The sequence below is a fragment of the Phacochoerus africanus genome, chromosome X, assembly GCF_016906955.1.
Source record: "Phacochoerus africanus isolate WHEZ1 chromosome X, ROS_Pafr_v1, whole genome shotgun sequence".
In the NCBI taxonomy this organism is placed as follows: domain Eukaryota; kingdom Metazoa; phylum Chordata; class Mammalia; order Artiodactyla; family Suidae; genus Phacochoerus; species Phacochoerus africanus.
In genome coordinates this window covers 98,011,490-98,155,668 of record NC_062560.1, presented here as the reverse complement: position 1 = coordinate 98,155,668, position 144,179 = coordinate 98,011,490, and the positions used below count along the sequence as shown (strand labels likewise).

General features: G+C 35.1%; 1 pseudogene; it reads right to left on the bottom strand.

The window, feature by feature from the left end:
- Positions 1-45,825: 45,825 nt before the first annotated feature.
- On the bottom strand, positions 45,826-120,210 carry LOC125118103 (40S ribosomal protein S25-like; annotated as a pseudogene).
- Positions 120,211-144,179: the final 23,969 nt, after the last annotated feature.

Here is a 144,179-nt window from a genome sequence, read left to right as displayed (position 1 = left end):
TTCCAGTATTTCTAGCTCTGGTGCTAAAAAATATTTATTAAAGACAGTCCAAAGCTTAAAATTACCTTGGAGGGTGTTCCAAACTATACCTTCAACTGTAATAAAGAAGAGATTTGATCACGAATCACTTCTCTGAAACACATTTTTATGGATTCTAAACTAATTAAGTCAGAAAGTCTCATCTCCATAGAGGAGGGAAATACTTCTTCAAAAACAAAGCAGTTCTTAAAATTTTTAAAACCTAACACAACCATATCAGAGTGACTTGACCAGATGCAGTAGTCAAATGGAAAAATTCCAGGACTCTGAAATTGAAAGGACTGTGTTCTAGGTCCGTGGTAGTAAACTTCTATGCCCACAGGTGTCAGTAAAATAACATAAATGAGTGAGCTGGGCCAAATGCAGGGTCTCAATAAATGGTAAAACTGACAGTATATCTAATGGGATGGCAGTTACTTGGCTCCAGCCAATTATCGCATTGTAGGAATTTGAGTCCAGTATTTCCACATGATCCAATTTTTAAGAAAACCTGGGCATCCATATTTGTATATAAATTCTAATTTTTCCATGTTGACAAACAAAACAAATCTTACAACTTTATGTGGGACTTAACAAATCTTCTGGGTTGGTCACTGTACGACTACAGTGCTTGTCTTGTTTAAGCATCACTTAGTTGTATGATCCTGGACAGGTCATCTAAGTCCTTTGTGTCCCAGTTTTCTTATTTTCCATATGTGATGGATTAGGAACAGGCAAACAATGGCCTGTTTTGTGAATAAAGTTTTATTGGAACACAGCCACACTCATTTGTATATATTTTGTCTATAGCTGCTTTATGTGACAACAGATTTGAGCAGCTGTGAAGATCATGTCAAACAAAGCCAAAAAAAATTTAATATCTAGCCCCTTATGGAAAAAGCTTGCTGATCCTGGGGTAGATCATTGGTTCTTTTTTAATTAATTCATTTTTAATTGTTATTTCCACACACAATTTTTTTTTCTACTTCCAGCACGGGGACCCAGTTACACATACATGTATACATACTTACGGCGGAGCATAATAATGGGAGAAAAAAGTATCTAGACAAACTTCTCAGTGCAACACAGCAGGATCTTATTGTTAATCCATTCCAAAAACAATAGTTTGCACCTGTTAACCTCAAGCTCCCACTCCTTCCCCCTCCCTCCGGGCAACCACAAATCCATGATTTTCCATTGGTTTCTTATGTATTAAGATTGTTGCTGGAAGTTAAAGTAGAAGTTCTAAAAAAGCACACACCTGTGACTATTCCTCAAAAAGAAAGATTATGATAATTAATTATAATCGAATTATCAGTCCCAGTTACTTGACTCTTCCTTTGTCCACACTGTTTACCATGTAACTTTGTAGTACTTTGCCCCTTGCCCCTGGACTTGGCCATGTGACTTGCTTCAACTGATAGGATATCAGTACATGTGACACAAACAGAGGCTTAAAATAGATACATGAGTTGGTGTCCATGCTTTTCTATCATTGTCATCACCAGGAGAACCATCAGGACTAGTCTTTTAGAGCAGGAATAGGCATACTTTTTCTGTATATGGACAGATAATAAATATTTTAGGTCTTACAGGCCATGTAGTTCTGTTGCAACTACTTCACACTGCTTTTGTAATGCAAAAGTAGCCACATGCAGTATATAAACAAATGGGCAGGTCTGTGATCCAATAAAACTTGAGTTATAAAAACAGGTGGTAGGCTGAATTTGGCCCACTAACCCCTGTATTAGAGGAGAAGAGACATGTGGACCAGAGCTGAGTCACCCTATCTATCTGAGCTGAGACATCAGACCAGTCAGCTAACCCACAGTCATGTGAGTAAACCCAGACAAGATGAGCAGAATGGCTTAGCCCAATCTCAGATACACTAGCAATAAGTGCTTATTATTTGCCAATAGGATCTTTTTTTAAAAAAATTATTGAAGTATAGTTTAATTTCAGGAGAATAGCAAAGTGATTCAGTTATATAGATATATATATATATCTTTTTTTTCAGATTATTTCCCCTATAGGTTGTTACAAAATTGAGTATAGTTCCCTGTGATATACAGCAAGTTCTTGTTGTTTATCTATTTTATATATAGTAGTATGTATATGTTAATCCCAAACTCCTAATTTATCCCTCTTCCACTTTCCCTTTGCTAACCATAAGTTTGTTTTGCATGTCTGTCAGTGTTTCTGTTTTGTATATAAATTCATTTGTATTTTTTAAAGATTCCACATATAAGCGATATTGTATAATATTCATCTTTTTTGTCTGGCTTACTTAGTATGATAATCTTCTAGGTCCATCCATGTTGCTACAAATGGCATTATTTAATTCTTTTTATGTCCGAGTAATATTCCATTGTGTGTGTGTCTATAAACACACACAGATATATACCACATCTTTTTTATCCATTCATCTATTGATGGATGTTTAAGTTGCTTCTATGTCTTTGCCAGTGGGATCTTGAGGTTGCTAGCTACATAGCAAAAGCTAATAACTGATTCAGTGATTATGAAACCAAGACCCTCTAAAACCGAGTTCCCCTGATGAGCTTATGGTTAACCCTTCTATCCAAAACTTCATTACCTTTCTTGGTCTCACCCATGTTCCCCTCAGAATTGAGGAGTATCAAAGGAAAGGGGGGATTGAAACTGAGCAGGACCCAGGATGCCTTTCCCAGGTATGAAAGCTCCTCCATGTTCCCTGTTTTCTGGCTTTAGAAAAAGGCTTTAGTCTCCTAGGCCTTTGCCCAGTTCTAAAGAGCAGACTCTGGTAGTTACTAATTAGTGAAGTAATACAGAAACAAAGGAAAAGTAGTCAAGCAAGAAACATAATGATAGCTTAAATAGTAGTTTAGTGATAAATCACAATTACAGGACTCCAGTTACTCCTGAAGGGATATACATAACAATATTATGCATATATCTGAGTTGTTCTGCAGGAACTAAGGCCCTCCCCCTGACCCAGGTAGAGGACAGTGACTACATGCTGACCACAAGCTCTGTGGAACCAGAATGTGCATGATTAAGATTCTTAAAACACTACCCTGACCACCAGCCAATCAGAAGAAACTCCACAAGTCTAGCACATACGTACGATGCAACCCAATATTGCCTTTAAAAACCCTCCCTTAGAAGCCATCAAGGGGTATATGTCTCTTGAGCATTAGCTGCCTATTATCCTTACTTGGTGCCCTGCAATAAATGCTATAATTGCCTTCACCACAACTTGGGTTGTGATGGCTTTGCTGAGTGTCAGGCAGGTGGACCCGAGTTCAGTTTGGTAACAATTATATTATTAAATATAATAAATAGTCACCTAAAATAGAAACTCCTATGTAAGGAATTTGACAAAACTCAGACACAGATGTACACACGCACCATGGAACTAAATGTATTTAACAGATATCTTGTGTCTACACTAATGAGAGTAATGGAACTTTAGATTGCTTACTACTGTGGGTGAAGCACTGTGCTAAACTCCATGCATAGTCACTAATCCTCAAAACTGCCTTGTAATTTTTTAAATTATCTACATTTTTCACATGAGGAAACTGAGGCTTATCAAATAGAACTTGGCCTGGGTTGTAAATATATGAAGTAACAGAGCTAAATCTACCTCCAGATTTTTTTTTTTGTCTTTTTAGGGCCACGCCCACAACATATGGAGGTTTCCAGGCTAGGGGTTGAATCAGAGCTGTAGCCGCTGACCTATACCACAGCAACACCAGATCCTAGCCATGTCTGCGAATTACACCACAGCTCACAGCAATGCCGGATCCTTACCCACTAAACAAGACCAGGGATTGAACCTGTGTCCTCATGGATGCTAGTCAGATTCCTTTGAACTGAGCCATGACAGGAACTCCATACCTCTAGATTTCTTAAAGTCCAAATGACTGGATACACTGTAGGATCTGAAAAAAACAGATATTTCTCAATTCAATTTAATCACTTTATTTCCTTCCCATATAATTTTTAAAATTATGTCTTAAGTAGACAAAGTGTTCATAAACATCTTGTTGGGGGAGTTCCCGTCGTGGCGCAGTGGTTAACGAATCCGACTAGGAACCATGAGGTTGCGGGTTCGGTCCCTGCCCTTGCTCAGTGGGTTAACGATCCGGCGTTGCCGTGAGCTGTGGTGTAGGTTGCAGACACAGATCGGATCCCGCCTTGCTGTGGCTCTGGCGTAGGCCGGTGGCTACAGCTCCGATTCAACCCCTAGCCTGGGAACCTCCATATGCCGCGGGAGCGGCCCAAGAAATAGCAACAACAACAACAACAAAAAAGACAAAACAAAAAAAAAACATCTTGTTGGGGAAAAAAATCCTATTAAGACAAAACCAACTGAAATATTTCCTAACTTCCAGGATGAACCTAAGGCATATGAGTGAAAACTGAATAGATTTTCGCTAAGAGTCGGGAATCTCGTTATCAATAGAACAGCTTTTGATGAATCTGTGCCAAAATCTGAGCTTGCCTTTTAATGTAAAATAAGTCAGTTTTAACTTATATTAGTTCAGTATATTTTCTCTGTTATACTTAAAAATATATGGTAATGATGCTATTTGTATATCCAGAACTAGCATACTTATATTCTTCCAGCTAGGTATAAAAAAATAGCAGCTATCACCCAGTTAGTCTGGTCACCCTTTCCTTAGAAACAAAACAAAACAAAACAAACACTGCTGCAATTATCAAGAACAAATAAATTAAGGAGTAATTAACTCTTGAGCCCTGGACTAGAGCAAAATGTAAATAGTACAAATGAGTCTAAAGTGTAGCAAATAATATTAAGGTATTGAAGCCAGCTTTATAATTTTTTTTCTTTATCTGGCCTCTGAACTTGAACTTTTTATATTTCTGACGTATGACTATTTTTAAATATCAAATGTTTTCACATGCCCAAAGGAGTTCACTAAATTCTAACTTGATTCTATAATTTAGTTGTTTTAACTTTGAGCAAATAACTTTCTCTAAGCCTGAATCTCCTAATCTATAAAATTAGAAATAATAATAATACCTACTTCTTTAGATCTTACTGTGAAAATTAAAATGCTGAGAGATACAAAGTGCCAAGTAGAGCCAGTGTCTGGCACATACATAAAATTTGTTTATTAATTGTTTGTTTCCAGCAACAGAATCAGATATTCAATGATGGTATTAATTGCAGCTCTTCAACCCTTATTTATATAGCATCAACAATTACTGTAACTGAAACAATAATAAAATATGATTTAGTGAATGATCTATGTGGATTAATTATTCATTTGATTATATTCCCTTGTGCAGAGATGAGTCAAGTAGCCATCTTTTTGTTTACATACAGCATTGACTCCAATCATAAACTCATAAACTTATATTGGTGTCAGTAAAAGTGTTTTTAGAGACAAATGAAAGCTTATGACTTATTTATCTTCTGAACAGTAAAAATGATATATGTTATCTGGTTAAAGTAACTAGAGAATAATAATAATGAATTAATAGTGATATGCAAAATAAATCTGATAATTTAAAATATGTAAAGTACTTTAAAGGAAATGGATTTTATATAATTAAGGCAATAAACTAATAATTATTGTTACCTAATGACTACATAATAGAGAGGCAGTGTATAGTAAAGTGTTCAGGAAAAAAATTCAGAACATTTTGAGTGTCAAATATGATTCCAGTTTGCCAGTTACTAGCTGAGTGATCTTGAGCAAGGTTTTATTATATTTATTTATTTATTTATTTATTTAAAAGAAGATCTTTTTTTTTAAATAAATTTATTTATTTATTTTTGTCTTTGTGCCATTTTCTTGGGCTGGTCTCGCGGCATATGGAGGTTCCCAGACTAGGGATCTACTTGGAGCTGTGGCCGCCGGCCTATGCCGCAGCCACAGCAACGCAGGATCCGAGCCGCATCTGCAACCTACACCACAGCTCATGGCAATGCCGGATCCTTAACCCATTGAGCAAGGCCGGGGATCGAACCCGGAACCTCATGGTTCCTAGTCAGATTCGTTAACCACTGCGCCACGATGGGAACTCCTTGAGCAAGGTTTTAAATCTATAGGTTCCTAATTTTTGTGAAATGAAAATCCCTTTTTATTCATTCATTTAACAAATATTGAGAACTTCTATAGAATATACACTGCAGAGAAAATGTGGATAAAATAGACAAAGCATGTATAAGATAGATAGATGGATATTTATATCTTTCTCATACCTTCCGCAATAAGCTTTTAGCAGTGCTTGACACTTATTTTATTCAATAAATGTTTTTTTTCTTATTAAACTATCTGCTACTAATCGAAAAGTTGTTGCAAAACTCCAGGGCCAGTTCTGTGTAAAGAAGTTGAAATGGAGAGTTCCCGGCAGTGGTTAACGAATCCAACTAAGAACCATGAGGTTGTGGGTTCAATCCCTGGCCTTGCTCAGTGGGTTAAGGATCTGGCATTCCTGTGAGCTGTAGTGTAGGTCACAGATGCGGCTTGGATCTGATGTTGCTGTGACGTAGGAAAAAAAGTTGAAATGGTATGTTTGCATTAAGTGCCTTAACAATAAAGCATGCCCCAGTTGGTGGTGGGGAACTCTTAAATCATTTATTTTTGGCACATAAAATGAGAAAAGTTGCACTGCATATATTCTGTGGCTGCTTATTCAAAGATGGCAACCCCCAAAGCATTTGAATCAGCCACGTCTCACCATGTACTTTGTAGAAGAGCTTCAATACCAACCCCCCTCAATTGCTGAAGTATTTTTTATAGAATAAGAACATTTGATAAATTCCAATAAGAGCAGAATGATACTGTTATTTCCTTTTAAATGTATCATCTTCCAGGCTGTACTGTAGTATCATTCTCTCAGATAGATTAGGGAGCTGTTTCTTCAAAAATAAGTTTTCCAGGAATTTCTTGGTGGTATAGTGGGTTAAGGATCTGGCATTGTCACAGCTGTGGTGTGAGTTGGATCTCTGGCCCAGGAACTTCTGCATGCCATGGGTGTGGTTTAAAAAAAGCGGGGGGAGAGTTTGTATTTGAGAACATGGGATATTTGTTAATTTATACCTGATGTCTCATTAATATATCCAGGCATATTTTATATATATATATATATATATATATATAATTAATACCTATATTATTTATCCTGATGCTATAATGGGAAGCAAATCAAATCCAGCCTGTATTTGAGATCTGAAGAATAAGTGTTCAGCATTTGAATCAGAGGAGGAGAGAGTCAAAAGGAGATAGCGACCTGTGTAAGGGTGTTGATGTCCACCACGGCTAGAGTGTTGAATGGGAGAAGAAAGACCAGCAAGACATGAAATTTAGAGAGGTAGGCAAGGGCTAAATCATACACAGCCCTGTATGAGGAGCCACTGAAGGATTTTAGGTGGGGCATGGCATGATGTAACTTTCACATCCTATCTATGCCCCCTCTTCCTAACAGAATGGTTTTACTTTTAAAAATGTTAAGGCTTTTTGTAGAACTTTTTTTAAAACTGTTGTCAATATTATCTCTGTTAACCATGAAATGGACCTTTTCTCTTTTGTCTTCTGGTGTTCCTCTGCACACTTGATTCTACCTGACATAAATTACTTCAGATAAGTATCAGTAGTTATTAAATCCTATGTTTACTGATAAACACTATTTTCCTTAGCAATAAAAACAGATTGACCTTTTCATTCCTTTCTTCACCATGTACCAGGGCATTAAATGTTGTTCTCAACTTGCAATAGGCTTTTTAGGTAAAGCAACCTCATGCAGATTTAAACGAGAATTAAGAAACAAACACTTTCAGACAACTTTCTCTAATGCTGCCAAGTTCCTTTTCATCTATTGCTTTTCAAACTAAATTGGCCATTTTATCTATTTCTTTTTATTTCAGTAAAAATACTGTACAGTGATTTCTAGAGTTTCTGCCTCTACATTTCCCTCCTATTTTTCCTCCTTGAAGCTGTGAAGAATATTCTTCTTCAAACTCTATAATCCAGTGATTGCTTTCTGTGACTCTTTTCTCTGTGTTGATCAAGATACATCCTTCCTCTATACTTCTCTGAAGCCATTTCCTCTGTACTTTCAATGGCACAAATCCTTCCCACTAGAATCTACTCACATATATTTCTATCTACTTTTTGGTGAGAGTAAAAGCTTTTATCTGATACTTAGAGTTGAATCAACAGGAGACTAGAAATACATACCACACTTGCTGTATTTTCCTCTAATAAATTTTTATCATGCATTATCTTCATTTCTAAGATCATTTCTTTAGATGTCTTTGATCTGCACAGATTTAATTAGGTGTTTTCTTTTTTCTTTTTTTTTTTGTCTTTTTCCTATTTCTTGGGCCACTCCCGCGGCATATGGAGGTTCCCAGGCCAGGGGTCTAATCGGAGCGGTAGCCACCGGCCTACGCCAGAGCCACAGCAACGCAGGATCCGAGCCGCGTGTGCAACCTACACCACAGCTCACGGCAACGCGGGATCGTTAACCCACTGAGCAAGGGCAGGGACCGAACCCGCAACCTCATGGTTCCTAGTTGGATTCGTTAACCACTGCGCCACGACGGGAACTCCAGGTGTTTTCTTTATATACACTTCACTTTATAAGTGAAGTTATATGGTAGTTTGATAGGAATATAAATAGGGGTAGAGGTTGCTATCAATATACATACAGGAGGAAGGAAATCCAGACATTACTATATTCGATGTTTTAAAGGTTATAATGACAGAAGAGTGCCCACCTTAATTCTGAAAAGAATTTTCATAAATCCCCTTTTTGCACTATCCTTCTTTCATCACAATGAGAGACTTTTACCTTCGATGAGATTCACTCTTTACCTTCATCTTATTCCTTTAAATCTCTACTGGGTTAGTGAAATAGGATACTCTCAGAACTGAAGCAGTAATGCCTGATAATGTGTAATTGATTGAACAAGTCCCTGATAATGTGTCCATTTCAAGCAATTACTTCAATGTGTTAGCTTACAAGGGATGAATAAAAGGGAAAAATTTAGGTTTAGTGGCAAAAGTAGTAGGTTAAATGATATTTATGGTCTAAATAGCCTCTTAAGGGCCTTAAAATTGCTAGCATGTGTCATGGCACGTACAAATAGCATACTGGATTTATGCACTCTTTGTCCATAGGAAAAAAGAAAAGGAAAAGTTGGACTTACTTGCCTAAATCAAATAAGATGATAAAGATGAAAATCATCTTTAGGGAAGGAAGAACATAAAAACGTTTTGAAAATAAGTAGAAAAAGAATAGCTTGTAGCCAGGGAAACAGGTAAATCTTCAGCCAGCCATAGTTATTTTCTAGTGTTTAGCCAAGAGGCAGAACATTACAGTTTACCATAGAAAACCACTCATTCTTTTTAGTGAAAAACGAATCCCTACTTTTTCAGTCTACAGAATAATAGTTTTCCTATGATGGTTAAATTTTAATGTCTTCCCAATATTTATGTTGCGTTAAATGCATATTTTAGAAGTACATTGCTAACATGGACTTGCATTTTGTTTTATCTGGCAAATGTACTAAAGCTCTAGAAAATAAAATGAAAAGATCAACATCACAGAACTACTTTTCAAAGTACTCAAGTTATATTAGGCAAATAGGCAAAAATGTATGAAAACACATAAAAGAAATTAATTCACGGAATCCCCAGTTGTAACTCCCATCTTTCCCAAATTCCCAAATTAAGAGTGCAAAAATAAGATTTTTCTTAAATTTTAATCTTGTAAGTAAAACTCAGGATAATTGGGCAATCTTGCACAGTAGATACATCGAGACTGAAATAAAGTATATTTTACAACATTCTATTCTAAATGCAATGAGGCATTGTGTGTCAAATGTGATTTAGTTCTGTCTCTTCTGCTTCTCCGTAAGGGATGATAAGTCTCTGGGGAAGTGAAGCAAAATTGCTGCAGGGAAATGCTAATATTATTTTAACTTATAGCTATGGCCATACTGTAGAAAAAGACAAGTGAGGGTATCAAACAGAAAGCAAGATGAGGATGGCAAAAGAAATAGAGAAGAGAGGGGGGATTATCATGTGATATTCCTTGTTGTCATCAAGCAGATCTCCTAGAACTTTAGTACCTACATGTTCTGGAGACTCTGCCCTTTCTCCACTGAACCAAATAGCTGCTTTATCTCTAGATTTTTTTCAGAAGCCTACCTGCCTAGACATCTGGTAGTCCCAATTCCTATGTTCACCTTATGGTAACCTGACTGTGCAACCTTGCACCTGCCCTTCCAGTCCCATGATGTCCTCATTCTTGCTATTTTGAAAGGTCCGGTATTTTATTTGAAAAAGGGATTCAGTGAGAATTTTGGTCTTTCAAAGGGCAAATATTTTCTAAAAACTGACAAGGCCCAGCATCTTTTAGGTTGATCAGCATATAAACTAAAATCTCTGTTCTCATTACTTTACAATCTTGGCAAGATTTCAACATTGTAAAAGAAAAAAATTAAAATTAATTTTGAAGGTGTTTGGAAATATTGCTCCTGAGAAAATGCTGAAAGAGAATAAAACAAGTACAAGTTCCTTAAAATTAATATTGAGAAAGTTTGGCAATATTTGTAAAGAACTATTAAAACAAGTCTCCTACAGTGTAGATCTATAGAAATATGTGACAGGATTTGAAGCAGCTTAGCAGGGGCTAATATACTCATATTAAACTCTTTAGTTAGGATTTTTTTTTGTTTTGCAAATCAGATTAATTGCCATAGGAAAGAAGCAAAAAAAAAAAAATCACAACTTGTGTACCAAAGTATTTAATTCACATGGTCACACAAGGACACCATTTGTGTAATTGCTCTGCTCTCTAAGAAACTAGGATATTTCTTCTAAATTTACAATAAATTCGACAAGGCAATATGGCCAGCTTTTCTTGCATAAATTATCCATTTTTTGAAAAGAGAAAAAAAGTGAAACTACAATCTTAGGGGAAATCTTTTGCTGACTAAATATCTCACCCATACTTCTCTCATAAGTAAGTTCTCATTGATTGTCAATAAAATGTTGTATTTGGGAAGGAGATAAGCACTAGTTTTTATTACATGTAACTATTTTAGCAAGTACAAATGAGAGTACGGTGATTCAACTGTTTATATACTTGGGCTATGCTTAGCATTTTTGGATTTGTCAAATAGAAGTATAGGAGGACCAGTTAAATTTCAGTTTCAGAATAAGCAATAAACAATTTTTAGTATATATTCTAAACAGTGTATGGCATATACTATTTTTTTTTCATTATTTAATCTGAAATCCAAACTACTTGGCATCCAGTATTTTATCTGCAACCCTACATAGGTCTCTTCAAAAGCTAAAACATTATTTGTTACCTACATGTACATTTCTTCAAATAAATCTGGCTGTTTTATTCTTGAGCTCCTTTGCTTTTTACTCCTCTGCATGTGATTTTCTTTCTTCTGAATGGGACTGAGATTTCTTTACCCAAAATAAGAATTCTCTGGACTCAATGATAGAAATTGGGTCTGTGCTAGAATATGCATGTTTTGGGGTTACTTTCCATAAGTATAGATTTCAAAGCATCCATTAACTGGGAAAGGGATCAAAATATTTATGATTTTTAGTTGGATCCAAATTGTATCCAATTTTCCTTGTGTGTATACTTCGCTATATATTTTATGTACATATCAGGTAGTGGTTTCTACTAGAGTGTTTGCTTAAGAACTAGAATGATCCAAAGTGATTCATTTGTTTTATTTTCTTATGAGGTCCTATGCTTTCCTGTTTGTTTACACTGGAGTACTTTTCTTTCTGATTATTATGCAATGAACTTTAAAATTTTCATATTAACATAAGAACTGTTAAACATAGTTTTAAAATTAGACACCAAATGTGTTTGTACACTGATTCTTAAATATGATTCAGCTAAAATATTTGGGGAAAATAGCAGCCTCATTTCATTCTCTCCATTTGACTGTTCGGTTGTGACTTGGATTCCTTCCTGAAATCGTGAAATGTAGGAGAGAAAAGGAGAAAATAACAATGAGAGGTTACTTTTGTTAGTACCTATGTTTTATAATACCAAAATTACCTAAATAAATTTCTATTTTAGCAATATAAAGATACTACACCATAGGAATTTAGTATATTTGAAAATTTTTAATCTAAATAGCTTATTTTAATGTCTCAATATGGCTTAGGAAGAAAATATTAAATTCCTATGAGTTTGTGGTATGTAATAAATTTTTCATTGAATTTCTTCTTTTTGAGATAAAAATGTTATATAGGAAGTTAAGCAAAGTAATTAGGAATTTAAATTTATGGAAACAATATTTTAGCTGTGAATATTTTCATTTATGAATTAGAAAATTAGCTTAAAATTGATTTTTAAAAAAGGTGGCTGCCTATATTGTGACATTAATGATATATATAGAGATACCAATTACCTTTCTGCAAGGCCATGAGTACTATAAGACATTTTTTTTTTAGATTTTAATTTTTTCCATTATAGGTGATTTACAGTGCTCTGACAATTTCTACTGTACAGCAAAGTGACCCAGTCATACATATATTCTTTTTCTCACATTATCCTCCACCATGTTCCATCACAAGTGCTCATCCACTCCAAATGCAATAGTTTCCATGTATTAACCCCAAACTCCAGGTCCATCCCAATCCCTTCCCCTCCCCCTTGGCAACCACAAATCTGTTCTCTAAGTCCATGAGTTTCTTTTCTGTTTAAAGGTTGATTTGTGTCATATATTTGATTCAAGATGTAAGTGATAATCATATGGTATTTGTCTTTCTCTTTCTGACTTCATTTAGTATGAGAGTCTCTAGTTCCATCCATGTCACTGCAGATGGCATTATTTATTTTTTATGGCTGTTGATGGACATTTAAGTTGTTTCCATGTCTTGGCTATTGTGAATAGTGCGCAGTGAACATACGGGTGCATGTATCGTTTTCAAGGAAAGTTTTGTCCAGATGTATGCCCAAGAATGGAATTGCTGGGTCATATGGTAGTTCTTTTTTTTTTTTTTTGTCTTTTGTCTTTTTTTGTTGTTGTTGTTGCTGTTTCTTGGGCCGCTCCCGCGGCATATGGAGGTTCCCAGGCTAGGGGTCCAATCGGAGTTGTAGCCGCCGGCCTACGCCACAGCCACAGCAACGCTGGATCCGAGCCGCGTCTGCAACCTACACCACAGCTCACGGCAACGCCGGATCGTTAACCCACTGAGCAAGAGCAGGGACCGAACCTGCAACCTCATGATTCCTAGTCGGATTCGTTAACCACTGCGCCACGACGGGAACTCCTTATGGTTCCTCCTCTTGCAACCACCTGTTTTCTATATTTAGTTTTCTGAGTGCGACTTGTTTTCCATAGTGGTTGTACCAGTTCCCACCAACAGTGTAGGAGGGCTCCCTTTTCTCTACACCCTCTGCAGCATTTATTTGTTGACTTGTCAATGGTGGCCGTTCTGACAGGTGTGAAGTGGTATCTCGTGGTAGTTTTGATTTGCATTTCTCTAAAAATTAGTGATGTTGAGTATTTTTTCATGTGCCTGTTGGCCATCCATATGTCTTCTTTGGAGAAATGTCTATTCAGATCTTCTGCTCACTTTTCAAATGGATTGTTGGTTTTTTGCTGTTGAGTTGCACAAATTGTTTATATATTTTAGAGATTAAGCCCTTGTCCACTGCATCATTTGAAACTATTTTCTCCCATTCCATAGGTTGTCTTTTTGTTTTTTTATGGTTTCCTTTGCTTTGCAAAAGCTTGTCAGTTTGATTAGGTCCCATTGGTTTATTTGCTTTTATTTCTGTTGCCTTGGGAGACTGACCTAAGAAAACATTTATACAGTTGATGTCAGAGAATGTTTTGCCTATGTTCTCTTCTAGAGGTTTTATGGTGTCTTGTCTTATATTTAAATCTTTAAGCCATTTTGAGTTTATTTTTGTGCATGGTGTGAGGGTGTGTTCCAGTTTAACTGATTTACGTGCAGCTGTCCAGTTTTCCCAGCTCCACTTGGTGAAAAGACTGTCTTTTTCCCATTTTATATTCTTGCCTCCTTTGTTGAAGATTAATTGACCATAGGTGTCTGGATTCTCTATACTGTTACATTGGTCTGTATATCTGTTTTGGTATCAGTACCACACTGTCTTGATTATTGTAGCATTGTAATATTGCCTGAAGTCTGTGAGAGTTATGCTTGTTTTTGTTCCTTAGGATTGCTTTAGCAATTCTGGGTTTTTTATGGTTCCATATAAATTTTTGGATTATTTGTTCTAGTCCTGTGAAAAATGTCATGGGTAATTTGATAGGGATTGCATTGAATCTGTAGATTGCTTTGGGTAGTATGGCCATTCTAATGGTATTCTTCCAATCCAGGAGCATGGGCTATCTTTCCATTTCTTTGAATCGTCTTTAATTTCCTTGATTAATGTTTTATAGTTCTCAGCATATAAGTCTTTCATCTCCTTGGTCAGGTTTATTCCTAGGTATTTACTTTTTGGGGGTACAATTTTAAGAGGTATGGTGTTTTTTTATTCCTTTTCTAATATTTCATTGTTAGTATACAGAAATGTGACTGATTTCTGAATGTTAATCATATATTCTGCTACTCTGCTGAATTTGTTGATCGATCAGTTTGAGTAGTTTTTGTGTGGAGTACTTAGGGTTTTCTAGAAATAGTATCATGTCATCTGCATATAGTGACAATTTTACATTTTCCAATTTGGATACCTTTTTTTATTTCTTTTGTTTGAATGATTGCTGTGGCTGGGATTTCCAATACTATGGTGAATAAAAGTGGTGAGAGTAGGCATCCTTGTCTTGTTCCAGATTTTAGCATGAAGGCTTTCAGCTTTTTTCCATTGAGTGTTGTATTTGCTGTATGTTTGGCATAAATGGTTTTTATTATGTTAAGGTATGTTCCCTCTATACCCTTTTTGGTAAGAGTTTTTATCATAAATGGATGTTGAACTTTGTCAAATGCTTTTTCTGCATATATTGAGATGATCATGTGGTTTTTGACTTTTCTTTTGTTAATGTGGTATATGACGTTGATGGATTTGTATATGTTGAGCCATCCTTGTGAACCTGGGATGAATCCCACTTGTTCATGGTATATGATCTGTGTTACATGTGGTTGGATTCAGTTGGCTAAAATTTTGTTTAGAATGTTTGTATCTATATTCATCAAAGATATTGGTCTATAATTTTCTTTTTTGGTAGTATCTTTGGTTTTGGTATTGGGGTAATGGTAGCTTCATAGAATGTTTTTGGGAGTGTTTCTTCTTCAACCTTTTGGAAATGTTTAAGAAGAATGGATAGAAGTTCTGTGGATGTTTGGTAGAATTCACTTGTGAAGCAATCTGGACCTGGACTTCTATTCATAAGAAGTGTTTTTATGACATTCAATTTCATTTCTAGTGATCGGTCTGTTCAGTTGGTCTGTTTCTTCTTGATTCAGTTTTGGCAGGCTGTAAGTCTCTAGAAAGTTATCTCTTTCTTCTAGGTTGTCAAATTTGTTGGCATGTAATTGTTTATAATATTCTCTTATGGTTTTTTTTTTTTTGTATTTCTGCAGTATCCTTTGAGATTTCTCCTTTTTCATTTTGTATTTTGATTATTTGATTTTTCTCTCCTCTTCTTGGTGAATCTGTCTAGAGGTTTGTCAATTTTGTCTACCTTTTGAAAGAACCAGCTCTTGGTTTTATTGATTTTTTTTTCTATTGTTTTTTAACTCTCCATTTTATTGATTTCCTCTCTGATCTTTGATTTCCTTCCTTCTGCTGACTTTAGATTCTGTTTATTCTTCTTTTTTTAATTCTTTCAGGGGGTAGATTAAGTTGTTGATTTGAGATTTTTCTTCTTTTCTGAGGAAGGCCTGCATTGCTATGAAGATCCCTCTAAGCACTGTTTTTGTTGCATCCCATAGATTTTGAACCCTTGTGTCCTTATTTGTATCAAGGTATTTTTTAATTTCCCTTTTGATTTCCTCATTGACCCATTGGTTTTTTTAGTAGTATGTTGTTTAGTCTCCATGTAATCAGTTTTTCTCATTTTTTTTTCCTGTGGTTGATTTCTAGTTTCATACCATTGTGGTCAGAGAAGATACTTATAACCTTTTCTATACTCTTAAATTTGTTGAGGTTAGTTTTGTGCCCCAGTATGTGGTCAGTCCTTGAGAATGTTCCATGTGCACTTGAAAAAAATGTGTATTCTTATTTTTTTGGATGTAATGTCCTGAAAATGTCAATGAAGTCTAACTTTTCTATTGTGTCATTTAGGATCTCTGTTGTATTAATAGTTTTCTGTCTAGAGGTTTTGTCCATTGATGTGAGGGAGGGGTGTTAAAGTCTATTATTATTGCTATTATTATTATTGCATTCTCATCAATTTCTCCTTTTATGCTTGTTAGTATTTGTTGTATGTATCCGGGTGCTCCTATATTAGGGGCACATATATTGATGATTATAATATCCCCTTCTTGAATGGATCCTTTTATCATTAAATATTGTCCTTCTTTGTCTTTCTCTATGGCCTTCATTTTAAAGTCTATTTTGTCTGATATGAGTATTGCAACTCCTGCCTTCCTGTCTTTTCCATCACCTGAAATATCTTTTCCCATCCCCTCTTTCAATTTATATGTGTCCTTTGCCCTAAGGTGGGTCTCTTGTAGACAGCATATTGTAGGCTCTTGCTTTTTTATCCAATCTGCCACTCTATGTCTTTTGATTGGAGCATTCAGTCCATTGACATTTAAGGTAATTATTGATAAATATATATTTATTGCCATCTTAAACCTTGTTTTCCAGTTGATTCTGTATTTCTCCTTTGTCCTTTTATTTTTTTGCTTGGATGATTTCCCTTTATTTTATTCTCATGCCCTCTTTTTAGTTTTTGTGAATGAAGTGTGTAGCTTTTATTTGTGGCTGCCCTGTTTTTCAAGTATTTTAAACTCCTTCCTATATTCTGCTTGCTTTAGCCTGATAGTCATGTATGCTCAAACACATTCTTAAAAAACAAGAGTCCAGATTTTCTTTCCTTCCCCACATTTTGATTTTTGAAGTCCTTTTTTTTTTTTTTTACTTTATGTTTGTCCTTTTGCTTTTCCTTGCGTTTACTGTCACTTTTACAATAATCTTTTTCCTTTTAGATATGTATAGTGGGTTATTTAGGTTCTTTCTTTTCAATTGTGATTTCCTCCATCCTATTTCTTCTTTTTTATTTAAAGAAGTCCTTTCATTATTTATTTTAGAGTGGTTTTAGTATTGCTGTACTCTTTTAGTCTTTGTTAGAGAAAATCTTAATTTCCCCTTCTATTTTAAATGATACTCTTGCTTGGTAGAGTATTGTAGGCTACAAATTTTTCCCTTTTAGAACTTTGAATATATCTTGCTACTCTCTTCTGGCCTGTAGTGTTTCTGCAGATAAATCACCTGATAGCCTTATGGGGGTTCCCTTATAATTAATGCTTTGTTTTTCTCTTGCTATCTTCAGAATCCTGTTTATCTTTAACTTTTGCCATTTTTATTACAGTATGTCTTTATGTGGGCCTCTTTAGGTTCAACTTGTTTGGGGCCCTCTGTGCTTCCTGTATCTTGATATGTTTCCTTTAGATTTGGAAAGTTTTCAGACATAATTTCTTCAAATATATTTTCAATCCCCCTTTCTTTTTCTTCTCCTTTTGGAATCTCTATTATGCATAGCTGGCACTTTTATATTATCCCATAGGTCTCTTATATTGCTTTCATGTTCGTTTCATTTGGTTTTCTGTCTGCTGTCTTAATTGGGTGATTTCCATCATTCTATCTTCCAAGTCATTTATTAGTTCCTCTGTATTATTTGTTCTGCTTTTTAGTGCTTTTAACTCAGTTTGCATCTCTGCAAATAAATTTGCTAATTTTTCTTTGCTTCATCTTATATTTTCTAGGTCTTTTCTAAAGTAATCTGCATTATTGTTTTTATCCACTTTTAATTCCTTCATATTCACCCTTAATTCCTTCAGTATTTTCACTCCTTTTTGAACTCATGTCTATTAGACTGCTGAGGTCTGTTGGATTGTTTGCTGCTTCAGGTGAATTCTCCTGTTCTTTTAACTGTGAATGGTTCCTGAGCTTCTTCATTTTGCTTATATTTTTCTTTTTCTGTGAATTTAGGGAAATCAACTGCTATAGTCTTAAAGGGCTATTTCTATGCAAAAGTGCCCCTTTATATTTTGTGGGTAGTTAGTATTTATTTTTGGCATGGGAGTTTGGATATTTGCTGTCTCTTTCCTCAGTGTGGGCAGGCTGTTATCCCCTTGATAGGGTCCTTCATGTGTTTCTAGATAGAAGGTGGCAATGGGCAGGGCTAGTAGTCAGTGCCTCATCTATGGGTTCTTGACAGTATCAAGGACCTGCCACAAGGTGGCACAGGCTACTCCTAGTTGCAGGGCCCTGGGAAGGAGTAATGAGCCTTAGGAAGATTTATTTAGTAGGTGCTCAGAGCATTTGGCAGTGGCAGCAGCAGGGTGTGTGAGTTCCCAGGGGAGTGAGAGCAACAATGGGTATTGTTTGGTCACAATGCCCTCCTCTGTGGTGCCCTCTGAGGTGATTGGGCCTGCAAGTGGCAGCAGGGCACACTCCCCTTTGGTTTCTGAGATGACTGCTGTGGTTTGTCCCCACCACCTGTAGATCCTGCAAGAGGTGTCCAGTTATGCTTAGCCCCCACTGCCCTTAGCTCACACAAGAGGTGCCCAGTTACCCATAGCCCTTGCATGTGGTGCCAGGTCTCCTATAGCCCAAACAAATGGTGCTGGCACAAGAAGCACCCTACCTTCTGAGAGTCCACGTGTGTGCAGGAAAAGAGATTCCTTGGGCAGTTTGTCCTTCCTCCTCTCACCCTCCCTAACAATGGCACCTTGCTTCTGCTATGGGCCCAGACCTCCTCCTGGGTTCCCTTGGCTCTGGTGTTCCACTTCCCAGTCTGTGGCATTTGGCTCCCCAGCCTGTGGCACACCACTCCTTAGACCCTCAGGGTGTCTCCACACAGCCAACCCTGGTCCTCTCCCTGGAAATGACCTCTGGAGGCTGAGTCTCAGTGCCCAGCCCTTGCCCAAGCATCTCAGGCTGTGGTGTCCAGGGTGGTGGTGCAGATGATCAGTGTGGCTCTCACTCTGCTTTGCCCTCCTCAGTCCAGCTGCTGTGCTTTTCTCAGTGACTTTGTGGTCCTCCATCTCAGCTGATCTCCCCATCAGTTAGATAGCTTCCCAGGCTGTGGGTTCCTTTCCTCTTTCAACAGCTCCCTCTCGGGAGTGCTGGACTTGTTCAGATTCCTTTTCTCTCTCTCTTTTTCTTTTGTTCTACCAAGTTATGCGGAGTGTTTATTACCCTTTTTGGAGCTTCTACGTCTTCTGCCAGCATTCATTAGATTTTCTGTGCAAATCATTCTACATGTAGATTTTTTTTTATGTGTTTGTGGGATGTGAGTGCCATGTCTTACTCCTCCACCATCTTGATCTTCTTTGCCTGTAATGTTTTCTATTAGAAATAGAATAATTAGTTATTGATGTTTCTGTTAGACTGTAGGGTCTAGTTCAAAAACATGATTTTTTTTTTTGGAGTTCAAAAATGGGCCCCTGGAAATGAGAATTTTGTGTCCTCAATAAAACATTAAATTACATTTTTTCCCAGTTCACTCTTCTTATTTAGATTAAGCTGTTTTCCTCAAGTAAATGCTCCCTGGACTGCTCCAAGGCTTTAATTTCAAGAGTTCTGAGAAGGTTGCCATTTTTTTGTTTGTTTTGAAGAAATCTTCAGAAGCCTGTATGCTGCCATATTCACTGACATCATTCTTGGTATTTAATTGAAGAGCTTCAAGCTACTATGCAAGGGGAAAGCAACCTTCTCCACTGTGGCTAAGGGAACCAAAGAAGAAATAAAATTGTCTTCCTAGAACATGAAACAATTCTAAGCCCAGGATCCTGTATCAGTACTACTATTAGACGCCAGCTAAAACTAGGTTAGAAGAAAGAGATTCTCTCCTGCATAAAACCCATCTCAAACATCAGGCAGATTTGTCCTTCTGCCATGAAGATTAGAGGTAGGAATGCTGAGGAAGCCCTACCTTGGAGGCTTAGGCACACAATACCTGCCTAAGGATAACAGATGTTCTTTCTCTGGCCTCTACCATGAATGTAGCACCTAACAACAAGCTACAGAGGTCTGTTGGTAGAAAGGGGAAAGAGTCAAAAGAGAGCCATTCTGTGCCAGGTGTGCAGACATGGCTTGAATCTTAGGGTGGAGAATTAATAGAGCAAAAACACCAACTGCCAAATCTGCCTCCAGCCTAAGAACAAGTCAGTGAGAACCTGTGTGCATTACAGAAAACAGTAGCAGCAGCAAAACCCAAACACAGAAATTCGTGACCAGATTCATTTAAACTCCTACACTAACAGGCTAAACAAAGAGATATGTCAATTTCCAGGCAAAAATAACATTTACCTTGGTCCCTAATGTTCTACACATAATGTCAGGCATTAAATTAAAAAAATTGAAACACATAAGGGAAGAAAAATTCTATTTATAAGAGGCAAATCAATCAATATAACCAGATACAGAGAAGACATAGGAACTTTGAGACAGGAACATTAAATTAAATGTGATTAACACATTAAAAGGCCTTAAAGGAAAACATGAACAATTGCATGAACAGATGGGAAACTTTAGCAGGGAGATAAAACTATAAGAAAAATGTCTAACGGAAATTTTAGAAATTAAAAAAAAATAGAGATAAAGAATGCCTTCAATGAGTTCATCAGTAGACTGAACACAGCCAAAGGAAGAATCTTTAAATCTGAAGATAATTCAGTGGAAATTACCAAAACTGGAAAAAAAAAAGGAATGAACAAAAATAGAACAGGGTGTCTATGAGCCATGGGACAATATCACAAATGTTTTAACATAGAAGAAAGAGAGAAGGAACATTGCATAAAAATATTTAAAGAGATAATGACGAATAATTGCCCTCAAATAATGAATGAAATCAAACCACGGATCCATGAAGCTCAGAAAATTCCACATATAAACATACTAGCTAGCCAGATGGTTACAGCCAAGAACACAAGGCTTTCTCCCTTGCCCCCAGCTGACAGTTGGAGAACTGTAGCATTAACCCAGGAGGGGCAGGACTTCAGACTTTATCATTTTGCCTCAACTGCAGTTTGCAGAGGCTAAATGTTACCAAGAGTTATGGGCTCCCTTTTTTTTCATCCAGTCCCTAATCATAGGGCATAGGCTTTCCTTGGGCACAGTGCAATGAGAATACTGGAGCTGTGAATGATTGCTCTCACCCTGGCTCCATCATAAGGAAAATCAAGTTCCCCACTGGGAAAGAGACATTTAGAACATCAGCAACTACAGTTGTGCTACACCCCTAGTCAAGTTCTTATCAGCTAAAACAGGAGTTTCACACTTAAGACTGCCACTGTCCTGACACCTAGCTTTAGGGCCATGTCTATGAGATTTTGCCTATGGATTGAGGCAGGCTGAAGCATTCCCAAAAGGAGCTTATTTCATTTGCTACAGAGTTTGTGGGAGAACTCCTAGTCTAAGGATTCTCTCAAAAACAATGGAGGTTGTGGAGTTCCCGTTGTGGCGCAGTGGTTAACGAATCCGGCTAGGAACCATGAGGTTGTGGGTTTGGTCCCTGCCCTTGCTCAGTGGGTTAACGATCCGGCGTTGCTGTGAGCTGTGGTGTAGGTTGCAGACGCGGCTCGGATCCTGCGTTGCTGTGGCTCTGGCGTAGGCCGGTGGCTACAGCTCCGATTCGACCCCTAGCCTGGGAACCTCCATATGCCACGGGAGCGGCCCAAAGAAATAGCAAAAAGACAAAAAAACAAAACAAAACAAAAAAAAACAATGGAGATTGTGTTGCATTGGGTAGATTCGTTAGACATATAAACTCAACCATAGGCCAGGTAGTTTACCAGAGAGAATCAGGGAATAAATAACACAGCTAAGACGAGCCTTCCTAGGTTCAGAACAAATGTTAAAACACTGACTTCAAAAACTCTACTTGTAAAGGAGCTTGAACTTAATTGGATCCATTGGTGAAGCAATTTATGCCCTAGATATTTTTCAAAAGAATAAAGCAATCAGTCAGCAATTACTAGAACTTAATAGCAAGGTATGATAAGAGAAAGAGTGAAAGAGTCTAGCCAAAACCCTGCCATTTTACAATAACTGTGCACATGCCCCAGGCTGTACCTTCAATGAACAAAATGAAAGGCTTCACACAGGGTAGCAGGGGTGCAGAGTAGACTTTACTAAAATAATCCAGGTAGCCAGTACACAAATAAATAAGCAAATGACAATAACAAGTCTAGACACGAAAAGACCAGTACCCAGAGTTGCTATAATACATAAAGTACCCAATTTCCTCCCCCCCCAGACTTTAAAAAACCCCAAAAAATAAATTAGACATGCAAAGAATCCCCAAGAAAGTCTGGCCTATATGCAGGGAAAAAGACAACAGAAACTGTCAAATTGAATATATTTGGGTTTAACAAACAAACAAAAAAAGACATTTAAGTAACCAGTATAACTATATTCAGAGAGTGAAAGGAAATGACACTCAAAAGAGTAAAAGAAGATATGATATTAAAGCCTCATTAAATAGAGAATACCAATTATTACAGGAATTATAAAAAAAGAACCAAATGTAAATTCTGGAACTCAAATGTACAATAACCAAAACAAAAATTCAGTAGAGGGGCTCAACAGTAGATTTGAATCAAGGAAATTGTAGATCAATTAAAGTTATTCAGTCTGAGAAATGGAGAAAAATGAATAAAGAAAAATGACCTAAGTCTTAGAGAAATGTGGAACACCATAAGTGTAGCAACATGTGTGTAATGGCTGTGTCAGAAGAACAGAAAAAATAGAAAACTATTCAACCAGTTAATAGCTACAAGTTCTCTGTTTGAGAGTAAATCTTTAATCCACACATTCAAAAAGCCCAGTGAACTTCATATGTAATAAATTAGAAGAAATTCAAAAGGAATTTCAAAAGGAGATGCCTCAGAATAAAAATGAATACCAAAGGTACTAAAAATTTTGAATACAACAAAAGAATTTATATTTCATTAAACTGTCAAGTCCATTAAACAAAGGCACTTTTCAAATGTATAGCTGAAAATACTTATAAATCAGTAGAATAAAATGAACATTTGAAAATTTTAGAAAAAGAATCACATATAAGGGGACCTTATTTAAGATGAACAGTTGACTTCTTATTGGAAATAATGGGATCCAGAAGGCAGTGGGACAACATATTCAATATACTTAAATAACTGTGAAACAAGAATCACATATCAAGTGAAGCTGTCTTTCAAAATTGAAGATGAAGTAAAGGCATTCTCAGATACAAAAACAGAATTCATAGCTAATTGATCTACCTTATAAGAAATACTGAAGGAAGTTCTTCAGGCTGAAAGCAAGTATTCCCAGATACTAACTGAAATCTACATTAAAAAAAACTGTTAAAGACAAATTATGTAATTACAAAAGACACTGTAAGTAGATAGGGACATCAGTAAAATGGCAGATGAGGAGGTTCTAAGCCCTTGCTTCACTACAGAAACACTAATTAAGCAGCTAAAAATAGACTAAAATAACTTTATAGTAGCTCTGGTAATCATTCAAAGGTCTCTAGCAACCAGTTGAAAGCCAGTCAAGGAAAAAAGCCTAAACCTGGTAAGAATATTTTTCTTTGGTTCTTTTATTTTGTATAGTCTCAACCATCAAAATTCTTAAGGGATTACAAATTCAGAAAGTTTGAAATTTCTGGAATTGACTACATATTCTGAATACTATCCATTACCAATAACAACTTGAAATGATTTTTCTTGTAAAATCAGCTTGATGTAGACAAAGTCAACCTTTAGTAAACTATGTGCAGAACTCCCACCTACATTTCCTGTATAGTCCTCAGAAAAACTAGAGGAATGATTCTCCTTGGATTTTAGACTTCTGGTATCCTCATTCTTTGTTTCATTCTCTTGTTTCTTCCCCATTACATCTTACAAAACTGTTAAACTAAAACTTTAGGTATCCTGGTATTATGAGAGACATTATTTTTGGTCAGGTGGATTATTTCTTAGAAACAAAGACCTAGCATTGCAAATAAGGAACTAATTATAGAAAGTAAGGGAGAGAGGGAGGGAGCAAGGGAAGGGGAAAAAAGTAAGAAAGGAAAAAAGGGAAGGCAAGGAAAAAATTGTGAATGTGTGGGAATTAGCCAACATATTTTTTATATTTAATATAATTGTATATGGTAAGAATGCTATAAAGTCAGAGAAAGACTGCCTTTAGCATGGGAGAGAGCCACTAATGATTTTGATGTACTTATTCATCCATCCATTTATATAAACTTTCTCAATACCTATTATGGAGCAAACATTGCAGTAGGTCCTGAGAACATATAAATGAAGATAAAATCCTTGCCTACATGAATCCTATGTTTTCTTTTAAATTAGAAAATATGAATAATAGTAATGTAAGGGACTAGAGAAACGTGATTGAAATGTTGGAAAAATTTAAAGCTATGGACGTGCTTTCTTGAAATATGAGGAAAGATTAAACTTTTATAGTGACTTTTTAGTGAAAGGTCATACTTCTAACTAAACCTTACCAAAGTTTATGTTAAACAAATGTTTGCGCTCTGTTTAGACTTTTCTATGGTCAATCCCAAGTGTCATACAACAATGAAAACCACAATTTATACTGAAATTTAAAGGGGGACACAATTTTTTTGACTTGATCTTTTTGCTCAGGTTATTAGGTACCATATTCAGCTGTCCTTTTCATTTCTCTTAAGGAGGCTGTATCTGCTTCACTTATTAGATCAAATGGATTGTTTAGAAAGCCGTGATTAGAATGACAGTCTTTCAAAAATTTGGAAGAACAAATATATTTAAAATGAGAGGACTTTGTTTTCTGATACCTTTGTTGAAGTTTTGCATGTGAAGAGAATTAAGTAACTTTATCCTCTACTTGAAAATAAGAGAAAAGGAAAGGAGTAGAATGTTCTTTCAATGTCATATGGAAGCAATGTTTTTCAGCCTCACTCAAGTTTTATTTAAGTTTATGTACTTCGACGCACTACTTCCTATTGGTTCATGGACCCAGAGTTAGTGAAATTACATCTAATGTGCAAATGTTTTTTTCTGATAGAGATGTAAATAGTTTACCTTCAATCAAAAATAAACCTCCAGAGTTTGAGGGACATTGACTACTTTTGTTTTTAACCCAAAAATTGTATCCTAGGCTTTTTAAAATTAACATTTTAGTAGAGGAAAATTTTTTCCTTGGCCCTTCTTAGGGTCCTTGGCTCAGTCTGAAAAACTGTTGAAGACAAAAATAATAGAATATCATACAAGGTTATTTGTTTTGTGTGACATGGGAGCCTTCATAAGGAAATGATGACCCAAAGAAACAGACTTGGATGTTTTTATGCTAGGCTTGATGAAGAGTGGACAGTTGTGGAGGAATATGACAGGTTAAGGAGTATGAGGTAAGTAAACTGGGGAAAACTTAGCAAGAACTATTTGTTAGGATTCTTCTTGGTATCCCTTTGTCTTTGGAGATAAGGATGCTCCTTTCTCCCAGTAGAGGGAGGGCACCTCTCATAAGGATTTTAGGATCTGTTTCTGAGGAGATAGGCAGGGGAAGGTCAGAGTGACCTTCATGCTTCCTGCTCTTTTCTCAAACTCAGCTTAAAATATTCAATATGCCAAGATGCCATATTTTGGGGGTTATGTATTCTGAACCCCATCCACTTTCTTATAAATATATAGCTTTCTAGATTCTCTTAGAATTAGTTTTCATCTTACTTGTTCCCACATCAATGATTTGAATAAATATTTTGTGTTTATATTTGTATGAATTGTGTTTTTAAATTTTTGAACATTCTACTTTGTCAGAAAAATAGAGAAAACCTCACATTGTTGCAAAGAGCCGCCCTGTGCAATTATTCTGTTAAATAGTTTTATTTCCTTAAGAATATGGCCACTGTTAAATCTGCATATTCTGTCTGAAGAAGGAATGAAATTTAATTTCTCTCCTGGCCTGTATGATGAGCTACAATAGATGTATTACACAGAAACACATCAGAGAAAAATCATTATTTGCCATGATGATGCCAAGAAAAGTGAATTACATTTGCCTCAGAGGTGAATCATATTATATCAAACTTTTATATTTTTATAGATATTAAGTTTATAGAGAGTGTAATAATCAAATCTAAGTTCCAATGAATGATATGATGAAAGAGATTCTATAGGAATTGATTGCTTCAATTTAAATGAAAACATAAGCAATCAAATTCAAAGGTAAACACATTTATATTATAAAATGAAACTCACAATGATAAAAACATAACAGATGCCTTAAAATGCTGATATTTTATAAAAGTTCTTAGATTTTTTCCATTCTAGCATTGATGGGACACCAACCTTATTACTGAAAAAGAAAAGAATGCTATTGCCTAAAAAACATAGGAGATAAGGATGCTCCTTTCCCCCAGTAGAGGAAGGGCACCTCTCATAAGGATTTTAGGATCTGTTTCTGAGGAGATGGTCTTGAAATACAGATTAACTAGTGAATGTTGTAACTGCTATGTTCTTGTTCAAAATAATGGAGGGATATCAAGTCTTTTATACCAGAAGCTAGCAAGTTTGTATTTAATATGCATCTTGAGCTATCACTTTTTGAGATAATCTACTTTTATAATTTAAAAAATTAAGGGCCTGACTAAGGGATAAAAGCCTGACATCAGTACATATTACCCCTCACTGTTAAATTTCACCTATCTAGCAAGAGAAGACATATTTATAAAACAGAAAGGAAATCCAAACTGAAAAGAAAAATCACTGTTATTTACTCAGCATTGAAGTACTGAGTTTCTACTTGAAGTTGAGGGGAAAATAGGGTACACAATGTATAAATATGAAACCATGTCTTTTCCAACTAGATTTATGCAAGAGTATAGCCATTATAATTTGTATAACCAGAACTAAGTATGTCATCAAAGCAAGAAATCCTATAACTAAGTAATTATGATATCCACTTATATAGCCTACAGTATCTGTCAGTAGAACGGGACTTGATGATAGACTTTTTAAGACTGTAACATTTAATTAAAACTACCAATAATGGGGTTCCCTTTGTGGTGCAGCAGAAATGAATCTGACTAGGAACCATGAGGTTGTGGATTCAATCCCTGGCCTTGCTCAGTGGGTTAAGGATCCAGTGTTGCCACGAGCTGGGGTGTTGGTTGCAGATGTGGCTTGGATCTGGCGTGGCTGTGGCAGGCAGCTGTAGCTCCAATTAGACCCCTAGCCTGGGAACCTCTATACGCCATGGATGCAGCCCTAAAAACACAAAATGTCCAAAAAAAACCCAACCAACCAACCAAACAAAACCACTACCAATAAAATGACAGGAGATAGGAAAAGAGCAGCATTTCCCATATAACTCAAATGGTTGCAGTCATTTTTAAAACTTCATTCTCTCATTTAAAAACAATACATGGTAGCTTAGGAAATAGCCCCTTTATTTACAAAAGGTGACAGCACTGATATTACTCCTTAAGGTAAGTACCCCTAAATAATAATTACTTGCTTCAAAACATTTAGATTTTGCCTCAAACCATTTCGATTTTGCCAACGGTGTACATTTGTACCCATATACTCCATGCTCATAGTAAGGGAATGTAGAGGTGGAAAAAATTTCCCTTGTCCCTTCTAGGTTTTTTGGCTGGCCTAATAATTAAATTGATATTATCAGATTAACAAGAAAAGAAATAAGCAGGAGTTCCCGTCGTGGCGCAGTGGTTAACGAATCCGACTAGGAACCATGAGGTTGCGGGTTCGGTCCATGCCCTTGCTCAGTGGGTTAACGATTCGGCGTTGCCGTGAGCTGTGGTGTAGGTTGCAGACGCGGCTCGGATCCCGCGTTGCTGTGGCTCTGGCGTAGGCCGGTGGCTACAGCTCCGATTCAACCCCTAGCCTGGGAACCTCCATATGCCGCGAGAGCGGCCCAAGAAATAGCAACAACAACAACAACAACAAAAAGACAAAAGACCAAAAAAAAAAAAAAAAAAGGAAAGAAAAAAAAAGAAATAAGCAAAAGTTTAGTAACGTATATAACTCCTGTATACATGGGAGAGACCCAGGAAAACTGAGTAACTCCCTGAAATAGCTAAAGCCATCATTTTAAATACCAGGGATGGGAAGTCAGTTTTGGGAAGTCAGCAGACAAAGCACAGTAAAAAAGGGTAATGTTGTTATGCAGATTTAAGTCTCTGCCTTCTCCCTTAGAGTTTCTAGAGATTTAGAGTCGTCTTCTCTTCCTGGTATAGAGACCTTTACAACTGGAGATTTCTGTTCTAAATGTAAATATCCCTTGTAAAAGTGTAACTTCTCAGTTTTCACAGATTCTCTCATATCTGATGTTTGTCTTTTAATAACCAGCTTAAAATAATCAATATAGAAAGAGGCACATTTTGAAATAGTAAAATCTGCTTCCTTTAAGGAGTTTTTCTGTATTTCTAATTGATAAAATTCCATCGCTTAATTTCGAATTTATTGCTTTTTAGCCTGTTGAGAAACCTAAACTGAGTAGCAAGATAATATTGAAATCTCTTCCTTCCTACTTACATTTATATATTTTAGTATGACACTTTTTTTGCTTTTTAATTTTAATTTTTATCATTTCTATTTTCTTCAGTCTTTCAGTTTTATTGAGATTTAATTGACATACAGCTCTGTATAAGTTTAAGATGTACTGAATGATAACTTGACATACATATGTTGTGAAAAGATTGCCACAATAAGTTTATATCCCTAGTATTTATTTATTTTATGATGGAAAGTTTGTACCTTTTAATCACCTTCATTCATTTTCCCTTCTCCACCCCCACCTGCTGTCTCTGGTAACCACAAATGTGGTCTGTTTTTCTGTGAGTTTTTTTCTTATGTTGCAAATCATGGTTTTAAATCAGCCCTTTAAAAAAAACCTGAAGTATAGTTTATGTACAATATTATGTTAGTTTCAGGTGTACAACATAGTGATCAAATACATTGAGTTCAATAACCATTGTTACCACACAGAATTATTTAAATTGTTATTGACTACATTCTCTATGCTATGTTTTTACATCCCCATGACATTTATTTTATAAGTGGAAGTTTATATCTCTTAATCCCCTTTTCCTATTATGCCCATCCCCTCACCTCTCCTCCCTTCTGTCAACCACCAATCCACTCTCAGTATCTATAAGTCTGTTTCTGTATTTTTTTTTTCAGATTCCATGTGTAAGTGAAATCATATGGTATTTGACTTATTTCACTTAATGCAATACTCTATAGGTTCATCCATCTTGTCTCAAATGACAATATTTCATTATTTCTTTGTGGTTGAGTAATATTCCTTTGTGTGTGTATAATCTTTATGCATTCATCTATCAATGGACATTTAGGTTGTTTTCATATCTTGGCTTTATTAAATAATGCTGCAGTGGACATAGAAGTGCATTTATCTTTTCAAATTAGTGTTTCTGTATCTTCAGGTAACTACCCAGAAGCAGAATTGCTGGATGGTACAGCAGTTCTATTTTCAATTTTCTAATGGAAACTCTATACTGTTTTAAGTACTGGTGGCAACAATTTACATTCCCATGCATGAGAATCAATTTTTTTGGGGGAGTTCCCGTCGTGCCTCAGTGGTTGACAAATCTGACTAGGAACCATGAGGTTGTGGGTTCGATCCCTGGCCTTGCTCAGTGGGTTAAGGATCCGGTGTTGCCGTGAGCTGTGGTGTAGGTTCCAGACGCGGCTCGGATCCTGCGTTGCTGTGGCTGTGGTGTAGGCTGGCGGCTACAGCTCCGATTTGACCCCTAGCCTGGGAACCTCCATATGCCGTGGGAGCGGCCCAAGAAATGGCAAAAAAGACAAAAATAAATAAATAAATAAATAAAACTCAAATGATTAAAAAAGTTAAAAAAAATTTTTTTTGCCATATCCTCACCAATGCTTGATATTATTATTTTGATGATAGCCATTCTGACAGGTATGAGGTGATATCTCATTGTGGCTTTTATATACATTTACATAACTAGTGATGTTGAACATCTTTTCATGTGTCTAGTGTCCTTCTGTATATCTCCTTTGTCAAAATGTGTATTGAGGTCCTCTGACCATTGCTCAATCAGATTTTTTTAATACTCTATTTATGTAATTTGGATTTTAACCCATTATCAGATAAATCATTTACAAATATTTTCTCCCATTCAATAGGTTGCCTTTTCAATGTATTGATGGTTTCCTTTGCTGTGCACAAGCTTTTTAGTTTGACATAGTCCTATTTGCATATTTCTGCCTTTGCCTGATGTACAAAATTGATTGCTAAGACTGATGTCAGAGTGTACTGCCTATTTTTTCTTCTAGGAGTTTTTTGGTTTTATGTCTTACATTTAAGTTTTTAGTTAATAAAAAGAATTTATTTTTGTATATGGTGTAAGGAATGGTCCAGTTTCATTCCTTTGCATGGAGTTTCCCAAAACCATTTATTAAAAAAGCTTTTTTTCCCCATTGTATATTCTTGCCTCCTTTGTCAAAGACTAATTGACCATACAAATGCGTATTTATTTCTGTGCTTTCTATTCTGTTCCATTTATGTATGTTTCTGTTCTAACTCTTTTATTGGTATAGTTTTGTATTACAGTTTAAAATCAAGGAGTGTGATACATTCAGCTTTGTTCTTTCTCAAGATTGCTTTGGCTATTTGGGTTGTTTTGTGTGTTTCCATATAAATTTTAGGATTATATTTTCCAGTACTGTGAAAAATGCTGTTGATACTTTGTTAGGGACTTTGTTAGGGATTGATTTGAACCTATAGATTATTTTGGCTAGTATGGTCATTTTAACAACATTAATTCTTCCCAGTCCATGAGCATAGTATATCTTTCCATTGATTTTTGTCATCTTAAATTTCTTTCATCAGTAACAGTTTTTAAAGTACAGGTGTTTCACCTTCATGGTTAAATTTATTACTGAGTATTTTATTCTTTTTGATTCTATTATAAATAGGATTATTTCCTTTATTTCTCTTTATGATAGATTATTTGTGTATAGAAATGCTATAGATTTCTGTATATTTCTTTACCTGCATATTTTCTGAATTCATTTATTCTAATAGTTTTTTGGTAGAGTCTATAGTGTTTTCTGTACATAGTATCAAGTATCTGCAAAAAGTGACTTTTACTTTTCTTTGCCAATTTCAATGCCTTTTACTTCTTTCTCTTGTCTAATTGCTGTGGCTAAGATTTCCAATATTATGTTAAATAAAAGTGAATGAGAGTAGGCATCCTTGTCTTTTTCCTGATCTTAGAGGAAATGCTTTCAGCTTTTCACCTTTGAACATGATGTTAGCTGTGGGCTGTCATGTATGTTATTATATTGAAGTATGTTCTCTCTATGCCCACTTTGAGAGTTTTTATTATAAATGGATGTTGAATTTTGCTAAAAGCTTTTTCTGCATTTATTGAGATGATCATATGGTCTTTATTTTTGAATTTGTTAGTCTGGTGTATCACATGCATTGATTTGTGGATATTGAAAAATCCTTGTATCCCTGGGATAAATCTTACTTGATCTTGTTGTATGATCCTTTTAATGTATCATTGGATTTGGTTTGCTAGTATTTTGTTGGGGATTTTTGCATCTATCTTCATCAAGGATATTGGCCTGTAATTGATGTGGGTGTGGTATTTTTGTCTGGTTTTATCAGAATGATGCTGGTCTCACAGAATGAGTTTGGAAATATTATTTTCTCTTCAATTTTTTGGAATAGTTTGAGAATGATAGGTATTAAGTCTCCTTTAAATGTTTGGTAGAATTCACTTGTCAAGCTATTTGGCCCTAGACTTTTGTTTGTTGGGAGCTTTTGATTCAATTTCATTTCTAGTAATTGGTCTGTTCACATTATCTATGTCTTTCTGATTCAGTTTTGGAAGAGTATATATTTCTAGGAATTTATCCATTTCTTCTAAGCTATTCATTTTGATGACGCATAATTTTTCAGAGTAACCTTTCATGGTATTTTGTATTTCTGTGGTTTTGGTTGTGACATCTGCTCTTTCATTTCTGATTTATTGCTTTTGGCCCTCTCTCTTTTTTTATTGATGAGTCTGGCTACAAGTTTATCTATTTTTTCAAAAAACCAACTCAAATTTCATCAATCTTTTCTTGTAAGTTTCTATTCTATTTTTTTCTGCTCTTTATTACTTCCTTCATTCTACAAACTTTGGGCTTGTTCTTTTTCTATTCCCTTTAAATGTACATTTAGATTGTTTATTTGTGATTTCTCTTGTTTCTTAACATAGGCCTGTATTGCTATAAACTTGCCTTTTAGAACTTCCTTTCCTATATCCCATAGATTTTGGAACGTTGTGTTTCCATTTTCATTTATCTTAAAGTATTTTTTGGTTTCCTCAACAATCCATTGGTTGTTTAGTAACATGTTTTTTAGGCTTTACATGTCTGTGTTTTTTCTTGATCATTTTCTTTAGCTGATTTTTGGTCTCTGATTTGTGGTCAGAAAGAATGCTTGATATGATTTCACTTTTCTTAAGTATATTGACACTTGTTTTGTGGCCTAACACATGATATATCCTGGAGAATATTCAATGTGCACTTAAAAAGAATGTGCATTTTGATGTTTTGGAATGGAATATCCTATATATATATATATAGAGAGAGAGATCTATTAAGTACATCTAGTATAATGTAAGTAGGGTGTTAAAGTGTGTTGCTAGTATTTTATTACTATCAGTTTCTCCCTTTATATATTTTAATATTTTCTTTGTGAATATAGGTGCTCTTATGTTGAGTGCACATGTGCTTATAAATGTTAACTTCTTGTTCAGTAATATCTTTATTATTATGAAATGCCCTTCTTTTTTGTAGTTTTTTATAGTATTAAAATGTATTTTGCCTGATATAAGTATTGCTGCCCCAACTATGTGAGAGCACCAGCTCATGATAATAATTGCTTCTTGAATTGCCTTCTATGATATACAGAATCATTTAATATAGATGCTTTTGGCTATAAAACTCATTAAATTTTCTCCTTGAGCATATTAATTATAATATGTATCCAGTTATATAAGCTTCTCAGAAATAGTATGACTTGTACATGCATTTGTTTATTTAAAGTAAATTCTGATGTTTTTGTAGCCTGGTTTCTTCTCTTTGTTCCAAACTGAAGATTATTTTGCATGTGTTCTAGAAAAAGGCAGTTGGTTTAACATGAATTTATTGTACTTTGAATATGACCTGAAAGCTTGGGTGGCTTCATGTTACTTTTGTAAAAGTCAAGGTTATTGATTTATAATTTAAATACAGTAAAATTTACCCTTAAAAAAATTGCTACCCCAGCCTTTTCTGTTTTCATGTGCATAGAATCTCTTTTTCTATCCTCTCACATTTAGTCTCTGTATAACTTTAGATCTGAATTGAGTCCCTTGTAGGCAGCAAAATACAAGTCTTGTTTTGGTATCCATTCAGCCTAAGTATTTTGGTTGGAACTTTAAGTCCACTTACAGTTAAAGTAATTATTGAGGGGTAAGTACTAATTGCCTTTTGTTCATTGTTTTCTGGTCATTTTTGTTGTTCTTCTCTGTCCTTTCTGCTTGCCTGTCTTTATTCCCTTGTGCTTTGATGACATCCTATAGTGCTATGTTTAAAATCACTTCTCATTATTTCTTGTGCAGCTATTATCAGTTTTTGGTTTGTTGTTCCCATGAGGCTTTTATATAAAAACCTGTATATATAGCAGTTTATTTTAAGTTGATAGTTGCTTAAGTTTGGGTGTGTTCTATAAACACTATGTATTTATTTTATATTTTTAGCATCATCTTTTACATCTTTTATTTTGTGTATATCTTACTAATTATTGTGGATAAATATAATTTTAGTAGTTTTGTCTTTTAACCTTCATACTAGTTATGTGGTTGATATTCAGTATATTTTTGCCTTTACCAGTGAGATTTTTTTCTTTCATAATTCTAACATTTCTAATTGCTTTTTTCTTTTCTGTTTAAAGAAGTCTGTTAATGTTTCCTGTGAGGTCAGTTTAATAGTGATAAACTCCTTGAGCTTTTACTTGTCTGGGAAATCTCTTTCCTTCAATTCTGAATGATAACCTTGCCAGACAGACTATTCTTGGTTGTAAGTTGTTTTCCTTTCAGTACCTTGACTATGTCATGCCACTCCCTTCTGGCCTGTAAAGTCTCTGCTAAAAAGTCAGCTAATAATGTTATTAGTGCTCTGCTATATAACTAGTTGTTTTTGTCTTGCTACTTTTTTAAAAAAACAGTTTCATCAGGTTTATTTATTTTTATTAAAGTATAACTGATTTAAAATGTTTCTTCAATTTCTGTTCTACAGCAAAGTGATCCAATCACACACAGTTCCCTGTGCTGTACAGTTGGGCCTCTCATTGCCCACCCATTCCAAATATAACAGTTTGCATCTCAAAAAACCTAACTGCCTGTACATCCCATGCCCTCCCCCTTCCCCCCTGGGAACCACAAATCTGCTCTCCTTGGCCATGATCTGTTACTGTTTTGTAGATAGGATCATCTGTACCATATTTTAGATTCCACAAATAAGTGATCTCATATGGTATTTGTCTTTGTCTTTCTGGCTTACTTCACTTAGTATGAGACTCCCTGGTTCCATCCATGTTTCTTCAAATGGTGTTAATTTATCTTTTTTTATGGCTGAGTAGTATTCCATTGTATATATGTACCACATCTTAATCCATTTATCTGTTGATGGACATTTAGGTTGTTTCCATATCTTGGCTATTGTAAATAGCACTCGATGAACATAGGAGTGCATGTAGCTTTTTGACTGAAAGCTTTGTTCAGATATATGCCCAGGGTGGGATTGCTGAATCATATGGTAGTTCTTTATTTATTTATTTTGCTTTTGAGGGCCGTACCCATGGCATATGAAATTACCCAGAGCTGTAGCTGCAGGCCTATGCCACAGCCACAGCAATGAGGGATCTAACTGCATCTGTAACCTACACCACAGTTCACAGCAATGCCAGGTCCCCAACCCACTGAGTGAGGCCAGAGAGTGAACCTGCATCCTCATGGATACTAGTTAGATTCATCTCTACTGCACCACAAAGGGAACTCCAATATGGTAGTTCTACATTTAGTTTTTTGAGGTACCTCCATACTGTTTTCCATAGTGGTTGAACTGATTTACATTCCCACCAACAGTGAAGGATGGTGCCCTTTTCGCCACACCCTCTCCAGCATTTCTTATCTGTTGACTTGTTAATGATGGCCACTCTGACTGGTGTGAGGTGGTACCTCAATGTAGTTATGATTTGTATTTCTCTAATAATTAGTGATGTTGAGCATATTTTCCTGTGCCTGTTGGCAATCCATATATCTTCTTTGGAGAATTGTCCATTTAGGTCTTCTACCCATTTTTCAATTGGGTTGTTGGTTCTTCTGTTGTTGAGTTGTATGAGTTGTTTGTAGACTTTGGAGATCAGGCCCTTGTCTATTGCACTGTTTGAGAAAACTTTCTCCCATTCTGTGGAATGTCTTTTTGTTTTTTTGTTTTTAATGGTTTCCTTTGTTGTGCAAAAGCTTTTGAATTTAATTAGGTCCCATTGGTTTATTTGTGTCTTTATTGTCTTTATTCTAGGTGGTGGATCAAACAAGATGTTGCTGTAATTTATGTCAAAGAGCATTATGCCTATATTTTCCTCTAAGAGTTTTATAGTATCTGGCCTTATATTTAGGTCTTTAATCCATTTTGAGTTTATTTTTTGTGTATGGTGTTAGATAGTGTTATATTTTCATTCTTTTATATGTAGCTTTCCAGTTTTTCCAGCATCATTTATTGGAGAGACTATCTTTCTTCCACTGTATCTTCTTGCCTCCTTTGCCATAGATTAGTTGACCATATGTGCTTGGATATATTTCTGGAGTTTCTATCCTGTTTCATTGATCTATATTTCTGTTTTTGTGCCAGTAGTGTATTGTTTTGATAATTGTAGCTTTGTAGTATTATCTGATATCAGGAAGCTTGAGTCCTCCATTTTCATTTTTCTTTTTTAATATTGCTTTGGCTATTTGGGGTCTCTTGTGTTTCCATACAAATTTTAAAATATTCTGTTCTAGTCTGTGAAGAATGTCCTTGGTAATTTAACAGGGATTGCACTGAATCTGTAGATTGCCTTGGGTAGTATAGTCATTTTGACAGTGTCGATTCTTCTAATCCAAGAGCATAGCATATCTTTCCATCAGTTTGTGTTGCCGTTGATTTCTTTCATCAGAGTCTTACAGTTTTCAGAGTATAGATCTTTTGTCTCTTTAGGTAGGTTTATTGCTAGGTATTTTATTTTTTTTGATGTGATGGTAAATGGGATGTTTTCTCTGATTTCTCTTTCTGATCTTTCATTGTTAGTATATAGAAATGCAATTGATTTCTTGTATTAATTTTGTAGCCTGCAACTTTGCCAAATTCATTGAGTTGTAACAGTTTTTCATGTTATATTTAGGGTTTTCTAGATATAGCATCATGTAATCTGCAAACAGATTACTTCTTTTCTAATTTGGATTCCTTTTATTTCTGTCTTACTGTCTTTAAGATTCTCTCTTTAACTTTTGACATGTTAATTATATTATATCTTGGTGTGGGTCTCTTTGGATTCACCTCTTTGGAATGCTCTGTGCTTCCTGGACTTCAATGTCTCTTTCACCACCTTAGGAAGGTTTTCAGCTATTATGCTTTCAAATAGGTTTTCTGTCTCTTTCTCTTTCTCTCTTCTTTCTAAGACCCTTATAATGTGAATGTTAGTATACTTGATGTTGTCCAAGAGGTCCCCTTAGACTATCCTCATTTTTTTGGTTTCTTTTTACTCTTGCTATTCAAGTTGGGGGAATCCACTAGCCTGTCTTCCAGATTGCTGATCCCTCCTATGCATCATCTGATCTACAGTTCATTCTCTGTAGTATAGTTTTCTGTTATTGTGTTCTTCAGCCCTGATTGGTTCTTTTCTGTATTTCATATCTCTTTGAAGTTCTCAATTTGTTCCTCCATTCTTCTCCTGAGTTCAGTGAACATATCTATGATCATTACACTGAACTTCTAATCTGGATAGTTGTTTATCTCTGTTTTGTGTAGTTTTTATCCTGAGGTTTTGTGTTATTCTTTCATTTGGAATATTTTTTTTTGTCTCTTCATTTTGCTTAACTCTCTGTTTCTATATATTAGGTAGATTAGCTACATCTCCCAGTCTTGAAGGAGGGGCTTTATGTAGGATGTGTTCTGTGGGAGCCAGTAATTTGTTACCTGCAGTCACCAGAGCCAGGTGCTCCAGGAATATCTCTTGTGTGGGCTGTGTTTGTCTTCCTCTTGTGGTTGGGCCACCTTGTGGCAGGGCCACGATTATGTGGAACTATCTCTGGAGTGGCTGTCTATAGGGACTGGTCACAACCATTGCCAATGTTCTTGTATGCAGGGCTGAATATGCAGTACACCCTTGGGGGTATACTGTTGCTGCCTAAGGTATCTGTTGTTTCCAGCAAGGCAGGGGGTCACTTGAGAGCTGCTCTGGTGCTTATCAGGGTTTCTGTAGCATGGGGCTACACTGGGAGGGTTCCATTGCTGGCTAAGGGTGCCAGCTGGGACTGGTGGGGTGGGGGACCATTTTAGATGGGCTCTGCTTCTGGCTGAGAACAACCACTGGTCCTGGTGTAGTAGGGGGAGACACTTTGGAGGAGCCACTGGCTGTCTGGTCCACAGGTGAATGCAGATCAGGTTGAGTGGTGCTAATCAGTCAGGTGGAGAGAGTTAGAACTAATGCCTGCCAGTGTTGGGCCTGCTAGGTAGAGGGTAAGCCCTAAACAAACAAACAAAACGGGCCTACCAGCTCTTCTGTACTCAGAGAAATTTTCAATAAATCCATGTCCCGTGGGCACCATTGTAAAATTAGTCAATGAATCTCCTTCACCTATGACTCAGGTCTTATGCCTCTGAGATCACACCTGGTTGACTGAGGTTTTGCTTCTGCTCTTTAAGAGCAAAGTCTTAGTTTCCTGCAGCCCTCTTGTTTTCCTGGATGTAAGCCCTGTGGGTTTCCAAAGCTAGATTTTATGGAGGCTTATCTTTCTGGTGCTGTTCAGCTGGGCTGGGGACCTGATATGAGGCTCAGAGTCCTCAGTCAAGGAGAACCTCTGAGGCTGTGGCTTTCCTTCTGTCTTATGGGTTGCAGTGCCAGAAGTTGAAGACCTGGTCAGGTCTATCCCTCCTACCTCAGTATGACTTTTACATTTTATCTTTGTTGTGGAAAATCTTTTCTACTAGTCTTCAGGTCATTCTCAGAAAGAGTCTATATGTAATTATAATTTTGGTGTGTTCATAGTAAGAGGCATGCCCAGGACCTTCATACTGTAACATCTTGTCTTACCCTCTTGAGTAGAGATTTTGAATTTACTTTTAACTTTAAAGTTTTCACTCTTTCCCACTTTTGTTTTTTAAAAAGTTTATCTCAAATGCCTTTTATAGCCAGTAACGAAAAATTCATTTTGCATACTCCAATAAAAATTGGAATTTCCCAGCATGGCTATCTTACTCTAACATGTCACTTTTCATAACTAGCACAGCATTTGAGGGATTCAAGTTATAATTATACTTTGTTCCCCACACCCCATACCAAGATTTTCTGCCTGCTTGAATAAAACTATTCCATGACCATTTACCCAGCTGTATTTGTCATTGTAGATATGGTACCTATGAATAGAAAAACATTATTCATTCGTTAAATCATTCCTTTTACTTCATTATCATCCCATACATATGCCATCAAACTGGATAGGATTTTTAAAGACATTCAAAATGCTAATGATAGCTTTTTCTAACAGCACTTTGAGTATGTTAAATAGCTTGCAGTTTGCATCCCATCAAAAAAGCAGGGCAACAAAAAGTACCACATTGAAAAAAATATTTTTTCAGTTCCATTATTAAAAATACCAATTAGTTCTAAGGTATACAAGTGTCACAAAAGCTAGGAAGAGACAACTGGCTTGGCCTAGGTAAAAATACTGCTCATGATAAACCTTTAACTCTTCAAATGTAAACATTAGAAGATTTCCAAGATATATATTCCCTTTCTTGAATTTCCCAGTTCAGAATAACAAAATATGTTCTAATGTAATAGTAGAATATCAGAGTACAGTTAATATAGCTTGATAAATAAATCCTTATATATTAACATATCTTTGTTTACCTGGAATTACAGACCCTATTCTGTGTAGCTTATCTGCAGTTCATTGTAGCCCCTTCCCCCAAAATATATTGGATATAAAAAAAATAAAATGGTAAATTGTCTTTAGGCATAATGTTGTTATTAGAGTTTTTCTAAGATGCAGTAGAATCTGATACCTGTCACTGTAGACTTTTAAAAACTTGCTTTTCCTTTACTATGGGTGGGTATTTGAAAACTCAATATTTTGTTTCTATTTCAGCTCCTTAAGGGAAATAGTTAAGACAATATGAATATTTTTGTAGAGCCTACAATCACAGTCTCATATAATGTAAAAATTAAAATGAACAAATTTCTTTTAGTGTTGTCCAATATATTCATATTTTCTGTTCCATCCTTTTGGTTTTTCTCTCCCTTAGGATAGCTCAAAATTCATTTTTGTTATTGATAATTAGAAATTTTCTCTAGGCTTCAAAAGTTGTTATTTAATGTTTACATTTTAAATTCTTCTCAAATTTGGAAAACTCATTTCTTTCCTATATAAGATAAAGGAGAATTTTTTTCATGGTCGCTTTCACTGTGCCTCCATTATCTATATACTTCTGGTGCTGGGTGAAATAATCTTTCTCCCTGAACTTCTGTGTCATGATGGCAGGATGAGTAGGAAAATTCACTGAAGCCTTCCTACACTGAGACAGCTAGCAATAACTTAACTATTCACCAGAATGATTGGCAAACACAAGCATATCCCACTAAAACAAGATTAAATATGTCACTTTATGTGTTACTTCTTAGCTGGATCCTAAAGTTATCTGGAGCCATTCCAATATGAGGGAAAGTGACAAATATGTCAAATGACAAAAATAATACAGTTTGGCAACAAGTTTGATATCCTTTATTTAATGAAAAAAAAAATCCATTTGGGCAAGTACAGTGCCTTGCAAGCAGTAGAGCACTCTTCTGGAGGGATTTGGGATGTCAGTGAGTTTTGGAGAGCATTAGATGCAACAGTGTGGAAACAGGGCATAATTGGCAACAAGGTCAGGGATTTTCTGGTAAGGATTAGTGAGTCCTGTTTTCTAGGGTAAGGTGAGCTAGCTAAAGCTGAGTTGGAGGATTGTGATTGGAGTATATTAAGTTTTCTTGTCAGGGGTTTCCCATAAATGTAGGCTGACTTAGGTTTAGGTTTGTGATTTGGGCCAGGCCACTGGGGCAGCCTCCATTCTGTGGGTTCTGATATAGGCATTAACTCTATCAAACAGGAATTCAGAATAGCAGTGATCTTAAAACAGTTGGGGTTAGATTATCATCTTTTTGATGCTTTCATTTACTAACTTTGATTTTTAAAAGCTAAGAGTTCCCAACACATTCTCCTGATTCTAAGTTAAGTTTTGCTTGACAAAGACATAACTTTTTATAGGACACTGCTCCTTATTTTGATTTTCTTTGGCCGGATGGAAAATTTATCAGGGGCTTGTTTCCATTTTATGCTTTTCTGTTCATCTCCACCTTATATTTTAAATATCGAGGGGTGATTACTAGAACAATCAAATTTAAAACCGAGTGCAATGACAAACTCTATTCAGGATCCTCTGAGCTTTTTTTCAACTATACCTCAAATTTGGGGTTTCATGTTCATGTGTGCATTCTCAAATTTTAGCAAGAATCCTAAATCAGTTAAATCAGAATCCTCCATCTTCCATATTTGATCACTCTTGATATCTAATTGGGTTCCTTATCTTCTACCCTCTCCTAAGTGATGTCTAATCTACCCGGCTTGCCTTTAGCAAGAATCCCATTAAGTTCATTTAGCCAGAATTCCCCCACTACCTACATATCCCCCCCTTACCCATGATGTTTCCTCTGTTATTTTTCATCTACTGACCACATCTTATTCCTTGGCTAAAGTTTCCCATGTTTTTCTTGTATTAAAATTAAGTTCAATCTTTATCCCATACTGTAAGTTCTCTACACCTATCACAATAGTATCCTTTTGAATACTTTTTTTTTTTAACTGTTTTGAGCAAGTATCATGAATAAATTTGTCTTCAATACAAGTAAGGTAGAAAAGCAATGAGATTTTTTGGGGGGAAAAAAGAAAAAAAAGAACACAAAACAAGAGTTCTAAAAAAACTCTTAACCAAGTAAAATACCACTTAGCTAATGCTTTTTGTTGCTATAATATAGTGTTCATTCTCTGTTCCACACTTTTTTTGCATACCCTGAAGGGATTCCCCAGATGACTGTTCTCTGTAATGGAATTGAAGACTAGCCTTTAGTCTTTAAATTTCTGCCGGGTTTGAAATAGCTTGAATCAAACATTGATTCAAGGGGTTTAATGTAAAAATGTTGAATCAGAATTTCAAAACTGAAATCTAGATTTAATTCATAGAATTAGCAATATGATTGATTATATTCTCTAGCATATATATGCCAGAGTATATTGTGAGCATGGGTATCCTCATGATTATTAAATTTAAGAGCAAATTAAGTAATAACCAAATTGCCAGCAGAAATATTTCCCATAAAATCATTATGGCATCTATTTTTATGAATTTCAAAGACTACATTCGTTTCAGTATGCATTATTAGGATCCCTGGTCCTGAACATTTCTGAGATAATCTGATTGGATTAGCATAAAAACACAACAGACATTCAATGAATCATCATACTTATATAGCATTGTAAACATATTGCTTCAAATCTAGTAACTTCCAGTGCATTATCTTGCGTTTAGGTATTATACCAAAATGAAATGATTTTTCTGAAAAATTCTAGAGAAGACATCACAGTTTAAAACATTTTAAATGATCTTTTGTGTCTTCCTCTTTCTGATCTCAAAAGTGACATATGCAGATTATGAAAATTTAACTTAAAACAATGGAGTGACATATAAGGCAAAAAATGAAAGTGATCTGAAAATTTCACCCCAAGTAACCACTTAATATGTCAAACTCCGGCCAACAGAGAAAGGAAGACAGAGCTAGGCAGAGGATTTTTAAAAATTAAAACTCTCTTGGGAAAACTACTTTTGAAATAACTGTAGCATGAGAAATAAGAGCTTCATGTATAAATCAAAATCAAAGTTATTTACTTAGCACATTAAAATAGATTTTTGTTATCTGAGAAATTTCTATCTTTAAAATGCTCCTTGTGTTATGAATAGGCCAATATTGAGAAATTGTTTGCCATAGCATTCTCTTTAAGCATTAAAATTTTGCATAAGACAATACCTACAATATACTTCATTTTAGTATGATTTTTAACATAAAGTATTGATTTTATAAGGGAAATTTCATTTATAATGACAGAATTTAGCAAAATGTCTAGATCTTGAATCATGGGGATCTATTTGCAGTTTTGCTACTAGCTTCACATTTCTCTGGCTCCATTTCTTCATTTTCTAAATGATAAAATTATTGTCCAAGCAATGCTAATATAAAATGTTATAATTGTTGCCAAAACTCAGCCTCTGTCCATGGGTGCTGAATAGGAACACAGAGTTTTGGGTGAAGGAGAAAAAGATAGCTTTTATTGTTTTGCCATGCAAAGGAGGCCACAGCAGGGTAATGCCTTAAAGACTGTGCCCTCCATTGGGAAGGATTGCAGGGAGTTTTATAGTAAAAAGAATAACAGGTTTTCAGACAGGAATCGGGATTGGGACAAACATGCATTCTTCTTTTTGGGGGAATCTTAGTCATCAAAGCTGGAGTCAGGCTATCTCAGCATGATCATGGCGATGGTCTTCTGGGTTATTGCCTAGAATAGCAGTACTTGCAAAAAGCCATATTGATCAGAGATTAGAAGAAACTGGGAAAGTTGCTGAAAAATATCATGTGCTAATAATCTTTAATCCACAGGCAAGTATGCTGAGGGTGCCTAAACTTTAGCTTAAATGTGATTGTGTTTAGGGTGCAGTGAAGCCAGGGAGAAGGACAAGGAAGGACTCTAAGCTGTTCAGTTTTAAAGTATTCATTGCTGAAAGAAGCCTAAGGAATATAACTTTTCTCTTAGGTGTATAAGATGGCTATATCATGATGTGTATCCCTTGAGGGGGAACCAGGCTCCTGCCCCAAGGCTGTGGTATTGTTTATTGACTGTTCCTCCCTTGTCTTCACATTCCTTTCCTTCCCAGATTAGCAGCTGTCTGAACCTCTTCCTAGGAACCCAGGGAAGGCTATGGAGGCTGAATGAGGCCCATTTCCTAAAAATCAGAAATGGGGGTCACAGAAGGCTTTTGTGCTCAGGAGCCCAACAGGGCCCTGCTTGGTTACATAATCACTGTATGACTACAATCCTAATATATAAGGTGGTATTATTACTATAACCTGACTAGAATGTGAATCAGTACTGAATTCTGAGAAGGGAAAATGGGCATTCTGAAAAAAGGCAGAAAATAAATGCACTCAGGTGAGAAAATCTCAATGACAGTGTAATGGAAAAAGCAGAGACTTGCCTGAAAGAACAGATTGCTGCTAGCAATTCCCAAACTCACTAATAGTTATTGGAGAAGTACAGGAATAAAAAAAAAAAAAATCTGAATTTTTTATCTAGGTTTAAAGTGGAGAATGAATTCAGAATTCTTTTCTGGCTCAATGATGTTATGGTTCCTTTGTTTCTGCTTATGAAGGAAATACATAAAGAGCAACTGCCAAGTGACATTTCTAGTGGATGTCCCAAAGACTTCTCAGAAAGAAAAGTCTGAAACAGAACTCTTTATTTCCTTTTTTTTTTTCAGTGCAAGTTCACTGTTTATTACAGATAGCTTATAGAGAACATAGAAAGTTCACTTCAAGTTTTCCATCTACGTAATATCCAAGATTACTACCTAAATGTATATTTGGAGATGCAGGCTTGCTGCACAGAGAGCTCAAAAAGTGTTATAAATCATAAGCTTCAATTGTGAAAATGAAGATTTTCTGACGTATGACTTATCTCATTTCACTCCTAGCCCCTGACCCAGTACATGATGCTTCTCTCTATAGCTTTTTTTTTTTTTAAAGCTTTCATTTCCCTTTTAAATACATTCCTTCTACTGTACCCCCACTCCTAAATTGCTCTACTTTCATCTAGTTGCTCAGGAAAAATCTTAGGACTTCTCTCTTTTCTTCATTCTTGTTTCTACTTAAAAAGTAAATCTTGAATGTGACCACTTCTCATTATCAAAACTCTAGCCCAAGCCACACCATCTTTCACCTTAAACATTGTAGCATCCTCCTAAGAAGCCTGCCCATTTCTACTATGGATCTCCTTAGTTCTGCTCTTCACAAAGCAGGCAGAATTATATACATTTGAAAATTGCTTTTAGTAAACACTGAGCAGATAAAGAATAACTAATATGTGTAAATCATAGAGAGTCATTCTATGATGATCACCTATGTACCTACTACTCAGGTTAAGAAAAAGAGCAGTATCTCTGTAGTTTCTTCTCTGATCTCACACTTTTTCTTCCTAATTCTGAGGCAATGTACTACCATGATTTTTTTGAGTGTGTCATTTCCTCCCTCTCATTTATTCATAGCTTCACTACATATTTCTATCCCTAAACAATATTTAGTTTATATGTTTCTCCACTGTCTACACACAGTGTTCCTGTGGAAATGTTCTTGTCTCTTCACAGAAGGAATTCGGAAACAAGATGGAAATTGAGAAAGAAAAGAGAGGATTTATTTAAGTGAGAAATATGTCCCTAGAGGAGAGGCTGGCATGTAGGGTAGCAGCTGCCCTGCATTTCTTTGACAAGCCAGTTATGAGAGGCATACAAATGAATGGGCGGAATACTCATTGAGAAGGAAGGTCTTGGGGGTCCCATTTCCTGATTTTCATTACAGCTCCACCTTCCAGAAGGGAAGAGGGATTTTTGTCCTTATTTAGCCTAGATCAAAAGTGTCGTGGCCTTGGTCCATGATGGGAACTTCTTATCTGCAAGGAGAGCTAATTTTTTTTATAATGAGGACAAATTGAGCAACAGGTTATATTTCGATGCTGTAGATTTCTGCCTTTTCTCACCTTTCTTTGTCTGCCTCCAGGGCACTTATCAACCCCAAATGTGTGGTTTCTTGTCAGTCTGGAGATTCCTGGTTTTCTTTGTCTGCCCATGGACTGTTTACAAAATGCATGGTTTCCTGCTGCCTGGTCCATGGCCTCCCTTTTCTCTGCTCAGACCTATCTGCCTGCTGTAACAATAGACTCACAATATTCATTCTTCTACAACTTGCATTTTTTACTCACCTGAGATTTACCCATGTTTTTGTGTATAAATCATTCATTTCACTGCAGCAACATATTTATGTTGTGAATATAATACAATATATTTATTAATCCTGTTGTTGGATATTTGAGTTCTCAACATTTTTTTTTTCTATTTTAAATAGCCCTGCTTTGCAGATTCCTCCATGTATGAATACGATTTTTAACTGTGCCATGAATCTTTTTGGAAGTCTAGTGAAGCCTACTGGACTCTTTCTGAGAAAAGATTTTCATTTTAAAAATTTTTTTTAATTAAAGTTTTATTTTTCAAAATGTACAGTGTACAGTTGGTGGGACCTGTTTATGCATCTTCTCCAGCAGCTGAGGCATCTCCACCCTTGGTATTTCAGGTGTAAACTACTTGAGCTCTGTGCTTTAAAACCAGTTTAATAAGTCCTTTGCTCAAGAGCTCCTGAAGGGCTGCCCTGGCCAGAGAACCACGAATCTTCAGTCTCAGAGACAATAGCTGGAGTAATAAGCTTATAGTTGGGAACTTCTTTACAGAGTTTGTCATATGTCGCTTTGTCAAACAAGACTAAGTTATTGAGCTTGTCCCGAACTTTGCCTTTGGACCACTTCTTCTTTTTGGCCTTGCCCCCAGATTTGTTCACTGGGTCTTTGTCTTTCTTGGCTGACTTTCCGGCATCTTTCTTCTTCTTGTTGTCCTTGGGCGGCAAAGCAAAGCTGGGAGAGCAGTTACCAGGAGTGCCTCCTTGCTAAGATGTCGGACAGAAAAGAGAAAAGATTTTTAAATGCACAAAATAAAATTATAGGATTGCAAAAGAAAGCAATTATATTGAAACGCAGCTATATATATGTTAATACATTTGTCATATAGAAGTTGACCCTTGAACAGCAGCAGATTTGAACTGCAGGGGCCAACTGTATGCAGATATTTTTTAATAGTATATATTGCAATACTACATGGTCTGTGATGGGTTGAATCTCTGCAGATATGGGGGGCCACCTATAAGTTAAATGCTGACTAATACCCAGTGTTTTTCAAGGGTCAACTGTAGTATTGTATATCTTTATCAATGTATTAAATAATAAGATCTAGGGGCAAGTCTAATTACATTCCTAATTTTGAAGTAATGTTGAGTATAAAAGATACTTCTCCTTTTACCCAGTTAACTGCAATAACTGTAATGTGATTTAAAAAAGAAAATAGACTTTTCTAAGCTTCCATCATGTGAACAAGAGCAAGCTAGTCTGCTGAAGAATGAGAGATTTCATTGAGCAGAGACAAAGAGTCCCAGCTGAGACCATCACTCTGTTTCTTTTTCTTTAAGGGTTACACTACAAATATTAATGTGTACAAATAACTCATCAAATTCTAGGTTTAATTGATGTTTTTATCCTCCTCTGAAAAAAACAAAAAAACATTAGGATACTTTGCTGCCAATTATACTTTTACCTGACATATATGCTTTTGTTATAATATTCTATAGTTTTATTGTTAGGGTTGCATTGTTTTTGGATCCTTGATCCTGGCTGCCTCAGCAAAGAACTGAAATGGCAGGTGCATCACAGCAAGTTTATTAAAGTGAAAATACATACTTAGAGAAAGAGCGGGCTTCCCTGGGAGTACTGGGAGTATGGACTGGCCCCGATTTACGATTGGGTTTTTCTTATATCCCCATGCTGCGGGCCTGGGTGGGGACCTGATTTTTCCCACCCTGGGCCACTGCATGTGCATAAGGGTTGAGTGGTGATTGGTCTCTGTACGAGGCATATTTGATCTTCTAATTGGTCTAGTGATTCTCATTTGTATTGGGAACAGTTATATAAAGGTGGGGTGAGGAATTGGCCCACATACCTTTCCTAGTAGGGAGTAAGAAGGAGTAGGCCAGGTTGTTCAAGGTGGGAGAAGGGACATTACAATAAGATGGGTGGGGGAATTATAAGGGTCTGGTAATTCTTGTCTTGGCCAGAAGCTTTGGGTTTAATCTCCTTGAAGGGGACTTGAAGCCTAAGACTATCTTAATTTTTAACTTCTCGAGATGTTATTATTATTGTTTATTACAGATTCTATTTTTGCTACTCTGCCATCAAGAAGTGGAGTTTATTTACTCTCCCTTAGATTATGGGCTAGAGTTAATGACTTGCTTAACCATTAGGTGGTAGAAATAACATTCTATGACTAATGAGCTTAGCTTTGAAAAGGTTTTGAGCTTTTTCTTTTTTTTTTCTTTCTTTCTTTTTTTTTTTTTTTTTTTGCCTCTTGACATAATCCTCCACTTGCTGTTCATTCTTAGGGAACTTCCTGTCAGAATCTAGTTGCCATGCTGTGAAAGTTCATGACATACAGAAAACTTTCATTCATTCTCTTAGATGAGCCCAGCCTTTGAACTGGACCAGTTGTGACAATAGATAGATGAATGAATAATACTCCAGATGATTTCAGTCACCAATTTTCCAAGTTACCTTAGCCATTCAATCTTTAAGTTTGAGTTTCTAGCTATCTCAGAAGAGAGCTAAGCCATTCCTACTTTGTTCCACAGAATCCATGACCATAATAAGGTGGTACCTACTTTTTGTCACCATGTTAAGGGTGATTTTTATGCACAATTTATAAACTATAATGTGTTTTTATTCAATAATTTTTCTGCCCTTCTACCACTTTACTTCTCTCATCTGTCATCCTCTTATTGAATTATATTTGGCAGAATTACCTTTAGTTAGGTTCAGTCAGTAGCAAATGTTCTCAGTTTTGATTTTCTTAAAATGTCTTTATTTCACCTTTATCAAAATATGTTTTTACCTATTTTAGAATCATAACTCACCATGTGTTTTCTTTTAGCACACTGGGTTTACTACTCCACTGTAATCTGCCTTCCTTTCTACTCTTGAGAAGTAAAAATTACATCTTTCTCCATATCACTTATTTCCTACTGACTTTTTGTGCTCCAAATCTGGATAATCTCTTGGGATACATCTTCCAATTTACCAATTTTCTCCTTAGCTGAGTCAAGTCTGATATTTGTCCTATGAGTCATTATATTATTATATTTCTTTATAGAGATTGTATTTTTATTTTTCCCAACCTGCTTAACTAATTTTTGTAGTCTTTTACTTAATATTAACATTTTAAAAGCTTTAAAAAATTCTTTAAATATATCAAATATACGATACATATTTTTGAACCTGAGAATTTTAATATCTGAATACATTGCAGGCCTGATTTACTGTCCGTTGTTTCTACTGACTCTTGGTCATAGTGTCTTGTTCTCATTTAAAAAATTTTTGTATTTTATTTTGTATGTTTTATGGTATTAATGATTTTTCCTTAGAAGTGTATCCATTGTCACTTACTTATTAGGGCAAGAGTGATCATGGAGTCCTCCAGTTAATTTTTATGAATGCTTCTGGGCTTTTGTGAGCATTACCAGTTGCAGTGAACTTTAAATTCTGGAACTTTAATTCTAGGAATAAATTGTTTTTGGACTAGCCAGGTAATGCAAATTCTAGATAAAAACACACATATGGCCAACTGATGGTTCTAAATTTTCAGAGAAGTTATTTTTTTCCTTATTCACACAATGTACTTCTCTTAGAAGATCACTTCCGTGATCTCTTAGAAAATCACTGAAGATCACTGGCTGCACCTGCAAGTTTATTTTTTCAGTCTTGACTCTCTCTCTAGATTATTTTTACTAATCTTATCAAATTGACTGACTCTTTAATATGCTATCTTTGATCTTTTAAGCCTCTTTACTGAAATTTTATTTCAGTTATTGTATTTTTAGGTTTCACATTTTCCATTTGATTCTTTTTAATGTTTCTATTATTGGTTAAGAATTCCTGTATTTCAAACATTATGAGCATATTTTTATTTACTTGAATACAGTTATAATAGCTATTTTAAAATCTCTGATAATTAAAACTTTTTGTCTTGGTGTTAGTATTTTTTGATTACCTTTTCTTTTGAATAAGGGTCATGATTTCCTGTTTATTCATGTATCTAGTAATTTTTTGTTGAATCCCGTGTTCTATGGTTGATATATTAGAGACCCTAGATTTTCTGTTCTCTGAACGACTCTGATTTTTTTTAGGTAAATAATTAATTTGTCTGAACTCAAATCCTAAACTCAGAAACATTATTTCCATTTTTCTAGTTTTAATTTGTCTGATTGAACTCTGTCCTATGTATACATGGTTCAAAAGTCAGTCAGAGATTTAGGTTGACCTTGTACACAAAATTATAGGTCCCTATCTATGGTTTTCTCCATTATAGGATTTCCTCCCTCATTTTTCCAGCTGCTATGATTATCCCAGACTTTGTTCTGTGTTTATTTATATGAGTATAACTGTCAGGTTTCTATCTGCATTTTGGTCTGACAGTGCTAGAATTCTTTTCAGGCTAAAAGCCATATAAAATGGGATACTCATTACTATTTTCTTCCTCCTGATCAACTCTATTATCTTTGTTCTTTGTTCAACTGTCAAAGTCTTCAAATAATTTTTTAATAAGATTTCTAGAGTATATTTTTAAAATTTTTTTAGGATGATTAGTCTCATGTACAACCTAGAGCTTAAATTTTAATGTGTTTGGCAATTTATTATTTATGAACCTGTCAAACAGCTTTATTCTTGAGGGTTCAAGCTTTATCTGGGGTCTTATATCAATCTCTATAATTTGAATGGGTCCTGAAATTAATGACATTTCTCTTAAACTCTATGAGGCTATGAAAACTGAAGTTCAAATTCATCATATTTGGAAAATCCCCTTATGTTATCAGTTCATTTCTGGCTTTGCTCATCTCTTTCAGTTTCCTACTTTCCTTGATTTTTGACTTATTATTTTTTTAACTGTGTTTTCCATGCTTCCACACTAATACATATAGAAAAAAAATAATTCAACCTTTTAAACTGGTGTGATTTGAGGTGCCAGTCAACTTAGCTAGTCCACAAGTCTATTGGAAGAGTATGTGTGAGAAGGGTTTTTTAAAATAGTCAAATCACGTGAACTCATGTGAACTGATCACTGAACTCTTAAAATCTTCCAATAATTTCGGATAACACTTAGAATAAAACTATTTTTAGTATCTTAAAAGATCTTGTGAGATCTAGTGTTAGCCTTCCTCTCTGATACCATCTTGTGATGCTTTCTCTGTTCCAGTCATAGAGAAATTCTTTCAGTTCTTTGAAAATGATACTCTCTCTCTCAAGTCCTTTCAACATGTTATTTTTCCTGCTTGGAGCTCTTTTTCATGCTTCATTCAAGTCGTCTTTAAGTTCTCTGCTTATTTGTAACCTTATCCGGGAATTTTTCTCTGGTCTTTTTGCTGAGTAAGGGACCCTGATTTCTATTATTTTCTCTACCACTTCTTGCATTGCAAGACACATCACCTTATTCAAGTTATGTTTAATCTACCATACTTCATGGAGATAACGATCATGTCTTTCCTTCACCACCATTCCCCAATATCTAATGTAATGTCTGATGGAGAGGAGGTGCTCAAAAAATATTTGCTGATTAATTTTTTTTCTTTTTATGGCTGCACCTGCAGCATATGGAAGTTCCCAGGCTAGGGGTTGAATCGGAGCTGTAGCTGCCAGCCTATGCCACAGCCACAGCAATGCTAGATCCAAGCTGCATCTACAGCCTATGCCAGAGTTTGTAATGCTGGATCATTAACCTACTGAACAAGGCCAAGGATTGAACCTACACCCTTATGGACAACAGTGAGGTTCTTAATATGCTGAGCCACAATGGGAACTCCTGATTAATTATTTTATTTGAATCAGTCACACAAGAATCTTAGAAACTTTAGGGCACAATTTTTTTTAACTTTTGGTATAACAGCTGGACCTTGGACATTGATGAAATTACCAAAATAATATTGGCCTAGAAACCCCAGCAGGCTGGCAGTTGGCAGTTCTCCTCATCCGTTTTTTTTTTTTTTTTCTTTTTAGGGCAGCACCTGCAGCATATGGAAATTCCCAAGCTAGGGGTTGAATCAGAGCTACACCTGCTGGCCTACATCACAGCCACAGCAACACAGGATCCAAGCTGTCTGTGACCTATACCACAGCTCATGGTAACGCCAGATTCTTAAGCCTTTGAGCAAGAACAGGGATTGAACCCATGTCCTCATGGATACTAGCTGAGCTCATTTCATTACTGCTAAGCCACAACAGGAACTCCAGTTCTCTCCATTCTTGTTCATTATGCACATTCCTCTGTATCAAACTTCCCAAAAGTTATTTTATGATGTCAACTCAAGAACCTACTTTGTTTCTACCTCTTCTTGTTTAGTCTAAACTCCATATTTTGACATTCAATTCTATTTATAATCTCTATAATCTTTTTTTTTTTTTTTTGGTCTTTTGTCTTTTCAGGGCTGCACTCGCAGCATATGGAGGTTCCCAGGCTAGGGGTCCAATTGGAGCTACAGCTGCTGGCCTAGGTTAGAGCCACAGCAATGCCAGATCTGAGCCACACCTGTGACCTACACCACAGCTCATGGCAAAGCTGGATTCTTAACCCACTGAGCGAGGCCAGGGATTGAACCCGCAACCTCGTGGTTCCTAATCGGAATGTTTCTGCTGTGCCATGATGGGAACTCCCTCTATCTATAATCTTAAAATTTACCTATCCAAGTCTGTCTGCCACTACTTACCAATACAGACATTCCAAACAGTATCAATTATATTATTCTCTTAATTGTCTTGCTTTTGGACATTATATTCTGTTTTTTAGCTCATGTCATGCCTCATAATAAGGATTCTGAGTATGCTTTTCTGCTTTGATTCTTCCATTCTCAATCCTCTTTGTCTTTCATGGGACCAGCATAAATCCAAGTACAAAGTTAATATGATGTAGTACTTAATAACATTTTCTCTCTAACTTGCAAGATGTGTATAACCCTGTACAAATTAGATTTTTGTGCTTCCATTTCCTTATTTTCAAAATTGAGATAATATTAATTTATAACATCTTTGAGACGATCTCATGAGTTTATAAGTACATAGAATAGGGTCTGGTATACAGTAAGACATCAATATTTTAAAACTATATTTATCTCCTCTACAAAACCTTCCAAGTCTGTTCATTTATTCCATCTCTGTATATTTATGGTGAGCTTTTGCCTATAAAGCGATGAATAAGGCACTGCCTCTTCCCTCAAGGAACTTATAGAAGAATTCATTAAACATAACCAGGAGAAAATCAACCATTAGAAACAAACTCAACAATGGCAGAGGTGATTGAATTAGTAGAAAAGGACTTTAAAGCAGCTATTATAACACAAATGTTTAAATGGGAAAAATAACTTAAAAAAAAGAAATACAAGTTATAAAAGGAACCATGTGGAATTTTAGACTGAAAAAATAAAACATTTCAAGTAAAATAAATTACTAGGTGACTTAATAGGTTGCATATTACATAATAAATTAGCAATATCATTAAAACATAGCAATAGAAACTATATAGAAGCACAGAGAGAAAAATACTGAGTAAAGAACAGCAATCTCAATGGCCTGTGGGACAATATTGAATTACTTAACATACATGTAATTGGAGTAGCAAAAGGGGAGAAATGTGAATAGAAAAACAAATATTTTAAAGAATTTATTAAGAGACAAGCACAGGATTCTCTGGACTGTGGAGCAGGGACACAAAGATCAACACAGAGGAAGAGTCAGACAGTGAGTTACTAAGAAAAGATTTGTTAAAACGAATTGCTTAAAAAAACAAATAGTTCTTTGTGATTATAGCTTAGAGTGGGGAAAAAAAAGGAATGGTATGAGATAAACTTGAAGAGATTGGAATTTACATGAATTATCATAAATAATCTCATAAACTTGTCATGACAAGATCTTTGACCCATTAGTCTTACTTGTCAGTTGCAGCATTTTTGGAGAAATCTAGTAACTTACTGCTATCAGGTTAAGATGGAAGACATGACCTTGGAACTGATAAAGCATTCATTTTTTTCCTTTCCTCAAATATTAATTAACTTCCTAGTATATGCTATTCCATATAATAGATGAGAGATACAGCAGTAAATAAGGCCTGGTCTCTGCTTTCAAGGAACTCACATTGTCTGGGGTGCACAGACAAGCAAACAGGCAATTATAAATAGAAGCAGCACAGGCAAGTGCAAGATGCTGAGGAAGCACAGAATGTGTACAGAACCCAGTTGTTAAGTGCACTATTATAGAAGTTGGAGAGGGCATAGTTCAGAAACAGCTTTACAGAGGTTTCAACATTCCATAGACCTGATATAAGCCAGGTGAAGAAAGCAGGGAGAATAAGGGAAATCCACACTCTGACAAAAATGTGTGAGCTGGCCCATCGTCATCTCTCTCTTCTCTAGTTAGTGATCTTATTTATTGTCTGAACTACTCATTTTAGGATTGGATCATAATTTTTTAAGCATGATTTTTAATTTTTCTTTATCTTTTATTGAAATATAGTTGATTTACAATGTTGTGTCAATTTCTGCTGTACACCAAAGCGATTCAGAGTTATAAACACTCTTTAAAAAATATTTTTTTCTATTAGGGTTTATCACAAGACAATGAATAGAGTTCACTGTGCGATACAGTAGGACCTTGTTGTTTATCCCCTCTGTGTATAATGGCTGACATCTGCTCACCACAACCTCCCACTCCATCCCTCCCCCACCCTTTTCCCCAAGCTGTTCTCCTTGTCCATGAATATGTTTCTATTTCATAAATAGGTTCAATTGTGTCATACTTTAGATACTTAAGTGATACCATATGATATTTGTCTTTCTCTTGCTTACTTAGTATGAGAGTCTCTAGGTCCATCCATGTTTCTGCAAAAGGCATCATTTCATTCCTTTTATAGCTGAGTAATATTCCATTGTGCATATGTACCACATCTTCTTTATGCATTCATCTGTTGAGGGACATTTAGGTTGTTTCCATGTCTCAGCTATTGTGAGTAGTGCTGCTATGAAGATAGTGGTGCATGTATCTTTTCAAATTATACTTTTGTCTGGGTATATGCCCAGGAGTGGGATTGCTGGATCATATGGTAGTTCTATATTTAGTTTTCTGAGGAACCTCCATACTGTTTTCAATAGTGGCTGTACCAACTTACATCCCACCAACAGTGTGGGAGGGGTCCCTTTTCCCCACACACTTTGCAGCATTTGTTGTTTGTTGACTTTTTAACAATGGCCATTCTGACTGGTGTGAAGTGATACCTCATTGTAGTTTTGATAGGCATTTCTCTAATAATTAGTGATATTGAGCATTTTTCCGTGTTTCTACTGGCCATGTGTATTTCTTTGGAGAGATACCTATTTAGTTCTCCCACCCCATTTGTCAGTTGGGTTGTTTGATTTTTTTGTTGAGTTGTATGAATTGTTTGTGTATTTTGGAGATTAAGCCCTCCTCAGTCACATCATTTGGAATATATTTTCTTCTATTCTGTAGGTTGTTTTTTCATCTTGTTTATGATTTCCTTTGCTGTACAAAAGCTTGTAAGTTTGATTAGGTCCCATTTATTTTTGTTTTATTTCTACTGCCTTGGGAAGTGAAGAAAAATTATGTCAGGTAATGTTTTTGCCTATGTTCTCTTATAGGAATTTTATGATGTCAGGTCTTATGTTTAAATCTTTAAGACATTTTGAATTTTATTTCTGTGTATGGTGAGAGCATGTGTTCTAATGTCATTGATTTACATGTGGCTGTCCAATTTTCCCAGCACCACTTGCTGAAGAGACTTTTTCCCATTTTATATCATCTCCTTTGTTGAAGATTAATTGACCGTAGGTGTGTGGGTTTATTTCTGAGCTCTCTATTCTGTTCCATTGATCCATATGTCTGTTTTTGTGCCAATACCATGCTGTTTTGATTACTCAAGCTTTGTAGTATAGTCTGAAGTCTGAGAGGGTTATGCCTCATGCTTTATTCTTTAGGATTGCTTTGGTAATTCTGGGTCTTGTGCAGTTCCATATAAATTTTAGGTATTTGTTCTAGTTTTGTGAAAAATATCGTGGGTAATTTGATAGGGTTCACATTAAATCTACAGATTGCTTTGTGTTATATGTCCATTTTGACAATATTAATTCTTGGGTTTGGATCATAATTTACCTTATATAGCCTTATTTTGTTTAGAATGGCTATGTGAATTTTGTCTTCCTTGTGAATGTATAAACATCTTGTAATCAGAGATAATGTCATGAAGTTTTTCCCATTAAAATAGCAAGGGGCATTGAATAGAAAATATATTTACTGCCATTTTTTACTGAATTAATTCATCAGTATTCTCCCTCCTTTATATAGTCAGCTATAGGTTATTTTCTAAAGCAAGTACATACTTTCCCTTTTCCTTCCCCCTCTCTCCACCTCACATACAACCCCCCAAAGGAAAAAGGTGTTTAAACTTTTCAGTCTTTTCGATTTCTTTAAGCTTTTTTATTTGCACTCTTATAAAACAACTGTATAAAACCTATATTCTTTTCCAAATACAAAAATCTAAACTAAATGAGGTTCCATGTTCCATATTAAGGATTTAATCAATGACAAATACAGACAGAATTTTACTTACTATGTTTTACATATTTGTTTCTATCATTAAGTTCCATTGTTCTTAAATACTGTAAGTTTTACATTCCATACTTTTTTGGATTTTTTTATCAAAGAGTAGTTTATGTGCAGTATTGTATGTTATATACGTACAGCACAGTGATTTACAATTTTAAAAGTTTATACTCCATTTATGGTTATTATAAAATATTTGCTGCATTTTCTATATTGTACAATATATCCTTGTAGTTTGTTTATTTTATACATGATGGTTTTGTCTTTTTAGAGCCATACCAGTGGCATATGGAGGTTCCCAGGTTAGGGGTTGAATTGGAGTTGAAGCTGCCAGCCTAAACCACAGCCACAGCAAAGCGGGATCCTCAACCCACTGAACAAGGCCAGGGATTGAACATGTGTCCTCATGGATGCTAGTCAGATTCATTTCCACTGAGCCATGACAGGAACTCCAGTTTGTATCTCTTAATCCCATAGTTCTAACTTGTCCATGTCCCCCTCTTTCCCCCCACCAGTAACCACTAGTTTGTTCCCTATATCTGTGGGTCTGTTTCTTTTTTGTTATATTCACTACCTTGTTATATATATTTTAGATTCTACTGCATATTATTGATATCATACATTATTTGTCTTTCTCTGACTTATTTCACTTAGTATAACAGTCCAAGTTAATCCATGTTGTTGCAAATAGCAAAATTCTGTTCTTTTTCATGGCAGAGAATTATTCAACTGTGTGTGTGCAAATAATATACACCACGACTTCTTTTATTTTTACTCTTTTCTTTTTAGGACTACACCTGCAGCATATGGAAGTTCCCAGGCTAGGAGATTAATCAGAACTACAGCTGCCACCCTATGCCACAGCCATTGCAATGACAGATCTGAGCCACATCTGCAACCTATGCCCCAGCTTGTGGCAATGCTGGATCCTTAATCCATTGAGTGAGGCCAGGGATTGAACCAGCATCTTCATGGATACTAGTTGGGTTCTTAGCCCACTGAGCCACAATGAGAACTTGAATATACCCCACAACTTCTTTATTCATTCATCTACTGATGAACACTTAGGTTGCTTTTATATTTTGGCAATTGTAAATGGTGCTGTTGTGAACATTGGGGTATAGATACCTTTATAAATTAATGTTTTCTTTTTTTTTCACATATATACACAGGAGTTGATGTGCTCAGTCATTTGGTAGCTCTATTTTTAGTTTTTAGAGAAACCGCCATACTATTTTCCATAGTGGATGCAATAATTTACATTCCCACTGACAGGGTATGAGGGTTCTCTTTTCTCTACATCCTCACTAATAATTGTTATTTGTGTTCTTTTTGATGATAGCCATTCTGACAGATGTGAGGTGATATCTCATTTTGGTTTTAATTTGCATTTCTCTGATTAATGACATTAACCATATTTTCATGTGCCTGTTTGCCATTTGAATGTCTTATTTGGAAAAATTTCTCCTCAAGTCTTCTGTCCATTTTTTAATCAGCTTGTTTATTTTTTTGATATTGAGTTGTATGAACTGTTTATATATTTTGAATATTAACCCCTCATCCATCACATCATTTGCAAATATTTTCTCCTTTTCAGCAGGTTGCCTTTGCAATTTGACAATGGTTTCCTTTTGCTGTGCAAAGGCTTTTTAATTTAATTAGGTCCCACTTGTTTACTTTTGTTTTTATTTCCATTAGTCTAGGAGATGGATCCAAAAATATATTGATGCAATTTATATCCAAGTGTGCTCTACCTATGTTTTCCTCTAGGGACTTTATTGTTTCCAGTCTTACATTTATGTCTTTAATCCATTTTGAATTTAATTTTGTATATGATGTTAGTGAATGTTCTAATTATTTTACATGTTACTCTCCAGTTTTCCCAGCACCACTTATTGAAGAGGCTGTCTTTTCTCCATTGTATAACCTTGCCTCATTTGTAGTATATTTATTGGCCATACATTTGCGGGCTTATTTCTGGGCTCTCTATTCTGTTCCATTGATGTATATGTCTGTTTTTGCGCCAGTACCATACTGTTTTGGTTTCTGTAGGTTTGTAGTATAGTAAGGGAGCATGAGTCCTCCAGTTCTATACTTTTTTTGCAAGATTGTTTTGGCTATTCAGGGTCTTTTGTGTTTCCATACAAATTCTAAAATTATTTGTTCTAATTCTCTAAAAAATACCTTTGCTATTTTGATAGGGATTGTATTGTACCTGTAGATTACCTTAGGTTGTATGGTCATTTTTAACAATATCAGTTCTTCCAGTATAAGAACATGGTATGTCTTTTCATCTATTTGTGTTTCCATCAATTTTATTCATCAGTGTTTGAGAATTTTCCTAGTACAGTTCTTTTACATTCTTAGGTAGGTTTATTTTTAGGTTTTATGTTTGGTTTTTTTTATGCAGTGGTAAATGGGATTGTTTATTTAATTTCTTTTTCTGATAGTTTCCTCTTAGTATATAGAAATGCAACAGATTTGTTAATTTTGTATCCTGAAACTTTACTGAATACATTGTTGAGTTCTAGTAGTTTTCACCAGCATCTTTGGATTTTCTATGTATAGTATGTTAACTACAAAGAGTAACAGTTTTACTTCTTCCTTCCCAATTTGGAATCCTTTTATTTCTTTTTCTGGTATGATTGCTGTAGCTAGGATTTTTAACATTACATTGAATAAGCGGTGAGAATGGGCATCCTTGTCTTAATCTTAGAGGGAATAAATTCAGATTTTTACTGTTAAATATGATGTTTGCTGTGGGTTTGTCAAATATAGCCTTTATTATGTTGAGGTAGTTTCCTTATATACCCACATTTTGGAGAGTTTTTGTCACCAATGGATGTTGAGTTTTATCAAAAGCTTTTTCTGCATCAATTGTGATGACCATAGGTTTTTATCCTTCAATTTGTTAATGTGATGTATCACACTGATTTGCAGATATTGAAAAATCCTTGCATCCCTGAGATAAATCTCATTTGATCATGGTGTATGATCCTTTTAATATATTGTTGGATTTGGTTTCCTAGAATATTGTTGAGGATTTTCACATCTATATTCATCAGCAATATTGGCTGATTCTTGATTGTGGGTTTCCCCCTTTCATCATTTTATATATATCATGTCACTCCCTTCTGGGCTGCTGAGTTTCTGCTGAAAAGTTAGCTGATAGCCTTATGGAGTTGCCTTGTATGTTGTATCTGTTGCTTTTCCCTTTCTGCTTTTAATATTCTCTTTTTATCTTTAATTTTTGCCATTTTAATTACAATGTGTCTTGGTATGTTCCTCTTTGGGTTAATCCTTTATGGGACCTCTTCCCAGGTTAGGGAAGTTTTCAGCTATCATGTCTTCAGATATGTTCCCTGACTCTTTTACCCTCTCTTATCCTTCTGGGAACCCTATAATGTGAAATTATTTTGCTTGATGTTGTCATAGAGTTCTCTTAAACTGTCCTCATGTCTTTTCATTCTTTACCCTTTTTTATGTTCTGCATCATTGATTTCTACTACTCTTTCTTTCAGCTTGTTGATCTGTTTCTCATTATCATTTGATCCTTCTAGTGTATTTTTCCTTCTATGAGGACTGCATGGATTCTTCTGTTGTAGCATGCTGACCATATAGGCATTCTGATGTGCTTGGTTCGTCCTCAGTTCTGGTTGGTTGCCAAGCTTTGCTTTGCATGGAGGCTGTAAGCTGCTGGTTGGTGAGACCAGGTCATGAGACAGATGACTGCAGAACCCCAGGGACTCTGGAGCTAGTGTTGGCTTATTTGTGGATAGAGTCAGGGTCCAAAAGACTCTTGGGTTGTTGCCTTCTGACTGATGGGCAAGTCAAGGTCTTGATGCATTAGTGCTACCATACTGGTGGAGAGAACTTGAAGGTTGGTTGCAGGGTCAAGGGTCACAGAGCTGGTGTCAGATTACTGATGGGGTTCCTAACACATCTGGGTACGAGGTCTGGGGTTTCCTGAAGATTTTGTTGGCCTGCCAGTGTTAGCCATTATCCATAATTATTCACATCATCAGCCTCATGTTCCTCTCAAGGTATTTTCTAATTTTTACTTCCATTTATTTGTGTTCGTGTCCCAGTATTTGTATGACATTATATTTTACTAAACTTGTGTTTAATGAATCAGATTGAAATGTTATCTTGACTCTGTACCTTATTTCACTAGTAGATCCAGAGGGCTGGAAGAGAGCTTCAGCTTCTATAGATAGGGAAACAAACTCAGAAAAGTTTACTTTCTCAAAGTCACACAGCTTTTTAATAGTGTGAAAGAGCCTTAAACCAAGAAATGAAGTACTAAATATTGGTAGCTTGTTTTGGAGGACAGCAAAATTCCCCAAATCTCTGAAATAACATCATAACTACCTACTGTAATGTCTAGCCATAGAGAAAAATATGGAAAAGATTAAGACCCAGTAATATGGAAATGGTTTGCTGCTATATAACAATTCTTTCCTTCCTTTCTATAAATATTAACTTGGCATAGAGGGGAATAAAATGTGCCTGATATTCTTGTTCTTTGTGAAGCCATCTTATTCATTATTCAGCATTTTCTTCCTCTGTAGGCATTTTCAAACTGATAGCATAGTGATTTTATCCACTATCATTCCAGGTACTGATGTTAAGCTAACAGGTCTACAATTTTCCTAGATCATACTTTTAGTAAAATTGGGCATTTAACTCTATTTCAGACTTCAGACTTCTGGCTCTTCTGTTCTAAGCAACTTCCTCAAAATAGCAGCAAAGAGCTTTGCAATAACATGCACCATTGCCTTTAGAATCTTTTGTCGCTGATCATTAGGACCTGCTGATTTAAATGCCATCCAGAATTTTCAAGTTATCTGCAGCTACTTTCATTCTCAACTTCCTTTGTTTCAGTGCAGTGTCTCATAGGCAGTTATCTAACTACCTTAGTATAGAGGAAAAAAAAAGAATAATCCTAAAAACATTTATAATCAGCTGATTAAATTTTAATTTTTTGAAACCTATCATAATTTCATATTTCTTCACTTTCTAAAAAGTCTTTATTTCTATGAGGAGTATTTTTTTAATAACTGTTGAGATGATTGCTCCAAATCCCAAAGAGCAAGGGGTATATATTCTCTTAAATCAGTGGTCTTCAGATAGGGTATTAATTCTGTCCTTGTTCTTTGAATTGACTCATTTAATAGGACAAATGTATGTTTGGGTAACAGAATTTGGTTAAAACAAAAACAAAGTATTGTTTTCCAACTATACAGCAAATCACCTTAGCCAAAGGATACCAATGTTTCCTTAGTAGTTGAGTTGGGGGAATTTCTTGATGCTAAATTAGCAGTAGGTGGGGTTTCCTAGTGTTCTTTGAATCCTGTTATATTTTAAGTGATCAGTTGTAATGATATCTTTTCTAATATTCAAAATGTTCCCATTATGATCATATAGGAAATAAAAGCATTCAGTATTTTAATAATCAGACTATGAAACTTCAAGGCATCCAAACAACACTTATTATCTTCACCACTAGATAAGAGAATTTCAATTGTAGTTCCAGCCAGGGAATATTTGGATGAGATAATTAAATGTTGTAAAATTAGTGGTGAAATTGACAGTGAGGAATAAAATGGATTTTTAAGAAATTCTAGTGAAAATATTTAATAAATATCACACTGTAAACTGGTACATAACTCTGCAGGATAACTTAAGGGTTTTTTCCTAACTATGCAAAAGCCTTGGAGATAAAAAGATAAAATGAGAAATTAGAATTTAGTTTGGACTAAATCTTTGCATAGTAATTAGTAATATGGCAATAAAATTTTCTTTGAAAGGAGTTTCCATCATGGCCCAGTGGAAACGAATCTGACTAGCATCCATGAGGACAGAGGTTCAATCCCTGGCCTTGCTCAGTGGGTTAAGGATCCAGTGTTGCTGTGAGCTGTGGTGTAGGTTGCAGACACGGCTCAGATACCGGGTTGCTGTGGTGTAGGCTGGCAGCTGTACCTCTGGTTCAACTCCTAGCCTGGGAACCTCCATATGCCATGGGTGTTGCCCTAAAAGGCAAATATGTTTTTCTTTGAAAGATGGCATATGAAATTGCATGAGGGAAAGCTCTCTGCAAATTCCAGTTAACACTCTGAGCAAACTCTCCCTTTGAGTGGCCAATGGTAAGGAAGAAATGATTTAGCAATTTGAATATGGTATAACTTGACCTTCTAATATGGTGAGTCACAGTCCATGGCTTAATCAGTTCAAGATGCTGTAATAAAGTACCAGAGACTAAGATGGCTTATAAGCAACAGAAATATGTTACTCACAATTCTGGAGACCGGAAAGTCTGAGATCAGGGTGCCAGCATGGACAGGTTTTGGTGAGAACCCTCTTCTGGATTGCAAACTGTGGCTTGTTTGTATCCTCACATGGTAAAAATAGAGCTGGCTCTCTCTCTGGCATCTACTAATAAAGGTACTGATCTCATTCATGAAGCTCTACTCTCATGAATAAATTATCTCCCCAAAGCTCAAAATACTATCATTTTGAGATTAAGGTTTCAACATAATGAGTTTTCGTGGGACACAATATTGTCCATTGAAATCCACATTTTAGGCTTTAACTTTATAATCACTAAACATATGGTAATTATTCCTGGTCACTTTGACCAGAAGAATTTACATGATTATCCAGAGGTGAAGTAACTCTTATTTGTCTTCATCTTCATAATGTGATCCTTCTTTTCTTATTTAAACTAAAATTCAGTCTTATTAATATAAGATTCATCTGAGTATGAACTATTAAAATATAAATGAATGGTAATTCCATTAATTTTAGAGTAAGCATCTTTAGGCTTCAATGTATATTTTAATATTTCATTCAAAAACTAAAATGTCATTACATATATAACATTTTAATCTGTATACTTTCCCTATTATTTCTTGATGAAAAACTCTGAACTGTTTCACCTACTCAACTATTAACCAATTGTAAATTTAAAGCTTTATCTTAATTACTGTGAACTTTCTGAAAATATAAATCATAAAATTATGAAATTGTATCCCTAGAATTATGAATAATATCCTCTAGATAATCCAATGAAAGGAATTATCTCACTCATGTTTTTATTACATTTCTATTGGGATATATAGGGTAATGGTCCCAATTATAGCTTCTGAAATAGTGAAGAAGTAAAATTCAGAATATTTCATGGGTAGTCAGAAGAACAACATACAATGGCATTTTACATCATACATACACTGATGTATATTACATATTATATATCATGTATATTATATATATGATACATATATGTAAGTTCTATAAATGTGCAGAGAGCTATAATTAAACTGCTTTGTAAAAGAAGGTAATAACTTGCACATTTGTTATCATCTCACAAAAAATGATTATATCTTAACTTCCAGTTAAATTTTCTATGGCTCAAATTTGTGTTGCGTTCCTAAGGAAGTATATTCCAAAAAGTGCTGAGAGTTACATAATTAAATAAATTAGAGAAATGCTGCAAATTAGAGTTGCACATAAGCCAGTTTGGGAAAAGCTGTTGTGAGGAAACGATAAACTTGATGTCGTAGTTGAAATAGACTGCTGAGATCATTTAGACCAATACATACATCTTACAGATGAGGAGATAAAGTCCCCTGAGAGATAACATATATCTCTTTAGCACATAGGCACACAGTGTCTACTTAAATATTGTCAGATAAATGAGTGAATAAATGATAGAGTTAGAACCCACAGCTCATGTTGTTCTGTCCATTGAACATTTCAAAGAACTTACCTTATTTTCTCTTAAGGACAGTGTAATCTCATCTGTAGGGTCTTTTCTAAAGGGCATTTTAACTGTGTAGCCTTGGGAACATATTCTTTTTGAGACTTAGGATAATACCTCTCTCACAAAGCTATTTATCAGCACTATTTGAAATGTCACAAATAAGAGAACTTACTACACAGTGCACATTAGAATTCAGAAAATGTTAATCTTCATTTCCTTTATAATATTTTCTACAAAAATGATAGTGTCTATGATAGCATCATCCCACTTGCCAAAATATATTTTATGTATTATTAAGGTTATAACATAACATAAATCATAAGTGTACAGTTTGCTAAATTTTAACAAGCTGAGCAAACCTGGGTAATCAGTACCTCGGCTAATAAACAGACCCCAAGAACATATCCTCATGCCCCCTTCCATTCACTACTTCTCAGGGTTATTTTATATAAATAAAACCATGTAGTACATATTCTTGACTCTTGTGCCTCAACATTGTTTGTGAGATACATCTATGTTGTTTTATGTACTTGTAGAGCATGCTTTTTTTCCATATTTGTTACAATTGTATAAATTTATACTCCCACCAGAAGTGCATGAAATTTCAACTTTAGATAGAAACTAAAATTATAGCCGTGGATTTAAAATAGAGTAACAAAACACAAAGCATATGAATTAGAGGCAGCAGGTATTAATGAAAGAACACTGGAATGACTAGTTTCTTTGCTTCTAGTATAGGTTCTTCCAGCAACTCTCTATGTGATACTGGAAAAAAACTATAAAGCACAGATTTAACATCTGTGATTCAGGCATTTGAAGAGCTACGACTATCTACTTAGAAAAATAAGTAATTCATACACGAGCACATTTATATATATAATTTAGGGAGTGGAAGTCATAGAGCCCATAATTGGGGTGGTGACTGAGACTCATAATGAATTTTGGTTAATAATATTTGAACTAAGGGACAAGATGGCCGAGTAGAAAAATCCTTGGCTTACCTCCTCCCATGGACATGCCAAAATTACAACTATAGACCGAGTAACTAACTCTGAGAATGACCTGAGGACTAGCAGAAATGATTTCCTACAGCTAAAAATAAAAAGGAAAAGCCACTCTGAGTTGAGTAGGAGGGGCAGGAAAGTGGTCTGGCTAGGACACACACCATCACCCACTACTGTGACCCATAGGTGGGAAAGAGTTCATAGCTTTGGAGGTTCCCTGTGAAGGCCAAGGACTCCAATCTCACATTGGTCTCCCAAGCCCTGGGAATGTGCACTGGGAAGATGAGCCCCCATAACATTTGTCTTTGAAAACCAGTGGGTTTATGTCTGGGAGAGCTAGAGGGCTGAGGGAAACAGAGACTTTACTCTTAAAGGGAATGTGTAAAAACTCACTTGCTTTTGTACAGTGAAGGAAAGTTATCAGTGTAACTAAAGGCAATCTACTGAATGGTAGAAAAATTTGCAAAAGTGCAAGTAGCCGATAATGGGTTAATATACAAATTACATAAAGAAATCATACCATTCGAGGAGTTCCCATCATGGCGCAGTGGTTAACGAATCCGACTAGGAACCATGAGGTTGCGGGTTCGGTCCCTGGCCCTGCTCAGTGGGTTAACGATCCGGCGTTGCCGTGAGCTGTGGTGTAGGTTGCAGATGCGGCTCGGATCCCGCGTTGCTGTGGCTCTGGCATAGGCCGGTGGCTGCAGCTCCGATTGGACCCCTAGCCTGGGAACCTCCATATGCCGCGGGAGCGGCCCAAAGAAATAGCAAAAAGACAAAAAAAAAAATCATACCATTCGAGATCAAGAAAGCGAACAGTCTAATTATAAAATAAGCAGAGGACTTGTATAGACATTTCCTGAAAGAATACATACAGATGGTCAACGGAGGCATGAAAGGATGTTCAATGTCACTAATTATCAGGGAAATGTAAGTAAAACCCACAATGAGATAGCACCTCACACCTGCCAGAATGGCTTTCATCAAAAATACAACAAAGGACAAGTATTGGTAAGTCTTTGGAGAAGAGGGACCACATGAATACTGTTCATGGGAATGTAAATTGGTACAGCCACCATGGAAAATTTTTTGAGGAAACTCAATATGGAAGATTTCTTAAAAAATGGGGTTTCCTTAAAAAATTAAAAATGGAACTACCATAGGATCCAACAATTCCACTTCTCGGTATTTACCTGAAGAAAATAAAAACACTAATTTGAAAAGATATATGCATCCCTATGTTCATTGGAGCATGTTTTAAAATAGCTGGGAACAAGGAGGCAAACTAAATATCTGGTGATATCTGAATAGATAAAGAAGGTTTCACACACACACACACACACACACACAGTGATAAAAAGAATGAAATCTTGCCATCTGCAACAATATGGATGGACCTAGGTGGTATTATGCTAAGTGAAATAAGTCAGACAAAGAAAGACAACAGAGTATTATATCTTATATATGGAAGCTAAAAAGAAATAAACAAAATAGGAAAAGATTTATAAATACAGAGAGCAAACTGGTAGTTTCCAGAGGGGAGAGGAGTGGAGGTTTGGCCGAAATAGAAGAAGAGAATTAAGAGATAAAATCTTTCAGTTATAAAATAAGTAAGTCACAGGACATATATAGCACATGGAATGTAATAAATACTATAATAATTTTGTACAGTGAAAGATGGTTACTGGAATTGTTATAGTGATTATAATATATTTGGTTGTCCCATCACTATGTTATGCAACTTAAACTAACATAGTTTTGGAAGTCAACTATACTTCAATAATAAAAAATGAAGGATTCATATTTGAACTAGATACTTGAAGTCTCTTCCAGTGTCGACAACAATAAAAAGTTATATTTTTAAAAAGTGAATATATCAACTATTATGTAAGATTATATTTCAAAACATATGTCTACTAATGAAATATTTCTGAGGTAAATTATAACTAATGGTGCCAGTATTTCCAAATTAATCACTTTAAAAACGATTTAAATAATACTAAACAAACATGTTTATAAAAATCACTAAAAAAACAACTGATAAAAATCTGAAACCTGGATTATACTGTACTGTTATTACTGACTGGTCATTCATGCCATTATTTCAGTAAAACTATAAGGGCATGGAAATAACCAGGTTTTAAAAATCTCTTAATATGTATTTTTTCAAAAGGACACATTATCAAAAAAAAGGAAAATTTAATATTCTTTAGCTGAATGCTACTGGCTGGGTATTTCTAGAAAAGTCCCTTATGATATATTCACTAGAAAACTTTCTCTGATAACAGTATTATCTTTTGTTTATTATATAGTTTGACATGCAAATATACCCCTTATGAAATCACTTCTACCTTTTGCAATCTAATGTATGTAGGGTAATTTGAAAAGCAATCAGAGGTCTGATTGCACAAAATTTTACAACACAGTCTTTATATTATTGTCAACATTCGTCACTCTTTGAGGACTTTAATTGCACATTAAGAGTATGAAAACATTAAAGGGAATACATCAGCTAACCATCACAGGAGCCAGGATTCCTTTGTCTGGTCACCTCATTATCATCCATCCTAATGTTTACAGACAGCACATCTCTAGAAGAAAGGAATGATGAATAGGAAAATACCAAAGGGGGGGGGGAAATTGGGAATCAAAAAATATGAAAATGAGCTAGACAAATACTGTCATAATGGGTAAGTTATCTATAAAGGAAACAAGTAGAATAAAGCATAGCAAATCCTGAAAAGAGATGTGATTTCCAAAATGCTGAGTGGAATAAGCTTATTCAAAACAAATACATAAAAAGAGGTAGTAGGAATAATCTGCATCAATATTTGTAGAGTTCAAAAATAGTATATGGAAAAAAAATAGTATATGGCAAGTATCCCTTTGTTCTATAATGTTTAATAATAGAAGAGATAACTCTAGTTAGGTGCTCTATTATGTGGGAGCAGGTAGTTGGACTGTTTAAACTATCCAATTCCTTTTAGCAGTAGGGCTTTTGATATGTTTTGTTCCTAGGGCACAGAATAAATACTGTGTACTGGGAATGTCAGGAAAATGTACTTTCAATATTTTTCTACATTATATTAATGAAAGATAACATTACTCCATGTAAAACTGCTAAGACTGCCCATGCTTGCTTTCAAAATAGAAATCACTGAAGACTCCTATCATCTTCAAAGACTCAGCTCTGAAAATCAAAAGGAGCCAAAAAATAATTTCATATAAATCTATGAAAAAATTCATTCATTTATAACCAAGGGAATTTTCAATGCATTAAATTGTCATGTTTTCTCTGTTATAGTTTTTGATGATGAAAATATTGTGAAATTTTCAAAAGTGGATAATTCACCATAGATATTAAAAATTTAAAAATAAAAGCTCAATTAAATAGGTAAAAGGGCAAGTAGAATAAACATTAGATGTTATAATAAAAAATTGTGACTGACCATTTAATGTCTAAAGGATTAACAATTATCCTATTTTGGCACTATATATAGTATATTCTAATATGTGCGTCTGAGAATTATATATATTTCATATGATACATATATGTACTATGCTTAGAAGGACAAAGACTTAATTTGACCTCAAGATGACTTGCCAGTCTTCAATATTACTATATCTGTTCTAACTCTTCCCCCCTTCCAGCCAAACTGGCCAAAAACTATGTAATTTAGAATATGTCCTATCTTCCTATCCATGCTTTTGTTGACATTTTGTTCTTAATGTAAGATGCTTTCCTTTCAGATTCCCCCACTTATTTCTTTATGGTTTAGATATTTATTTAAGTATTTCTTTCCACTTCAGTAAACATTTATTGAGAACCTACTTTGCACCAGGTAATTTTTGAAGTTCTGGATATATATTGGAAAAGTGTTCTTTACCATAATAGAAATTAGAGTCTAGTGAGGGAGCCAGAAATGAAAAAACATGAAAATAAAAATGTAAACATGTTCTAGGAAGAAAAACAAACTAGGTGCAAAAGGAGTGAGCAATTTTGTAAGATACCTTAGGTTAGATGACCATGAAAATTTCCAGGCATATGGGTAAGCACCAACTAAGTGAAAAATAATGAGAAGAATAGGTAGATGGAGTAGCATGTGCAAACTTCCTGAAGTGGGGATGTGTTACATGAATTTGAATAGAAACAGTAGAAAGGCCATTGTGACTGCAGTATAGTGAGGGGAAAAGTGGCACAAGATGAGGTTTGAGAGAACTGCATGAAAGTGAGTAAAAAGGGAGGTGGGGAAAATATTTGGAGGCTATTACAGTAGTCTAAGTGAGAAATGACCATGCCTTGGTTCCTGGTAGGATGAGAAAAATGGATTAAAATATGTATCTTTTAAAATTATCTTTTTTCATTGTGTAGGTAAATGGATGTAAATCAGTAAAGCACTAGATGTGAGAGTAGGAGAGTGGAAAGTGACATATTTTGGTGCATGGGCCTTTAAAGACCATCGCAATATATCCTTAGTTTGCTTGCAGTTGTAATTAAACTCAGCTAGTCATCTTTTATGGGTAGGCTTTTTTTTTTCCCCGACAGTGGATATTTTACTAATTTACTTTCTTCAATTTCTGCCGTGTAAAACATAATGTGGCAAATTTAATTTATCAAAATTTCTGATAGATTAAATATAAAAAATATATTAAATATAAAAAATAAGAATACTTCCTCACCTCCAATGTCATCAATAACCTTAAGTCATAAGGATCATAAGGCTTAACACACAGCATCAATTGCCTCATCTTGTTGTTTAGGAGTTTCACATTGAACTTGATAACTATTATACATTAGTTACCTATTGTCTCTTTAACCAGTACCAATGTCAATTAAAATTTTATGTTTTGTGGCAAAAAGCTCACTATATTTACCATGTAATCCCCAGAGCAAGAGTCAGTAATCAATACATGGGGTAGAGTAAGACATGATCCTTGCCAACTTGTTTCTAGAAATTGAATATAAAATGTCACCTTGTGCATGTGGAGATGTCACGTGTTCAGCACATTCCTAGTTCTCTCTCTATAGAATCACATATTGTTAGTAATTACCAGTTAATATATAGGAGAGCTCTTGTCTGTCACTTGATTTCTCAGCATCCTTTTATAAAACAATATTATGCATGATGATAAGAGAATTAAACTTTTTTGTACTGTTTACAGTGCCAGAGTTTGCTTTAGTTTTTCCCTTGATCCTCTGCTCATTCAAAATCTGTCTCTAATTTTGTTTTGTGGATAGGGAATGGGTGAAATAGGTGAAGAGAATTAAGTACAAACTTCTGGTAACAAAATAGTTGAGGGCATGTAATATAAATATAAGGAATATGGTCAATAATACTGCAATAAGTTTGGAGACAGATGGTGATCATTTCCTAATGTATTATCATAATGATCATTTATGATAATGTATTTAAATGTGGAATCACTATACTCAAAACTAATACTATTTTATGTTAACTGTGTTTCAATTAGAAAAAAATATGTCTGTCAGTATCATGTGTCCTTGTAATACATGGTATTTTATGCACCTTGATTTTCCAAAAGCTTATATACATATATGTATGTATAGAGATGGGTACGAATACTGAGAAATGCTTTAGTTCACTTGAAAAACCACTACTATTTTAACATTTGTGTATAACTTTCTCCAAAGATCAAGATTTTTTATCACTACAGTAAATATCTATCACTGGCTTTGAGTGGGGTTGTGCTATATATAGTGTAAGGCAGATGGAAGCCTCTCTACCAAACTGTCACTATTTTCAGGAACTGAAATTCTCCCTGAATGTATCACGTATTTATAAAATGTTATTGAAAGTAGATGGTACAAATGGAGAAGCAATATGTGTGAAAATTAACTGATTCATCCATCTGCCTATTGGATTCACATCTGAGGAGGTTATTTTACCTAGCAGGAAATTATTTCATTTTTACTTAACTTTAGGCCTCTCCAGTGCCTATCAGATAAAATCGAAACTTTCCATCATAATGTTCAATGTCCATACACAACCAGGGACCTCTACTTCTCTAGCCTCCCACTTTTCCTGTACATGAAACCTCTTTAATTAAACTGGGCTCCTAATGACCCCTGAAATTAATTTATATATATAATTTATCATACTCTTTGTTTTGTTTTTTTAGGGCCACATTGCAGCATATGGAGGTTCCCAGGGTAGGAGTTGAATCGGAGCTACAGCCACAGCAATGCAGGATCCGAGCTGCATCTGTGACCTACACCACAGCTCACAGCAATGCCGGATCCTTAATCCACTGAGCCAGGCCAGGGATTGAACCCGCAACCTCATGGTTACTAGTCAGATTCGTTTCTACTGCGCCACAATGGGAACTCCAAATTTATCATACTCTTAATTTTTTTTTTTTTTTTTTTGCTCATAATACTGGCTTGTCTACATAGCTAATCCAAATTCATTCAATTATTTGCTCATTCAGTAACTGAAAACCACCTGCTTAGTATATGGTTATGGATGAGACACACAGATAAATTATTTATTTTTTACACATTAGAAGATTGAGGAACTAAAAAATAAGTATCATGATTTTTCTAAGTAAAGTGCTTCGATTATTTCAAACTGTGTCTTTCAACAAGGAATACACGTTTTGGGGCAAGGATAATATTTGGCCATTTTAAATTCCACACATCTCCTTTGTAATCTCTTTTACTGTAGATGATTTCACATCTAAATAAGTTTTGAAAAAATAGACTCCCAGTGTGTGCACTGTGGCCCCACAGTAATTCTTTTTGGAGACAAAACTATGAGTAGCATAATCCAGATGTGGCCAAACTAGGAACCAATTAAATGACCTGAAATTGATGTGAGAATAACATGCAATCCAAAAGCACAATGAATACTAGTTAGGTCAAGAATAGGAATTCTCAATCATTCCTGCTGATTTCTAAAGTTTCCAAGTAATGTCTTACCAGAGCTATGGAACCTACCAGTGGCACTATCATTTGCAGACAGTGAAGCCAACTACATGAAAATACTTGCTCCATTGAATCTCTCTCTAGACTCATAATTACCTTTAAAGACAATGACTTCATACTATATAACCTGTTTTTTGTTTGTTTGTTTTGTTTTTTGACTTTTTTGTTGTTGTTGTTGTTGCTATTTCTCGGGCCGCTCCCGTGGCATATGGAGGTTCCCAGGCTAGGGGTCTAATTGGAGCCGTAGCCACCAGTCTACGCCAGAGCCACAGCAACACGGGATCCGAGCCGCGTCTGCAACCTACACCACAGCTCACGGCAACGCCAGATCGTTAACCCACTGAGCAAGGCCAGGGACCGAACCCGCAACCTCATGGTTCCTAGTCGGATTCGTTAACCACTGCGCCACGACGGGAACTCCCTGTTTTTTTTTTTTTTAAATTAAATCCTTTATTCTAAGTTCATTGTAGATTTGTATGAAATTACAAAAATAATATAGACTCTATGAATCTTTATCCAGTTTGCTCAATTGTAACATCTCAGAAAACTATTGTATAATAGCACAACCAAGACATCAATATTCATATAATCTACCTATCTTATTTAGCTTCTTTCAATTTTACTTGTACTCCTTTGTGTATGTATATTTGTGTCTTTAGTTCTATGTAATTTTTTAGATGTATTACTTAATTCACATGATTGTGAAATTTATCCATATTGTTGCAAGTTCATTCTTTTTCATTGCTATGTAGTGTTCATAGATATGAATATATATAATTATGTTACTATTATGTTCTTATTTCAAGTATTAGTCTATTACCAAATATATGGCTATGAATATTCTTATCCATTTCTTTTGGTGCACATATATAAGTGTTTCCATTGGGTATATACCTGGGAATCAATTTGCTAATCATAGGATATATGCTCAGCTTAAGTAGGTATAGCCATGAGTACTTGTAGCAATTTCCTTACTCTCCAGGAGTATATAAGATTCTTATTGCTCTATGTATTACAACACTTCGTGATTCCAGTATCGAAAATTACAGCCATTCTGTATGCTATGTACCATTAGCTCTCAGAAAATTATAGCTATTCTGTATGCTATGTACCATTATTAATACCTGAAATTGCCTAAGTACTAATTAGATTAAGCATCTTTATATACATTCATTGTATATTTGGATATTCTCTATAATGAGTATTGTCTTTCCTTTTCCTACTGGTTAGTAGGAATTCTTTATGCATTTTGCATATGATCTATGGAATGTTTTAATCTTTTTTGTCTTTGGTTTTGAGAAACTATGAAGTAGCTTGTATTTTTTTCCCCTACTTAAAATAAACTTGCAATTACTGTTAACTTGTATAGCAATTTTTAAAATGTAGAAGTAAAGGTAATTTAATTACTTTAAAAAATTAACATTAGTGTAAAACAAATTCTAAAATAAAACATAGAATCTCTGGACTTATATGTATGTAATTGGCATCTTTTTCAAAATATCCTGAAAAGGGAAATATCAAGCAAATTTTTCCCTTATATTGGGCCTATTGATTCATATTCTGTTCACTAAAATTTTGTGATAAAAAATTTAAATTCGTTTATCTGTTTCACAACATGCCAAGTGTATATAACATTGTTATAAAAAAACTCAAATTTTAGAATCATCCAATCACATATAATTTTATTTAATTCAACATTCTCTATATCAATCAGGTGGTATTTTATGATTCTCTTTAGATTTCTTTCTCTCTCTTTAATGGGTACTCCTGAGGCATATGGAAGTTCCCAGGCTAGGGGTCAAATTGGAACCGCAGCTGCAAGCTTACACCACAGCTATGGCAATACTAGATCTGAACCACATCTGCGACCTATGCCACAGCTTGTGGAAATGCCGGATCCTTAAACTACTGAGCAAGGCCAGGGATTGAACCTGCATCCTCATGGACACTACATTAGGTTCTTAACCCACTGAACCACAACGGGAACTATTCTCTTTAGATCTTGAAAGTCATAAATCCACCTTAGAATCTTGATGGAAGTTTACTTGTGACACAATGTGATAAGGATCTGGCCTTGCCACAGCTGTGGCACAGGTTGTAATGGCAATGTGGTTCAGTCTTTGGTATGGGAACTTCCACATGCCGTGAGTGCAGCAAAAACAAAAAAACAGGAGTTCCCGTCATGGCGCAGTGGTTAACGAATCCGACTAGGAACCATGAGGTTGCGGGTTCGGTCCCTGGCCTTGCTCAGTGGGTTAACGATCTGGCGTTGCCGTGAGCTGTGGTGTAGGTTGCAGACGCGGCTCGGATCCCGCGTTGCTGTGGCTCTGGCGTAGGCCGGTGGCTACAGCTCTGATTCAACCCCTAGCCTGGGAACCTCCATATGCCGGGAGCGGCCCAAGAAATAGCAACAACAACAACAAAAGACAAAAAAAAAACAAAACAAAACAAAAAACAACAAAAAAACAAAACAAAACAAAAAAACAGCAAAAAGAATAACAAAAACCAAATCAAGAAAAAAAAAAAAAAACTTCTATGCCGACATTTAAGTCAGAGGCCCAAATCTACATTTAGGTAAAATGAACAAGGATCTAGAACATTCCATTTCATACAGTGAAAATTATTAAACAGACCTATGAGGAAATATCCTATGTTCCCCTAAGTATTTCTTATTCATTTAACCCCTGTTTTACTTGTACTCATCTGTGTGTGTGTTCACATATGTGTTTAGCTCTGTACAATTTTATCACACATATAGGTTTGTGTATCCACCACCACAATCTAGATACATAACAGTTCTATTATCAGAAGGATGACTTACATGCCTACTTCCCTATGGCCTCGCATCCCTGATCTCTGGCAACCACCAATCTGTTCTTCATCTTGATGATGTTGATATTTCAAGAATGTTATATAAATGGAATCATGTAGTATGAAAATTTTTGAGACTTTCTTTTCCCCACTCAGCATAGTTTCCTTCAAGTTTGTTCAAATTATGTGTATCGATAGTTCATTCCTTTGGTATATGAGTAGTATATTCCTTAGTAAGGACAAACCACACTTTATCCATTTTCCCATTGAAAGACATCCAGGCTGGGAGTTCCCGTCGTGGCACAGTGGTTAACGAATCCGACTAGGAACCAAGAGGTTGCGGGTTCGGTCCCTGCCCTTGCTCAGTGGGTTAACGATCCGGCGTTGCCGTGAGCTGTGGTGTAGGTTGCAGACGTGGCTCGGATCCTGCGTTGCTGTGGCTCTGGTGTAGGCCAGCGGCTACAGCTCTGATTCAACCCCTAGCCTGGGAATCTCCATATGCCGCAGGAGTGGCCCAAGAAATAGCAAAAAGACCAAAAAAAAAAAGACATCCAGGCTGTTTCCAGTTTGGGGCTATAACAAAACTGCAGTGAACATTCATGTGTAGGCTTTTGTGTGAACTTAAGTTTTAATTTTCATTTCTTCGGGCTAAGAAACTACTGCCTGATCCAAAGTCATCAAGATTTATTTCTGTCTTTTTCTCAGCGTTTTTATGCTTTCAACGCATGTTTAGGTCTTTAATCTATTTTGAGTTAATATTTATATATGACATGAAGTGGATACCTAATTCATTATTTGCATGCAGACCTACAATTGTCTCAGCACTGTTTTTCAACGTCTGTTCTTTTGTCATTGAGTTTTCTTGGCACCCTTGTCAAATATCCATTAACCAGAATATAAGAGTTTACTTCTGGGCTCTCAATTTATGTTCCTTTCATGTTTTTCTCTATTTCTACTGCAATGCTAAACTGACTCAATTATTGCAGTTTTGTGGGAAGTTTTGAAAGAAATTGTAAAACTTCCAACTATTATTTTTGAAGAATATTTTGGTTATTTTGGGTACTTTGAGTTTCCATATAAATTTTAGGATCATCTTGTCAATTTCTACAAAGAAGCCAACTGGGATTCTGATAGATATTTCATTGATAGATCAATTTGGGGAGTATCACCATTTTAGCAAAATTAAATTTTGCAATCCATGGACACATTATGTCTTTCCACTTAGATTTTCCAAACTAATTTCAACAACTTTTGTAGTTTTTGGTGTGCAAACCTTATATTTCTTGTGTTAAATTTATTCCTTACACCTCAGCCATAAAGGAGAATGAAATAATGCTATTTGCAGTAACATGGATGGATGCAGCTATAGATTCTCATACTAAGTGAAGTCAGAAAGAGAAAGACACATACAATATGATATCGCTTATATGTAGAATCCAAAATATGTCACAAATGATACTCTCTACAAAACAGAAACACTCACAGACATAGAGAACAGACTTGTGGTTGCCAAGGGGGAGGATGGACTGGGAATTTGAGGTTAGTAGATGCAGACTGTTACATTTAGAATGCATAAGCAATGAGGTCTTACTGTATAGCATAGGGAACTATATCCATCTTTTGGGATAGACCATGATGGAAGATAAAATATGAGAAAAATATTGTATGTATGACTGGGTCACTTTTGTGCACATCAGAAATTGATACAACATTGTAAATCCACTATACTTTAATAAGAAAGAAAGCTTATTAAGTATCTTTATTTTTTATGCTACTTGATTTATTAATTTGATTTTGGATATTTTATGGCTAGTATATAAAAATACAACTAATTTTGTATATTGGTTATGCATCCTTCAACCATGCTGAAATTGTTTTTAGCTTTGGCTTGTGACAGGCAGCTCTGTTTGACTTATGATAGTATTGGGGAAATTTTCATTCTTTTATAATTAAGTAAGTATGATGTTAAATACATACATCTTCTGTAGATGCGCTTTATCAGGTTTAGAAAATTCCTTTCTACTCACAGTTTTTTAGTGTTTTTTTTTGGATCATGGAGGGATTTTGAATGCCAGATGAATAATTGGTTATTATTTTTGTTGAAGATGCCTTGTGATAAGCCACCTTAGTCTTGCTGCTTTCAAGATTCTCTGTCTTTCAACAGTTTGATACGAGGTGTCTATTTGTGGGCAATTTTTTTTATGTCACGTAATTCTATTTTTCTCTATTTAAATGCATAATTATCCTAATAATCTGAAATTCAAGTTTATTTTAAGAGTTTACTGAGCTTCTTGGATGTGTGCATAAATGTTATTCAAAGTTGGCATATTTTTGGTCATCATTTTTTTAAACATTTTTGTCCGTTTCTTCTCCTAGGGTTCTAACTCTATGTTGGTAATCTTGATGATTTGATATAGATTTTGAAGCTCTGTTTATTTCACAATATTATTTTTTCTTTCTGTTCCAGAGGCTAGATAATCTTTTATTAAAATTTTGTTGAAATATAGTTGACTTACAATGTGTTAATTTCTTTTTTCAAAGACATCAAAAGTAAAGCTTTAATAAAATTAATAATGTATTATGCTTCCATTAAGGATTTTTTTTGGTCATGCCCAAGGCATGCAGAAGTTCCTGGACCAGGGATTGAACCTGCACCGCAGCAATGACCTAAACTACAGCAGTGACAACATCAGATCCTTAACCTGCTAGACAATCAGGGAACTCTCAATGATAATGTATTTTTAATAAGCCATGTGAAAGTTTGGGGACTTTTTTCCCCATTTTTAAAAAGTTTTATTGAAGTATAGTTGATTTACAATGTTGTGATAATTTCTGCTTTTCAGAATATATATATATATATGTATATATTCTTTTTCATATTCTTTTCCATTATGGTTATCACAGGATATTGAACATAGTTCCCTCTGCTATACAGTAGGATTGTGTTTATCTACCCTGTATATACTAATTTGCATCTGCTAATCCCAAACTCCCACCCCCTCTCTCTCTTCATAACCACAAATCTGTTCTCTGTGAGTCTGTTACTGTTGCATAGATTTATGTCATATTTTTGATTCCATATAAATGATATCATATGGTATTTCTTTCTCTTTCTTACTTCACTTAGTATGATAATCTCTAAGTCCAACCATGTTGCTGCAAATGGCATTATTTCATTTTTTATGGCTGAGTAATATTCAATTGTGCGTGTGTGTCACGCTGAGTAATATTCAGTTGTGCGTGTGTGTCACATCTTCTTTATCCATTCACCTGTTTATGGACATTTGGATGGTTTGAATAATCAGATATTGTCAATAGTGCTGCTATGAACATAGGGGTGCATGTATCTTTTTGAATTATACTTTTGTCTGTGTGTATGCCCAGGAGTGGGATTGCTGGATCATTTGACAACCTATTTTTAGTTTTTTGGGGAAACTCCATACTATTTTCCATGGCTGTACCAATCTACATTCCCACCAACAGTGTAAGAGGATTCTCTTTTCATCACACCCTCTCCAACATTTTTATTGGTAGACTTTTTGGTAGCCATTCTGACCAGTGCAATGTGGTGCCTCATGGTAGTTTTGATTTGCGTTCTCTAATAATTAGTGTACTGAGCATGTTTTCATGTGCTGGTTGGCCATCTGTATGTCTTTGGAAAAATGTCTATTTAGATATTCTGCCCATTTTTAAAATTTTTTATATTAAGCTGTATGAGCTGATTGAATATATTGGAAATTAAGCCCTTGTCAGTCACATCATTTGCAAATATTTTCTCCCATCCGATAGGTTGTTTTTTCATTTTGTTTATGGTTTCCTTTGCTGTGTAAAAGCTTATAAGTTTGATTAGGTCTCACTTGTTTATTTTTGTTTTTCTTTCTATTGCTTTGGGAGGCTGACCTAAGAAAACGTTGGTATAATTTTATGTCAGAATGATTTGCCTATGTTCTCTTCTAGGAGTTTTATGTTGGCATGTCTTATATTTAAGTTTTTAAGCCATTTTGAGTTTATTTTTGTGTATGGTGTGAGGGTGTGTTATATCTTCATTGATTTACATGTGGCTGTACAACTTTCCTAATACTACTTGCTGAAGAGGCTGTTTTTTCCCTGTTTTATATTCTAGACTCCTTTGTCAAAGATAAACTGTCCATAGTTGTGTGGGTTTATTTCTGGACTCGCTATTCTGTTCCATTGATCCATATATCTGTTTTTGTGCCAATACCATGCTGTTGTGATTACTCTGGCTTTGTAGTATTGTCTGAAGTCTGGGAAGTTTATGCCTCCAGCTTTGTTCTTTTTTCTCAGTATTGCTTTCACAGTTCTGGGCCTTTTATGGTTAAATATAAACTTTAGGATTATTTGTTCTAGTTCTGTGAAAAATGTCATGGGTAATTTGACTGCGATTGCATTAAATCTGTAGATTGCTTACTGTAGTATGGCCATTTTAACATTAATTCTTACAATCCGGGAGCATGGGCTATCTTTCCATTTCTTTGAGTCATCTTCACTTTCTTTTATTAATGTTTTGTAGTTCTCAGCATATACATCTTTTGCCTTTGTGGTAAGGTCTACTCCGAACTAGTTTATATTTTTGATGCAATTTTATTTTTTAATTTAAAAAAATTTTTTTATTACTCAAAAGAATTGATCACATCTGTAGTTGTATAATGATCATAACAATCCAATTTGACAGGATTTCCATCCCACAACCCGAGCACATACCCCCACCACCCAAACTATCTCTTCCAGAGACCATAAGTTTTTCAATGTCTGTGAGTCAGCATCTCTTCTGCAAAGAAGTTCATTCTGTCCTTTTTTCAGATTCCACATGTCAGCGAAAGCATTTGATGTTGGTGTCTCATTGTATGGCTGACTTCACTTAGCATGATCGTTTCTAGGTCCATCCATGTTGCTAAAAATGCCAGTATTTCATTCCTTTGAATGACTGAGTAATACTCCATTGTGTATATGTACCACCTCTTCTGGATCCACTCCTCTGTCAATGGACATTTAGGTTGTTTCCATGTCTTGGCTATTGCAAATAGTGCTGCAATGAACATTGGAGTACATGTGTCTTTGCAAGTTGTGGTTTTCTCTGGATAGATGCCCAGAAGTGGGATTGCTGGATCAAATGATAGTTCTATGTTTAGTTTTCTGAGGAATCTCCGTCCTGTTTTCCACAGTGGTTGCCCCAATTTATGATCCCACCAACAGCATACTAGGGTTCCTTTTTCTCCACACCATCTCCTGCACTTACTGTTTGTAGACTTTTGGATGATGGCCATTCTGGCTGGTGTAAGGTGGTACCTCATCGTGGTTTTGATTTGCATTTCTCTAATAATGAGTGATGTCGAACATCTTTTCATGTGTTTTTTGGGCATCTGTATGTCTTCTTTGGAGAACTGTCTGTTTAGATCTTCTGCCCATTTTTGGATGGGGTTGTTTGGTTTTTTTTGGTATGGAGCTGCAGAAGGTGTTTATAAATTCTGGAGATGAATCCCTTGTCAGTGGATTCACTTGCAAAGATTTTCTCCCATTCTGTGGGTTGTCTTTTCGTGTTGTTTAGGGTTCCTTTGCTGTGCAGAAACTTTGAAGTTTGAGTAGGTCCCATTTGTTTATTTTTGTTTTTGTTGTCAATACTCTGAGAGGTGGCTCTGAGAAGATGTTGCTGTCATTGATGTCAGAGAGTGTTTGGCCTATGTTTTCCTCTAGGAGTTTGATAGTGTCTGGTCGTATATCTAGGTCTTTCATCCGTTTTGAGTTTATTTTTGTGTATGGTGTTAGGGAGTGTTCTAATTTCATTCTTTTCCCTGTGGCTGTGCAGTTTTCCCAGCACCACTTATTGAACAAGCTGTCCTTTCTCCATTGTATATTCTTGCCTCCCTTGTCATAGATGAGTTGGCTGTAGGTGCATGGGTTGAATTCTGGGCTTTCTGTCCTGCTCCACTGATCTATCTTTCTGTCTTTGTACCAGTATCATATTTTTTTTTATGGATGATTAATACTCTATTCTATAAATGTACCACATCTTTTTTTTGTCTTTTTGCTATTTCTTGGGCCGCTCCCACTGCATATGGAGGTTCCCAGGCTAGGGGTCGAATCGGAGCTGTAGCCACCGGCCTACGCCAGAGCCACAGCAACGCGGGATCTGAGCCGCGTCTGCAACCTACACCACAGCTCATGGCAACGCCGGATCCTTAACCCACGGAGCAAGGGCAGGGACCGAACCCGCAACCTCATGGTTCCTAGTCGGATTCGTTAACCACTGCTCCACGACGGGAACTCCCATATGGTTTTGATGACTGTTGCTTTGTAGTATAGTGTGAAGTCTGGGAGCCTGATTCCTCCAGCTCCATTTTTCCTTTTCAGCAGGATGTCTTTGGCTATTCTGGGTCTTTTGTGTTTCCAAACAAACTTTAAAATATTTTGTTTGAGTTCTATGAAAAATGTCCTTGGTAATTTGATAGGGATTGCATTGAATCTGCAGATTGCCTTAGGTAGTATAGTCATTCTGATAATATTAACTCTTCCAATCCATGAGCACGGTATATCTTCCCATCTATTTGTGTCATCTTTGATTTCTTTCATCAGTGGCTTATAGTTTTCAGAGTACAGGTCTTTTGTCTCTTTAGGTAGGTTTACTCCTAGGTATTTTATTCTTTTGGATGCGATGGTAAACAGGATTGCTTCCCTAATTTCTTTTCTGCTCTTTCATTGTTAGTATATAGAAATGCCATCGATTTCTGTGTATTAATTTTGTGTCCTGCGACATTGCCCAATTTGTGGATGAGCTCTAACAGTTTTCTGGTAGAGTCTTTAGGATTCTCTAGGTATAGTATCATGTCTTCTGCAAATAGGGATAGTTTTACTTCTTCCTTTCCAATTTAGATTCCTTTTATTTCTTTGACTTCTCTGATTGCTGTGGCTAGGACTTCCAAAACTATGTTGATTGATGCTATTTTAAAAGGGATTGTGGTTTTACAGTCCCTTTCTGATATTTCATTGTTAGCACAAAGAAATACAACAAATTTTTGTGTGTTACTTTTGTATCCTGCTACCTTTTCGAATTTATTCTTGTGGATTTTGTGTGGAGTCTTTAGTAGTTTCTTTATATATAGTATCATGTCATCTGTATATAATGATAATTGCACCTCTTCTCTATCAATTTAAATACCTTTTATGCATATTTCTTGTCTGATTGCTGTGGCTAGGACTTCCAATACAATGTTGAAGAGGAGCAACAGTATTGTAGAGTATCTCATTCTCTGATGAGTGTTCTAGATTTTAGCAGGAAGGCTTTCAGCTTTTCACCATTAAGTACTATAGTGGCCTATAGATTTATCATAAATAGCTTTTATCATGTTATGTTCCCTCTATACTACATTGGTAAGGTTTTTTTTTTTAAATCATGAATTGATGATATCAAATGCTGTTTTTTTTTTTTGCATCTATTCAGATGTCATGTGTTTTTTGTCGATATGGTGAATCACACTGATTTGTGTATGTTGAACCCAGGCTAGATAGTCTTTATTAACCTATATTTAATTTAACTGCTTATTTATCCTACCAGCTCAAATCTGAAGTTGAGTCCTTCTAGTAAATTATTTTATTTCGTTGTTTATATTTAAAGCTCTAGAATTTCAATTTTAAAATTATTATATATGTGATAAGTTTCTAGTAAACAAAATATATAAAAGCCTTTTACAAATGATCAATAAAAGGACAAATAATTCTAAGAGAATAAATTTTAAAAGTTATCACTACACCAAAAAATTTGTAACTATGTGAGGTGAGGAATGTATTAACTAACCTTATTGTGGCAACAACTTTGAAATAAATATCAAATTGAAATTTGTAATATTAAATCATTACTTTGTATACTTTAAAAGTATGCGCTATTACATATCAAATATTTCTCAATCAAACTGGAAGAAAAAAACTACTTTTTCAAACTCAGCAATAAATGTATATGCATCTTTCAAAAAAAAATAACCAAAAAACACATGTTGTCTCTATGTGTGCATGTGTCTCTGTGTGTAAATAATGTTTAGCAACATAGAATTTGTATTATGTGTTTACTTATTGGAACTACATTGATGGATGCTTAGAGTGATTACATATTTTTGTATTATAAGCAATACTATATTTGAATATCCTTGTACATGCATCTTTGCATATTTTGAAATTGTACTTTCAATGGAATTATCTATTTATGATAAGTTTCTAAAAGTAGAGTTCAGCCAGTGAATCTTTATAATATTTGTATATATTGCCATAATGCTACACGGCAAGGTCAAATTAATTTACATTCTAACCAATACTCAATGACATTGTCTACTTCCTCATTCTTACAACAGTATACTGGGTGAATGATTATAATACATTCTTGGCTAATTCATATTTATTTATTGTTAATGAAATCAAATACATTTATAGCTTATTTAAAATTTTGAATTTTTTTCTTTTTGGGGGGCCACCCCTTAGCAGTGGAAGTTTCTGGGCCAGGGATCAAACCCATACTGTAGCAGTGACACAAGCCATTGCAGTGACAGTGCTGGATCCTTAACCTGCTGTGCCACAAGAGAACTTTTTTTTTTAATAGTTGTCTGTACATGCCCTTTGTTCATTTACCTATTGAGTATTTTTCTCTTTTAGATTTATAATATTATAGTAGATTTTTACATATGCAATACGGAATGGCTTTGTCCTATGCAAATGTTTCCAAGATAGTAATTTGCATTTAAATTCTGCATAATTTCATCCTTGGGCGTATAGCATCTAGCTGCTTAACATTTTCATATAATGTAATCAGTCTTTTTATTCATTTTCTCTTCCAAGTTTATTGAGATATAATTGGCATACAACACTGTATAAGTTTTAGATGTACTGCATACTAATTTAACTTCTTTACATCATGAAGTGATTACTATAACGAGTTCAGTGAATATCCATCATCTCTAATAGCTACATTAGAAAAAGAAAAAAAAAAGTTTTTTCCTTGTGATAATTCTTGGGAATTTCTCTCTCTTTGCTTTTTAGGGCTGCACCTGCAGCATGTTACATCTGCAATCTACATCATAGTTCATGGCAACACCAGATCCTTAACCCACTGAGCAAGGCCAGGGATCAAATTCTCATCCTCATGGATACTATTTGGGTTTGTAATCTACTGAGCCGCATTGGGAACTCCAGGAATTTACTCTCAACAACTTTCATATAAAACATAATAGCAGTTGGAAGTTCCTGTTGTAGCACGGCGGAAATGAATCTGACTAGCATCCATGAGGATGTGGGTTTGATTCCTGGCCTTGCCCAATAGGTTAAGGATCTGGCATTGCCATGAACTATGGTGTAGGTTGCAGATGTGGCTCAGATCCCATGTTGCTGTGGCCATGGCATAGGCTGGTAGATATAGCTCAGATTCAACCCCTAGCCTGGGAACTTCCACATGCCATTGGTGTGGCCCTAAAATGAAGAAAATGTAGTAGTGTAGATGATATTAATCATGTTGTATATTGCACCCCTAATATGTATCAATCCTATAATTAGAAGTTTGTAACGTTTGACCACTTTCATCTAGTTCCTTGTCCTGCACCACCCCCCTCTGGTAATTACAATTCTGACCTCTTTTTCTGAGGCTGTTTTTGAAGTATAATCAACAGAATTATGTTAGTTCCTGGTACACAACATAGAAATTTGATATTTCTACACAGTACAACATATATCACTACAATAACACTCGTCATCTGTCACCATACAAAGATACTGCATTATTATTGACTATATTACCTATTCTTTGAATTCATTCCTGTGACTCATTTATTTTGTAACTGGAAATTTGTACCTCTTAATCTTCCTTGCCTTTTTCACTCATCTCTCCATTCCCCACCCTTCTGGCAACCACCTGCTTGTTCTCTATATCTGTTTACATTTGTGTCTATATCTCTAAACTCTGTTTCCATTTCACTATGTTTGTTCATTTGTCTTTAAGATTCCACATAGAAGTGAAACAATACCATTATTTGTCTTGCTCTCTCTGAGTTATTTCACCTAGCACAATGCCCTACAGTTCCATTCATGTTACTACAAACGGAAAAATTTTGTTCTTTTATATGGCTGAGTAGTACTCCATTATTTATACATACATTCATCTATTGATGGGTTCTTAGGTTGCTCCCATATCTTGACTATTTAATGCTGCAATGAACATAGATATGCATGTATCTTTGAATTTGCATTTTCATTTACGTTGGATAAATACCCAGGAGTAGAATTAATGGATTGTGTGGTAGTTCTATTTTTAATTTTTTGAGGAATCACCATACAGTTTTTCATAGTGACCACACCAATTTATATTCTCACAAACAGTGCATAAGGGTCCCCTTTTCTCCACATTCTCACCAACTCTTGTTATTTGTTGTCTTTTTGATAATAGCTATTCTGAAAGGTGTGAGGCCATATCTCACTGTTGTTTTTTTAAATGATTTTTATTTTTTCCATTATAGTTGGTTTACAGTGTTCTCTCAGTTTTCTGCTGTGCAGCAAAGTGACCCAGTCACACACACACACACACACACACATATTCTTTTTCTCACATTATCCTCCATCATGCTCCACCATAAGTGACTAGCTATAGTTCCCTGTGCTATACAGAAGGATCTCATTGCTTATCCATCCCAAATGCAATAATTTGCACCAATTAACCCCAGATTCCAGTCCATTCTACTTCCTCCCCCTCCTCTTTGGCAACCACAAATCTGTTCTCCAAGTCCATGAGTTTCTTTTCTGTGGAGAGGTTCATTTGTGCCATATATTAGATTCCAGATATAAGTCATATCATATGGCATTTGTCTTTTCTGACTTCACTTAGTAGGAGAGTCTCTAGTTCCATCTATGTTGCTGCAAACAGCAAAATATAACAACCCAATTGAAAAATAGGCAAAAGATCTGAATAGACATTTCTCCAAAGAAGATATACAAATGGCCAACAAGCACATGAAAAAATGCTCAACATCACTGATTCTTAGAGAAATGCAAATCAAAACTACTATTCGCACACCAGTCAGAATTGACCATCATTAACAAGTCCACAAATAACAAATGCTAGAGAGGGGTGTGGAGAAAAGGGAACCATCCATTCTACACTATTGTTGGGAATGTAAATTTGTACAACCACTATGGAAAACAGTAGGGAGGTACCTCAGAAAACTCAATATAGAGCTACCATATGACCCAGAAATCCCACTCTTGGGCATATATCTGGACAAAACTTTCCTTGAAAAAGACACATGTGCTGGTATGTTCATTACAACACTATTCACAATAGCCATAACATGGAAACAACCTAAATGTCCATTGACAGATGATTGGATTAAGAAGATGTCTCTCTCTCTCTCTCTCACACACACACACACAATGGAATACTACTCAGCCATAAGAAAGAACAAAACGATGCCATTCAGTGTTGTTTTGTTTTGCATTTCCCTGTTGATTAGTGATGTTGAACATCCTTTAATTTGCCTATCTGCCATCTGTCTGTCTTTGGAAAAATGTCTATTCAGGTTCTCTGCCCATTTTTCAGTCAAATTTTTTTTCATGTTGACTTGTAAGAGTTCTTTGTATACTTTGATTTTGGACATTAACCCTTTATCTGATACATTGTTTGCAAATATCTTCTCCTATTCAGTATGTGGTCTCGTCGTTTTTGTTGGTAGTTTCCTTTTTGGTGCAAAAGCTTTTTCATTTGATGTAGTACTATTTGTTTTCCTTGCCTGAGACACATATCAAGAAAAGAAAGACTGCTAAGATCAATGTCAAAGAAAGTATTCCCTATGTTTTATTCTAGGAATTTTATGGCTTCAGGGCTTCCATTAAATCTTTAATCTGTTTTTTTACTTTATTTTTGTATGAGAAAGTAATCCATTTTTATTCTTTTTCCTGTGGATATCCAGTTTTATTACCATCATTTATTGAAGAGGTTGTCTTTTCCTCATTGTATATTCTTGTCTCTTTTGTTAAGATTAATTGAGCATATAAGTGTGGGTTTAATTCTGGGCTTTCTATCCTGTTCCATTCATAGCTATATTTCTGTTTTTGTGCCAGTACCACACAGTTTTGACTGACAGTGGGTTTTTAGTATAATCCGAAGTCATGGAGCATTCATCTCCAGATTTGTTTTTCCTTCCCAAGATTGCTTTGGCTATTTAGAATCTTTTCTGTTTTCACACATATTTTAGAATCATTTGTTCTATTCCTGTGAAAAATGCCATTGGTTTTTTGATAGAAATTGCATTGAATCTGTAGATTTATCTGGGTTACATGGTCATTTTAATGCTATTAATTCATCCAATCTATGAGCAGGGTATATCATTCCATTTGATTGTGTCATCTTCAAATTCTTTCATCAAGAGTCTTAAAGTTTTACAAGTACAGCTATTTTACCTCCTTAGTTGGATTTATTCTTAGGTATTTTATTCATTTTAATGCAATTGTAATTGGGATTTTTTCTTAATTTCTCTTTTTGATAGTTTTGGCATTAGAGTATGAAAATGCAACAAATTCCTGTATATTAATTTTGTATCTTCCAACTTTTCTGAATTAATGTATTAGTTCTGTGGTGTTTTGGTGTCATCTTTAGGATTTTCTATACATAGTATCATGTTATCTGCAAGTGGTGGCAGTTTTACTTCTTTCTTTCCAATTTGGATTTCTTCCATTTCTTTTTCTTGTCTGATTGCTGTGGCACTGTGGCTAGGACTTTCAATACTATGTGGAATAAAAGTGGTGAGAGTAGGGATCCTTGTCTTGATCCTGGTCTTAGAGAAAATTCTTTCAGCTTTTTACCACTATGATGTCAGCTGTGTGTTTGTCATCTATGGCCTTTATTATGTTGAAGTATCTTCCATCTATATCCACTTTGTTGAGAGTTTTTATCATAAATATATGTTGATTTTTTTCAAAAGCTTTTTCTGAATATTTTGAAATAATTATTTGATTTTTAGTCTTTATTAATGTGATGTATCACATTAGCCATCTGTCTTTTTCTTATGGTCTCTGCCTTTAATACCATACTTAGAATGGCAGTTTCCCTTTTCTCTATATTTAAATATGTTCACCAATATTTTCTGGTTATTTTTTTTTTTCATATTAAACCTCTGTCATTTTATCTATAATTTACTTGTATATTATAAGAAAAAGCGATTTAACTTTTCATCAAATTATTAACTAGTTTTTTTTTTTTACCTACTAAATGATCCATACTTTTCCCACTGATTTTTACCTACCTTTAACATATCCTAAAAACTTCTACGTAATTCAATCTGTTGCTAGCCTTTCTACTATATTCTAGAATTATGTTCTTGTAGCAATGAGATTTTAAGTTTTTTTCCCTTTTATAGTATGTTTGTGAAGTCTGTCGCTAATTTTTATTATTCTTAAAAATATTTCCACACGCTTTTCTCATTTTTAGTTTCAAGTATTTAAACTATGTCCTTTAGTAAAATTGTTGGGTCTTACACATTACTTAATGAATTTTATATCTAGGCACTTTCCTTTGTGTGTATAATATGATATATAATATGATATAATATGAAGGAGGTTTGTTTTATTTTATAATTTTATTTCTATTGTCTGAAAAAAGTTCTTGATTTTTCATATTTAACTTATATAAAGTACTTAAATAATTTTAAATGCTCTATTATTTGACTTTTTTGTATTTTCCTTTTATGCAGTCATATTATCTGCAACTAATGGTAATTGATAGTTATATCTCTTTATGTATTTATGTATTTATTTCCTCTTACTGCATTGATAATAATCTACAAAAATATTTTCATATAGTAATAAAGGTGCTTTTATATCCCATTATGTTTTTATTTCCTTTGACTTAATGGAAGTGACTCTTAGCATTTTTTAAAACAAGATACTTTTCATCTTATATTTAGAATACATATTTTTATAATGTCAAAAATTATTCCTTTCATTTCTAATTTGTTAAAAATTTATTTTTTAAACTAAGAATGGACTTGGAATTTATCAAACAGATTTTTAGTATCTTTCAATAAGATCATGTAGTTTTTATTCTGTGACATGCGAATGTAATTAATCATATTAAATCAGACTTCCTAATATTTTTACATTCATGCTATTATTATCTAAGGAGTACTGAAGAGTTTTTTCTCATCTTTTAAATTAGTCATAAGGTTTAAAGGATTCAAAGGGATAACCTTGACTTAAAAACATCGTGGAACAGCAGATATGCAAATATGATTGCCTTTATATTTTACAGAAATGCATAATCAGGATATTTGCTGGGTGAAGTTGATTGGTAAACGGCAAAAGGAAAGCTGGAATATATTGCCCTTTCTTCCCCTACTTGTCTTCATTTCTTTACCTCTATAGAAGTTCTCTGTTAAAGCATTTCACTCCTTTAGATGTTGTTGTATAAGTGGTCTTAGGAATTTATATGCATATTTTATGTCTGTTATGTATGTCTAGTCTATGTGCATATAATGTATACACTATTTTTCTGTCTCTTAGAATATAAATTTTCTCTCCTTTTCCAGCCCATCAATGTTGCTGTCCAACTGATTCCCAGCCCTACTGAAACTTTTTAGGGTTTCCTAGGTTACAAGTCTCTATTTATCTTTTTGAATGGCTGTTTGTACTTCTTTTTCTTAGTCTGAGAAAATAAGAGAATCTAAAAACCAATAGAAGCTACTGTATTGAACACAATGAAGGTTTCTGTGGGAACATAAGACTGTCACTTACCATTGACTCAATTCCTTTTCAACTCTGTCCCACTCTGATCTGTCAGTCAGATCCCCAGTCCTTAGCTCATTTATTCTTTTGTAAAAAGTTAATTGAGATAAAATAATTAAATGATTCAGTTAGCTTCCTAAGTCTTTTTGAAGCACCATGATTATCTACATTTTTAGTTTGTTCAGTGAATTTAAGTATTCTTAAGAAATTTTGCTTAGAAGTTGTTTAATGTTATAAAGAAAATGACTAAACATCATGACTTGTAGCATATTACTACAACACACATTTGTTGTTTCTTACCCTAGGTTTTTTTTTCTAAATGTCCACTTTAATGATGTTGTGTGAACACCATATAGCACATAAATGATTGTAAGTGTGGCGAATCATTCAAAAGGAAGAAGTTTTAAAGTGCTATCTATAATCATCTATGCATTTTCTTAATTCAAAGTAGTGCTTTCTGTTGTTTTGTTTTAAGAGCTCCAATTATAAATTTTAAGTCACAGAATGTAACTGAGAAATAAACAAACGCTAATATACATCAATTTCACATTTTTAAAGCAAAGGAAAAAAACTATAAAGGCAAAAAAAAGGAAAAGGCTTTAAAATATATCTTTCATGAGCTTTTTTTTTTTTTTTTTTTTGTCTTTTGTCTTTTGTTGTTGTTGTTGCTATTTCTTGGGCCGCTCCCGGCATATGGAGGTTCCCAGGCTAGGGGTTGAATCAGAGCTGTAGCCACCGGCCTACGCCAGAGCCACAGCAACTCGGGATCCGAGCCAAGTCTGCAACCTACACCACAGCTCATGGCAATGCCGGAACCTTGATCCACTGAGCAAGGGCAGGGACCGAACCCGCAACCTCATGGTTCCTAGTCGGAATCGTTAACCACTGCGCCACGACGGGAATTCCTATCTTTCATGAGCTTTTAATTCTACCTGCAGTATATGTGATAATACCATAATCCAACAAGGTGATTACTTATAATTAAAAAAATTTAGGCCTATTTTTTGTTCTTTTTCAATGTTTTGTGTTTAGAATTGCAGGTACGACAGAAATAATTACTGTGTAGATAGAAATTAATGTTCCCTTGTTTATCACATTTTCTAAGACTGTCAAGAGATACTAAATTGAATCCATAATATTTTTAACACTTTATTATACTATAGTTGATTTTGTTAATAAAGTAGCAATAACATGTTTGGTTAATGGCAATGTGCATCAAAGTTGAAAAACATTCTTTTAAGCTTGCCTTATTTTAAATTTATCCTTAGTTTGAAAAAATTCAGAGCTACATGGAAGCAGATTTATATGGTACTTTATCAGTAGAAGAGAAGATCGTTTTGTTTCTGTTGTTAATATTTGTAGTGTAAGAAAAGAGTAATTTAAATTCAAACAGACTCTTCTACAGCTTTTTTGTCCTGACAGAGATTACTTCTGAATTTAATTACTTTGTATCAAAGAATAATCATAGGAATTAAGTCTGCAACATCAATATCAATTACTTTTTCTTTTTAAGGGTTAGCTAGAATACTAAGTCTAAGTCATTTATAACAGCATTTCCATTGTTTTCCCAAGGAATGGACATAGAAAGAGCAACATGAATATAAATAAGCAAAGTATTTCTCATTTCTCCTAATAATTCCTCATTTCTTTGATAAGTTTAGCATTTTACTTAGTGTTTCTCAAATTGTTTTGTGATTCACTTACATTAGAATCACTTAAGGTATCAGTTTAAATGAAGAGTTTTTGTTTCAGATGGACTAAGAATCTCTCGGTTGGGCCTAGGAATATGCATTTTCCATTTCTCAGTGTGATTCTGAGACTCAGTAAAGTTTGTGGGCCACTGTCTTTAGTGTAAAGGTTTTGAAAATATCCTCTATGCATTCCTCTTGACATAGACATTTATATGCTAATGGCTCTAAAATCTGTATCTGTAGCAAAAATCTCTTCTGAGAGCCAGACCTATATTTACCTCTAGTTATCTCATGTAACTGAGACACAGTGTCACAATGATTTCTTTATCTTTCCACCTGACTCACAACACACACACACACACACACACACACACACACACAAACATACAATCTCCTTCTTCCTTGACCTGTGCTCCTTCTTTTGAAGTCTAATGTCAATCAACCACCACAGCATTATGTCAACCTCAGTGAATTAATCACCAAGTCCTGACAATTCTCTTTTCATATATTTTAATCCACTCACTTCTCTCTTGTTAGATAACATCAATGTCTTTTCCACTGATTTACTTACTCTTCTTTAGTTCCACTCCAAAATTTTCTTCAAGCAACCACAATAGTAATCCTTCTAAAATACAAACATGATCATGTAACTTCCTTGCTTAAAATGCTATATTATATTATATATTATTATTATTACTATTATATATTATTTGTCCCCTTTAAGCATCAAGATAACAGTCATGTTTATTAACTTCTCATAAATACTCATAATCTTCATGATACGATTAGTCATTCTTTATCTATTTCTTATTTCTCCTTTTCTCTTTTGGCACATTTTATTCCCCTTTTACAGAACTAACATATTTCAGCTTTAGGAATAAATTATACTGTCTCTTTATTTCATAGCATGTATCATTATGAAAATTCCATTTATTTGTCTCTTCCTCTAGAGTTAGATTATTCACTGCTCTATCTCCAATGCCAAGCACAATTCCTAATACCAAGTATAAACTCAAAAATTCTTCTTGATTGAATAGATAAATAATGGGTAATACAGTATTTATATCTATTAATAATATGTAATATAGCATTTAAAAACACTGACTCTGGAATCATTGTCTCAGTTAAACTCTGACATTGATACTTATGTCTCAAAAATTTACTTAAATTTCTGTGTTAGATCACTAATCTTTAAAATAATTAAAATAGGATCTATGCCCTAAGATTTTCATGAAGATTAAATGAGAGAATACACATAAAGTTGTTAGAAAAGTGTCAAGCACACAGAAGTTACTCGATACATATTAGCTACAATTTTTACTTCCTTCATGCTTCAAGATTTATTCTTCACCTCTAAGATAATTTATCATTTTATCAAATTCAATTCTTTTTCCTCTGCTCTCAACCATCATCTTTGAAGAGTCATATTTGTTTTAGTCTAACCATAATGGATGTCTCTCCTTAGCCTCTATCATTTTAGAGGTTCTTCTCTGGATCTTCCCTAGCCGACACTGTTAGGTGTGATGAGCAGAATTTCAAACAATATTCTTTTTTCTTTTTCTTTTTTCTTATTTTTTTTTTTTTTTGCTTTTTGCCTTTTCTAGGGCCGCTCTCTCGGCATATGGAGGTTCCCAGGCTAGGGGTCTAATCGGAGCTGTAGCCACTGGCCTACACCACAGCCATAGCAACGAGGGATCCGAGCCGCATCTGCAACCTACACCACAGCTCATGGCAACGCTGGATCTTTAACCCACTGAGCAAGGCCAGGGACTGAACCCGCAACCTCATGGTTCCTAGTTGGATTCGTTAACTACTGTGCCACGAAGGAAACTCCTCAAACAATATTCTTGATGAGTTGATATGCTCAAAAGAAAAATATGTTTAGTTTTATGTTATAAAATTTCCTGATAATATATAATACTTTTCATGCCTTGGTAACCATATCAACACTTTGGGGTAATATCTTCAGGGAACAGTATATCAGAACATCGAGATCATAATAATTTCCTGGAGGCATAATTGATAGCTCTAAACGCACATCTCAAATCTTATACTTGAATAAGAGTTTTGCTGATAACAGAAGGATTTTTATTATTTATTTTAAAGAAAATTAATAAATGGTTTAGCCTTGAGGCAGATGTATACCAATACAGTGTTATTTCTCACTTGGTCAGCTCTTAAAAAGATTTATTAAGGCCAAGAAGTAAGTTTTGTAAGATGAGAGAAATAGAAATTTTATATAAATTTTATATTAAAAGTTATAAGATTTGAATTCTTAGTTTGGCTATTTCAGACTATAGATTATTACTTTGGAGTTCTCTGAAGTGATAGTTTTCTAAATAAATAATACACTTTTTAAAAAGTTTTGCAAAAAATAAATAAATAAAAAGTTTTGCAGCAATGCACAAATAAAAAATGTTAAGGGACTGTAACTTTTTCCAAAACAAAAAAAAGAATTAGCATTTTAGATATGGGAAAAGATTTCAGAAGTTATGTATCCCAATTCAAAGACATATGGAAATGGGACCAGAAATTATATGTGACTTAGGTGATGTCACACAGCTAGACAAGTGTCAAGATAGAACTTTTCCACTGAATCTCAATTTATTCTTTTTATTAATAATACTAATCAAAGTGGTCCATTATAATAGGAAAATATTTATAATTGGAAAACAACAATGACAGAACTGGCATGGAGGAGAGAATGCTAAAACACAAGTTAAAATTACCAAGAGGAATAATTATAACAAAAGAATTTTATAATGAGGTAGAGAAGTTTATATCTTGTTACAAACTTCAATGTACACACAACAGTAGTCATGTACCTAGAAAACTTGTACCAAAATGGGTCTTTTATTGAGGAAAGCAAGAATTTATATGTAAGGGCAAGAAGTAAAATTAATTTTGAAATTTTAGAAGGAAGTTTATTCTTTAAATAAATCTTATGATATAAATAACAATTATAAAATGAGCAACCACAGTCTATATATCTCTTAATATGTATTTGCTGACCATTTGCATTAGAATCAATGTGGATTCTTTTTCAGACAAGCAGTTTCCTAAATCCCCAACATGGACGCTATCTCAGAATTGCAAAATCAGAATCTCTGGTGATAGGGTCTGGGATTTTATTTTTAAAAATTTTATTAGAGTATAGCTGATGTACAAAGTTGTAGTTTCAGGTGTACAGCGATGTACACATTCCATTTTAGATTCTTTTCCCGTATAGGTCACTACAGAGTATTGAGTAGATTTCCCTTAGCTGTACAGTAGCTCCTAGTTATTCATCCATTCCCTATATAGTAGTGTATGTATGTCAAGAAAAGTGGAACTAGTATGTCCATACAGAGATGGAGAAAACCCCAGATAGTAACACCACCATTGAAGAGAATACCTCATCAGAAGTCAATTAAGAAAGATTTAAGGGGTTATCTATTACTTTACATGTGAAAACAAAAATGCAAATCTAAAGGAGTACATTCAACAAGAAGATATAATAATCAAATTATATATGCACCCAACATAGGAGCATCAAAATATATTAAGCAAATACTAACAGATCTTGGGAGTCCCTGTTGTGGCACAGTGGTGACAAACCCGCCTAGTATCCACAAGGACATGGGTTCAATCCCTGGCCTCGCTCAGTGGGTTAAGGATCCGGCATTGCTGTGAGCTGCGGTGTAGGTCGCAGACGTGCTGCTATGACTGTGGCATAGGCCAGCAGCTACAGCTCCAATTCAGCCCCCAGCCCAGGGACTTCCAAATGCTGCAGGTGCAGCCCTACAAAGCCCCCCCAAAAAGAAAAAAATACTAATAGATCTCAAGGGAAAATAGACAATAATCCAATAATAGTAGGGGACTTCAATACCTACTTTCAGCGATAGCATATCAGCCAGACAGAAAATCAACAAGGAAGCAATGGACTTGATCTATATATTAGAACAAATAGTCCTAGCAGATATTTATGGAACATCCATCCAGCCAAAGCACATGATTTTCTCAAGTGCACATGGAACATTCTCCAGGCTTAACCACATATCAGGATACAGAACAAGTCTTAGCAAATCAAAGAAATAATATCAAGTATCTTTTCCCACCACAATGGTATGAAGCTAGAAATCAACAAGAAGAAAGTGGAGAATTTACAAACATGTGGAAATCAAACAACACACTCCTGAACAATCAACTGGGTAAAGAAGAAATCAAAATTAAGATAAAAAAATCTCAAAACAAATGAAATGCTATGTAAGAAAATCTATGGGATACCACAAAAGCAGTTCTGAGAAGGAAGTTTATGGTGATTAATGCATATATTAAAAAATAGATCTCAAACAACAAAACTTTACACTTAAGGAACTAGAAAAAGAAGAACTAAGCCCTGAGGTTAGAAGAAGAAAGGAAATAACAAAGCTCAGATTAAATGAAATAGAGGCCAGAAAAACCAAAAGAACAAATCAATGAAGCTGGTTTTTCAAAGAGGTGGTTTTTCCAAAACACGAATAAAATTGACAGAATTTAAGCTAGACTAAGAAAAAGACTCAAAATCAGACATGAAAGATACAACTGATACTAGAGAAATATAAAGGATCATAAGAGGCTGCTGTAATTATATGCTAACAAATTGGATAACCTAAAAGAAATGTATAAATTCCTAAACATACAACTTACCAAGTCTGAATCAGGAAGAAATAGGAAATTTTAATTTTAGTAAGGAAGTCGAATCAGTAATTAAAAACTTCCCAATACAGCAAAGCCCAAGACCAGATGGCTTCACTGGTGAATTCTACCATTTAAAAAACAATGTCAATCCTTCTCAAACCCTTCCAAAAGACTGAAAAGGAGAGAACACTTAAAAACACCTTTTGTGAAATCAGCATTACCCTGATACCAAAGCTAGATAAGGATACTACAAGAAAAGAAAACTACAGGTGAATACCCTTGATAAATATCAAGGTAAAAATTCTCAGCAAAATATTAGAAAAGTGAATTCAACAACAGGCTGAAAAAGGATTATACATCATGTCTAGGTAGAATTTATCCCTAGGATGCAAGATATTTTTATCATCACACAAATCAATAAGTGTGAAACCAATAGAATGAAAGATAAAAAAAAAATCACATGGTCATCTCAATGAAGCAGAAAATCATTTGATGCCACATCCTTTCATGATTAAAAAACATCAAAAATTGGGTATAGAAGGAATATATCTCAACATAATAAAACAATATAAGGCAAACCTATAGCTAACATTATCCTAAGTGGTGAAAAATTGAAAGCTTTTCCTCTAAGATTAGGTACATGGCAAGGGTGTTCACTCTCATCACTCCTGTTCGACATACTACTGAAAGTCCTACCTAGCTGGAGCAATTAGGCAAGACAAAGAAAAAACATTGAAATCAGAAAGAAAGAAGTAACACTGTCATTAATATATCAAATCAACACCTTGACTTGGGAGAAGACTTGAACCCACTATCTTTTATATAAAACTGATCACCTGGTGTCAGGACTTACTGAAGTTCAGGTTCTTTTGTCTTGTTGCATAAAGAATTCAGCATGAGGCAAAGTGGCAGGTAAAGAGAGTTTATTAGCACAGGAAGCTTGTGAGTGATAGAGTGGGCAGACAGCGGAGTGAAGCCCAGAGAACAAAGAGGGCTACATTTTTATAATCAAAGAAAGAGTGAGGAGAGAAGAAAACCACATTCTTCCTCATTCTTGAGTGGATGTCAAGGCTTACATCATCATTAATTCCTCCTTTACCCCTATGTGGTTTAATAGGAACTGTCATGGTGATATTTAAATTATATGTATATTAGCCAAAAGGCGGTGACTATGGTAATTCATCTCAGGTTTCAGTATAATGTCTCCTTCCACCAAGTTTCTTTCCCCTTTTACTTATATTCTTGTCTTGGCTACTACTCTTCAAGGACCATTAACCCCTTGACTTTATGTGACAAGATTCCGACCTCATATCTATTGTCTTGCATTTTAACTATAGGGATTTGTGGCTTTGGTGTGCCTGGCACTTGAGTGCACCTGGTCTTCCTTCAAGATAGTGTAGATTATTGCTAGTTTACTGGATTCTTCTTGAGTAGTCATTAACTTAAAACAGTCTCCCAGATTCCCTTTCTGTCTGTAATCCCCCAGTGGGATTTTTAAACTAATTATCCTATTCTATCCTATTGGAAATCACAAAATTCACTGTTTTTATTCAAGATCCAGCCATTTTTCTTGTATAAACATACCTTGTATTTATAGAAACCTTTAGTTTTCAGAGTTCTAAAAATTGATTTTTGACAATTTTGACCTGTGCCTTTGTTGCTTTTATGGAGGAGCAGTTTCTCGGAAGTCCTTATTTTCCCAATTCCAGGGGTACCATGGATGGTCATTTTTGGTGAGACTGGTAAAATTTTAATTTTTCATATAATTTTCAGTTCTAAAAGTCACATTTGATTTTTAAGTATTTCTCTTATATTTCTCTTCTGAGACTTTCTATCCCTTCCAAGATTACTTCCCCTTACTGCACAATGCATGGTTATTATAGTTACTACAAAGAGCTTTTGGGTTTTTTTGTTTTATTTTTGGATAATTACAACATTTGGGTCAACTCAAGGTCAACGTTTATTGATTGTGTTTTCCTTTGAGAATTTGTCAGAATTTCCTAGTCTTTGTATATTGGACATTTTAAGTTGTCTCTTGGGCATTTGTAATAGAATAGTATAATATTCTGAGTCTTTAAAAATTCCTGTTGAGTTTTTTTAACTGTCAATTGAGACGATAAGATTTAGGCCACATGTTTCAACTTACCTTCATTGGCTATAGTTCTAATGTAAGTTCAGTTTACAAAGTTTAGCAGTACTATCTTCCCACTGTGTGCACCACCCAGGAGTTAGTCTGAGACCTTTGATATTCTCTATAGGGTCATACTTGATGCATAAATAATTTGGATGTAAGTTCAAAATTCATTGGCAACTTTATGGGATCTCATTTTCAAGTTCCTTCTTCCTGATCTCCTTCATATTATCCACCTCACAAAAGTCTTGTTTCTTATTTATCTCACTGGGAGGCCAAGGTGTTTTTTTCTCTGCTTTGTCACAATCTTCTATATCTTGCTTTGTTTCTAGGTCCAAGTGGCAAAAGCTGGGGGTCAGGGCAGGGAGAGAAAGAGAGAGAGAAAAGGAGAAAGAAAATGAGCAACAGACTTTCCCCATACAATCTTTGGGCCACAATTCTTCCAATCTTAGAGAAGAATTTTCTGTCCTCAGAGTTTTAGGTGCCTGCTTGTCTATTGCTGCACCACTATCATAGGGTTGTAGCACCTGGAATGGGGCTTGCTTGGGGAAAGGGGAAAAATACAGAGGCTCTTTGCCTTTCTTTCTGCCCCTTAGGCATTCTCCTTCCCCTGACTCAGACCAGAAAGAAAGGACTCCCCCTGAACTTCTACCTGTACTTGTTGGAATTCCAGGAATAGACTGTATTTGAGTCTAAGTTAGGACCTACAGAAGTAAAAAAAAAAAAAAAATTGGCAACTCAGTGCCAGATTGTTCATTCTTTTCAGTTCTGAATTCCTTACCCATTTCCTTCTTGCTATCATGTACATTTCAGATAACCCAGATAGCTGCTTCATTCAATCTGTCCAGGGATTTTAGTTGCTTTTGGTAGGAGCAGTCAGAGAGGAGTGTGTTCATTTCATCTTAAGAAGAACTGACGCTCCTTTTTTTTTTTTTTTTGAAACACTGGAAATTATATTCCCAACCCTATTCTTAGGTATAAATATTCTTTAAATTCATTCAAGCTTATCATATAAACCATTGTTTGCAAGTAATTTACATGAAGGTATCAATAGCATCTTGATAACAAGCAGATTAAAAAATAAAAACCTCCAGAAAAGAAAATACTTTCCATAAAGGAGGATCTGAAAATTTATTTTCAGGAACATGTTTTTGAGGAACTGGTCGAATAAGGCTTATCTTTAAATCTTCTCCCAAGTAATCTCAGAAATTCAAGACATATGATGAAATTCTCAGTGTAATTCTACTGGCAGCTATAATACTAATGATGTGAGTTTTATACACAAGATCATTATCTAAAAACCTAAATTTGGAGTTCCCATCATGGCTCAGTGGTCAACGAACTGACTAGGAACCATGAGTTTGTGGGTCCTATCCCTGGCCTCACTCAGTGGGTTAAGGATCCAGCATTGCTGTGAGCTGTGGTGTAGGTCGCAGAAGTGGCTTGGATCTGGCATTGCTGTGGCTGTGGTATAGGCCGGCAGCTACAGCTCCAATTCAACCCCTCGCCTGGGAACATCCACATGCAATGGGTACGGCCCTAAAAAGCAAATAAATAAATAAAAAATTTATCATTTATGTAATATTTATAAATAGGTATAAATATTGGGGAAAATTCAAGGGAGCTCTTGCATCCCTAAGTAAAGACAAAATAACCCAAATGCAAACAATGCTCAAAATACTGATTTTATGCAATTTTACTTTGAACTACTACCTAGGTCAGTTCTTACCTGTTTAGAGGTCAGGGTCCTTTTTAAAGAATCAGATGAAACCTAGATCCAACTCCCAGAAAAATGTGTGTGAGTGTGTGTATAATATGTATATGCATTTTCAGAGTTTTCACATATTCCTAAAGCCTGGATGAAGACCCTTGGCCTAGAAATGAATAATGAGTAAATTTGTGGTTTTGGTCCCTTTGTCTCAAGTCCCAGACTTTTGTTATGGGAAAACTCTGCCTATGAGGCTTATGTGCGCTGGAGTCACCTCAAATTTAACTGTCATACCAAACTTGCCACTTTACTCAGTTTTTCTTTTCTCAGGTAATAGATTCACCAACCCCCTGTCACCAAAAGGAAAACCTAGGAGTCATCTAAGAATCTCCTCTCACACACCTCACTTATAATCAAAATGAGTTTTGTGCATTGTACCTCCTAAGTACAGGCCTAAATCTTTTCCATCTTATTCATCCCCCCTGCTAAGACCCGACTAAAGCCTTCATTTCATTCTACCTGTTCTATTGTAGAGGGCTCTGAAGTTGGCTTTCTGCCTCAGTTCTTCCATATTCATAATGTATTTCACACCATTGCCAATTATATTTCTAAAACATGAATTTGAATATTGCATTCCCCTTCTGCTGCCTGAGGCGGTGATGTGCAGAAATAAAATATAAATCAACAGACTTCTATTTGTTTTTCCAAGTGAGACATCTTTTGGAAGCTCAATATTATCAAACAGAAAAAAATGGGATAGAATTGGTACAAAGTATTATTAATGAAGCTTGCCATATTATGAATCTCCCCATGTGTGAGGAAACTTTAAAGGTAACACCACTCACTCACTCCAGTCTTACTCTGGCATAATTTCCATGGGCTGGGCATAGGAATCCATATAGTTTGCAAGTGTCAGGTGATTTTTACAAACAGGCAAACTTGTAGAACACTGGTTGAATTAGGTATCAAATCTACATGATTTAAAATGACAGAAAATGGGACATCACAGTTTGACCCTGATTTATTTTTCTTTCTTTCTTTTTTTTTCCCCCCTTTTTATGGCCGCACCTGAGGCATATGGAAGTTCCTGGCTAGGCAGTCGAGTCAGAGCTGCAGCTACCAGTCTTGGCCACAGCCATGGCAACACTGGATCCTCTAGATCAGAACCACATCTGTAACCTATGCCGAAGCTTGTAGCAACACCGGATCCTTAACCCACTGAGCCAGGCCAGGGTTTGAACCCACATCCTCATGGACACTATGTTGGGTTCTTAACCTGCTGAGCCACAACAGGAACTCCCTGATTTATTTTTCTAACCTACTTTCTTTTATGTAGCCTTGGTTCCAGTCATATCACACTATTGACAATTCTTTCAATTTGCCTCAACACTTTTTGGTTAATGTAACTCTGCATATCCAGTTTTCTATTCCCAATGCCTTTCCTCACCTTATCCATCTGTTGCCTGTCTTCCTGTCCTTGAAAAACCAGAACAAAGGTCAATTTCTCTGTGAAACCTTACCCAAATCTTTAGAGAACTTAGTGCATCATATATCACAGTTTCAACTGCCAGCTTGATGGCAGTACTATGTCTGATCTCTATTTGTGTCTTCAACATGACACAATATCTAATACTTAATAACCACTCAATAAATATGTATTAAATATTGAATTCATGAATTTGTTAGTTCATAAATAAATGAATCAGTTCATGAATAAAGGAACAACTAAGAATAACAAAATCATACTTTAAAAAAGATGATATAGTGTTGCTGTGGCTGTGGTGTAGGCCAGCAGCTGTAGCTCCAATTGGACCCCTAGCCTGGGAACCTCTACATGCCATGGGTGTGGCCCTAAAAAGACACACACGAAAAATAAAATTAAGGAACGAACTGGTGAAAAAAAAACATTAAAAAAGATAAAATTATTTGCCAAAAATAAAACACTGCTTACATTATTTTGACCATAATTTACTTTAAAATACTTGGATATAAATTATGTAATGAAAATATGGGAATGGGTCAACATTAATGTATAACCCAGATGGAATTAACATTTGGTGTACTCTTATTCAGGGATCTACATTTCTGTGATGGTGGTTATTCTAGGGATATGCACCAAGTTTTTCAACTATTTCTATCTAAATTAACAACATAGGCTCCTTTAATTTGCATAAGATAAGATTTTATTGATGATATTCTAATAGTCCAAAATTTAAGTTGGCTAGAAAATTGTACAGGAACCTCCACCTTATTAAACAGGGGTCTGGCAAGCTCAGCCAACTAATAACTTCAAACAGTCACTAGATTCAAGACACTGGACTGACACCAATTTTCTACCTCCATGCTCCGCACTTAATGGGAATCTGTTGCCTGATGCAATGAGAAGACTTGCCGATCCTGACATCAGAACATTGGTACATCCTTTTCTAAAGTAAAAAGTTTTATCTTTCATGCAAATTGTTGTCTAAGTTTCTAAGGAGATAAATAATGAGGACTTCAAAAAACATATAAGCACAAATTGTATGATCTTTTTTTTTTTTTTTTTGCAGGATTTTTAATATGTGCAGAATTCTGCCTGATACTTGGTTTCATTGTAATGTACCATTTGGAAATGAGGTCATCAGCAAAATACATAAAACTCCTATCTATATTTCCCTACATCTTTTTATTTTGAAAAAGTATTGAACCTATACAAAAGTTGCAAGAATAATATAATGAAATACCACATACCCTTCAAGTGCTTACCTTGTGAGTATGGTGTCTACTTCATAACAGTTTACTTCTGAATTCTTCACCATGTATCTTCTAAGAACAAGGACATACGTAACTACAGTATAATAGTAACTAAAAAACTTTAATATAATACTATTGTCTATTATGCAATCCCAAACTATGTTTCCCAAATTGTCCTTTATAGATGTTTACTTATGGATTCAAAATCCAAAAAAGTTTTGATGTGCCTCTTGAACTTCTTCAGTCTAGAATAGTTCCCTAACCATTTTGTCTCTTTTTTTCATGACACATTTTTGAGGAGTCTAGGCCATTTTTCTCTCATATTGTCTATAAATTTGGACTAGTCTGATTGTTTCTTCATGATTGGATTTAGTATGAACATTTGACAGAAATACCATATGGACAATGTTTCATCCTCCTTAGTATATCACATCAGGAAGTAATTTTGTCCCATTATTGGTAAGATCATGTTTGATCACTTGAGTAATATGTTGTCCAACAGATTGTTCTTGTATAGGTGGCTTTCTCCTTTGTAATTATTAGGTAATCTGTCAGGTGATACTTTTAGACTCTGTGCATTGTAAAATGTTGGCTTTTGAAGTCAATCTTTTTATATTAGATAAGATTTCTGTAAAATTTTCTCCCCACTTCCCCTTTTTAAGGTCACTATATGTTCTTGAGTAGTTTTTTAGTTGAATGTGTTTCAACCCACTGCTATTATTACTATTATTTTTAATGGTCAATTGTTTCAAAAATGACCCAGTGGATTCCTCTGCAAGTTGATCCTCGTATCCTTTTGATATGTCTCCTTTTGTAGCTCAAAAAGATAGTACTAGCTCACTTCACACTTTCCCTTCTCAGACCTGAAATTATGTATTTTTGTAAGGGGTCATAGTTCTTTTTAGTGAACTGTAACATTCAGAAACCAAGATCTGAGTGATAGATGTTATTGCTCCTGGGACATCACTGCTTCTAGGACTTTACATTAGGCAAAGCTTTTAATTCATGAGTTCATACTAATGGCTCTAATTCTAATCCCATACCAGAGGATATTTCTTCTTTATAACCTATTCCATATTTGAATTTTCCACCTTTAGAACTCTGTTTCCACCTAAATAGCAATATATTCACTCGTTTGTTCAATTCTATAATTTTCACAAAATAGGTTTATAATTACTACTGCCTACTACTCCCAACAAAAAACCTACTAAGTAAAGTTCTTGATGTCTTTGCAGTTTTTTGTGTCTTCAAATTATATCCCAGTGAGGATATATAGTCAGAGTAATATATTCAAGTGTTACTTGAAATAATTCTATGTGTGGTTTTGTAATTAACTTGATTAATAATTACATCCATTTATCTTAGTATTCAATTTTAACTTTTTTCTACTCCTACTAATGACATTTTTGAATATGTAAAACATTCACATGGCTTAAAAACCAATACTATATATTAATAGGATACTTGAAGTCTCATTCTTTTTTCTGTTGCTTTTTTCTGTCACTACCCACATCCTGTAGGTGCCAATTAGTTTCTGGTTTATCTTTCCCGTGTGTCTTTCTACAAAAAATTAGAAGAGACACACACTTCATATTGTTCCTTTTTTCTTACACAAAATGTAATACTACACAGTCTTTTGTAACTTTTTTCACTTAATGACATTCTGGAAAGTACTCAGTGTTAGTTAATTGATAGTTTATTTTTATAGCTTAGATGTACCAGATTTTATTCAAATAATCTCACAAATGTGGGCATTTAGGTTGTTTCCAATATGTTGTGATTATAAATAATGCCACAGTGAGTAAACTTGTACATATGTCTTTTCCCCCAAAGCAGTGGAGAAATGCCTAGAAGTGGGATTATTGATTCAAAGGGCAAATACATATTTACTTTTATTAGATATTGTTGAATTTTCCACCATAGGGTTTATACCATTTTGCATTTCCATTGGCTATATATGAGAGTGAACATTTCCCCATAACCTTGTCAACAAGATTACTGCCAAACTTTTGAAGGTTTGCCAAACTAAGAAGTGAAAAATGTTACTCTGTAGAGCTTTGATTTGGATTTATTTTATTACGAATGGAGCTTACCAAATCTTTGTATGTTTAAAACTAATTGATACATCTTTTTTTTTATGAGCTCTCTGTTCATGCCTTTTGTCCATTTCCTCTTATTATTGAATTTTTAGTGGTTTCCTCAAGTTTATGCTGTGAGACTGGCCCTTTATCTCAGATATCACTTTCCCTTTATTGTGCAATGCAATAAAATATTAAAAGTATTATGAATCACCTTGCTTAGTTAGGCTGATACACAGCAAGTTAATTTACTGATCTTGGCACACTGCGACTTGGGTCTTCCAACTCAAGAAGTGGAGAGTTCCAGTGCACTTATTAAGGTAACCTTAATTTAAGTCCTTAGTTGCTTATTTCTCTAGAGGACCAATGTTTCTCATAGCTTAGAATTTTTTGAATTTTAGAAAGGTAATAGGTGCAGATAATGCATATTATATAGCATCACCCTTTGGATGTGGGACAGCACCATATAATCAAATACATAAATAATTTCTGAAACAAAACTTATGAATACTTATACTAGATAGGATAAATAAAAACCACAGTTAGATGCGCTCACATCAGCTCAGGTTTTGTGATTGGATTCTTTTAGATAGCATCAGGTTTTGCCACCAAATGCTTTTTGAGTAAAACTTTCAATTTCCAGAGCTTTTTCTTTTTCTTTTTTTTTTAAATTTTGGAATTGTTGATAGCAGGTTGCATACTTTTAATTCACTGAGCCAGGCATTTTTGTGTGTCGTTCAAGAAAGCTGTGTATTATGAAATGAATCTTTAAGAAAATCATTAAAAAATTCAAGTAAAATATCTTTTAAAAAATTGTAAAACAAATTATTTATATGAGGTTGTATTAAATAACTCCTTCAAACTTCTCAAGGCTACCTAATCAAAATGAATATGGAATTCAGTGTTTGCTCAGAAATCTGAAATTGCATAAAATATTTTTTTCTTATTTGGGACACATTTAACGTGAGTTTTTTAAAGATATATAAATAACTTTCTTCTCTTTCCTCCCAAATTATCTATTTATTTGTGTTGTTTATTATTGTTGTTCCTTAAGTTATTTAATTCACCACTGTATCTCCTGTACATAGAACAATGTCCCATTGGCTGTAGGTGCTTGATAATTATTTTTGAATGATTTTATGAATGAGAAAGTATCATAAGGTAACACAGGGAAACAAATACTGCTCATCTTTATCTACAGTAAAAGTACAGGTTGAAAAATAATATAAAATATAGTGTTACTCTATGTCTTACTGTATCCAAATTCAGATTTTTTTCTAGAAATAAATTCATTTGTCTAGAGAGAGTGACTACTTCCCTTGCAAAGAGGAAGTTAGCTTTGCTTGAACAGGTGGGAGTTTTTTATCTCAAGATGCCGTTACCTTATGTCCTTTTTCTTCTTGAATCATATCCCCAAAAGATCATTAGAGAAAAACTAAAACATCAATTCTGTCATATTTTGATTTTGTACTCAATTTGTTGAACTTCCTTAGTCTAATAATACACTTTTCCCTTTTTAAATATTTATTTTTCAGATTATAAAACAATGCATATTCATGATTTTATTCAGAACAATTAGAGACCATTTGGAAAATTAAGGAGAAGGAAAAATAATCTGCAGGTTCACCCCTCAAAAACAATTATAGTGTGTGGGTATATTTTCCTCCAGGAGTTCTTCTAAGCATAGACTTTAAAAATATATCATATAGATATTTAAAATCTTGTTTTCTAACCCTTACACTATAAATATTCTCTGTCCTATCACAAAACTTTAATGAACATAATTTTAAACATAGGCATAATATTCCATCACATGAAAACATCAAAAATTTTTTAGTTGTTACCTATTATCAGACATTTTAGCTGTTTTTGTTGTTTATACATGATCAATGCTTTAAAGAGCAGATTGTAAATAGTTTTCCTGTTCTTGGCATTGTTTGCTTATTCTCCCTGGTGTGAAATTATTGGGTCAAATGGAATGAAGATACATAGGCAAGTTGGACATTCTTAAGAAATCTTTCCATAAAGCTAGGGAATCTGATAGATATCTAGCCCTATGAGGTCATTTAAATCCTAACAAGTATCTCAAAACAAGAACTTGGAAACATAACCAAGCAGAACTCCATTTATGAATTATACCCTCTGGCTTTGAAATTGAGGTATTTTTTTGTTAAGCAGTGGAGGAATCCAAAGGCTTGGGTCTTTAAGAATGTGCTAACAAATTGCCAGAGGAATATCTTCATCATGTTTGCATTTAGTAGTTTAAATTTACTCTTTATCTCACTGATACGGTCATTACATTACGTCTTAAAACAACTGTTTTTCACTTTTGAAATACAAAGGATCACAACTGACTCCTAGGAATTCTCAAACTATTTGAATTCCCCTGGGGGTTCTGAAACCACAGCAGGCATTTTGGCATTTTGCGCATTTTTGCACATTTGCCATCTAGTGGTAAAAAATGGGAAACTGCAGACTTACACCCTCTTGTGTTGGGGGAAAAAGACAGTTTGAGCCTGTTTTTTCCACAAGAAATGAATAGTAGTAGAAAGCACAACTGTCAATACTACTCAATAGGAACGGGAGGATTGCTTTACATAGTATATTCATATTCAGTTAGGGGAAGGGACTACCCTAAAAGGAGGTAAAGCCCAGAGAATATCATGCAGAGCTTTTCCCCAGCAAATGCTATCTCATCATCCCTGTCCCCAAACACATGCTCTTCTCTGTGAAATCAGGTTCAAAGGGATATTAAAGGCAGCTTTGAAATGTAAAACAAATCATTAAGGGCACCAGGATGTTATATATGTAAGGAAGAGAGTACCTCATTTACTTTGCTTTTGTTACTGAGTATTTACTAGAAGATTGTTTTAAGATGAACCCAGATCTTTTATTTACATTCTTATAATTTCCTACTTTCTCCTACTTATAGTCTATTTGAGGTAATTTCTAGTCAAGTAGAATGTGTGGCTAAATAAAGAACATTTCTCCAGATTCACTGTTCCTTAGGATTTGGTCTATCTGGAATCTTTCTCTCTGTGCTTTAACTCTTTTTTTCAAATTCTTGCAAACTAATGGATTGATATATAATTCTGAGAACATGGGCCATGCACATTATTCTCTCTAAAGATATACAATGAAATGTTCAGATTTGGGAGAGTAAATGAAGTAAATAAAGGGATGCAGTGTCTGGCTAGAGGGACTTTTTTTTCAAAACTAGGCTGTAAAAAATGCTAAGCTGAAACTGATGTTCAAATTTGTCAGGAATTTTTTTTTTTTTTTTTTTTGCCTTCAGATATATAGGACTCAGGAAGGAGGAAGAAAATATTAAAATGTGTGTGAAGTTAGAGGTAGTGAAATATTTCTTTTTCTGCTTTTCAGGGCCGCACCTGTGGCATATGGAGGTTCCCAGGCTAGGGGTTGAATCGGAGCTGTAGCCTCCGGCCTACGCCAGAGCCACAGCAACACAGGATCCGAGCCGCGTCTGCAACCTACACCACAGGTCAAGGCAACACTGGATCGTTAACCCACTGAGCAAGGGCAGGGACCGAACCTGCAACCTCATGGTTCTTAGTCGGATTCATTAACCACTGCGCCACGACAGGAACTCCCCCTAGTTGGATTTGTTTTCGCTAAGCCATGATGGGAACTCCAAGTGAAATATTTCAACAGCAGATTTATCAAGCAATGCGAGCTTGAACCATTTCTGGGTAGCCAGTTATACCAGCATTTACATAAATTTACAAACTATGAAAAAAAAAACCCACACAAATGCAGAAATCCTCACATCCCCAGCACAAAATCTTTGGTCATATGTATTCCAAATCATTCATTCATGGATTTATTCATTCAGCAAGCAACTACTAAGTATACTTCAAAATGAAAACAAAAAACATATTCCTTTTGACCCAACAAATTCATTGCTTAGAATTTGCTTGATTGCAGTCACAAAAATATGACAAGATATGGTTGTCAGTACATTCCTGAACATTGTTTGAAACAGCAAAAGACTGTAAATAATTTACTGATGATAGTGAGATTCAACTAACTAAAGGTAAAATAAAATTCATCAGTACAATGGAATAGTATGTCTCCATTGAAAAGAGAGTTCTATATGCTGGTATAGAAAGCTCTTTATAAAGTGAAAACAAAGCACTTAATAAATCTTGGAGTTCCCGTTGTGGCTCAGCAGAAACGAATCTGACTGGTATTCATGAAGACGCAAGTTTGATCCCTGGCATTGCTCAGTGGGTTAAGGATCTGGCATTGCTGTGAGCTCTGGTGTAGATCGCAGGCATGGCTCCGATCTGGCATTGCTGTAGGCCAGAGGCTACAGCTCTGATTCAACCCCTAGCCTGGGAACCTCCATATGCTGTGGGTAAGGCCCTAAAAAGATAAAAAAAATTCTTAAACACATGTAGTATATACACAGATACATATATAACCATATGGTGTCAGACACTCATGATAATTTCCCAGTGCTGGAATTTACTTAAAAGTGCAAGAACTAAAACCTATTAATTAAAATTATAAAATTCCTCAAGGCTGTTAAAGCCTAGTTTACAAAAGCATGATCCATGGTGTGTTTATCCTATCTGTACCATCTTTGAAAATGGGGCAATAAAGAGAAATATCAAGTATTCACTATTACTATTTTAAATGATTATATATTTTAAGTTAAGCATGTCTGGAAGCATGGTAGCATTTTGACAGGATGAACTAGGTTTCTAGGATCTGTTTTTAGCATTCAAAATGAGATCCAAATTCAAGTGCTGAGGTTCGTAGCCAACATCTTCTTATACTCTGGAACTTCTTTACTTGAATGACTGATTCTGTTATGTTGTTTGTGCTCACTACAATTAATATTCATTGAAGGAAATTGAGTGCATAACACTGACTGATTGCTTTTTTACTTACATGGAATATGTTAAGTTCTGAATCTTCACAACTATCCTATGAGATAGGTACTAGAATGATTTTCATTTTACAAATGAGAAAACACATTTTGATGCCCTCCTTAGTGGCACCTTCTCCAAGTATTATAACTATGACCTGGACTCACATGCCCCTTTCTTCTTTTACTCAAATGTCTCCGTCCTATGCATTATTTTTTCAGGAGCATGTAGTTTTTTCCAAGGTGATAAATTGATCTGTATAAAGTTATTTATGCTTGATTGGAGGTTTACATGTCATTGTTCTTTGAGAATATTTACTTAACAGAAGGTATTTCAGACACATCATATATTCAGTTATGCTTTAATTGATCAATTTACATGCTAGGCACTAGAGATCTGTTCTCTTGGAGCTTACAGTTTTGTGGAGCATATAGACATTAATCAAATAATTCACAGAAGCATATAACTTTAAACTCTGATAAATTCTATGGAAATAAAACAGGTCGATTGGTGCCAGTCTGGCAGATTAGATAGAGCTTTCCTGGAGAAATGAAGTTTATCTCAATATATGAAAGGCAAATAGGAGTTTACTAAGCAAACTGGGGAAGGGGACATTTCCCACCTGATAACAGCAAGGCTTAGGTGTGGGTGGGAGACTAGTGAGTGATCCAAAAAGAAAGAAGGCTGAGTGTCTGGTGAGCAGAGCACTGCACTGAGAATGGAGAGTGAAGGGATTGGAGAGGTAGGCAGAGATCAAAGCCCAGATGCAACCTGGAAAAAATAAATAGAAAATCAAGCAATTAAACAGATAATTAAAAATTGTTAAGTGCCATAAATGAGATAAATACTGTGGCACTTTGTAAGGGAAAACTCTAAAACATGGTTTGAGATTCAGGGAAGACTTCCCAGAAATGTTAACTATGAAGGATGACTAAGACATTAGCTAGAATAAGAAGTAGAGGCGGTGGTTAATGGTATTTCAGGCTAGAACAAGAACAAAGGCCTGGATGTGAGACAGCATGATAAGTCTTAGAAACTGAGAGTGGTCTTATTGTAAAGAAGATACAGAATGCTGACTTTGGCCTACAGTGGGGGAGGGGATGTAGGAAAAAAGCTACATGGGGGTCATTCTGGCTGAAACAAAATAGAGGCAGTGGCAGCAGAGGAAATGAAGGGGCAGATTATATAGATAATAAACAGGAAAAAAATGTCTGCTTGGTTAATTATTGTGGAGAAAGTGTGAAGTCAAAAAAGCCAGATTTCTTACTGGCTTCCTTAAAATGCCATCCATTGTGTTACAATGAATGGGGAACAAAACAGGAAGACTTGAAGGCATTTAGTTTGGGGCGTGTTAAATGTTATGCATCTATGGAACACTCTTAGGAATACATCCAATTGAGGGATGTGTATTTGCCTCTACAACTGAGAATAGATCTGTAGGCTGGAGTTAAAAGTCAGGGCATCATCAGTATATTAAGTATGGAAATGAGAGTATCCAGGAAAAAAAAAAAGGGGGGGTTAGAATAAACCTTGGAAAACAATAGCATTTAAGAGTTAGAGAGGAAATGAGTTACCCCTGAAGGAAAGTGATTAAGCAGCTAGAGGACAAAAACCAGAAGAATGTTGTCATGTAATCTAAAGAAGGCATTGTAAGAGAGAGGGAATGATCAATACAACAGAGAAGTCAAATAAGGTAAATACAGACAAATATCCATTAGGTACACAACAAAGCATTTCTAGGTGGCCTTTACCTAAGCAATTTCCTTGAAGTAGCTGAAGCTGAGGGTAGTGCATTAGGAATAAGTAGGAAATAATATAGTTAAGACAGTGAGAATAGAGAAACCATTCATAAAACTTAGTTGTAAAAAATTATGAGACATATGAAATGAGGCGGAATTTCTCTCTTCCTTTCTTCTTTCCCTTCCTTTTCTTTCTTTCCTTTCTTTCTCCCTTGTTCTTTTCTTTCTCTTCCTTTCCTCCTTCCCTTCCTCTCCTTCCTCGCTGCTGCTGCTTTTTTTTTTTTTTTTTGGCATTGAAAGACCTTTCAGAATATATAAATGATGGTGAGAAGGAGCCAGTATAGAAGACAAGACACTGAAGGTCAGGAAGAGAGAAGAATAAATTGATGGCTGAGATAGGTTGCTGAGAATGAGGGAGTGAACTGGAGTCAGATCAAAGATGAAAAGATTACTCTTACAAAGGATGCAGGATCCTGCTGCTTTGATTCTAAAAAATGAGGAAGACAAAAATGTACTGATAATATTTTAGAACTCATGGTAATATTTTAATGGAATATCTTTCTTATATTTTCACAATAAGAAAGAATTCACGTTTATCTGATCAAAGGGAGGGTAATAGGTACTAAAGCAGACATTCGAGGATAATGGAGTATAGCCTCTGTGGAGAATGGGAGAGGATGAGGGAAAGAGAAGTGTTTGGTGGCTCATTGATAGCTCAGTTTTGGCTGGAGACTGTAAATCTGTATTAGAAGCAGTTGGTATGGTGGTGTGAGTTTTAGCTCATATTCAGCAATAAGAAGATAGTATAGAGAATATTAAGTTAGACCCAGGTATGGAGATGGCAAATGATTGTGAAGTTATTCATTGAATTATGCTAGAGAGAAACATACACATCGTCATCTGAAGAACACAACCTGTGATTAACCTACAAAAGCACACATGGTGGCCCTGGCAAGACGGGCTTCTTGCCAGGTGAATGCAGTGAAGAGATAAAAAGGAAAGAGGGTGGAAAATATTTTTATTTTTTTTTTACTTTTTTTTTAATTACTCAAATGAATTTATCACATCTGTAGTTGTATAATGATCATAACAATCTGATTTTGGAAAATATTTTAAAGGTAGCAGAATGACAGTCCATGGAAATTAAGCTAGACAGGGAAGGAATTAATGGCAGGAGGGGGAAAGTAAATGGCTAAATCATACTGACTGTGGTTATAAGTTGAAGAACAAATGGAATGAACACTCATCTGGTATGCCTTCTATATCTCAAGAGAGCAATTCCAATATTCCCCTCCAAAGGCCCTAGCACTAACCCTGGACCTTATTCATTATATGAAACCACAAATGGAATGAAGGAAATGTATGACATGGCATCAAGTCTCAAGTAGGAAATTTTCTAGGTACCAAGTAAGTCTGCAACACTTGATGAAGAGGACATTAAAGGTATAGCCTCTAAAGAGGAGAATCAAAAAGCAAACAAACCTAAAATGCTTCTTAGCCTCAACTTCTTAGCTTGGAATAGTGGATTTATGTAAGGAAAAAGAAAAAAGATCCTGAGCTTTGTCCTTCAGCTCTCTTATTTCCAAATGCTTAATTCCTATAGTTTCAGAAGTGCAATAATTTGGCAAATGCTTCCTTTGTCAAACATATATTCCAAATAAAATATGAAATTCAAGAGGTAAATGTTGAATTTAGTAATAAAAATAGGTAAAAACAAAAAAATCTGCATGAATTTTCAATTAGACAAATATAAAGTTATTAATGAAAATACATGATTAAGTTATCATTTACTGGCTGAACTGGGGGCAATTATATTATTGCTCTATTGAGGTTTATGAATTGATTTATTTTCATAATTTAAATTCTTAGTTTTGGTAAAGAGCTAGATCCAAGAATAGATCTTATACACATAGATTTAACATATATATATATATTTTTAATTTATGGTCTAAAATGTTTTGGGTAAGTGCCTAAATCATCATTTTACTGATCCATTTCTTCTTTTTCTGCTGTGTATAAATAGACTATCAAAGGATTTCACAGTCTGTTCCTTTAGGTTCAATGGTTCTGGAGAGCCTAATATCAGAAATCTGAACCTCATATCTTTTTCTAAACCATATAAATTATATCTGTGGATTTCCTTCCCTATTAATACTAATTTAAAGCTACAACAAAATAATAATTGAAAGGTAAGCAGTTTGGAATTAATCATTTATTTGAAGTCACACAGACTAGAAAAGTTAAAGAGAAATTGAGTTGTTTTGCGCATGTGGGTAAACCAAAGACTAAAGATAAAATTTATTTTCCTACTTTCAGTCTCTCTCAGAATCTTAACAAGGCATGAAAAAAAAAACATGAAAAGCTCTTTCTAAAGGGGTAAAATATCATTGTATCTACTATTGAAGGGCTAGAAGAAATCCCAAATAAACATTTTGTGTGTGTGTAAAATGTTGGAGCTCAATTCTATCTGACAATATTCCTCAACATGCATTGGAATAATTTGAATGTGTAAACAATAAAGTTTCCTGAAACACAGTAATTTTCCTTACCTCTATCGAATAAATCAAAATATCTGGTTGATGGGGATAGAAAATATTCATTTAACAATTTCAGGAGGTAAGTTCAATCTACCCTATTCAACAATTTGGGTATGTATTAATTTAGAAGGAATTGGAAAAGAGAAAATCATAATCTTCAGTTTCTCATTCTTGTAGACGCCTATTTCTACTACTTCTCATGAAAATTTTATTGTATATAATTTTTTCAAGCTGAACTATTTTCCTAAATGGGGTTTCAAAGAAGCATATGAATGCATAATCATTGACAATATATTAAAATTGAAGAAAAATTGTTAACCATATATAATAAATACCTCTCTTCCTTCTACATGACCCTAGACTATTTCCTTCTCAGACTGTTGTTCACATAGAAATGTATCTGTGTGATTACTTTATGTAGACCTACACACACAGAAAGATATACTCATACCTCTTACTAACTTTAGTGTCCTCTGAGTTTAAACTATAGTTCTGAGGACATACAATTGCCAAGTTTTCCAATTTGGAAACATAAACTAGCAGAAGGCAATTGTACTGGAAATTCTACTTTATAAAACAAATTTCTTGTTATGCATTTTTGGCTTGTTTATTTTTTTGTCCATATGTTTGTATGGCATTGGGCCGACTCACAAAGTATGCCAGTTTTATAGAGGCACTTAACTGTTCAGAAAAGATGGATCAGATGGGTTCTCTGAATAATGGCATGAGTATTATCACCTTGGAAAAATGCCATCTCTCTGTGATAGACTCACATTAGTAGCCTATGTTTTCTTCTTTTTTTTAGTAGTTATTTCCCCAATACAATATTTTTTCCTACTGTACAGCATGGTGACCCAGTTACACATACATGTACACATTCTATTTTCTAACATTATCATGCTTCGTCATAAGTGACTAGACATAGTTCCCAGTGCTACACAGGAGGATCTCATTGCTAATCCATTCCAAAGGCAATAGTTTGTATCAACCCCAAGCTCCCCAGCCACCCTACTCCCTTTCCCCTCCCCCTTGGCAACCACAAGTCTATTCTGCAAGTCCATGATTTTCTTTTCTGTGGAAAGGTTCATTTGTGCCTTATATTAGATTCCAGATATGTGATATCATATGGTATTTGTCTTTCTTTTTCTGACTTACTTCACTCTGTATGAGAGTGTCTAGTTCCATCCATGTTGCTGCAAATGGCATTCTTTTGTTCTTTTTTATGGCTGAGTAGTATTCCATTGTGTATATATACCATATCTTCCTAATCCAATCATCTCTCAATGGACATTTGGGTTGTTTCCATGTCCTGGCTATTGTGAATAGTGCTGCACTGAACATGCAGCTGCATGTGTCTTTTTTAAGGAAAATTTTGTCAGGATATAAGCCAAGAATGGGATTGCTGGGTCACATGGTAGTTCTGTGTATAGTTTTCTAAGGTACCTCCATACTGATCTCCATAGTGGTTGTAGCAATTTACATTCCCACCAACAGTGTAGAAGGGTTTCCTATTCTCCACACCCTCTATAGCATCTGTTATTTGTGGACTTCTTAATGTTGGCCCTTCTGACTGGTGTGAGGTGGTATCTCATGGTAGTTTTGATTTGCATTTCTCTAATAATCAGCGATGTTGAGCATTGTTTCATGTGCTTGTTGGCCATCTGTTTATCTTCCTTGAAGAAATGTCTATTCAGGTCTTTTGCCCATTTTTCCATTGGATTGTTGGCTTTTTTGCTGTTGAGTTGTATAAGTTGCTTGTATACTTTAGAGATTAATCCTTTGTCAGTTGCATCATTTGAAACTATTTTGTCCCATTCTGTAAGTTGTCTTTCTGTTTTCTTTTTGGTTTCCTTTGCTGTGCAAAAGCTTGTCAGTTTGGTTAGGTCCCATTGGGTTTTTTTTTTTTTGGTTTTATTTCTGTTGCTTTGGGAGACTGATATGAGAAAACATTTATACAGTTGACGTCAGAGAATGTTTTGCCTATGTTCTCTTCCAGGAGTTTGATGGTGTCTTGTCTTACATTTAAGTCTTTAAGCAATTTTGAGTTTATTTTTGTGCATGGTGTGAGGGTGTGTTCTAGTTTCATTGCTTTGCATGCAGCTGTTCAGGTTTCCCAGCAATACTTGTTGAAAAGTCTGACTTTTTCCCATTTTATGTTCTTGCCTCCTTTGTCAAAGATTAATTGATCATAGGTGTCTGGGTTTATTTCTGGGTGTTCTTTTCTGTTCCATCAGTCTGTATGTCTGTTTTGGTACAAGTACCACACTGTCTTGATGACTGTGGTTTTGTAATATTGCCTGAAGTCTGAGAGAGAGATGCCTCCTACTTGGTTTTTGTTTCTCAGGATTGCTTTGGCAATTCTGGGTCTTTTGTGGTTCCATCTAAATGTTTGGATTGTTTGTTCTAGTTCTGTGAAAAATGTCATGGGTAATTTGATAGTGATTGCATTGAATCTGTACATTGCTTTGGGTAGTATGGCCATTTTTACAATATTAATTTTTCTAACCCAGGAGCATGTAATATCTTTCCATTTCTTTACATCTTCTTTAATTTCCTTGATTAATGCTTTGTAGTTCTTGGCATATAAGTTCTTTACCTCCTTGGTCAGGTTTATTCCCAGGTATTTGATTTTTTGGGGTGCAATTTTAAAAGGTATTGTGTTTTTGTATTCCTTTTCTAATGTTTCATTGTTAGTATACAGAAATGCGACTGATTTCTGAATGTTAATCTTATATCCAGCTACTTTGCTGAATTTGTTGATCAGTTGAAGCAGTCTTGGGGTTGACTTCTTAGGGTTTTCTATATGTAGTATCATGTCATCAGCATACAGTGAGAGTTTTACCTCTTTTCTTCCTATTTGGATGTCTTTAATTTCTTTTGTCCGATTGCTGTGGCTAGGACTTCCAAAACGATGTTGAAGAGCAGTGGTGAGAGTGGGCATCCCTGTCTTGTTCCAGATTTGAGTGAGAAGGCTTTCAGTTTTTTCCCATTGAGGATTATATTTGCTGTGGGTTTGTCATAAATGGCTTTAATTATGTTAAGGTATGTTCCCTCTCTACCCACTTTGGTAAGAGTTTTGATCATGAATGGATGTTGGACTTTGTCAAATGCTTTTTCTGCATCTATTGATGTGATCATATGGTTTTTGACTTTTCTTTTGTTAATGTGGTATATGATGTTGATTGATTTGCATATGTCAAACCATCTTTGTGCACTTGGGATGAATCCCACCTGGTCGTGGTGTACGATCTTTTTGATATTGTTGTTGGATTCGTTAGCTAAAATTTTGTTGAAAATTTTTGCATCTCTATTCATCAAAGATATTGGCTGATAGTTTTCTTTTCTGGTGGTATCTTTGTCTGATTTTGGAATTAGAGTGATGGCGGCATCATAGAATGTCTTAGGGAGTGTTCCTTCTTCAAACTTTTGAAAAAGTTTAAGGAGGATGGGTATAAGTTACTCTTTGAATGTTTGGTAGAATTTGCCTGTGAAGCCATCTGGTCCTGGCCTTTTATTTGTAGGGAGTGTTTTTGTGACATCTTCAATTTCATTTCTAGTGATTGGTCTGTTCAGTTGATATATTTCTTCTTGATTCAGTTTTGGCAGGCTGTAAGTCTCTAGAAAGTTGTCTATTTCTTCTAGGTTGTCAAATTTGTTGGCATATAATTGTTTATAGTATTACCATATGATTTTTTGTATTTCTGTAGTATCCGTTGTGACTTCTCCTTTTTCATTTCTTATTTTGTTTATTTGGGTTTTTTCTCTCCTCTTCTTGGTGAGTCTAGCCAGAGGTTTGTCAATTTGTTTACCTTTTCAAAGAACCAGCTCTTGGTTTTATTATTTTTTTCTATTGTTTTTTGAATCTCTATCTTATTGATTTCCTCTTTGATCTTTATGATTTCCTTCCCTCTGCTGACTTTAGGTCTTTTTTGTTCTTCTTTTTCTAATTCATTTAGGTGGTGGGTGAAGTTGTCAATTTGAGATCTTTCTTCTTTTTTGAGAAAGGCCTGTATTGCTATGAACTTCCCTCTGAGCACTGCTTTTACGGCATTCCGTAAGTTTTGAGTGGTTGTGTCTTCATTATCATTTGTCTCGAGGTATTTTTTAATTTCCTTCTTGATTTCCTCATTGACCCATTGGTTTTTCAGTAGCATGTTGTTTAGTCTCCATGTATTCAGTTTTTTCTCATTTCTTTTCCTGTGGTTGATTTCTAGTTTCATGCCACTGTGGTCAGAGAAGATACCTGAAATAATTTCTATACTCTTAAATTTGTTGAGGTTAGCTTTGTGCCCCAGTATGTGATCAGTTCTTGAGAATGTTCCATGTGCACTTGAGAAGAATGCATATTCTGATTTTTTTGGATGTAATGTCCTGAAAATGTCGATTAAGTCTAACTTTTCTATTGTGTCCTTTAGGATCTCTGTTGCCTTATTGATTTTCTCTCTAGAGGATCTGTCCATTGCTGTGAGTGGGGTGTTCATGTCTCCTACTATGATTGTCTTCCCATCGATTTCTCCTTTTATGTCTGTTAGTATTTGTTGTAGGTATCTGGGTGCTCCTATATTAGGGGCATATATATTGATGATTGTAATATTCTCTTCTTGAATGGATCCTTTTACCATTAAATAGTGTCCTTCTTTGGCTTTCTTTATGACCTTCATTTTAAAGTCTGTTTTGTCTGATATGAGTATTGCAACTCCTGCTTTTCTGTCTTGTCAATTGGCATGAAATATCTTTTCCCATCCCCTCACTTTCAATCTATCTGTGTCCTTTATTCTAAGGTGAGTTTCTTGTAGGCAGTAGATTGAAGGTTTTTGCTTTTTTATCCAATCTGCCACTCTGTCTTTTCATTGGAGCATTCAGTCCATTGACATTTAAGGTGTTATTGATAGATATTTATTTATTGCTATTTTAAGCCTTGTTTTCCAGTTGATTCTATGTTTCTCTTTTCTTTTTTTGGTTGGATGGTTTCCATTTATTTTATATTTGAGTATTTTTCTTTTCACTTTTTGTGAATGTAGTGTTTGGCTTTGATTTGTGGTTGCCCTGTTTTTTAAGTATATTAACCCCTTCCTATATCTGCTTACTTTAGCCTGATAATCATATAGGCTCAAACATCATTAAGATAAAAAAGCATCTATTTTTTCTTACTTCCGTACCCACGTTGCATGATTTTGATGTATTTTTTTTTAATTAACATCTTTATGTTTGGATCTGTATGCTGAGTTATTTAAGTGACTGCTTTCCAATTGTGGTTTCCTCCATCCTAGTTCTTCCTTTTTTTTTTTTTTAAATTTAGAGAAGCCCTTTCAGTATTTCTTTTAGAATGGGTTTTGTCTTACTGTACTCTTTCAGCTTTTGTTTGTTGGAGAAATTCTCTATTTCCACTTATTTTAAATGATATTCTTGCTGGATAGAATATTCTAGGTTGCATATGTTTTCCTTTCAGTGCTTTAAATATATCTTGCCACTCCCTTCTGACCTGTAGTGTTTCTGTAGAGAAATCAGCTGATAGCCTTATTGGGGTTCCCTTATAATTAACACTTTGCCTTTCTCTTGCTGCCTTTAAAAGAATCTTTAATTTTTGCCATTTTTATTATAACATGTCTTGGTGTGGGCCTGCTTGGGTTCAACTTGTTTGGGGACCTCTGTGCTTCCTGTATCATGATATCAGTATGCTTTAGATTTGGAAAGCTTTCAGCCATAATTTCTTCAAATATATTTTCAATCCCTTTTTCTTTTTCTTCCCTTTCTGGAATTCTGGAATTCCTATTATGCATAGACTGGCCCACTTTATATTATCCTATAGGTCTCTTATATTGCTTTCATATTTTTTAATTTCATTTTGTGTCTGCTATTCTGTTTGGGTGATTTCCATTATTCTCTCTTCCATGTCACTAATTCATTCTTCTGCATTATTCATTCTGGTCTTTATTGCCTTTAGCTCAGGTTGTATCTCTGCAAATGAATTTTCTAGTTTGTCTTGGCTCCTCATTATATTTTCTAGCTCCTTTCTCAGGGGATCTGCATTACTGTTCATATCCTCTTAATTCCTTCAGAATTTTCACTATCTCCCTTTTGAACTCAAAGTCTGTCAGACTGCAGAGGTCTGTTTCATTGTTGATTGCTTTAGGTGAATTCTCCTATTGCTTTAACTGGGAATCTTTTCTGAGCTTCTTTATCGTGCTGGTTGGTGTTTTTCTTTTTCTGCAAATTTGGGGAAGCCAAACTGTAGATTGGCACAGTCCAGGGTGGTCTGGCAGGGCTGGCTCTGTGAGGGCAGGGTGTGGACGCTGGGAGTGTGCCCACAGGCTGGATCTGTGTGGGCTGAGCATGGGCACCGTGAGCTCACAAGGGTGCCGGCGGGGCCAGTTCTGCATGGGTGGGGCCGATCTGCGTGGGCTGGGTGCTGGGGAGCGTGCAAGGGTGCCGGCAGGGCCAGATCCATGCGGGTGGGGCTTGGGCACCAGGAAGGAGTGCTCAGCTCTTTGCGATCCAGTGGGCAAGCATGCACACTGGGGCCCAAGGAGTTTTCTATGGCGGCCTGCCCCTCCTCCTCTCCCCTTCCCAACAGTGGCGCCTTGACTCTCCTGTGGGTCTGTACCTTCTCCCAGTTCCCTCTGCCATGGCTTTCCACTCCCCAGCCCATAGTGTATTATTCCCCCCACCAGCAGCACACCACTCCCTAGTCCCTTAGGCTGTCTCCACACCACCAACCCCAGCCCACTCCCTGGGACTGACCTCTGGAGCCTAAGTCTCAGTGCCCAGCCCCCACTGAGAATCTCAGTCTGTGGTGTCTGTGCCAGTGGCTCAGATGGTCTGAGTGTCTCTCACTCTGCTTTTTTGGATCTCAGACCTGCTGCTGTGCTTTTCTTGGCTTCTTGGAATTCCCTCCAACTTTGCTGATCTTTCCGTTGGTTAGGTGGCTTCCCAGGGTATAGGTTCCCTTTCTCCTTTATAACTCCCTCATGGGAGTGTTAGACCCATCCTGATTCCTTTTCTCTCTCTACATATTTTTTCTTTTGTTCTACACAGTTCTGTCAAGAGTTTCTTGCCCTTGTTGGAGGTTTAAGTTCTTCTCCAGGCATTCAGTTGATGTTCCATGTGAATTATTTTACATGTAGATTTTTTTTTTGATGTGTTTGTGGGAGAGGGTGAGTGTGTCCTCTTACTCCTCTGCCATCTTGCCAGCCTCTTCAACACATCTTTTTATCCATTCATCTATCGATGGAAACTTAGGCTATTGCCATGTCTTGGCTATTGTAAATAGTGCTGCTATGAACATCAGAGTGCATGTATCTTTTTATTTTATGGTTTTATCTGGATATATGCCCAGGAGTTGGATTTCAGGATAATATGGTAGCTCTATTTTTAGTTTTATAGGAACTCCATACTGTTTTCCATTGTGGCTATACCAATTTACAGTACTACCAACAGTGTGGGAGGGTTCCTTTTTCTCCAACCCAATCCAGCATTATTTATAGCTTTTTTTGATGTTGGTCATTCTGACCAGTGTGAGATGATACCTCATAGTTTTGATTTGGAATCCCTGATGATTAGTGATGTTCAGCATCTTTTCATGTGCTTAGGCCTGCCTGAATGTCTTCTTTGTAAAATTGTCTATTTACATATTCTGCCCATTTTTATTGTTTTATTATTATTATTATTGAGCTATATGAGTATAGCTTGTATATTTTGGAGATTAATCCCTTGTTGGTGGCATCATTTGCAAATATTTTTCTCCCATTCTGTAGGTTGTCTTTTCATTTTGTTTATGGTTTACTTTAATGTGAAAAATCTTTTAAGTATAATTAGGTCTCATTGTTTATTTTTGTTTTTATGTCCATCACTCTATATGAGACAGATTCAAAAATATATTTCTGTAATTTATGTCAAAGTGTTCTAGCTATGTTTTCCTCTAGGTACTCTAGTATTTGATCTTACAGTTAGGTATTTAATCACTTTGAGTTTATTTTTGAATATAGTTTTTGAGTTTATTTTTTATATAGTTTTAGAGAATGTTTTAATTTCATTCTTTTACATGTAGCTGTCCAGTTTTCCCAGCATCACTTATTGAAGAGACTGTCTTTTCTGCATGTATATTCTTGCCTCCTTTTTCATAGATTAATTGACCATATCTGTGTGGATTTATTTCTGGCCTTGCTATTCTGTTTCATTGATCTATATGTCTGTTTTGTGCCATTACCATAATGTTTTTATGACTGTAGCTTTGTAGTATAGTCTTAAGGAGATTGATTCCTCCAGCTCTGTTTTTCATTTTCAATATTGCTTTGGATATTTGGGGTCTTCTGTGTTTCCTTACAAATTAAAAAAAATTGCTTTTAGTTGTGTGCAAAATACCTTTGGTAATTTAATTAGGATTGCACTGAATCTGTAGATTGCTGTGTGTACTACAGTCATTTTGACAAAATTGACTCTTTCAATCCAAGAACATGGTATGTCTTTCCATTTGTTTGTGTCATCTTCAACTTTTTTCATCAGCATCTTATAGTTTTCAGGGTACAGTTCTTTTGCTTCATTAAGAGGCTTATTTCTAGGTATTTTATTCTTTTCTAGGGCTGCACCTGCGGCACATGGAGGTTACTAGGCTAGGGGTCTAATCAGAGCTGTAGCTGCTGGCCTATGCCACAGCAATTCCAGATCCTTAACCCACTGAACGAGGCCAGGGATCAAACCCACAACCTCATGGTTCCTAGTTGGATTTGTTAACCACTGTGCCACCAAGGGAACTCTGGTATTTTATTCTTTTTGATGTAATAGTAAATGGGATTGTTGCCCTAATTATTCTTTCTGATCTTTTGTTGTTAGTATATAGAAATGAGAGATTTCTCCATATTAATTTTGTATCTTGCAACTGTGTCAAATTCATTGATGAACTCTAGTAGTTTTCTGGTATTGTCTTTAGGATTTTCTATGTATAATGTCATGACATCTGGAAACAGTGACAGTTTCAATCTTTTCCAGTTTGAATTTATCCCTTTTTCTTCTCTGATTTCTGAGGCTAGGACTTCAAAAACTATGTTAGATAGAAGGGCAATAGTAGACATCTTTGTCTTATTCATGATCTTAGAGGAAATGCTTTCAGCTTTTCACCATTAAGTATGATGTTAGCTGTAGGTTAATATAAGGCTGTTACAAGAGGCAAAGAACGACACTACATAATGATTAAGAGGTCAATCCAAGAAGAATATGTAACAATTGTAAATGTATATGCACCCAACACAGTAGCACCACAATATGTAAGTCAAACGTCAACAGAGATAAGAGGAGAAATTGAAAGTAATACAATAATAGTGAAGGAATTTAAAGTCCCACTTTTGGAGTTCCTGTCATGGCTCAGTGATTAATGAACTCGACTAGTAACCATGAGGTTGTAGGTTCGATCCCTGACCTCACTCAGTGGGTTAAAGATCCAGCATTGCTGTGAGCTGAGGTATAGGTTGCAGACATGGCTTGGATCCCGTGTCGCTGTGGCTGTGGCATAGGCTGGTGGCTAAAGCTCTGATTAGGCCCCTCACCTGGGAACCTCCAAATGCTGTGGGTGTGGCCCTAAAAAAGACAAAATAAATAAATAAAGAAAACCCCACTTTTATCAATGAAAGATCATCCAGACAGAAAATGCATAATGAAACACAGACCTTAAATGACACATTAGACCAGATCTACTTAATTAACATTGATAGAGCATTCCTTCCAAAAGCAGCAGAATACACATTCTTTTCAAACGCACATGGAACATTGTCCAAGATAGATGATGTGCTGGACCACAAAGTAAGCCTCCATAAAATTAAGAAAATTAAAATCATTTCAAGCATCTTTTCTGACCACAACACTTTGAGATTAGAAATCAACTATAAGAAAAACACTGCAAAAAAACAAACATGCAGAGGCTAAACAGTATGCTACTAAACAACCCATAGATCACTGAAGAAATCAAAGAGGAAGTAAAAATTTACCTAGAGACAAATGAAAATGAAAACACGATGATCTGAAACCTATGGTTTGTTGTAAAAGCAGTTCTAAGAGGGAATTTTTTTTAGTTTTTTTTTTATTACTCAAATGAATTGATCACATCTGTAGTTGTATAATGATCATAACAATCCAATTTGACAGGATTTCCATCCCACAACCCGAGCACATACCCCCACCACCCAAACTGTCTCCTCCAGAGACCATAAGTTTTTCAATGTCTGTGAGTCAGCATCTCTTCTGCAAAGAAGTTCATTCTGTCCTTTTTTCAGATTCCACATGTCAGCGAAAGCATTTGATGTTGGTGTCTCATTGTATGGCTGACTTCACTTAGCATGATCGTTTCTAGGTCCATCCATGTTGCTAAAAATGCCAGTATTTCATTCCTTTGAATGGCCGAGTCATATTCCACTGTGTATATGTGCCATGTCTTCTTGATCCACTCCTCTGTCAATGGACATTTAGGTTGTTTCCATGTTTTGGTTATTGCAAATAATGCTGCAATGAATATTGGAATACATGTGTCTTTGCAAGTTGTGGTTTTCTCTGGATAGATGCCCAGAAGTGGGATTGCTGGATCAAATGGTAGTCCTATGTTTAGTTTTCTGAGGAATCTCCATACTGTTTTCCACAGTGGTTGCACCAATTTACATTCCCACCAACAGCATACTAGGGTTCCTTTTTCTCCACACCCTCTCCTGCACTTACTGTTTGTAGACTTTTGGATGATGGCCATTCTGGCTGGTGTAAGGTGGTACCTCATCGTGGTTTTGACTGGCACTTCTCTAATAATGAGTGATGTTCAACATCTTTTCATGTGTTTTTTGGGCATCTGTATGTCTTCTTTGGAGAATTGTCTGTTTAGATCTTCTGCCCATTTTTGGATGGGGTTGTTTGGTTTTTTTGGTATGGAGCTGCAGAAGGTGTTTATAAATTCTGGAGATGAATCCCTTGTCAGTGGATTCACTTGCAAAGATTTTCTCCCATTCTGTGGGTTGTCTTTTCGTGTTGTTTAGGGTTTCTTTGCTGTGCAGAAACGTTTAAGTTTCATTAGGTCCCATTTGTTTATTTTTGTTTTTGTTGTCAATACTCTGATAGGTGGCTCTGAGAAGATGTTGCTGTCATTGATGTCAGAGAGTGTTTGGCCTATGTTTTCCTCTAGGAGTTTGATAGTGTCTGGTCGTATATCTAGGTCTTTCATCCGTTTTGAGTTTATTTTTGTGTATGGTGTTAGGGAGTGTTCTAATTTCATTCTTTTCCCTGTGGCTGTGCAGTTTTCCCAGCACCGCTTATTGAACAAGCTGTCCTTTCTCCATTGTATATTCTTGCCTCCTTTGTCATAGATGAGTTGGCTGTAGGTGCATGGGTTGAATTCTGGGCTTTCTATCCTGTTCCACTGATCTATCTTTTTGTTTTTGTGCCAGTACCATGCGGTTTTGATGACTGTTGCTTTGTAGTATAGTGTGAAATCTGGGAGCCTGATTCCTCCAGCTCCATTTTTCCTTTTCAGCAGGATGTCTTTGGCTATTCTGGGTCTTTTGTGTTTCCAAACAAACTTTAAAATATTTTGTTTGAGTTCTATGAAAAATGTCCTTGGTAATTTGATAGGGATTGCATTGAATCTGCAGATTGCCTTAGGTAGTATAGTCATTCTGATAATATTAACTCTTCCAATCCACGAGCATGGTATATCTTCCCATCTATTTGTGTCATCTTTGATTTCTTTCATCAGTGGCTTATAGTTTTCAGGGTACAGGTCTTTTGTCCTAAGAGGGAATATTATAGTGATACAAGCTTGTCTCAGGAAACAAGAAAAATCTCAAATAAACAACCTAACCTTATGCCGAAAGTAACTAGAGAAAGAACAAACAAAACCCAAAGGTAGTAGAAGGAAAGAAAGATCAGAGCCAAAATAAATAAAATTGAGACTAAAAAATAATAGAAATGATCAATGAAATTAAAACCTTTTCTTTTGAAAAGGTAAACAAAACTGATAAAACTTTAGTCAGACTCATCAAGGGAAAATGGGAGAGTGTCCAAATCAATAAAATCAGAAATGAAAAAGAAGTTACAACTAACAATGCAGAAATACAAGGATTATAAGAGACTGCTATGAGCAACTATACACCAATAAAATGGACAATCCAGATGAAATTTATACATTCTTAGAAAGATACAGTCCCTCAAGACTGAACCAGGAAGAAATAAAAATATGAACAGACCAATTACCAGTACTGAAATTGTATCAGTAATTTAAAACCTCCCAACAAACCAAAGTCCAAGACCAAATAACTTCACAGGTATATTCTCCCAAATACTTAGAGAAGAGTTAACACCTATTCTTCTTAAACTCTTCAAAAATTGTAGATGAAGGGACACTGGGACACTTCTGAACTCATTTTATGAGGTTACCATCACCCTGATACCAAAAAACTGGACAAAGTTACCACAAAAAAGAAAATTGCAGATTAGTATCACTGACAACCATAGGTGCAGAAATCCTCAACAAAATATTAGCAAACCAAACCCAATAGTACATTAAAAGGATTATACACCATGATTGAGTGAGATTTATCCCGGGGATGCAAGGATTCTTCAGTATCCACAAGTCAATCAGTGTGATACACCACATTAACAAATTGAAGAATAAAATCCATATGATTATCTCAATAGTTGCAGAAAAAGCTTTTGACAAAATTCAGCACCCATTTATGATAAAAACTCTCCAGAAAGTGGGCATAGATGGAACCCACCTCAACATAATAAAGGCCATATATGACAAACCCACAACTAAACACAGAATTTAGAATCAGAAAGGCCCTGGTTAAATTCCTAGTTCTTCTATTTGTTCTTGACCAATTTGCCCAAATCATTTGACTTTATTTTCTCATCTATAAAACAAGAAGTTAAAAATAACTACCTTGCTAGGTTTTTGAAAGGATTTAAGCAGAAAATGTTTGTGACTACTTATAACAGTTTCTAACACAAAGCAGACATTCAACAAATATTGAGTTCATTTTTCTATGAAATTATCCACAATTTTATGTTAGACAAATTTTATTCAACAATTTTGAAACTAAGTTAAAAAGAATTAACAATATCATCTACTTACAAGTAACTGCATGTAAATAAGCATCAACCCATTCCAAAAAGGACAGGAAGAAATAATTTTTTTAGTATAATATAGAAATACCTAAATGAGAAGAAAACATACTAGGGAGAAATGCATATGAACAAGCAACTCAAAGAAGAAACACATTGAGGGATAATGGCCATAAAATATAACCCAGCCTGACTAAGAATAAAGATAAATTATTGCCAAGGATGTCAGAAAAAAAAAGTTTATATTTTGGAAGAAGGATAAACTGGTATATCCTCTTCAGAGTTAAATTTGGCAGTATTGTCACAATGTAAATTGCATATGTCCTTTGACTCAGGAAATTCATTTATAGAAAAATATTCTATAAGCACACAGTACACAAAAACATGTCTATGCAAGGATATTCCTTGCAGAAATGTTTGCAAGAACAAACATTAGAAGCAACAACAAATAGAGGATTAATTAAATAAAATAAAAAGGCACATGAAAGCTAGGAATAAATCCAAATCATGTTCTATCAATTACAAATATTATTAAACATTTTTTGCATTATAAGTTTTGGCTTTTTATGAAGTATAATCTGAAATTATCACATATAAGTAGTTCTATAATAATTTAATAAATATTAAGACATATATTAGAATTACACATAATAAAATGTTTTTCTAGTGAGTAAAATCATTAAATTTAGTGAAAAATACTCTGCCATGATTTTGATACTCTAATTCATTAACCCCAACATAATAATAGACTGCAGCACCTGATGCTTTTATAAAAATAAATTTTTAAGAGCCTGATAAGCTAATTAACATTATTTTGGTACTCTTGCAGAGTAAGCATCAAATAATTCTTATAGATTGCATTTCTGTTTTTGAAATTTAGAGACAACTCATCAAAATGCTTATATTCTCTTAATATACCTTATTTATTTAAAACCAAGTCATATTGCCAAAATTGAAATGAAATAAGATTACACTGGGGACTTGAGAACACTGAAATTTTAGTTCATCCTATATCAAAGAGTTGGAAAGGTTAACACAAATGCAATATGATTAAATATTTAGTTCGTTGTGTTTTATTTCACTGTATGTGTTCATCACTCTCAGGTTTGGGTAGTGGGGTAACAGGGTTAATTTTGTTTTCTAAAACATGATACTGACCTAGAAGTCATTATGTAAATGTCAAAAGCTAAAAATGTGACCATGTAAAATTAATTGTCTCTCAGGACCACAGTTCTAAATAAAAAAGAATCCTAGGATAGCTTTCATTTGGTTTCCTATAAATATTTTCCCAGTTGGTATTTGAAATGATTCAGGTGATGTAGAGAAAAAGAAACTGTAAGTAAGTGTAGCTTTTAGCCCAGTTCTACTTTCTTTTTAAGTTAGTGCTTTATGACTGGAATTTTAATCTCTAACGAGGATTCTCAGAAGTGTTAAAAGTTTGTTTGGGGTCAAATCTCCTGTCTCCCAATATCAGGGATTAGATTTCGATACAATTATGAAAGAGGCAATATTTATCTTTAAAATTCTCAATACAGTTCTTCTATCTTCCTATCCATCTCTGTCCCACTTTGCTAATATCTAATCTTGTTACTTTGTCCTACCTTAGGTGTCACTGAGAAGTATTTTTCTTTTAAAAAACTTTTTTTTTTTTTTTTTGCTTTTTAGGGCCGCATCCATGGCATATGGAGGTTTCCAGGCCACAGCCACAGCCACAGCCATGCAGGATCCAAGCTGCGTCTGTGACCTATACCACAGCTCACAGCAACACCAGATCCTTAATCCAATGAGTGAGGCCGGGGATCGAACCCGCAACTTCATGGTTACTAGTCAGATTTGTTTCCGCTGTGCCACAATGGGAACTACATCTTTTAAAAAATACAAAAAGCCTTCATAATAATTACAATGCTGAGGACCTGAGGTATTTTGCTTTCTAGGATAAAAGAGGGACAAAAGAGAAGGCAAAGTATAACTTAAAAGTTATAATTACTGAAGGGATAATTTCATAGACTATGGGTGGAATATTTTTTGTGCCCACCAGTTCAACTACAGAAATAATTAAATTCCTTTATGCATAAATGCAGTCCTTGGGTTATTACATGCAAGTTTTGTTATGTTCTCTTTTTCAAAATTTTTTTTGAGGTTCCTCGTTCTTTGAATTTTTATATAGAACTTAGTTCATCAATTTTTATACACATTCCTTATAGAATTAGGATTCAGGATTATATAGAATATATGGATGATATGGGAATTATTGATGTCTTACCAATATTGAGATTTTTTTATCCATGAACAAGATATATAATTCAATTTATTATATTATTTAATTTCTATTATTAATATTTTGTCATTTTAGCATAGAGGACTTACATATATTTAAAAATTGATATTTAATCTTAAAAATCATATTAAATATTAACATTTCACATTTAATTTCACACTTATTAACCTTGTATCCTTATTCATTGTTAAATTCACTTATTAGTTCTTGCCATAATTATAGATGTATAGGATAACCTGTACTTCAGTGGAGACAGTTTTCTTCCGACAGTTTTCTTCCTTTCTAAGAGTTTTGAATCCATTTCTTTTTGTTACTTTAGATAATGGCCTGGACCTCCAGGACAATACTGGATAGCAATTGTGTGAGTAGGCATTCTTGCCTTGTTCTTATGCTACAGGGAAAACATGCTCACTTGCACCATTAGGTACAATATTAGGTTTTCTGTAAATGTTCTTTATCAACTCAAGGGTAATTTTCTGAGAGGTTTTTTTTCGGGGAGAATGGGGTTGGATTTTTGTCAAATGTTTTTTCTTAATCTATAGAAATTATCATATGGCCTTACCCCTTTAATCCTATGATATGCTGATTTGCATTGATTGATTTTATTCATAAAACATTGATTAATTTTCCTTATAAAACATTCCTGGATAAAACATACTCAGCTACAATGTATAATCCTTTTTATATATTGATAAATTCAGTTTGTTTTTATCCATACAGACAATCTCTGCCTTTCCTTTTCCTTTCTGTCTTCTTTTGTGTTAAATTGAATGTTGTTAGCAAGTAGTAATCAGGAAGTCATTGCAATAATCCAGACAAAAGGCTAGGATCAGGTGGAATTGGAGAAAAGGATCAAACTTTAGATAGATTTTTGAGGTAGAAATGATAATTCTTACACATGGATTATATACGTGTGTGTGTGTTTGTGTATGGCAAATAATACTAAAAGTAACTATTACTTTTACATATATGGCAAGTAATATTAAAATTAAGTATTTGAATAAACCTGCTTGGAACATAATAAGTGCTCAAAAGATGTTTACTCTTTTATATACCCTTAATATACATCTTCAACTCCAGCTAGACTAGTCTCCTAACTGTCCCCTCAAACATACTATGTTCATTCATGCCTTTGTTTGTCTTTGCTCATGTTCAATTTCCACCTCTTCCATTAAGTTGCCTATTCTAAAAAGTCACCAATAAATAATAAAAAAATTAGTGCACATTTAAAAATAACCATTTATACCCCATAACATTGTAAGAGGAGCTTTCCCAACAAAAGGGTCTCAATATGTTTGAGAAATAAGGCTAAGATAGAAACAAAGTCCATTAAATCTAAGATTGTGGGTTAACTGTGGTAGGAAGGGGGCAGTGAGCAAAGCACAAAGCTCTGTTTCTAAGAGAGAGAAATCAATCTCATGTTTAAAAGACTAATCTTTGACTCTGGGTATAAACCCATTAACCCTCAGGAAAATCTCTTTCCCCATTCCTCTAGATTACAAGGCAATAGCAGCCTACACAACATTCCCTGCCTACCTGCAAATGTAAATTCTTTTCAGTGACTATCATAGCTGTTCCTATGGAGGTCAATGGATAAAGGAGCTTCTCCTACAGGATTGAAACAGGGAACATGAAGGACAATGAAAAGCTTTCCAAGTTACAGGTGCAATACTGTCTGATGAATTCATTCCATTTATCGGAATATTGAGCCCTTTGCATTCCTGTCCAGTGGGATGGGAAATATGCTATGAATCAATATTTTGTTTACTATTATCCCATTTTCTGAATGAGAAGTTTTATTGGTTATTTCAGTCTTCCCTAGATCATATACCACATGCATTGGGAATGGATAAATTATCATTTTTAGGATATGTCACCACAATATGAAGTAGCTATCTCTAGGCTTGATAGCAAGAACAGTATATAACCCAGAGATCCTGGACTTGGTCTAGTTTTAATAAATGGATAAGATATTGAACCATTTCCCTTGGATGGGGGATGTGAGTATGTTTCATGCACGTTTTAGGCTAAGTTTATAAAAAGGAAAGTATACATTCATGTTGGATAACCAGAAGGATATTTCTTAGTGGATAATATGGTTGCCTTCCAAATACTCATTTGTCATCCCCAATAGTTTAGCAGCCATGGACCATCTCTGATTATTGTCAGTTTTCAGAGCAGCTGCATTTTGCAAAAGAAATGAAGATGGTGAGAGGGATGAAGATTTGCAGATAGCAGAATACCCTACTAAAATAAGGATCGCATATGACATCATTATTAGTCTTCATTCTGATTTGCTTATCAAAGTAGCCCTGAAGGAGAAAGTGTTCTCTTACAAATGGAATGTAGGTCCAGAAAATTTTGATAGGAATCAAAGGGAAAGTAAATGTGCAGATCATGTGCTATTACCAATAAAGATGTTTTTAGATGAGTTCTGATCTCCTCTACTCTCATGCCTTCATATCACTAACACCTGTGACTTTTAAACCTATATTACTAATAAAGTCCTCTAATGAAATGATTTGCTTTTGTGTCTATAAATACTAATAGTCTACAACTGGTTGACAGAAGAGAACATGAGTTATTTATTTGCTTTGTGCCAGCATCTAACTCTCTGCCCAGATTATAATAGATAATCATTTCCTGACTGAATGAATCAATAAAATGCCTGGTTAGCTTGGAAGGCAATCTAGGGATACAGCGAAAGGGAGGAAAAGAAACTAGAAAAAACCAAAGATGGGGGAGAGGTTTGAAGTGATGGGGAAATACCAATTTTGCTTAATATTTGGCCAAAGATTGACCTTAGGAGTAAGAAGAGAACTGGACTGAAAAGATGTGTGGCTTTCCAAAAACTGTCTTTAGCTAAATGGATCTAAAAACCAAGGTGTCATTCTAGCATGTGGCATCACTTTAGATTTTCAAAGTTAGCCTTTAGTGTCTTATTTTCATTCAGGCATTTTCCCCTGACTTTGGGTGTCTGCTTTCCAGCAAAAGGTGAAAACTGTGAGTTTCATTGCATATGCTCAAGTGTTAGTCTACCCTACCCTCACCAAAAAAAAAAAAAAAAAGATCTTAGAGATAAAGTTCATGTATAGTCTTCCTCGACTGACTTTTCTTTAATAATAGCTTTTTTTAAAAACAGCATAGATTATTTAGCAACTCATTACATAAAAGTGGTATTCATGGTAAATCGATATTTATATGAAGCCAGTTTGTGATCACTGCTCTACCAAATTTCAGCTTTCCTTTTTTCTTTTAAATTTAACTTTTCTTAAATACATAGATAATATGTTAAATACGTTTGAGTGTAAATATTCACAGGTTACAGATAGAACTGAAATCCTCTTTGACCGCTTGGATTTGTTTCTACTGCAATGATAATTGCTTTCTGCCACCTATGCTATGATTATTACTAACACCCCACTGCTATTCTGTCTGCTCTGGGTGAAGGTACCTCAAAAGCAGGCCCACCTCTTTTGAAAATCCACAACTTCCTCCCCCTGCAATCTGCCTTGAGCAACTTGTGTAGAACTGACTCCTCACACTAGCCTGATCCAGCTATGAGCTTTACTATCTCTGCTTGTACTCTTCTTTTCAGCTCTCACTGCCTTCCTCTTCTTCTCTGCCTAGTGTACTCCAATTCCTCTTTCCTTGCTGTGATCAGAAGTCACCCCATCTGAAGTTTTCCCTGTGCCTGCAGACAGTTTTGTATAATAAAAAGACCTTGGAGAAATTAAGCCCGTGAGATTCAGAGTCAGAATCCATGAGTGTGATTCTCGGTTTTGTCTCTTACAAGCTACTTGTGACCTTAGATCAGCTATTTAACCTCCTTGAGTCTCAGTTCCATGATTTATAAAATAAGTAAAATATTACCACCTACTTAATAATGTAAGTAGGATGAAATGAGCTAATACATGGGAAACACTGAGATCATGCCTGGAAGATAGTGAGCACTTCATACATGTTAGTTATGATTTGGATTGTACCATTCTTAATTACCTTCCACATTTTATTATAACTGTTTTCTGTCTGCTACAGGTTCTCAAATCCTTAAAGGGCTGAATTTATGTCATTGTTTACTTTGTTTTACTCCCATTTCCCTACCCCAAACTTCAAAGCATACATGCTAAGCACAATGCCTACCACTTAGTGGGCACTCCACAAAGAAGAAAGCATGAGGTGGTATCAAGTTGCTTAGTAACAGAAATCTTTAATCTAGGGTATAAGAGAGCATGCTTTCAGGGGATTCTTTTAGTTTTCAACCTCCAGCTTTTCCTGCTTTCTCTTTCTCTTGACGCCAACTAAAAAGAGAGGCTTTGGCTTTCTATTTGGCATTGAGATGTAGCAAATGGTATTGAGTCCACAGCACACCTCAGAAACAGGTTTGTTTGGCCCCCTACATCTACTCTTCTTTTTCTTCCATGTGTTTCATTTTCTCATTCCCTACACTTTCACCTTATTGATCACTTTTTACCATAGAAAGCTTTCTTAGAGAAATAGTCTTCTAAGTGATTTTGACACAGTGCTTCAGACCTCTGGCCCCAATTGGTCTGAGTTTAAAGGTCTATGCTTTCATTCTTTCTTTCTCTTACTAAAATTTTGAAAACAGTTGAATAAAACAAAACGTTTTTTTCTGTTGGATTTCACCATGCTTGTCTCACAGCTAACTTAAGTCTTGTAGCTTTTAACCCAAGGGAATGACATTGTAAAAATCTTTCTTATATTGGTGCATTTCACTTGGGTAAATTCTGTTGTCCAAGAATTTTAAAAAGTAAAAAAGTACCTACAAGAATACAACTAAGGTAAACAGATATATTTAATTGTTAATATTAAGTGATATAAACAGATTCATAACCTACATTACTTTTTGCCTCATTAGAAAAATGAACACTACTGTAACTTTGGGTGAAGCCATTGGAAAAGTTCTGGACGTGTACTGGGATATTTATGGAGAATGTTCAGAGAAATGGACCTGGTTAATATTTAATGAAATGCATGTTACTATAATGTTACTACAAAATTAGCATAGCTTATGGGAATGTTTTAGAATGAATCTTCTTTTATAATGGCCGGTAATTCAAAGAGTATACTTTATTAAAAGAGCCTAGCGATGTTTAAATTATATACAAACTCCAAATCTAGCACCTTGCTATTGTTCTTTTATTTTCTACTTTAACATGTATCTACTTTAGTATTTCCACTCATTATAAAATATTTTTGGAGAGAATTTTGGAAGAATTAATAAAGCACTTAGCAAAATAAGAAGCAGAATCTTTGTTTAGCATGAGGGCAACCCCCAGCAGTTTTGTGTTACTAGTGGTTTCATTTAAGTGTTTTCAAGAATATACATTTTGATCTTTCTCAACTCTCCTGACTTCTAGAAGAATGAAAGAGAAACTACTGAGACTAATTTAGGATTCCAGGATGTTCAAGAATGTACCTGTGTGGGTTCCCTGGAGGCCTAGCAGGTTTAGTATGCAGCGTTGTCACTGCTGTGGCTCAGGTTTGATCCCTAACCCCGGGTACTTCCACATGCCATGGGCATGGCCAAAAAAGAGAGGGAAAAAAAAAGTACCTGTGCAAAAGTTTTTAGCTGCTAAAAACAAAAGAGGATTGCATTGGGTTGGGAGTTAGGTCTGAAATTTAGCCACCAAATAATGGAGGTCATGCCACCTGATTTCACCATAAAATTAGGATAATTAAAACTGTTATGTTTTTCACGGGATTGTTCTCTCAAATGAGTAAACAGATGTATAAAAATAGTGAAAATGTAGTTTTTGAAGTATTTTATTTATTATTTCAAATCATATCATTATAACTCTCAAGGGTTACAGAATTGGCATGTGTCCTATAGAGCTATAAATAGGTTCCTACAGCAATTTTTTTTTTTTCTTTTTAGTGCCGCACCTTAGGCATATGGAAGTTCCCAGATGAGGGGTCAAATCAGAGCTGCAACCCCACAGTCACGGCAAAATGGGATTCGAGCTACATCTGCAACCTACACTACAGCTCATGGCAACACCAGATACTTCACTGAGCAAGGCCAGGGGTCAAACCCACATCCTCACAGATACTTGTCAGGTTATTAACCTGCTGAGCCACAATCGGAACTCCCCTACAGATTTTTATAAGAAGGGATTTAAGAATTGATATATATTGGCCTAAGCTAATTTTGGAATTCAGCATGTGACAGGTCCTTTTTGTACATATTTGGTGATATCTTATACTTACAGGTAGGTTGGTCTTTACATCTCCACCCCTGCATATTTACCAGAAATACTACTCTTTGCTCTAAGCTCTCCAAATGCTACCTTATGTGAAAAATGCATTTGAAGGCAGACACAAAGATTTTTGATTGCAGAATGCAGTGATAACGGGACTCTAGTCCTTGTGCGCTACACAAATGGTCCTACACTGCTTTGTTTGTTAGATTTATATAGTTTGATCATGCAGGGACAATGGGACCTATACAAATCTACATGATCTGCTACCAATTTTGAATACTGTGTTTTACCACTTAAAAAATTCTTATATTATCCCTTATGCTTAATTAATAAATATTTTCATGTAGATTTCAGTTATGCTATTTGAGTTAACAAGTAATGAAGTATCAAGTACTGACTTCTAATTAGGGCACCCCTAAGATGTAGAATCATTTCTGCACATTTGCACATTACATGGCTTATCCTAATGTATTTAATGTAAATTCCAATGCAAACTATATGAGTGTCATTTTGTCATATGAAACGTGGCTGTATTTTAATCTCAGTGCTATTATCAAGGTCTCATACATATATTTCTTTTTTTAAAAAAGTATTTTAAATAATATCTATATGAAATGATGGATGCTAGCTAAACTTACTGCATAATCATTTCACAAAACACTTAAGTCAAAGCACTATGCTGTATACCTTACGCTTACACAGTGCTGTATGTCAATTATATCTCAGTAAAACTGGGAAATGGGGTGAATACTTGAGACATTTTTAAGACACAAGCATTGCTCATTTTAATAAATATTTCTTGAGCACTTACTCTGTGCCAAGCACTATGCTAGGTCCTGAGGTAATAAAAACTAGGCATGATTCAAGTTCTTACAGCCTAGTAAAGAAGCAGGTATTGAACAAATATCAAAACTTCAGTGTGATATTTGCTATGAAAAATAAACTATAGAATTCTGTTGGATCCTTTAAAATAAAAGTATTATTTAGAAAAAGCCTATGGGAAGAGGTAGAAATAATTTATCTTATGAATTAGAATTGTGAATATTGTTATAATATATAATATATAATTTCTTACCCTTTTAATATTTTTACATTAAAGATGAAGATAAAGAGCAGAAACATTTCTAACTGGGAGAATAACTTTATGTGCCCTTGATTGGTTTGGTTGACTGAAACTATAAAGCAGTTTAACAACTGAATGTCATAGGAATTAAAGGCACTTCTATTGAGTCAATAAGTCACCATATTGCTACTGTTCCCCTGAGGAAATAAACTTGCTACATGAACAATTCAAGACACAATAACGTTTTTTTTATAGACAATGAGGAAAAGAACCACAACAAAGAGAAAACATTAAAGGTTTTAAAATATTTTCTTCTATTTTTTTTCACTGTAGTTTATTGTACATTTAAGCAGAAAACATCAATAGACTTCTATTATAATATGGAGAATAATTTTAAAGGCAATTTCTGGTTGTGTGGAGTAATTATAATTATGTTGAAACCTGATTCAATTTTCCATTTAATTTTTTTAAAGTAATTGATTTGAATTGCCTTTTGTCATTACTTAGTGCATTATAAATTTGATGCTTTTCACTACCATCTTAGAAGTCTGTTAATTTTTATATGTATCTTTATAGAGTCTGTGTATTACATGCTCTATTAAATACAAAGCATTTGAATAATTTTACATTTAGTCACTGAAATACAGTATAAGAAATATGAAGTTTACTAATTAAGAGGAAGTTGTTAGATGTCTATTCATTTTACTTTTCCATAAGATGGTGAATAAATGAATAATGCAGTTCTCAATAAAACAAGCTGTATTAAAGTTATTTTTAAGATCTTTAGCTTAATTACTAAAATACCTTTTCCTACATTTTGATTCATTTGACCTTCAAAGATTCTAGCAAATAATATTAAAATCAGCATATAAAGGAAAAGCTAGCAATTATATTCTGATTGATTCTGAACTCCTTCTTACTATTTATCCTATCAACCAGTATTTTAAAGTCCCATAACATAAGAAAAGTAATGTGTGTGTGTATATATATATATATATATATATGTATGTATATATGACTGAGTCACTTTGCTGTACAGCAGAAATTGGCACAATGTTGTAAAACAACTATACTTTAATTACAAATGTAAAAAAATAGCAAGCATGCATCGAAAATTGTCATAGAAATCAAAATATTTAAGATACCAACCCAGACATATATGAACACAGACACGTGAATAGCAGACACACACAAACACATGATTGTTTGGTATCTTTCCCTGAGATCTAAGATAACACTGCTGCAATATTGACATCAACAATTTCAGTGTCTCTGTATTTTGACATGAGATGATATTTAGCAATCTCCGTGGCTCAAAGAAGCTACACAATTTCTTTATCTGTTCCCTTGATTTATTTAATAATGTGTACTCCATGTCTACCATGTGCCAGGCACTGTTCCAGGTGTTGGGGTTAAAAATGTAAACAAAGCAGACACAGCTTATTTTTCCCTTGCGCAGCTTATACTTAGTGGGTTTTTTGTTCCCACAGAACCAAAGAAAGATAGATGAATACATACATACATACATAGATGACAGATGACAGATATAATGATACAGATATAGGTAGAGATAGATTGCTACACAAAAGGCTATTGATTGGTATTTGTTCCATTGCCTGATTTTCTTATATGCACAGAATTGGTCGTAAAAATCACTAAGCAGAAACAAAAGCTGCTAACTACCTTCATATTTCTAAAGAAAACATTGATCAATTTGGGAACAGAATTATTCTTGTAGGACTTTCCTGAGAGGCTGTTAAACTATTTCTAGCCCCCTTCTCAATCTACATGAAAGGATTAGATATGTGAGAAAAAACTGTGTCCTTGTTCAGGGTGTTAGAGAATGAGAAGTCCTTTTTCTTTCTTGGGCTTCTCTCTTTATGGCGAGTAAAGGGAGGAATTCCAAATGGATATTTGAAGGCTGGAAATGCTTTTCAGCAAAGCAAAACAAAATACCGGGTTTTCTCTTTAGAAAGAGGCAAGAAGATAAGATTTCTTGAAATTGCTTTACAGTTGTTCCTTGAAGTTTGGGAGCCCACAGGAACATAGAAATGGTATCCATTTCTGGTCCTGAGATTTTTAAAGACAAAAGACCTGCTAAGGTAGCCTGTGCCACAGTGTGAATAGGCTATGGTGTAATGGAAGTGAGGACCTCAGTAGTTGCTGTGGTTCCTCACTAAAGCATATGAAGTTTAGAGGTGACCCGGGTGGCTCCCAGGGCAAAACAAAGTCCAGTTGGGGTCTGATGTTGTGGCTGAAGTGAAGTGTGACTGTCTTTCTCTAAGGGTGATCTTCAGACACTGAGAATGCAGAGTGAGCAGAAAAACTCTGCTTACCTGGTATAATTTCAGATGTAATAGACTTGTTCATTCCTTAAAAAAACAAACAAAAAACGGTCTGCTTATTCATGTTTAAAGTCCCTTTTCTATTCAATCTACAGACATTTATTGAATACTTACTGTGTTCCAGACACTATTCTAGGTGCTATGGCTATTATAGTGAGCAGAACAGATGGAGGGGGTAAGAGAAAGAGAGACTATAAACTGAGTCGACTATCAGAGTCAGTGTTGCTAGCATAGGGATTACCAGTTGTACTGACCACAAGTTTTGGCACAAAGCAGGAGCCTGATAAATGTTATAATAAATGAGTGAGGGTAAATTAGATGACCTCTATGATCATTTTCCCTACAGCCTGCAACACTGTCTTCTGTTGTATATATCTTATTTAATTATCTTATTAATTTTAGTATTTAATGTTTTAAGAAACAATTATATGCTGGACAATGCTAAAGTTTGTCATATACTTGTATATACTATGTCATTTAAACTTCATAGTAGCACTATGGAGTGGATTTTAGTATCTCATTTTATAAATGAAATGATTTACCCAGTTACCAGAGCTATATTTGAAGGCCAAGTGTTTTGCTCCAAAGCCCATGCTTTTTTGTTAGGTCACACTGTCTCTTCAATATTATTGGAGTGTATTCTACAGAGTGTTAGAGCATCATCTACTTAACATTCATAGTGAAAACTTAATGAATGTATCACTTAACAATTTCAGTTTTCAAAATATATATCAATTATATATATATAAATTGCTTGGCATATATGCATGTGTGTATATATATATATATATATGTATGTATATATGTATATATATCTCCTTACTTTTCTTTTTTTGCTTTTTTTTTAAGGCCGTACTCGTGGCATATGGAAGTTCTCAGGCTAGGGGTCAAATCAGAGCTGCAGCTGCCAGCCTACACCACAGTCACAGCAACATCAGATCTGAGCCATGTCTGTGACCCACACCACAACTCATGGCAACCCCAGATCCTTAACCCACTGGGAGAGGAGAGGGATCAAACCCGCATCTTCACTGATACTAGTTGGATTCATTTCCACTGCACCACAAAGGGAACTCCCAGTCCTCTTATTTATCCTCTAGGTGGAGAATAGCTTCTTTTCACTGTTTTATGGATTAAGAAACCGAAATTTGTGGAAGTTAAATGGTACAACAAATAAGTGGCATGTCTTTGAATGCTTTCAGTATACCATAGTGTAGTATGCTTCAGTGGGCCTTAGAAGATGATTTTCTTCTCCCCATTCTCCTTCAAATTCCATTTTAAAATTTAGCTCTTCTAAAAAGCATTTCCTGGTAATATCACTTCACATCAAATGATGTGCTTCCTTCAAGTACTTTTTTTGTTTCTGTGTTGCCATGTAATAACAATGGCTAATATTTATTAAGAGCCTACTAACTACCATATGATCCAGAAATTCCACTTCTGGGTATTTATCAAAAGGAAACAAAAACACTAATTCAAAAAGATATATATACCCCCATATTCATTGTAGCATTATTTACAGTAGCCAAGACATGACAGAAACCCAAGAGTCCATTAATGGATGAATGATAAAGAAAATGTGGTGTGTATCTATTTAGGTAGATAAATACACAATAGAATATTATTCAGCCATAAAAATGAGGAAATTCTGCCATTTGTCACAACATGGTTGGACCATGAAAGGATTATGCTAAGTGAAATAAATCAGATAAAGACAAATGTCATATAATCTCACTTATATGTGGAATCTAAAACAAAACAAGACAAAAACAAAGAAACCTAACTCATATATACAGAGATGAGATTTGTAGTTGCTGTGGTGGGGGTGGGAGGATGGGTGAAATTGGTGAAGGTGGTCAAAAGGTACAAATTTCCTGTTATAAATAAGTCCTGGGAATGTAATTTACAGCATGGAGACTATAGTTAATAATACCGTATTATGTATTTGAAAGTTGCTAAGAGTGTAGACCTTAAAAGTTCTCATAATAAGAAAAAAACTTTTAAAATTTATTTTAGTTTTTACTGAAGTATAGTTGATTTACAATGTGTTAATTTCTGCTGTATAGCAGTGATTCAGTTTTATATATATATATATATGCCATTATATATAAAAGCATGAAATAATGTCATTTACAACAACATGGATGGGACTAGAGATTCCCATACTGAGTGAAGTCAGAAAGAGAAGGGCAAATATAAAATAGATCACTTATAAGTAGAATCTAAAAATGATACAAAAGAACCAATCTATGAAACATAAACACTTACAGAGAAAAGACTTGTGATTGCCAAGGGGGAGGGGATTGGGGAGGGAAGGAGTGGGAGGTTGGGGTTAGCAGATGTAAGCTATTATATATGAAGAATGTAATCAATAAGATCATATTCAATGTCCTATGACAAACCATAATGGAAAAAAAATAACTGTATATGTGTGTGTGTGTGTATATATATATATATATATATATATATATATATATACATATATATATTTATATATTTATCTATATCTTACATCTTCTTTTTCCATTCATCTATCAGTGGATATTTGGATTGCTTCTATGTTTGGCTATTGTAAATAGCACTGCAATGAACATTGGGGTGCATGTATCTTTTTGAATTATGGTTTTCTCTGGATATATGCCCTGGAGTGGGATTGCTGGGTCATAAGGTAGTTCTATTTTTACTTTTTTTTGAGGAATCTTAATATTGTTCTCCATAGTAATTGTATCAATTTACATTCCCACCAACAGTGCAGAGGATTCCCTTTTCTCCTCACCCTCCCCAGCATTTATTGTTTGTAGACTTTTTTTTTTTTTTTTTGTCTTTTTGCTATTTCTTGGGCCGCTCCCGAGGTATATGGAGGTTCCCAGGCTAGGGGTCGAATTGGAGCTGTAGCCACCGGCCTACGCCAGAGCCACAGCAACGCGGGATCCGAGTCGCGTCTGCAACCTACACCACAGCTCACGGCAATGCTGGATCCTTAACCCACTGAGCAAGTGCAGGGACCGAACCCGCAACCTCATGGTTCCTAGTCAGATTCGTTAACCACTGCGCCACGATGGGAACTCCTGTTTGTAGACTTTTTAATGATGGCATTCTGACTGGTGTGAGGTGATACTTCCTTGTGGTTTTGTTTTTTATTTCTCTAATAATAAGTGATGTTGAACATCTTTTCATGTGCCTTCGGCCATTTGTTTGTCTTTTTTGGAGAATTGGCTATTTAGGTCTTCTGCCTAATTTTTGATTGGGTTGGTTGGTTGTTTTTTGGCCATGCTCATGGCATGTAGAAATTCCTGGGCCAGGGATCAAACCCATGCCACAATGGCAGCTTGATCTCTTGCAATGACAACACCAGATCCTTAACCCTCTGTGCCACAAGGGAATTCCTGTTTTTGTTGTTGTTGAGCTGGATGAGCTGTTTGCATATTTTGGAAATCAAGCCCTTGTCAGTCATATCATTTGCAAATATTTTCTCCCAGTCTGCAGGTTGTCTTTTCATTTTGTTTATGATTTCCTTTGCTGTGCAAAAGCTTCTAAGTTTGATTAGGTCCCATGTATTTTGCCTTTATTTCTATTGCCTTGGGAGAGTGACCTAAGAAAACATGGCTACAATTTATGTCAGATAATGTTTTGTCTATGTTCTCTTCTAGAAGGTTTATGGCATTATGTCTTATATTTAGGTCTTTAAACCATTTTGAGTTTATTCTTATGTATGGTGTGAGGTAATGTTCTAACTTCATTGATTTACAAGAGGCTGTCCAGCTTTTCTGATACTATTTGCTGAATAGTCTCTTTTCTCCATTGTATATTCTTTCCTCTTTTGTCAAAGATGAATTGACCATAGGTGTGTGGGTTTATTTTCTGAACTTTTTATCCTGTTCCATTGATCTCTGTTTTTTGTGCCAATACCACAGTTTTGATTACTATAGCTTTGTAATCTTGTCTGACCTTTGGAACAGTTATGCATCCTGCCTTGTTCTTTTTCCTCAGGATTTCTTTGGCAATTTATTTATTTATTTATTTGGCAATCTGTAGTTCTTTATTCTGTTCCATTTGTCTGTATGTCTGTTTTGGTACAAGTACCACACTGTCTGGATGATTGTGGCTTTGTAATATTGCATGAAGTCTGGGAGAGTGATGCCTCCTGCTTGGTTTTTGTTCCTTAGAATTGATTTGGCAATTCTGATTCTTTCATGGTTCCATATAAATTTTAGGATTATTTTTTCTAGTTCTGTGAAAAATATCATGGGTAATTTGATAGGGATTGCATTAAATCTGTAGACTGCTTTGGATAGTATGGGCATTTTAACAATATTAATTCTTCCAACTCAAGGGGATGAGGTATCTTTACATTTCTTTGAATCATCTTTAATTTATCAATGTTTTATACTTCTCAGTGTATAAGTCTTTAACCTCCTTGGTCAGGTTTATTCCTAAGTGTTTTATTTTTAATGCAACTTTAAAAGGGATTTTTCAAAACTTTCTTTTTATGATACTTCATTGTCAGTATAAAGAAATGTAACAGATTTCTATATGTTAATCTTGTATCCTGCCACCTTGCAAAATTTGTAGTCCATTAAGTGTGCAATAACCTTATGTGTAAAAAAATATATAATGCCTTATTTAAAAATACCTTATTGCAAAAAATGCTAAAAATCATCTGAGCCTTCAATGAGTTATAATCCGTTTGCATTAGTAACAAAGATCACTGATTCCAGACCGCCATAGCAAATATAATAATAATGAAAACGTTTGAATTATTTCAAAAATTACCAAAATGTGCCACAGACACATGAAGAAAGAAAATGCTGTTTGAAAAATGGCTCTGATAGACTTGCTCAAGACAGGGTTGCCACAAACCTTTAATTTGTAAAACAAAACAAAACCAAAAACCAAAAAAACAAAAAAAACACTTCTCAATATCTGTGAAGCATAGTAAAGTGAAGCACAATAAAATGACACATCCCTGTAATATATTTCCTGAAAGTTTTTTTTAGAAAGCCTACTATGTTCCAGATACTGTTCTAAGTACTATGCATGCATTGATTCTCTCAGAGCTCACAGCAACCTCTTGAGGTAAATTCCATTGCAGTTGCCATTTTATTGATGAAGACACTTGAGGCACAGAGAGGTTGTATATTGGAGCTCCCTGGTGGCTCAGTGGGTTAGGCATCCAGTGTTGTCATGTCATGGCTCGAGTCTTGCTGTGGCATGGTTTTTATCCCTGTCCCAGGAACTTCTGTATGTAACAGTGCAGCCAGACAACAAACCAGAGAGATTGTATGTCTTGACCAATCTTTAAAAAGTAGTAAGTAGAAAAGTCGGGCTATGAATGCAGACAATCTGGCCCTAGAGATCCTACATCCCTATTCAGTTCATTCTATATTATCTATGAATTATTTTACTTTGATTTTGATTAAATATTATTTGATAAGTGTTTTTAACTTTTTTTTCACATCACACTTTTAATAAGCAGGCTGCAACTCAAGTTTTTTTGGTTTTATTTATTTTTCTCTTTAGAGTCATACCCATGGCATGTGGAAGTTCCCAGGCAAGGGGGTCGAATTGGAGCTACAGCTGTCAGCCTACAACACAGCCACAGCAATGTGGGATCCG